The sequence below is a fragment of the Corythoichthys intestinalis genome, chromosome 21, assembly GCF_030265065.1.
Source record: "Corythoichthys intestinalis isolate RoL2023-P3 chromosome 21, ASM3026506v1, whole genome shotgun sequence".
Taxonomy (NCBI): Eukaryota; Metazoa; Chordata; class Actinopteri; order Syngnathiformes; family Syngnathidae; genus Corythoichthys; species Corythoichthys intestinalis.
The window spans coordinates 38,918,642-39,039,323 of record NC_080415.1 but is presented as its reverse complement, the minus strand read 5'-3'; the positions used below and the strand labels follow the sequence as shown (position 1 = coordinate 39,039,323).

The window sequence follows — 120,682 nt, the reverse complement described above, 5'->3', positions numbered from 1 at the left end:
CCCACACACGCACGACAATGGACTGTTCCACAACGACAGACTGAGTATCAGTCGCGTAGCTTCATTTAGCGCCGTTTAGCTTTGCTTAGCTCTGTTTAGCATCGCTTAGCTCCGCTTAACTGTTCGATAGCTTCACTTAGCTCTCCCACAATTTTCACACTACTAAGCTCGCTATTTTTACAGCTCACTTGCTACTTTGCACGTTTGCGATCGTTTATTTTGAACACGAGCGAACGTGCTCTCCATGAGAGCCAAAGTGTAGTGAGGGAGAAGTTGAGAACAGGCCGCTAATGCCTCTTTAGACTTTCTTCTTCTTCTTCTCACCGAACATAAAGACGACAGCACACCCTGTGGCGAAACAATGCAGTACAGTTCCAATCAGTCGTACAATAACACTCAACAGCTGGTTAACAGCATTTGCTAACAACAACAAAAAATCTATTAGTGACACCACAAATATTATATATTATCATAATATGTTGAGTAAATACTACAGAATACAGATTCTACACTAAGAATAGCTTTCAAATGACACTCTTTATCACAAATATGATTGGCAATGAATAGGTATTATAATTATTATACCACTATTATATATAGTAATATACTATAATGATAATGCTCAAATTTTTTTTGAAGAATTGTTTTGAATAATGTTGGAAAGGCAAAGTCAGTGTTCTGAATCTTATTACTTTCCATTTTTTTGCACTAGTAAATGCTATCAGCATTTAACCTCATTGTTTATTTGTGATTAATTATTGTTATTTACATGATTATTTGTACTTTAATAAAGAATTTAAGCGTTCCAAAATGGTTTTGTGAATTAATAAGCGACAACAAAAATTTCATTGCTAAATCAGTAAAAAAAAAAAAGAAAATTATTAGATTAGTCGACTAATCGTAAAACTAGTCGGCTGACTAATCAGGAGAAAATCTGTCGTTTAGGACAGCCCTAGTGTACCGGAACATATTTCCTCCACACCCTTCTCACCTTTTTAACCCCTGACCCATGAAGAGGGCCCCTGGATATGTTCGCCTTAGGCCCCAAGTGCGCCACTGACTGTATGTCTCGCAGATTTCCAAACATTCATCGACGCTCTTATCACTACAAAATTGTTGCACCAGTAATTAGATTTAAGGCAGTAAAATCCTTGCGCGGAACATAAACTGTCTAAATCTCCAAGTAATAAGCAACAGTCAATTGACTTGAACACAGGAGACCGATGAAACCCCTCACATCTTATCAGCATCGCTGCTTGATCCTGCCAATTTTCTCGCACTTGCTATTGATCACCTGATGTTGACGGGATCGGTGTGAAGAACAAGCTGAAAAGAACAACAGATTAAGGACTTAGTGGCTGGTAAATTGTATCTATCCAGTTAGCAAGACATAAAGGTAAATGACTCCACAGCCAACTCGCATGTGTCTGACTTGCACCATTAATCTGTTATACAGAGCAGCTTAGAGAGCGCAGTGTCAAAAGTGCACCGATACCATTTTTGGACTCCCGATTCCGATATCAGCCGATAGGTTTTTGGAAAAAAATAATATGGTTTATTCTCTTTCTCTTTGGTGGCCTCAGCATCGCATCTCTGTTTTTTGCAGTGAAGGAATCTGAGCATTTAGCCAGACTGCCAGAATCACGCCAGCCAAACCGTCGGACCCGCGCTGGCGCAGCTCCAACAACCCGGGCTGGCAAGAAACCGAAAACCCGGCCAAAAGGCCAAACATCTCGCATTCACCTTAGTCTTAAAACTTTGTACTGACTATTTTGAAAGCTGGAAAAAGGCTTCGAAGCACAAGTTGTCAATTTATTTAGGTCGACAGCGATCAAACGGCGAGGCGAAACAGAAACAGACCCAGGCGAGAAGGCAGACTTGTCCCGAGGTCACCATTAGAGGTGTGCGAAATTTCCGATTCTTAGATTATTTGCGATTCAGCTGTAGAAGATTTGAGAACGATTCACAAACATGCAAATTCCGATTATTGAAATATGTCAAGTAAAGCAGAAGTAAAACACACTCAGCGCGTCGCGCAGTCTTCGGGACGCAATGAGGAGCGGAGCGAGAGTAGCTAAACATCATGCTTGTCATTACCCGGCCCCTCGGGTAATGCCAATGCTCAACTCACGGCTCTAGCTCATCTCATACCGTGAGATAAAAAACAACAACATACCTGACTGCTGCTGACAGCTGCTACAAAGAACGTCCACAAAATGGTACGGTAGATATATTTTTATAGGAATAGATGCCAAATAGACTCGGTGGTAGATGCGGACGTTAGTAAACAGCCGCCATCTTAAAGCAGTAGACTTCCCTGCAAGGCTGTTGTAGCGAACCTTCCAAGCGAACCTAATTAACGTTTGATCTAAAATACTCCTAAATCGGTAAAATATTCCTTGAATCTTTCTTTAAAATAGTTTTAAAACTTTCACATGTCGAAAGTAGACAAAAGGGAAATTATGGAATAACAGGAGCAATTTTAACAACTTTAACGGTTGATTCACAACATTAAATTAATTGAATATAGTTTATAGCTGCTGATACAGAATGGGGATTTTAGTATATTATTTATTGTTTTTAACTGTTAACTTGATACTGAAATAGTCATTTATTTAAGCCTGCAAGGCTTTTTTTTTTTTTTTTACAGTTTTTGTGACGAATGTACAAAACATTAAAAGCAGCTAATAGCAGGGGGGTGGGGGGGTCATCAATAATCGTTTTATAATCGAATCGTAGCCTCTGAATCGTAATCGTAATCGAATCATTAGGTGCCCAAAGATTCACACCGCTAGTCACCATAACACAAGTCAACCAAAGGTTCCAGAGGAAAATGACAACAATTAGTCAAACATTCAGTCTTTTTGAAGGCTCTCGCGGGGCGGGCTGTGGGCAGAAGAAGGGTGTGCTTGAGCGCTGTTTAGGATTATTGTCCGTTTGTGAATTGGACAGGAGGATTCATGAGTTACTATTGTAGATTTTGCCACCTCAGCATCAAAGGGGCTCTTGGAGTCTTATCAACCGTGTTATCAGTTGGATATCGGGCGTTCTCCGGTGTTCCTTGTGTTGTGACAGGACGTCCTGCCATTTGTTCTGGACTGTCCAAGAGAACTGATTGCGAGAGTTGTTGGTGCAGACGTGGGGGGTGGTGCGTCCCCTCTTCCCATCCCTGAGGGCCGGTTGATTGGAGCGCGGGTGGACCAGGGGACCGCCCTGGATCACAGGGGGGGGGGGGGGGGGGGGGGTGACAATGGCTCCTTTGCTGAGCTGCGGGAGGAGGGATGGGCTGTGCTGCGCCAACTCTCCACGGGCTGGCTGGGTGGGGGCCATGGCCCTGGGTTGACGCCTGCGCGGTGTCTCCGCTCATTTGCGTGGCTGCCGCGTGTTTGGCAGGGCTCGCGTGCGGCTGGATGCGATTGGGCGTGCTTGGGCGGGGGGTCCCGGTGCCGGGACTGGCGGTGGGGCGGCGTAGGGTCGATTGCCAACAGGCTTACACTCACAAGGGACTCACACGATTACTGGGTTCTAGATCACAGAGCTGATTTGTGTACACTCTACCTCTTCCAATCACTTATCTTCTAGACAACCAGGGAAAGAGATGGGGCCCCCCACATGTAGATGATGGACGGACGGACGGACGAATTAAACTGACCGGTGCAAACGGCATATCCATCAAACATCATTTGCTAATAATTGTTGCACTTGCTTGCATTGTTCACTTTCTAAAAAGAACATGATTGATGTAACAGTTTCAAATTCCACTCCTATAAATTATTCAATCAATATTTTATACTGCGTGTTCACTATACACCTACAGTATACTGCTAATATCTGGCTATATTGGGTGAGGCTGAGTTGGTTTGACGCAATCCATCTTAATGAAAATGTGCAACGGTTCACTTTTTGGGTGCACACTAATCATAGCAAGTACATTGAGCCTCTTTGGTCACGGGCCTTGTGATCCGCGACCGTGGCTGTCATAAGGAAAATGTACATCACTGCTGGGATCCTATTTGAGAAATGCGCTAAACCACGTTTGAACTCAGCAATTCCCATTCCATGATCAAAAGCGGCGACCGTGCCCTCACCGTTTACTTTTAATGAGTTTGGCAGTTACATTGGCATCAATATCACCGGTCTGTTTCATAAACAGCATGTCGTTTATTGTAATATATACTTCAAAGGACTGACTCACGGAGAAAATTACAGGCCTTTTATATGAAAGAGGCCAATTAGGTCCACCTGTTCTTTATTTGTGGGCGTCTTCTTGAGGACAAAATAAAAGAAAAATACACGCATAAACAAGCCCAATATTTCCCGGAACAACAATATAAACGCCTGATGTGAAATTCAATCCGGGAGGATCTCATCCACCCACAGGGCCCTGCCACCGAGGAGCTTCGGTCAATTTAAATTTCACTGAAATAAAGTGTTGCTATGATTAATCGATAAACTCGAGTAATTCGATTAGAAAAAAGCTTGGAATCAAATTTTGCTGCTTCGAGGATTCAATCAGGGTAACGTAATGGATTGTTTTGAAAATTATTCTATTTAGAGTGGAGTTGTAACTGTTCGTTTTGAAAGTGTTTGCATTTAGTTTTATTGATTTGGGTGGATATACTGCCCTCTAGTGGCAACAGTGATGCACTTACATAATACATTTAACATGGCTGAATCCAGATGCTCCATGTTAAGACCAACGTAAGGTAAGTTTTTGCTTGAGCTAACATATTTGTTTATTCGTTTGTTTTTTTAGTTTAGAAGTGTATTTGGAAGTTTTTTTGTGGAAAAATGTTTGAATTAGCTTTCTCACACTGGGCCCTACATTATGCTGCTTAAGACTTCATAATGCCATGCGCACGGTCAAGCCGTCCAGACGCAACAAAGCAACCCCAAAACATCAGGGAACCTCCACCATGTTTGACTGTGGGGACCGTGTTCTTTTCTTTGAAGGCTTCGTTTTTTTCCCTGTTAACTCTATGTTGATGCCTTTTCCCAAAAAGCTCTAATTTTGTCTCATCTGACCAAAGAACATTCTTCCAAAACGTTTTTGGCTTTCTCAGGTAAGTTTTGGCAAACTCCAACCTGGCTTTTTTTTTTTTTTTAGTCTTTCGGTCAGAAGTGAAGTCTTCCTGGGTATCCTACCATAGAGTCCCTTTTTATTCAGATGGCGACGGATAGTACGGTTGACACTGTTGTACCCAGGACAGCTTGAATAGGTTTGGATGTTAGTCGAGGTTCTTTATCCACCATCCGCACAATCTTTCTTTTCCATCCACAGTGCCATGGGCTTTACACTTATTGATGACACTGTGCACGGTAGACATAGGAACATTCAGGTCTTTGGAGATGGAGATTGCCCATGCTTCCTCACAATTTTACTTCTCAAATTCTCAGACAGTTCTTTGGTCTTTTTTCTTTTCTCCATGCTCAATGTGGTACACACAAGGACAGAGGTTGAGTCAACTTTAATCCATTTTAACTGGCTGCAAGTGTGATTTAGTTATTGCCACCACCTGTTATGTGCTACAGGTAAGTAACAGGTGCTGTTCATTACACAAATTAGAGAATCATCACATGATTTTTCAAAGGGTGCCAATACCTTTCTCCGACCCATTTTTGGAGTTTTGTGTAAAATGATAATGATTTAATTTTTTTGACCATTTTCTTTTGTGTTTTCATTGCAAGCAACATAAATAAAAATATTACTACAAAAGCATTCATTTTCTGGGAGAAATTGACAGAATTGCAGGGTTGCCAATACTTTGAGCCAGCAGTGTAGATCCTCATTTATACATTTTTTGATATCATTTGAGGCTAAGCTCATGTATTTTAATTTATTTTTGAATACAAATAATGCTCCTGGGAAATGAAAGTGCAAATCTGCATAGTTTAAAGAAACACAACAATTTAATATCCTGCACTGTAAAGGGAGATGCTCCACAATTTCATTGTCCAACTGTATAATGACAATAAAGAGCTATCCTATTCTTATGCTCTTTTAAAGGGTAATTTTGGCAAGCCCAAATAATATTATAGCAAGCATAAACATTTATTTACATTCCCTAAAATTTATTCTGCAACACTTTAAATGTTTGTAGTCCGATTACTCGGACTAATTGATAGATGAATCATTTACCTAAATAATCGATAGTTGCAGTCCTAGAAATTAAATGATAAAATCCTATTTTTGGATGCAGTATTTTAAAAATAAGTAATAATGGTGTCAGGGAAGCTCAAGTTTGAACTCCAAGACAAGTGTTACCTCGATAGCTAGATTAGAGAAATAAATACGACCACAACCATGGATTTAGTAGGTTTTAGTACAAGAGCTCTTGGGTACAGACGCGGAGTAACACACAAAGCGCCTCTCCGCATGTGGACAAAAGAGAGATACAGGGCATCCCTCTATTTATGGGTTGACACCATAGAAACGAAATTGAAACTTAGTAAAAACATCTCAAGTTACTGAAACACATCTCTCACAGGGGAAAACCACCTTAAGCTGTAACCTTGAATCACCAGCTGTGGCCAGGAAGAAGTTTGATAAGTTGCTATATTGTATTCATTCAGGGCATGTTGGAAAACAACAGGAACATAACAGTCCATATTTGGGCATATTGACCCCGTCTACAATCATCAAGGCTATGAGATGGCCCACTCAAAAAGATTATAACAGATTATTTTAATAATGATACTCTATGCTATAATGTTCTCATGCAAGCATAACAAAAACCTTCAACTTATAATGGTTGTGTTTTAAGCATGAATAAATTCTCTCACAAATGGTTTTTGAACCGACAGTTGCAGATCACCAGCCGTTCACTATTCATAGGCTAAGCTGCACTATGCTGCCCAGAAAATGCAATTTCATGTGCTTTTTCTCACGTGTCAATGGAAAAAAAATGGAATCTTTGACCAGACAAGTTTATTTGGGGATGTCATCTATCCTATTAAATTTTACTACTGTACATGTGATGAGGCGGTACCCCAGAGCTAATGCATGATCGCCCATTCCAACAAATTTGAATGGAAATAATTACCTTTACATTAAAAAAAGAAACAACTCACATATACACCAGAATCCTGTGAAAAATCCATTTGAGTTATCTGCTTCTACCATATATAGTATTTCACACCAATTTAAACTGTGTTTTGTAGCAACATGTCTTTTTTCGTTGTGGTTGTTCAATTCCACATGACCAGGCCATCTGATAAAAACAGTTCCTCATTCCCCATCTTGGAAATTGTGGCTTTTGGGAATGTATTCTGCATTATACAGTATGGTTCAAATGGAGCTCAATATTTCATTGGCAGAAACGGGTAACTTTATATTTGACAAAGTAATTTGCCTCGAGACAAAAGATGGACCTCACACATTAATTGTCCTTATGGGCTCCTTCCAGCCATTGATCGCATAATGACGTTTACTCAGACTGACTGAATCTATCACATAGTAATGAATATACAGACTTCACATACATAGGCAAGAAAGGCGAAGAACGGGAATGACATTCTGCATTACTATAGAAAACTAGAAAACTCAATTCCAGGAGAAATTGTGTGGGGATGCCTGTCTCTCTATCTCCTATACAGTGCTGGCCAAAAGTATTGGCACCCCAGCAATTCTGTCAAATAATGCTCAATTTCTCCCAGAAAATGATTAGCAATTACAAATGCTTTGGTAGTAGTATCTTCATGTATTTTGCTTGCAATGAAAAAAACACAAAAGACAATGGGAAACAAAAACAACTAAATCATCATCATTTTACACAAAACTCCGAAAAAAAGGACAGGACAAAAGTATTGGCACCCTTCAATTAATCATGTGATGCTTCTGTAATTTGTGTAATTAACAGTACCTATAACTTACCAGTGGCGCATAACAGGTGGTGGCAATAACCAAATCACACGTTCAACCTGTTAAAATGGATTAAAGTTGACTCAACCTCTGTCCTGTATCCTTGTGCGTAGAGCTGTCCCAAACGACTAATTTTCTCCCGATTAGTCAGCCGACTATTTTTACGATTAGCCGACTAATCTAATAATTCACACAAAAAAAAAAAAAGAAAAAAAAATCGATAACTGACACAACATGCAATGACAGAAAGTATGGTTGTTCCGATCATGTTTTTTTGCTCCCGATCCGATCCCGATCGTTTTAGTTTGAGTATCTGCCGATCCCGATAGTTCCCGATCCGATTGCTTTTTTTTGCTCCCGATTCAATTCCAATCATTCCCGATCATTTTTCCTGATCATATACATTTTGGTAATGCATTAAGAAAAAAATGAATAAACCTCGGGACGAATATATACATTCAACATGCAGTACATAAGTACTGTATTTGTTTATTATGACAATAAATCCTCAAGATGGCATTTACATTATTAACATTCTTTCTGTGAGAGGGATCCACAGATAGAAAGACTTGTATTTCTTAAAGGACAAATGGGACTTTGTATATTGTGACTAAATATTGCCATCTAGTGGATTTTTATGAGCTTTCAGTAAATGATAATTCAGCCATTTAACTTCTGCCCAAATGCATGATGGGAAGTGCAACCATGACTAATGCGAAATGGTACCAATTGATATATCTTCTCAGCGTTGGGAAATAAAATAGGGTGTTAAGGAAAAGATCAACTATACTTTTCTTCCCCACATTGCTTCCCACAATATTTCTGATCGTTGAGAGAGGGATTGTAAGGCTTTAGCCAATTAAAAAAAGGCTTCAAAGGCTGCCAAAATTCTCTCTACTCATTTTACATTGCCTTTTAGTTCTATGTATACGTAACACAGTGCCGTTATAGATTGCACGCGACAATGCGTGAGTGGATAGTGCAGCGCATGCGTTAATTGCGTTAAATATTTTAATATTACTGCCGTTGACGCAATAAATTTGACAGCCCCACTTTAAGCCAAAACTAAAGACTCTGGATGAGTGTAAGACATTTTGTCTGTAACGTTAAATAAAATTAGGAAACGATTTCATTAAAAAAAATATATATATATATATTTATATATATATATATATTAAAAAGGGCATGTCCGATATTTTTTTGCCGATTCCGATACTTTGAAAATGACGTAATCGGACCCGATCGATCGGGACATCTCTAGTTCATGTGTCTACCGTGCGCAGTGTCATCAATAAGTGTAAAGCATACGGCACTGTGGCTAACCTCCCTACATGTGGACGAAAAAGAAAAATTGACGAGAGATTTCAACGAAAGATTGTGCAGATGGTGGATAAAGAACCTCGACTAACATCCAAACATGTTCAAGCTTTTGCCGAACGGCATGGATGCAGACCTTCAAGCCCATGGAAGTCATAAAAAATATTAAATTTGGATCTCACAGCACCACTACTTAATTCACTTATGTTATGAAACATTTTTGTTTTGGAAGTATTTTTTGTTCAATTTTTACACTACTTTCTGTAGGCGACAAAACTTTTGTCCTGCCAAAATTTGACCTTTATGTCGTCATCAAATCATAAATCTTTTTTCAGTGAAACAAATATATTTTTGTACATTCAACATAATTTGGGAGTGTCTTAGCTTTCATATGAGCCATTTCTGAAACCAATTGAATCATTAAAAGTCAGGTTATTAGCAATTGGTTCTACAAAATGGATAAGCGACAAGACTTTTGTCAGGGACTGTATATTAGATTAGTCGACTAATCGTTAAAATATTCGATTATGTTTAATCGGGGAAAAAAATGAGTCGTTTGGGACAGCCCTACTACTAGCGTTAGCATAGCATTCATGTTTAGGTTAGCATTAGGTCAATGCTAATGGCAGAGTCCTCTTAAACACCCGGACTTCTTTTTACATACAGTTTGTGGCGTCCAAGTGGGTATAATTAAATAAAAATAATGTACTGTTTTCCTGCCGGGTGTGTATAATCATCAAGTTGGTGTTGTCCTTGTCGACATTACAATATGTGCTCGTCTGTCAATGTTCGTTTGAAATAGTTGAAATTTTAAATTTTAAAAAAAATGTATTTATGGAGGTTTTTTTTTAAATTTTATTTTACCGATGAAAATATTTTTAGTAAACGTCGACTAAACTAGACGAAATTGGTCTTGTGTTTTCGTCAAAACAAAAAAAAAACTAGATGAAGACAAACACATTTTGAGATGACTAAAATATGACTAAGACTAATAAGTTTTATCATCCAAAAAAGACAAAAATTTAAAGGGCTGCCAAAAACGATACTGCTGCTAAAACAGGTCTTTAATTTTTTTACTCGTGTTAATTTCATATATGTTTAGATTCTTCAAATCTGAAAGGTTCATTTCCTAGAGAAATAAAAGCCCTGCTACCCTGCACCAATGCCTCCCCAACGACTACAGCTTAATTGCCCTTATTGGCTCGATCAAGCTAACGGTATTGGCTCAGTGATTAGTTGAAGGGCGATTCGTGCAACACAGAACAAATGTTGTCATCTTGTTTGGCAGAGACTAATCTGCAATCAAGGAGGATAACAGTTAGAGTAAACCTAGTCAGGTCAATACAATGAGATGCTGTTCAATGTTCAACAATCATGGGCAAATGATAAGTCAAGAGAATTAATGTCCCTAAATTCATCATGTGCAGTAGAGCATTTTTCAAGTGTTTTATTTTGAGCATCGGAAATCACACCAAAGGACAAGTTCATATTTTTAATTTAATTGATTAGTTATGGCCACATGCTGATCACGTGATCAGAAATCATGTCATTTTCAGAGGATCGGGATAAGGTGTTTGGGTTTTAAAATGCTTTTTTTTTTCACTTTCATGTATTAGCTTATTGTCTGCCACTGACGGCCATCGACGTCCAATCCATTTTGACTGGGAGGGCAGTCAGCGACCATTCGTTTGCAGGGCCGGCCCAGCCTATACGCAGACTATGCAGCTGTTTAGGGCCCCTGACCACTAGGGGGCCCCCAATTTGGCAATTGTTTAATTTATATTCTATTTTGTTTATTCCAGTTTGCTTTCTTTGATTTTTGTGAGTTTTGATACTTAATTAAGCTTGAAAAAATAAGTTATTCCTTAACTTCTTTGAAGTTCTTCTTTGAAGTTTGAAATATGCAGCGCAACAAAATCTAATTTACAAAATATGGACGTATGGGTTGGATTGCATGTATGGGTTTCACAGTACATTGTGAAGAAATAGTGGGCTAAAAATATGGGCACCTTTGCATTATTTTGCTTAGGGCCCCCAAATGGCCTTGCCGGCCCTGTTCGTTTGCAGTGAAACATGATCACTCAATGCCAGCCTTCACAGTTGAAATGGATTTGATGTCTTTAAGGCCTTGGTTAGACTGATTTTTAGCTCAAACCGATTGAAAGTGGATTAGCGCTGCAGTTATCAATAATTTAAAGTAATCGATTAATCTATCAATTAGTTCGAATAATCGAGTCATCTAATTAGCAATATTTAATGCTCGCAGAAAAAATTTTAGGCCATGTGAAACAAAGGCTTGCTAATAATTTACTTTTAAAGGAGCATTAAATGCGAATAGAAAATAAAATTCCTCCATTTTTTTTTAAACTATGCAGATTAGCACATTTATTTCACCAGAGCAATAAATGCATTTCAAAATAAAATACCTGAGCTTATCCTCAGTCTTGAAAAACATAATAATGAAAGAGGATCGAAGTACAACTTACAGTGGTATGAAAAAGTATCTGAACATTTTGGAATTTCTCACATTTCTGCATAGAATCATCATCAAACGTGATCAGATCTTTGTCAAAATTACACAGAGGAAACGAACAGTGTCTGCTTTAACTAAAACCACTAAAACATAAATAGGTTTTCATCGTTGCAGTAGATATGGACAAGATGCTTCTTAGTCGGAACAGCTCAGATGGGTTTTTGACTGTCCATGACGTCTATGCTGGATGACATCTTTGTTGCCACAGCAACTGGACAAGTGTATCAATAATGTGGCCCAGTCTGAACAGGCCCAGTTGTGATTTGGACACTTGCTAAAAAAAAATAATAATAATAAGCAGGCATCAGCCCTAAAAATCAGATTTGAGGAGCCATCCGATTAGGATCAGGCTGCGTTCAGACTGCAGGCTAACTAACTGTCAATGGTAGTGAATGAGTTACTACTGGAAGTACCGGGGTTTTTTGGGCTATAAAGAAAGACCAGAAGGGCGTCAGATGACCCCGATACCAAACTGACTACTTGGCTTTGTCAAACAATAGCAGCAGGGCCGAGAACCAAAAGTGGTATTTGCCATATGGCAAAATGGATTTTGCCCTGTGGCATTTTTTGCCATGTGGCAATTTTATGCCATATAGCAAAATGGCGTTTTCCATGTGCCATTTTTTTGCCATGTGGCGAAATATATTTTGACATGTGCCATTTTTTTGCCATGTGGCAAAATGGATTTTGCCATGTGGCAAAATATATTTTGACATGTGGCATTTTTTGCCATGTGGCAAAATGGATAGCCAAAAGTCTATGGCATAGCCTGACTTGGGTGCCAGTTGAATGTCAATATGCCCTAATGTAAAGTGTATTGTCAAAAATCACAGCCAAACATGTTTTTCTGCCATTTAAAATTAATGCAAAATTTTTACGTGCATAGCCGTCAATGGCATAGCCTTACTTGGCTGCCAGTTGAATTTCAATGAGCTCTAATGTAAAGTGTATGGTCAAAAATCACACTCAAATGTTTTTCTGCCATTTAAAATAAATAAAAAAATTTGGACAGTGCCTTAGATGTGCATGGCCTGCAAAACTACCAAATACCCCCCAAAAAAAGCCATGTACCCCCCTACCCCCCCCCAAAAAATGCCACAAACCACAATGCGTTTTGCCACATATGCAAAAAAAAAAAAAAAAAAAAAAAAAGCTTCATGTCAAAATCAATTTTGCCACATGGGAAAAAAAATGCCACATGGCAAAACCCATTTTGCCACATGGCAAAATTCATTTTGCCGAATGGCAAAAATATGCCACATGGCAAAAAAAATGCCACATGCCAAAATTCATTTTGCCAAATGGCAAAAAAAAAAAAAGCCACATAGCAAAACCTATTTTGCCACATGGCAAATACCACTTTTGGTACTCGCTGTCTCTCAACAATAGACCACTCAAACAAGCAATCAAGCAGACCACCCCACTACACACTCCTGTGGAGTCACTGCCTATGTGTGAAGGGGGGGTTTCACTCTGGATAGCTGCAATTAACATCTTGAATATATGCAAATCCAGGGCTCCCTTGGCTTTCTCAAACCCAGAGGAACACGGAGATGGCCAGTCGCCGTGTTCTACAATATGATTGACATGGCTGCACTGAATGCATATGTGTCGTATCAGGCATGCGCCTGAAGGGAAGAGAGACGGGTGGACTTCTTCGTGGGTCTTGCAAAGGAATTGGCTCACTCTCGTGTGGGCGCAGAAGAAAAAATTGCTTCAGCAACAACCTCCAACACCTAGCCCCGGGAAAAGGGCGAAGTGTCATACTCTATGTCACCAAATAACAATGTTTTTTTTTTTTTCCCATTTATTTTTTTATTAACCCACCCCTTGTATATAGTTTCTTTTATTGTCTTTTTTCACGTACGTTTCTTTATTGAATAAAAAAAATGACTTGTTTTATGCATCATCAGCCATCCATCATCAGCAACATGACAATTATAGCTCCATACATACAAGAAACTGCAACTAAATATTCAGAGAGATTGAGACAGCTGTTCTCTCCATGCTGTAATGTCAGCCAGTCCTTTGCAACAAATTCCCAGCAAAAAAAGTGCTCCGATATCTTCCCAATTTTGTCAAATCGTGCACAGTTTGATCACATTTGCCACGTTTGTGTGCCTTCTCAGTTATTTTTCTTTCATTCCAGCACATGAATCAACTAGATGGGCGGGGCTGCACAACACACCTGCGACGCATCAGGAGCACTTATTATTTAAGGAGTCCTGTCACCATACACAAGTGTCGGACTATTGCATATGTTTGTTACCTGCCTTGCTTACCGCTGTGTGCTCATCGTCATCCTCGGTGCTTCCCGACATTCTTCGGTCGTGTTCTGGTTTGATCTTATTTACTTTTGTGCTCTTTTGGATTTTGTAGTTAGAATTTTGTACTCGGTTATATTCACGCCATCTTGGGTGCTCTCTTAGTTATACTCTGTTATACTCGTGTTTTCTAGCGTGCTCTCTAAACTGTACTTTGTTATACTCGCGTTTCCTAGCGTGCTCCCTTTGTTGTACTCATTAAATACAAACATTCGCTCTATTGATCTCCTGGTCTGTGTTTTGGATCCACATTAACGGCTTGCCGTCATAACAACATTAGACAACCATACTGCGAAGTTACCAAACACTAAAACATACAGTAAAAAGGTTGTCCGCCAGATTGCCTGCCTGAGCGGTCCACTGTCCGACAAAGCCAAGGCTGCTCTGCAAACACTCAAGATGCTAACTGGAGCAATCCAACCCTATGGTTTTGTGAGTGTGAATGAGAATGACTAATGAGGACCTCAATGCTCACAAAAGATATGCTGATTAGAGTCAGATGACCCTTCTCTAGGTATAAAAGTGATTTGTATCAACTGATCCACCCTTGGTAGTTCTAGGACTAAAAACAACAGAATAATCCAGATTTAGAAGGATATTGCACACAAATAAAACACAACAAAATCTAAAAATGGTTATCACTGCAAGACTTTCAGAACCACAAATCTCTAATCTGTTGGAGCCCTCAGTCACTGTGCTGTCCACACGTAATTCATTTGGGACAGACAATTCTTTTTTTTATCATCTGCCGTTAGTAAATGTAGCAATACCGGCAGGTGCGCCGAGGCCGTCTCACAAAAGAAAAAAATACATCAAGCAATTTCAATTCACTTGACTCGGCAATTATTGTCACTCTAAATGTTAATGAGTGAGACCGACTTGAATTTTCAAACCAGTACTTTGTGTAGTGACTTTAATCAGTCAAAAAGCTGACAAAAGGGGCGTTTAACAAGTTCAGAAAGAATTGCTCAATGGACTGCAAATAGTTATGTCTACTGGTATATGCTCTCAAAATATTTCAAAAAACATTTGTCTGAATAAGGACTATCAAGGTTTAAAGTTTGCATCTTTCCTTCCTTTTGAGCCTGAACCTTTGACAGGTAAAAGCCCGAGGCTCTGTCAAGTACAGAACGACCTTCACCGATTGCAGGATCATTAAAAAGCTATGACCGCAGTGGCGGAATCATTATTCCACGACCATAAAAATGAGACTGGTCTGCATATGTGCGTCAGTCGGTCTTTTTTTACGTCAACTTCATCAAATATAAATTCTAACTGGTCAGTAGCATACATTTTATCTTTGTACTGTATACATAAATATTAGGGCTGTCAAATTTATCTCGTTAACAGGCGGTAATGAATTTTTTATAATTAATCAGGTTAAAATATTTAATGCATTTAATGCATGCACGGAACGACCTACTCACGCATTGCTGCAAACAGACTACAATGGCGCCGTTTTACGTATATTGAGAGCTAAGAGGCAAAGACAACCGAGTGGAGTGGACACAGGCTTCATTGGGGCTGTGCTATTTATTGGCAAAAGCTTTGGCATCGGTTCCACAACAATTATAACTATTGTGGCGAGCGAAGTGGGGAATAATGACAAGAGCTGATCTTTTTCTTAACACCCTGTATTGAACACAACGCAAAGAAGACATTTGCAGCCACCACTGACAGTCATGGTTGCTCAACTTCCCATCATGCATTTGGGCGGAAGAGTTAAGTCGCTACAGTATTTACTTAAAGCAAAACAAAAATAATCTTATCTCTCCAAAAAAATAATGTTCATAAAAAGAAAAGCGCTCAATGCAAAGAGAATTGGCATTCCCAATCAAAATAGCTATGCAAAATAATACTCAGACTTTGGTCACACTCATTATTCAAACATTTCGTTTAGCTCAACAAATACACTAGATGGCAATATTTTGTCACAATATACAAACTCAACACTTATCTTTTAAGAATTACAAGTCTTTCTATCCGTGGATCCCTTTCACAGAAAGAATGTTAAAAATGTTAATGCCATCTTGTGGATTTATTGTTATAATAAACAAATACAGTACTTATGTACAGTATGTTGAATGTGTATATCCGTCTTGTCTTTCCATTCCAACAATAATTTACAGAAAAATATGGCATATTTTAGAGATGGTTTGAATTGCGATTCATTACAATTCATTCATTTTTAAGCTGTGATTAACCCGATTAAAAATTTTAATCGTTTGACAGCCCTAATATATATACAATACATACAGTATATTAGGGCTGTCAAATTTATCTCGTAAACAGGCGGTAATTATTTTTTTTAAATTAATCACGTTAAAATATTTAACGCATGCACGGAACGACCCACTCACGCATTGCCGCACACAGACTACAATGGCGCCATTTTACGTATATTGAGAGCTAAGAGGCAGAGACAAGCGAGTGGAGTGAACACAGGCATTGATTGAGGCTGTGCTTTTTATTGGCAAAAGCTTTGGCATCTGTTCCACAACAATTATAACTATTGTGGCGAGCAACGTGGAGAAAAATGACAGATGATCTTTTTCTTAACCCTTAGATGCATAAGTGGGTCAAAAATGACCCGGTGAGCTTGTTTTCTTGAAATATCCTCAGATTGAAAATTTGTTATCAATTCATATTCCATGTAGTCCTCAAAAAACATGTTTTTGATATAATGCCATTCAAATTTTTGATGAACTTTTTGAACATTTGAAGAAATTGTTTTTTATGTATTACTACCCAAAGCTTCAACAATTGGGTCAAAAATGACCCACATGCATTTACTATGGAATCCAATGGGAATCTTTCATTCTTATTAACTTTGGCTGTCGGGAATAAATTTACCGTGGCCCACACAGACAAGGTATGTAAAAAGTAACATCCCTTAAGAAGATTATTTTACACAGCAAGAGCTAGTATTTTGTCTATGTGTCTTTCAGGACTCTTTTTATTATTATTTATCAACAAATTAACCTACTTCATAACTAGCTAGCTAACTAAGGCTAGGTTCATAACACAGGTCCGAATGCACAATTCCGATTTTTTGTCATATCTGTTTTTTTGGCGTGCCCATTCAGACTGCCTTTGTCCATTGAGCCTGTTCAAGTATATTTAGCCATTTTTTGTGGGAATATTTGTTTAAATGATTTGTTAACTTTGTAAAAAAAAAAATTTAAAAATCGCATTTTATAGCATTTAAGCTAGTTAACTTTTGCTATGCGTGTTTGCCAATTGTTCTTAGATCCTCATTTATTTTTACATACCTTTTGAGGCTCAGGAAACGCACAGGAATTTTATGTTTGCATTTAATGTTCTTGTGAATGTGCAATTTAAGCAAGCTAAAATAAATGTTATTGCAGGCATAAACACTTAGTTTGAATAATTGATGGATTAACCCATTACCTACATTCATCCCAGCGCTATATGCGTTTTGATGAAGTACTACAGACTTTTTTGTCAATATTTTACGATTATTATTTAAACAATTTTTGGGATACAAAGTATCACAATATATGTACTTATCGTCACACACCTCGTAATTCATGCTTTAGCCAACTTGTGTTTGATCGATCGTTGTGAGTGTTATGGTGATGACGTCACGGGTAACACTGCAGTGTGCAGGCTGGAGACGCGCAGCCTGGTGAGAACGGGAGCATCTTTTCAAAAACTTCTTGCAGGGATGGGAGCGAGCGGCAGGTGAATTATTCAAAAGGAACAACTAGAACATGGAGAGGACGACTAATAACTCGTTTTCAAATCCAGCGGACGAGGAACTCGTCATCGCCTCTACTTTCGGGACCCTGCTGTCCATCGTGTACGTGATCGGGGTGTCCGGGAACGTGTACACGCTGGCGGTGATGTGTCACTCCATCCGTTTCGCCACATCCATGTACATTTCTATCATCAACCTGGCTCTGGCGGACCTGCTCTACCTGTCCACCATTCCGTTCGTGGTGTCCACCTACTTCCTGAAGGACTGGTACTTCGGCGACGTGGGCTGTCGCGTCTTGCTGAGCCTCGACCTCCTCACCATGCACGCCAGCATCTTCACGCTCACGGTCATGTGCTCCGAGCGCTACGTGGCCGTCACCAAGCCGCTGGACGCGGTGCGGCGCTCCAAGAGTTACCGCAAGGCTCTGGCGTGGGGCGTTTGGCTCCTCTCCTCGCTCCTCGCCGTGCCCATGATGGTGATGGTGGCGCAGACGAGCGCCCGAATGCCAGACGGGGGCGTGAAGAGGATGTGCGCGCCCACGTGGGCGCCCGTCGCTTACAAAGTCTACGTGACGGCGCTGTTCGGCACCAGCATCATGGCGCCGGGGCTGATTATCGGATACCTGTACGTCAGGCTGGCGCGCGCCTACTTGGAGTCCCAACGCAACTCGGTCATACGCAAAGGCGGGAAGCGCTCGCCCAAACAAAAAGTTCTCCTCATGATCTTCACCATCGTCTTGGTGTTCTGGGCCTGCTTCTTGCCCTTTTGGATCTGGCAGCTGCTGCCGCTCTACCGCGGCGAGCCGCTCAGCCTGGCTTCCAGGACGCACACCTGTATCAACTACCTGGTGGCCAGCCTCACCTACAGCAACAGTTGCATTAACCCTTTCCTCTACACGCTCCTCACCAAGAACTACAGAGAGTATCTGAAGAACAGACACAGGTGTGTAAACTGCATTTATAGCATTTAGGCACATTTACTTTAAAGCAGTGGTCTCAAACCGGTCCTCAAAGGGCCGCAGGGGGTACTGGATTTCATTCCAACCAAACGAGACAAATACCTTTTCACCAATCTGGTTTCTTACAAGTGTAATCAGTTGATTGCAATCAGGTGCTGCTTAAGTTAGTAGAAACCTCATTGGTTGAACTGTTTGTGCTGGATCTGTTGGAACAAAAACCAGGACCCACTGCGGCCCTTTGCGGAGTCGGTTTGAGACCGCTGCTTTAAAGGGACTTGTAGGCTCTAATAAGCCACAATTGTTCTCAGGGCTGCGGCTATATATTTTAGTAGTCAATTAATCAATGACCTAGTTAGTTCGAATAATCGAATAATAGGATTAGGAACATAAACATTTTAAATACCTGAGCTGAGTTTTTCAGAACAATTGGCTAACTTACACAGCAAAAATCCACTAGCTTAAATGCTATAAAATGCTTAAATTTTTTTTTTTTTTTTTTTAAACAATATTCTTAATGGTTCAAACACATACTGTATTTCCACAAAAAAACGACTACATATATCCATAAACTAAATTACGAATGCATTAAAAAAAACAAAACATTAGCTTTAATAAAAACTTAGCTTATGTTGGTCTTAACAGGGAGCAGCTGGATTCAGCCATGTGAAATAAGTTATGTCATATTCACCGTTGCTACTAGAGGGCCGTGTATCCTCCCAAATCAATAGAACTAAATGCACACACTTTCAAAACAAACCTTTACAACGCCACTTTATTTCAAAGAGTACTCGAAGCAGCAAAATTTAATTGGAATCTTTCTAATCGAAACTAAAATCTGTTATTAGAAACAAATTTATTATTGCCGTGGATTTAAAAATCTATACATTTAGTACATTTTTTTTGTCCTATGGAGGGTGCCATAATTTACGTGCGCAATGCACGCTGGGTCGGATGACGCAGTTGGCCTGGACTGGGATAATAGCTGTGCAGCTAGCAAGCGAAGCTAGTATGACGACTGGCATGATTTTGTCACATTCTGCTGCTGGTCAGATTGTTTTGTTAAAGAGATGTGGGATGACTTCCCGACGTCGAACCTGCATCCAATTCCAGCTCATTAGCAGTGTCTTTAAACCAATCCTAGGCGGCTTGCCGAGATATTAATTTGCTGCCTTTTGACAGTTTGTGTATCCCTTTTTTCATTTGTCTGCCTGTCACTGCGGTTTTCCCTATTTTTTTTTTTATCATTGATCCCGACCTACTGTCGCAGACCCTTTTTGTGTCTCCCTTTACGGGATACAGGAAGCGTTTCCAACATAAACATGTTGGTTCTGCCCTTCCAATTTGAACCCGAGCAGAAAAGTGATAAGCTGGCCAGCACTGTTGATATTTCACAAAACAAGCAGCAAAAGCAATTAAATCAAAGTCAGCAGGATTCAAACCCTCGTTTCCCATGTGAAAGACGAGCGTGTAGACCACAGGACTATACTTCCGCATGACGTTGGAGTCGTGATTTTCCTTCTAAAGCAATCGAAACCCACATGTACTGTCTCTTTCTTTGTGGTTTTAATGCAACTGAAAATAAAGTGCGACTGGCTTGACCACGGAATTAGAAAACGTGGCTCACTTCGGACAGCAAACAGACAACTATAACATAGGGATGGCGTAAAAGGCCTCATTGAACACACACAAAAAAAACACACGATCGCGAAGAGGGAGACACAAAAAGGGTCAGTGACAGACAGCATGTCCGGATTTAAACAAAAAAAAAAAAAAAAACATTAAAAAAAACCCGAAGGACAACCGTGGTGAGAGGCAGACAAACGGAAAAAAAACAAGGCAATGACGTAACTAGCAACAAAGGGATATACAAACTATCAAATAGCAGCAAGTCAATATCTCGGCAAGCCGCCTAGGGTGGGTTTAAAGACACTGCTGATGAGCTGGAATTGAATGCAGGTACGATGTCGGGAACTTATCCCACAGCTCTGTAACAAAACAATCTGACCAGCAGCAGAATGTGAAAATCATGCCAGTCGTCATACTAGCTTCGCTTGCTAGCTAGCACAGCTATTCTACCAGTACAGCCCAACGTGTCATCACCCCAGCTTGCTTGGCGCGCATAAAACATGGCGCCCTCCGTAGGTCAAAACATGCAATAAATATTATAGATTTTTAAATCTATGGTAATAATTTATGTTTCTAATAACAATATTTTAGTAAAAAAAAGAACATTTGTGGCTTATTAGAGCCTACAAGTTTTTAAGTCCGAGGTTCCCTTTAAAAAACTACTTTCCGAACCAATAAATTTCGTAAGTAGAGGTAACACTGTACAGCTTTTGTGCGCCTTAATTTCCTTAATTTTTCGACATGTAAATTAAGTGAAGCTGATTTTTTTTTAAAAATGTTAACCGCCCCTAGCGTACAGTTGAACTGATTTTAGATACGAGTAAATGCTCTAACATTTTTCTCTATGCAGGAGCTTCTACAGGTACACGTCATCGTTTAAGCAGCGGCCACCCAGCTTGTATTCTTGGGGTGTGTCCCCATCTAACAGCAACCAGTTCGAGTGCAACTCAGAAACGCTCGTCATGGCGACGTTCAAGTGATGTGTGAGCCATTTTCCAAAACGGCTTTTTGGAGGAGCAACGGGGAGGTGAGTTACCAACAAACCCACGATGTGAATTTCAATAACTTTTATCTTTAGTAGACATCCAATCCATTTGAAGTCTGAACGAATGTTTATTCGCTGTCAACTAGTGTGGTTTTTGGAAGCCCTTTTAATTTTTGTCTTCGTCCTATTTTAGTCATTTTAAAATGTGTTTATCTAGTTCTTGTTGACGAAAACTCAGACTAACGTGGCCTAGCTTTAGTCAAGATTTACTCAAAATATTTTCGTTCGTAAAATTTGTTTAGTGCAAAAATAAATTAATAAAAGTTTCAAACAATTTCGAATGAACATTGACAGACGAGCACATAATGTAGCATCTACAAGGACGACACCAACTTGCACTCAGCCAGTAAACAGCACATTACTTTTAATGCCTGCCTGGCCAACACGAACTGTATGTAAAAAAAACAAAAAAAAAAGTTACCCGAGAGTTTAAGAGGATGCTCGCCGTTCACATTAGCCTAATGCTAAGGCGAACGTGAATGCTATGCTAACGAAACGCGTTACATTTAGTGTGTGATGATCACTCAGCCATAGACTTTATAATGTATTGACGGGACACGGGTCCGATTCATAGGGGGCCTATCTCAGTCAAAGCTGGCAGAGTGGAAACACAAAGAGCTTTTTCCGTTAAAAATTCTTATGAATAAATGCATAAATCCCTAAATTCTTAATAGATATGGATGTAAAAGTCAATTCTTGGTCAAAAGCCAAAAAAAAAAAAAAAAAAAAAAAACATGCACTTAGCATTTATTTTACGTAAATAATGCGAACTATGATGCTAGTCAGTAAGCAAATTAGAGGCCACCATATGAAAACAAACAAAGAGCTTTTTCTGTTGAAAATTCTTGTGAATAAATGCTTAAATCCCTGAATTGTTTATAGATATGGACGTAAAACAGTCTCGATTCTTGGTTAAAAGCCAAAAAAAACGTGCAGTTCGCATTTATTTTACGGAAATATGTCGAAGTACGATGCTAGTCTGTTAGTCAATGTGGCGGCCGCCATATGTAAACAAACAGCTTTTTCCCATTGAAAAATCTTGTGAATAAATGCTTAAATTCCTGAATTCTTTATAGATATGGACGTAAAACAGTCTTGATTCTTTGTTAAAAGCAACAACAACAAAAACTTGGCAGCAGTTATTTTACGTAAAAATTGCAAAGTATACTGCCAATGCTTTAGCGGCTAATTTCTCCCATTGATTTTTTTCACAACGTTTCAAAATGCATCCATGTTACGAAAAATATAATAATTACATTAAATCCTCGAACAAATCACTCATGAGACAATCCTTCCTGTTTGTATGCGGTACAGCTTTCGTACTTTTTCAACCTATATCCGGCGTTAGATCGCTACACGTGACCGACTGCTAATAAATGAAGCGGAGTGTGGGACGGCCCCCTTGTGAATGGGTGTGTTTCAAAACAAGCCTGGAGAGACACTGGTAGGTTTTGGGGCGCAGCACGTCACATGAGTGTCACAACCAGTCTCTGCTACGATGCAGGCTAACTACACATAAAAATGTTGCACATTGTGAACATGTGACTGAAACTACGGCGCACTTTCGTCTCATCAGAGGAAAACTGGCATTCATCTCGTTACGTCGTTAGCTCGTTTTGTCTCGTCATCGTCATGAAAAAAACTGTTCGTTGAGAAAATAGTTTCGTTTTCGTCATCGGTGACAAAACAACACTGCTGTCAACCCTTCTACTTCAAATGGATTGGGCATCTAGTGTCATCAATGGCAAACAATGAGTAATGAAATTCATATATCTTCTGTATGTAAGTAAATAATATACAATATGTTCTCCTTCACATCCTTTGCCGATGTTTTAGTCATACTTGTTTTTTTCGGACAAACTTTGTTAAAAAATAATCTTCAATTTCCTTTCAGCGCTATTTTTGGAGTTCAACTGATGTAACTTAAAAAGATTGTGGCAGTGAACACATCCTTCAGTAGCAAGATGTTCTTTTTGATAGAATTTATGCTGAAACGCGTCTCATGTTTTATGGAGAACTCATCGTTTTAATGAAAGACGCTCGTTCACTTTAATCTGCCTTATTAGTGGCACAAAGAGCCATCTGTTCTCGTTAGCATCAAAATTTTAAAATAACAGACAGTTTGTGTTCAGGGAGTTCTAGTTTTGCATAGTTCATATAAGTTCGCACCGGTATCGGTACCGATAAGGAACTAAATGGCGGAAGAGTTCTAAGAAATAAAGGGCTGATGCTGCATGATATGGAGCATTTTGGCTAGGGCAACTGGCTGATGGATAATAAAGCTGGAAGAGTAAATATTGTGCAGTGTCAAGACATTATTTCTTAGGACGTCATTTTAGTGCCGCATCGGTATCGGTGCAACACTATTAATAGTAAAGCTGATGAGTATTCACAGAGAGGTGAAACTTTTATTTAAAAGTATACTCCCCCCCAAAATAAAGTGGGGCAAATAAGTATTTAGTCAACCACTAATTGTGCAAGTTCTCCCACTTAAAAATATTAGAGAGGCCTGTAATAGTTCAACATGGGTAAACCTCAACCATGAGAGACAATGTGGAAAAAAAACCCCAGAAATTTACATTGTTTGATTTTTAAAGAATTTATTTGCAAATCATGGTGGAAAATAAGTATTTGGTCAATACCCAAAATTCATCTCAATACTTTGTTATGTACCCTTTGTTGGCAATAACGGAGGCCAAACGTTTTCTGTAACTCTTCACAAGCTTTTCACACACTGTTGCTGGTATTTTGGCCCATTCCTCCATGCAGAGCTCCTCTAGAGCATTGATGTTTTTGTTGATGTGATTGACTTTCAACTCCCTCCACAGATTTTCTATGAGGTTGGGATCTGGAGACTGGCTAGGCCACTCCAGGATCTTGAAATGCTTCTAACGAAGCCACTTCTTTGTTGCCCTGGCTGTGTGTTTGGGATCATTGTCATGTTGAAAGACCCAGCCAAGTCTCATCTTCAATGCCCTTGCTGATGGAAGTAGATTTTCACTCAAAATCTCTCGATACATGGCCCCATTCATTCTTTCCTTTGCACAGATCGGTCATCCTGGTCCCTTTGCAGAAAAACAGCCTCAAAGCATGATGTTTCCACCCTTATGCTTCACAGTGGGTATGGTGTTCATTGGATGCAAGTCAGTATTGTTTCTCCTCCAAACACGAGAAAGTGTGTTTCTACCAAAAAGTTCTATTTTGGTTTCATCTGACCATAACCCATTCTCCCAGTCCTCTTCTGGATCACCCAATTGCTCTCTAGCGAACCGCAGACGGGCCTGGACGTGTACTTTCTTATCAGGGGGACACGTCTGGCAGTGCAGGATTTGAGTCCCTGGCGGTGCATTGTGTTAGTGATAGTAGCCTTTGTTACTGTGGTCCCAGCTCTCTGTAGATCATTCACTAGGTGCCCCCGTGTGGTTCTGGGATTTTTGCTCACCGTTCTTGTTATCATTTTGACGCCACGGGGTGAGATCTATCATGGACCCCCAGATTGAGGGAGATTATCAGTGGTCTTGTATGTCTTCCATTTGGTAATAATTACTCCCACAGTTGATTTCCTTACACCAAGCGTTTTACCTATTGCAGATTCAGTCTTCCCAGCCTGGTGCAGGTTTACAATTTTGTGTCTGGTGTCCTTCGACAGCTCTTTGGTCTTGGCCATTGTGGAGTTTGGAGTGTGACTGACTGAGGTTGTGGACAGGTGTCTTTTATACCGATAATGAGTTAAAACAGGTGCCAATAATACAGGTAACGAGCCTCGTTAGAAGTTAGACCTCTTTGACAGCCAGAAATCTTGCTTGTTTGTAGGTGACCAAATACTTATTTTCCAATCTAATTTGGAAATAAATTCTTTAAAAATCAAACAATGGGATTTTGTTTTTTTTCCACATTCTGTCTCTCATGGTTGAGGTTTACCCATGTTGACAATTACAGACCTCTCTAATCTTTTCAAGTAGGAGAAATTGCACAATTGGTGGTTGACTAAAGACTTATTTGCCCCACTGTATGTACAAAAATGGAAAGTGCCAACCGTTTCGCTTGATCGTCGATAAATACTCTCGTTCCAAATGTAATTGAAAAGGGGCAAACATCCCACACAGGAAAAGCATATTTATTAATAAGGAATTATCATTAAATATCTTGTTTTCATGCTTTTCCCCCAAAAGACCACAGGTTAAAAAATAGTTTGCAGTGCATACATGACCACAACTTGATTCATAGGAAATTTGGCATTTGGGAAGAAAAAGAACCATTTTAAAGATGTCATTAACAGTCCCCGAAACAACAACCCCAAACATTTCTTGCTATAGACGCAAAACTTGACAATTAGCACAAACACACATGGTTAAAAAAACAAAAAAACAAAACAACAATCATTGCAGAAAAACAAATCAGATTAACTTATAATAATAAGAAACGTATTGAAAATCAACTACCATAATTTTCGGACTATCAGGCGCACCCGACTAAGCCGCCACCCACCAAATTTGACACGGAAACGGCATTTGTTCATAAATAAGCCGCAGCTGTCCTTACTGTATTATGGGATACGTACATCAAAAGATATTAACCAGTAACACTTTATTTGACAGCGGCATCATACGACTGTCATAAGACCAAATGAACCACCATGAAGCTTTGAACCAACTGGCTGCAAGTCTTCATTGCTTCAAAAAGCTTCATTTGGCCACCACTGCTCCCTTGGGGGAGACAGTCAACCTCTGCTGACACCTGCTGTCAACACTGTTATCGTCCGACATGCCTCCAAGCATGCATTTCAGCACTACAGATGTAAATAACGATCAAAATTCATGGTCTGTGCTAATTATTTCTTCAGTAACTCTTCCAGTTATTTCATTAACTGCTAGCTCTGGTATTTGGTAACACTTTATTTGACAGTGGCGCCATAAATCTGTCATGAAACCATCATAATTATGTCATGACACTAGGGGTGTGCCATCTTAGGCACCCCACGATTCTATTATGATTCATGATGCTACGATTCGATTATTAACCAAAGATCTTTTTTTTTTCCGAACAAGAAAGTGCAAAAACAACCATTTTAAAGGCAGTACTTATTTCTCAACATCCCTATACAACAGACAGCTGACCTTGGGATGCTTTTACACAAGAAGGTGCAAAAACATTAGCTGTCTCAAAGGCAGTACCTATATCTCTCAACAATACAATCAAATTTACACTGGTGGAAAGAAGTCCACATTTTCTGGAAACAAACAAAGTGTCTTTCAAAAAAATAAGACTTCTTTTAACCAATATACTTTGTTTTCACAGATTTCTGTACTATTTTGCATGTTTGTCGTGTCATCGCTGTACTTCATCCTGGTTTTAAACATCCTGCATCTGGAATACGTTTTGTACACCACCAAACAACGCACAACTTGACATGGAAATACATGTTAGCGAAGTCGCTAATTAGCATAGCACCCAGCGCTAACTAGTAACATCTTAAGAACAACAACAATAAAGGCTAAACATTACAAGAGGGTTCGTGCACTCACCTCTTATAGACGCACAGGACTTAACAACACACTAGGGACGTTTTCCAATTAACATGACTTAGACCTACTGCTGGACAACTGAAAGGCAACACACAATAAACTCTCTCTCTTCCCCTCTCACGCAAAAAAATAACTTGCGCACAGCAGCGCGACCGCCGGGTCTCTGCCTGTCTCATACACACATTTGAAAAAGGAGTAAATCTCTCGTTCAGTAACCAGCTGCATCTATCTAACGTTGTGCGTGCGTGCGTCTGTTAAAGGTGTCCGGGCGGCAGACGTGTCTTGAATTTCGTTACGCTACTAGCGGCTGTCAAAGATATTAGGGAAAATCATCGTTTTTGAACATTTATGAATCGTAATCGAATTGTCACCTTTCTAATGGCGATGCATCTAATAATCAATTTTTTGGCACACCCTTACATGACACTGCCATGAGCATTATTGAATGATTATGACAGATGTCGTTTTATGTCATTTGGCAAATTATCTCAGTTTTGAATAGATTTACCGTATTGGCCCGAATATAAGACGGTGTTTTTTTGCATTGAAATAAGACGGAAAAAGTAGGGGTTGTCATATATTCGCGGTCTACACATTACACCCATTCACGACGCTAGATGGCGCCAGATATCATTGAAGCGATGTTCTGTCATTACAGATCTCAGCTACTCTCAAGTTTAACCAGTTTGCATTGTATTATTGCAATGTTTTTCCTTATTCAGATTTGTTTCAAGACTAGTTAGTCTACTTCACTTTGATGGTAATGCAGTTAGTGCAATTTTGTTTTTTTATCACAATAGATTGGTTTACTTACATTTCAAAAACCAGAAGCCATTCATTTACGAATGTGATTGCACTTTAGTTGACATATTTAAATGTTCAGATATTAAGATTTGAATGAGACAAAATAACGTGTGTTTTCCCTCAAATATATTGTTATAATCATTTGTTTCGGGTATACTAATTATTTTCTGTATAAAAATTAATTTAGTGTTCAAAACGTCTTTTTTCAAACTTGATTCTTGAAAAAGAGGGGGTCGTCTTATAATCAGGGTAGTCTTATATTCCGGCCAATACGGCAAATTATCCAACCTGGACATAAATGGAGTGTTGGTGACATAATTTGCTGAACAATACTTAATGACATCTGTCATAAGCATTCATCAAAGCTCATGGCAGTGTCATGTCAGAATTATGATTGTCTTATGACAGTCTTATGACACCGTTGTCACATAAAGTGTTACCTATTAGCCCAAATAAATCAACAAATAAGCGGCAGAATTCAAAATGAGGATAAATAGTCTGAAAATTACGGTAGTTTTGATAATTGAATCCATAAAGCCACCATGAGTGGCCATTTATGTCTTGCATATGTACTGTCAATGCTAAAGGTCGATACAGATTTAAAAAATAAAAATAAAAAAAAAAAGTCCCACTGCCGATGTCAAAGCTGATTTTTTTTCAAATGATATTTGAGACTGGAATCATTTTTAGAAAACAGATTGATTATTAAAGACAATTGAAGCACATTATATTATATGTATAATACTAGTAAAAAAAAAAAAAAAAATCTGCTTCTGTCTTTTGTAACACTGGCCACTAGGTGTTGCAAAATCATAATTAACTCATTTGCTCCCAAAAACGTATAAATACGTTCTATTTTTAATCGTTTCAGTGTCCCAAAGACGTATCTATACGTCTTTTACGTTTTGTTTTCAAAAGAGACATATCTGGGTTCTGATTCAATTTAGCTCCAAAGCACAAAGCTGAAAATCCATTTTAAAGCAATAAAACTGGCCACTGGAGGGCAGTAGCGCACTTGGTAAGACCCGCAACCCTATTTAATGGCAACGAACGGCCAAGCCGCAAAGCCAGGGCGCCGGCGGAAGACGACCGAATGGATGCGGACGACCGAGCAGAACAACCGGTAGGACGCCCGGGATGCGAGGCGCTGGACGATCGAGCAGAACGACCGGGACCACTAGATGCCGTTGAGTCAGTGCTGCACGCGAGCAGAGCCCGCATAGACTAAAAAAATTAATCTTTTTGAGAAAGACAGCAATGAGGGAAAAGTTTAACTGGCTGTCACGGCCACAATAGCGTCATCTTTCAGTTAGTTATGTGTAAATACATCGTTTGCTAGCAAAAGCTCTATTTGTCTCGTTGTTTCTGTTATTTTGTAAAGGGAAAACATTATTCAGATGTTTGGGATGTGACTAAAGCAAAAAATAGCTCTGTTAAAGTCAAAGCTATGTTTGAAACGTATGCTTTCACAAAAAGCTCAATTTCTCCGTTTTTTCATAAGAAATTGGAAAATTGCTCTAACTAAGCTATTTTCTAATGCTGATTTCTAAAGAATGGAGAAAGATATGAACTTACTTTTTTTCTGCTGAAAGAAGAGAGTCTAGTATTTCTTTTGGTGGGTTCCATGTTTATATAGCAATAGAACTGAATTTTCTGTGGGCCTTGCAAAATCAGTCAAAATCCAGTAAAACGGCCGGGAGCGAAGGGCCTTGCTCCGGAGAAAATGGCTGGGAGTGAATGAGTTAACAAAGATCACCCAAGCAGTGGACATACAGTGGGGCAAATAAGTATTTCGTCAACCACTAACTGTGCAAGTTCTCCCACTTGAAAATATTAGAGAGGCCTGTAATTGTCAACATGGGTAAACCTCAACCACGAGAGACGGAATGTGGAAAAAACCCAGAAAATCACATTGTTTTTTAAAGAATAAGTAGAAAATAAGTAGTTGGTTAAGGCAAGGCAAGGCAAGGCAAATTTATTTATATAGTACAATTCAACACAAGGCAATTCAAAGTGCTTTACATCACATGAAGATCATAAAAATCACATTAAAATCAATAGAACATACAAAAAAAAACAGACAATTGAAAATTAATACCAAAAGTTCATCTCAATACTTTTTTATGTACCCTTTGTTGGCGGAGGTCAAACGTTTTCTGTATCTCTTCACAAGCTTTTCACACACTGTTGCTGGTATTTTGGCCCATTCCTCCAGGCAGATCTCCTCTAGAGCAGTGATGTTTTGGTGCTGTTGTTGGGCAACACGGACTTTCAACTCCGTCCACAGATTTTCTATGAGGTTGAGATCTGGAGACTGGCTAGGCCACTCCAGGACATTGAAATGCTTCTTACGAAGCCACTTCTTTGTTGCCCTGGCTGTGTGTTTGGGATCATTGTCATGCCGAAAGACCCAGCCACGTCTCATCTTCAATGCCCTTGCTGATGGAAGGAGATTTTCACTCAAAATCTCTCGATACATGGCCCCATTCATTCTTTCCTTTACACAGAACAGAACAGTGGTCCCTTTGCAGAAAAACAGCCCCAAAGTATGATGTTTCCACCCCCATGCCTCACAGTGGGTATGGTGTTCTTCGGATACAATTCAGTATTCTTTCTCCTCCAAACACGAGAACCTGTGTTTCTACCAAAAAGTTCTACATTGGTTTCATCTGACCATAACACCTTCTCCCAGTCCTCTTCTGGATCATCCAAATGCTCTCTAGCGAACCGCAGACGGGCCTGGACGTGTACTGGCTTCAGCAGGGGGACACGTCTGGCCGTGCAGGATTTGAGTCCCTTGCGGCGCATTGTGTTACTGATGGTAGCCTTTGTTACTGTGGTCCCAGCTCTCTGTAGGTCATTCACTAGGTGCCCCCATGTGGTTCCGGGATTTTTGCTCACCGTTCTTGTTATCATTTTGACGCCACGGGGTGAGATCTTGCATGGAGCCCCAGATTGAGGGAGATTATCAGTGGTCTTGTATGTCTTCCATTTTCTAATAATTGCTCCCACGGTTGATTTCTTTACACCAAGCGTTTTACCTATTGCAGATTCAGTCTTCCCAGCCTGGTGCAGGTCTACAATTTTGTCTCTGGTGTCCTTCGACAGCTCTTTGGTCTTGGCCATTGTGGAGTTTGGAGTGTGACTGACTGAGATTGTGGACAGGTGTCTTTTATACCGTTAATGAGTTAAAACAGGTGCCATCAATACAGGTAACGAGTGGAGCCTTGTTAGAAGAAGTTAGACCTCTTTGACAGCCAGAAATCTTGCTTGTTTGTAGGTGACCAAATACTTATTTTCCACTCTAATTTGGAAATAAAATCTTTAAAAATCAAACAATGTGATTTTCTGTTTTTTTTTTCCCCCACATTGTCTTTCATGGTTGAGGTTTACCCATGTTGACGATTACAGGCCTCTCTAATCTTTTCAAGTAGGAGAACTTGCACAATTGGTGCTTGACTAAATACTTATTTGCCCCACTGTAACACTTTATCAGATTAAACCAGCTATAAATTGTCTGATGTCAGCTCTTCTATTTTTGGACTTTTTTAATGATTATACTCGATTAATCTAAGATAGTAAGATTAGTAAGACTGGGCAAAGACATTCTTCTCTTGAGTTATGTATTCTCACGTGCTTTGTCGTAGCTCATCATTAAATATTAAAATTGCACACATTCACACACGCTCGCATTCCCACCGTGGGGAGCTGATTGGCTGCCCGATGAAATCCACAATGAGTAATCAAAGACTGATGTGGAACAGTGTGCACATGAAAAAAATTGGATTTGATTTTTTTAAAAAACAAAATGCTGTACAGTATGAAAAAAAATCAGTGAAGACAGAAATATGTCTTTTTTTCCGCCTTGGCACAGTCAAAAATAAGACTGTTAGGGGTCGTCTGTGCATTTGGAACAAAACTTACAAATTGGTAATCGTGTTTCCCTTTTCTCCACTACCACTTGAGTTCCGCAGGCGCCGACTGAGCCGGCGGACCTTGACGTCCGCTCCGTCTCCGGTGGCCGCCTCAAGGCAGAGCGGGGTCTGCGATGGCTTGCGTGGGGTCACACGTGAAGGACACCGTGATGGCGTATCGGGTCCCCCAAGTCACCTTCTCCACACGGTGGAGGTTCTCGGAGCCGGAGGAAAAAAAAGACACTCTTCCTGAACGTGGGAATTCAAATAAATGATTATCGTAAATAAAGACATACAAGATGAAATTTGTGACATTTCTATCTATTCAAATCCATCTATTCAAAAGTTACCTAATGTTGTGGTAGTTTGTAAAAGAAGGGGGCAAAAAACCTTTTGAAAAACACCTTTTTGACAGATATAGTCATCCAGTCCATATCAACTGGGAACAATCGCTTCCAGCTCTTCCAGTTCAAATGAATTGGACGTCTATTGCCGTCAATGGCAGCCAAAGAGTTAATATATGTGAGGTCAGATGAGATTTATAAAATATATACAGTGCTGGCCAAAAGCATTGGCATCCCTGCAATTCTGTCCGATAATGCTCAATTTTTCCCACAAAATGATTGCAATTACAAATATGTTGGTAGTAATATCTTAATTCATTTTGCTTGCAATGAAAAAACACAAATGAGAGTGGGAAAAAAATGAAATTATTAAATCATTTTACACAAAACTGCAAAAATGGGCTGGACAAAAGTATTGGCTCCTTTGAAAAATCATGTGATGTGTCTCTAATTTGTGTAATTCACAGCACCTGTTACTTAACTGTGGCACATAACAGGCGGTGGCAATAACACACACTTGCAGCCAGTTCAAATGGATTAAAATTGACTCAACCTCTGTCCTTGTGTGTACCACATTGAGCATGGAGAAAAGAGAAGACCCAAGAACTGTCTGAGGACTTGAGAGGCAAAATTGTGAGGACGCATGGGCAATCTCAAGGCTACAAGTCCATCTCAAAAGACCTGAATGTTCCTGTGTCTACCGTACGCAGTGTCATCAATAAGTGTAAAGCCCACGGCACTGTGGCTAACCTCCCTACATGTGGACGGGGGGAAAAAATGACGAGAGATTTCAACGAAAGATTGTGCGGATGGTGGATAAAGAACCTCGACTAACATCCACACAAGTTCAAGCTGTCCCGCAGTCTGAGGGTACAACAGTGTCAACCCGTACAATCAATCGGTGTCGGAATGAAAAGGGACTCTATGGTAGGATACCCAGGAAGACCCAATTCTGACCCAGAGACATAAAAAAAGCCAGGCTGGAGTTTGCCAAAACCTACCTGAGAAAGCCAAAAATGTTTTGGTAGAATGTTCTCTGGTCAGATGAGACAAAAGTTGAGATTTTGGGGAGAAGGCATAAACATAGAGTTTAAAGGGGGGAAAAAAACGAGGCCTTCAATGAAAAGAACACGGTCCCCACAGTCAAACATCGCGTAGGTTCCCTGATGTTTTGGGGTTGCTTTGCTGCCTCTGGCACTGGACTGCTTGACCGTGTGCATTGCATTAAGAAGTCTGAAGACTCCTAACAAATTTTGCAGCATAATGTAGGGCCCAGTGTGAGAAAGCTGGGTTTCCCTCAGAGGTCTTCCAGCAGGACAATGACCCAAAACACACTTCAAAAAGCACTAGAAAATGGTTTGAGGGAAAGAACTGGAGACTTCTAAAGTGGTCAGCAATGAGTCCAGGCCTGAATCCCATAGAACACCTGTGAAGAGATCTGAAAATGGCACCCTTCAAATCTCAGAGACCTGGAGCAGTTGGCCAAAGAAGAATGGTGTAAAATTCCAGCAGCGCATTGTAAGAAACTCATTGATGGATACCGGAAGCGGTCGTTCGCAGATATTTTGTCTAAAGGTTGTGCTACCAAGTATTAGGCTGAGGATGCCAATACTTTTGTCTGGCCCATTTTTGATGTTTTATGTAAAATGATAATGATTTTTTTTTAAATCATTCTCTTTAGTGTTTTTTCATTGCAAGCAAAATAAATGAAGATACTACTACCAAAGCATTTGTAATTGCAATTCTGGAAGAAATTGAGCATTATCAGAGGGAATTGCAGTGGTGCCAATACTTATGGCCAGCAGTGTATATATATATTTTTGTATAAATCTCATGTGACCTCACATATCTTACTGTATGTATATATATTTATTAAACATGTCCCGGTCGATTGGGATGCCGATCGATCGGGTCCGATCACGTCATTTTCAAAGTATCGTAATCGGCAAAAAAATATCGGACATGCCTTTTTTTAATATATATATATTTTTTATTTTAATCGTTTTCTAATTGTATTTAACGTTACAGACAAAATGTCTTACACTATCCAGAGTAGTTTTGGCTTAAAGTAGGGCTATCAAATTTATTGCGTTAACGGCGGTAATTTTTTTTTTTTTTAATTAATCACGTTAAATAATTAACACTTACGTTGCACGACCCACTCACGCATTGTTGCGTTCAATCTATACAAACGCCGTTTTACCTATAGATAGCGCTAAAAGGCAGCGTATAATGAGTAAAGAGAATTTTGACAGCCTTTGGAGCCATTTTTTATGTGGCTAAAGCCTTACAATACTTCTCTTATGAATTAAAAATATTGTGGGAGGCAATGTGGGGAAGAAAGGTAGTAGTTGATCATTTTCTTAACACCCTATGTTCTTTCCCAACGCAGAGAAGATATATCAATTGGTGCCCCTACGCACAGTCATGGTTGCACTTCCCATCATGCATTTGGGCAGAAGTTAAATGGCTGCAGTATCATTTACTGAAAGCTCAACAAATACACTAGATGGCAATATTTAGTCACAATATACAAAGTCACATTTATCCTTTAAGAATTACAAGTCTTTCTATCCGTGGATCCCTCTCACAGAATGTTAATAATGTAAATGCCATCTTGAGGATTTATTGTCATAATAAACAAATACAGTACTTATGTACTGTATGTTGAATGTATATATTCGTCCGAGTTTTTATTCATTTTTTTCTTAATGCATTGCCAAAATGTATATGATCGGGAAAAATGATCGGGAATGATTGGAATTGAATCGGGAGCAAAAAAAAGCAATCGGACCGGGAAATATCGGGATCGGGAGATACTCAAACTAAAACGATCGGGATCGGATCGGGTGCAAAAAAACATGATCGGAACAACCCTAATATTTATATATAACATTCCCAAATTGCTGAATGTAGTAATAAAGTATATATTTTTGCTATTGCTATTTGCATAGATTGACCTGTTTATAAAGCCGCTATGTGATGAATTCCTCTTCTTAATATACAAATTAAATTATTTCATTCTTTTTGCAGTAGTATATTAAGTCTCTCAGAAGTGAAGTATAATGTAGTATTTATATTAAGATCCAATTAGAAAGTCAATGAATGAGTGTTTGCTTGTTTTACGTGGTTGAACAGGAATATTTTCAAGAGCTCAATTAGCGCCAAAGCTTTAGATAACACAGTCGAGTAATCGTTTTGAACAATGCGCTATATTCACAGTAGTACCGCTCGCTCTGAAAAAAACGAGCAGATACAGCACATTCAGCGGCGCAGATTAGCCATGACAATGGCTGGCAATAACAGCATGCGAGAGCGTGTGGGAAAATCCTTTTAACAAATGACTATAGATAACACGCTTCATACTACTTCAGAAAGTTCTGTATATTGGAAACTCAAGTCTCAAAAGTTCCTAAATCTAGATCAGGGGTCTCAAAATCATGTTGTTTTGCGGGCCATATCCACAGCTGATGCAGTGGTTATGAAAAAGTATCTGAACCTTTCGGAAATTCTCAAATTTCTGCGTAAAATCACCATCAAATGTGATCTGATCTTTGTCAAAATCACACAGATAAAAAAACAATGTCTGTATTGACTAAAACCACCCAAACATTTATAGGTTTTCATATTTTAATGAGGATAGAATGCAAACAATGACAGTTGGAGGGGGAAATAAGTCAGTGAACCCTCTGCCTAAGGAGACTTAAAGAGCAACTGAAACCAATTTTTCCCAAACATTTTAAGTCGGGTGTGTGCCCAATCACTGATGAGTGGTTTAAAGCTGCCCTGCCCACTATAAAACACACACCTGGTAAAAATTGTCTTGATGAGAAGCATTGTCTGATGTGCATCATGGCTCAGTTAAAAGAGCTGTCTGAAGACCTGCGACCAAGGACTGTTGAAGCTGGGAAAGGATTCAAAAACCACCTCTAAAAGTCTGGGTGTTCATCAATCGACAGTTAGAGAAGTTGTCTACAAATGGAGAGAGTTTGGCACTGTTGCTTCTGTCCCAAGGAGTGACCGTCCACCAAAGATGACGCCAACATTTCAGTGCAGAATACTCAGACAGGTTAAAAAGAACCCTAGAGTGTCTGCTAAAGACTTACAGAAATCACTGGCACGGTCCAATATCTCTGCGCACACATAAACTATATGTAAAACTATGGCCAAGAATGGTGTTCATGGAAGGACTCCACGGAGGAAGCCACTGATGTCTAAAAAAAAACATTGCTGCTCGTTTAATTTTCGCAAAAAGGCACTTGGAAACTCCACAGACGTTTTGGCAAAATATTTTGTGGACTGATGAAACCAAAGTCGAATTGTTTGGGAGTAACACGTAACGTCATGTGTGGAGGAAAAATGGAACAGCTCACCAACATCAACACCTCATGCCCACCGTGAAGCATAGTGGAGGGAGCATCATGATTTGGGGCTGTTTTTCTACCTCAGGGCCTGGACAACTTGCAATCATTAATGGAAGAACGAATCTGAAAGTTTTGCAGGAAAACCTGAGGCCGTCGGTCAGACAGGTAAAGCTATAAAGAGGATGGATGCTGCAACAAGACATTGATCCAAAACACAGAAGTAAATCAACTTCAGAAGAACAAAATACACCTTCTGGAGTGGCCAAGTCAAAGTCCAGACTTGAACCCCATTGAGATGCCGAGGCATGACCTACAGACAGAGATTCATGCTAGACATCCCAGGAATCTGACTGAACTACAGCAGTTTTGTCAATAAGAATGGGCCAAAATTAGTCCTGATCAATGTGCCAGACTGATCTGCAGCTACAGGAAGCGTCTGGTTGAAGTTATTGCTTCCAAAGGCGGGGGGGGTACATCCTATTGTTTGCATCCTATCCTCAATCAAATATGAAAACCTATCAATGTATGGGTCCTTTTAGTTAAAGCAGACTGTTTTCTCATCTGTGTGATTTTGACAAACATCAGATCAAATTTGATGGTAATTTTATGCAGAAAGGTGAGAAATTCCAAAAGGCTCAGATACTTTTTCACACCACTGTAGATCTCAAATGGGATGACATAATTTTTTTTGCTGTATCGGTACCAATACAAGTAAAATGGAACCTACCAGAACACTCCTTTCCATTCTAAAAGCTAGGTGTTCTTGCAATTTGGCATATAGCAGACTCAGCAAGAAGACATGGATGCCCAAAGAGTTTTAATAGCTGAACTTGGCATTAATGACTTTGCTTCTTCAGTGTCCCACGCCACAATATTTTTGTAAGGAGATTAGTTCAGGGCCATAAGAAGTGTAATGGTTCACAAAGATGACTTTCAATCAGACGACGTGGGATCAATTGTGACTCAATGTCCCATTCACAATTATCCCGGTGTAGACTAGCATTCCGTTTACTGCCCCAATCCTTACAGCACATGGAGGAAAGAAAATATATGGATGGCCAGAGAGATTCGGGCAGGCGTATAAGACTTTATGATGCGAGAACATTTTTAAACTTTTAATCTGGAACATATATCGCAAAACTAACAGAGTAAGACAAGTACTATATACTTCAAACTATTTCAACTTAACTTTGTGTTTGGCCTTGAATAAGTCCTATTGACAAGATATAACCAATCAAGCGTGTGATTTGTGCCTCTTTTACAATCTACTCCATCCACGCAATCGCTTCTCGGTCCAATTGCACAAGATACCGTTTTTTGGCTCGCGATTCTGATACTCAGCTGTGTGGTATCGGCTGATAACACACAAATCTTTTAACCATAAATTTCTGCCTACTCACTTGAATCCAAAGTAATTCAAATCACGACACTGCCATTGGCTGCCATTGATGGTGCAAGAGGAGTATTAAAGAACTAAAGTGCTGATGCAATATGTACTCTTTAAGATCTAATTTCCAGCCGCCAGTCACCCCACTCAAAATGGCCGCCGACTACAAAGGCCACTTTAAAAAAATTTTTTTTTAAATGTTGCCCTTCGTTTGGCATCCAATCATCCTTAGGTTGAGAATTTAAATGACTTTATCGCTCGTAAACATCCAGTCCATTTGAAGTAGGAAGGTTGGTGGCGAATTAATGTACAGTGACGAAAATAAGTATTTGAACACCCTGCTATTTTGCAAGCTCTCCCACTTTGAAATCATGGAGGAGTGAAATTTTCATCGTAGGTCCATGTCAACTGTGAGAGAGATAATCTAAAGAAAAATCCAGAAACCTTGTCAAGAGTCAAGAATCTGCATTGGACAAGATGATGATGCTGGAACTTCTGTTTGGTGGCGTTCCAGTGAGATTTACAAAGATGACTGCCTGAATAAAACATTAAAATTCCCTCAGTCCTTGATAATATAGGGCTGCGTGTCAGTCAAAGGCACTGGGGAGATGGCTGTGGTAAAATTTAAATAAATGCACAAGTTTACATTGAAATTTTATCTTTCTTATCCCTTCAATTGAAAACATTTTTGTCATTTTCCAATATGACAATGCATCATGCCACAGAGTTAAAACTGTTAAAGCATTCCTTGGAGAAAGACTCACCCAGTCAAGGTCATGGCCTGCAAATAGCCCAGATCTCAACCCTATTGAAAACCTGTAGTGGAAATTGAAAAAAAAAAATGGTCCACAGCCTGCAAGGATGATTTGGCATCTGCAATCAAAGAGAGTTGGCACTAAATTGATGAAGAATACTCATCGAGTCCATGCCTCAGAGACTGCAAGCTGTCATAAAAGTCAGTGCTGGTGCTACTAAATACTAGAGATGTCTTTTGTTATTTCTTTGTTTGTTTCTCATGATTCCATATATTTTTCCTCAGAATGGAGTGATTCTATATTTATTTCCCTGCACTTGCTCTATAAAAGTAACATTTACTGACCACCACAACATTTTTTATTCATTTCTTTTAATGTTTCTGAATGCTAAAGAGTTGCACTTTTGAACTAATTCATTATTTTTTTCAAGCTTTTATCCGAGTTTGCTCTACATGATAAAATGTCTGAGTGAGTGCTTGTCCGAGACTGGTGATTCCATACTTTTTGCAAGGGGTTGTAGGCGTCATGGTTTGAAATCATGCATGGCACAGAAGGTTCCCCTGCTTAAACCAGCACATGTCTTAAGTTTGCCTATGACCATTTGGATGATGCAGAAGAGTCACGGGAGCACGTTTTTTTGGTCAGATGAGAGCAAAATAGAACTTTTTGGTCATAATTCCACTAACCGCATTTGAAGGAATAAGAATGATAGGTACTATCTCAAGAACACCATCCCTACTGTGAAGCATGGGGGTGTTAGCATCATGCTTTGGGGCAGAGGTCCCCAAACTACGGCCCGCGGCCCAGATATGGCACGCCTCCACATTTGGTCCGGCCCCCTGAACAATACCAGAGAGCATTTTGATCCCCCCCCCAATAGTGTTATTTATTTCCTGGCTTTTTTTCTGTGAATAACCCAGAGAGGGTTATTTGGTTATTATCTATTTAATTATTAGTGTTATTGTAGGAAAGCCCCATTGCTTATTATCTATTTAATTAATAGTGTTATTGTAGGAAAGCCCCATTGCATGTTTGTGCTTTCGTTTAATTGTTACTACGCTGGCCCTTTAAGAAAAGCGACGCGCACACGAGTCACTTTCTCTCCTACCTTCATTGGCGCAGCATGAGTTACTGTCTCTCCTCCCTTCACTGCGGTGTACTCGAGTCACTTTTTCCTCCTTTTACTGCCTGCCGTTCGTTCCTCAAGCTGCCGTCCTGTTTCGTGGCAATCCAAGTGTTGTGTGTGAATGAGAGAGGTGGGTATATTGCAGAAGTGTGCCTTGGCAGTGCATAAACATGTTTGGCAGGTGAGTTACCTGCTTAGGGTCCCTTGTATTCGTTAGCTGCTGTGTGCTAACCGTTAGCCGCTAGCGCTAATCGCTAATGCTAATTGTTGGCCCCTTTGGCTACATGGTGGAGGCTGAATTTTGTTTGTTGCCAATTCACTTATCTAAATTGTTGTTTTCCTGCTTAATGTGTATGCTCATTATTGTGAACTATTAGCACTGTATGCATTATGTAAGCAGTGTATTTCATTTGTATTATAGGTAATGTTGTTCCTGTTTATTTAGATATGTTTATAATACAGTATATGTTTATAGGTTATATATATATATATATATATATATATATATTACTGACATGTTATATGTTATCTTGTATTCACAGAAACCACAATACAACAAAATAAATCTCATATTCCTTTCATCATCATTAAAGGAAACAAATAAATCCTGAACGTCCCCTGTTGATTCTCTGATCGGACTCACAATTCCATAGCGTCGCCGGCTTTATACCACACACCCACAGAGGGATCCCCAGTCAAATTAACCCTCTTTTTCAGTTATTATTATTATTATCACATAATATATTGTTATTTTATTTACTTTTGTTACGTGAAGAATCCAAAAAGGGTTCTTTGATTGTGGCTTTCTGAAAAACAATACATTTTTACATTTAGGCACTCCTGCAATCGTCACACTTTTTCTTTTACAAATTATCCCCGGCCCCTCATCAGAGAAGGGAAAAGTTACGTGGCCCCCACAGGAAAAAGTTTGGAGACCCCTGCTTTGGGGTGTTTTTCTGCACATGGGACAGTACAAGTGCACTGTATTAAAGAGGATGACTGGGGCCCTGTATTGTGAGATTTTGGGGAACAACATCCTTCCTTCAGTCAGAGCATTGAAGATAGGTCATGCCTGGGTCTTCCAACATGAAAATGCCCCGAAGCACACAGCCAGGAAAACCAAAAAGTGGCTCCATAAGAAGCATAACAAGGTTCTAGCATGGCCTAGCCAGTCTCTAGACCTAAACCCAAATGAAAACCTTTGGAGGGAGCTTAAACTGTTTCTTAGTGGCAGCCCAGAAACCCGACTGATGGGTGGGCCAAGATCCCTGCTGCAATGAGTGCAAACCTCGTGGAAAAACTACAGGAAACGTTTGACCTTTGTAATGGCAAACAAAGGCTACTGTACCAAATATTAACATTCGTTTTCTCAGGTGTTCAAATACTTATATGCAGCTGTATCACACAAATAAATCGTTTAAAAAAAAAATTTTTAAAAAATCACACATTGTGATTTCTGGATTTTTCTTTTTAGATTATCTCTCTCACAGTGGACATGCACCTACGATGAAAATTTCAGACCCCTCCGTGATTTCTAAGTGGGAGGATTTTGCAAAATAGCAGGATGTTCAAATACTTATTTTCTTCACTGTATGTCCAACTTTATGAGATTACACTCTCGTTGCATCTCTATTAGAGGTCGGCCGATATTTTCAAATTTAATTCAGTCGAGAGCTACCAAACCAACTAATGCAGCACTTCTTTTCATGATTACATACACTCAGCAAGAGCAGTACATTATTTTTCATATAATTAAACCCACCAGGACGTTACGACGAGAAGTAAACAAGTGAGAGTTTAAGAGGATGCTCGCCGCGCTAAAGCGAATGCTACGCTACGACTTACGTGAGTGAAAGGATCACTCAGTAAACACATTAAAAGGGTCAAGCAACATTGCACATTCTCTCAAGCAAGATAAAAAAAAAAATCTTACAATATTTAAAAAATAGGCAAGCCTGAAGCTTCCTGTTCCAGCTTGCCTTCAAGCTGCTGCGGGGTCCTTCCGGGGTGCTACTTTCAGTCAGCGGAGGCCACAGTTGCCCACACAGATGCCTGATCAAAACCCTTAATCTGTTAATCTGTCGATTTTTTTTTTTGTTAATTGGCCAATTTTGGAAAAAAGTCCGTATATCGGTGGACTTCTAATCTTTATTGTAGTTGATAATACAACCCAAGATGCATACATTACTAATTGCTATAAGTAGACAAAGTGAATGGTTACAAGTGTGTATTGATGTGTACATTTATAAGAGCAGGAATTAGAGTACTGACTGACTCTTTACTTTGTTTTGAGAGTGTTTTACGACAAACTGATATTTACCTGCCTTTGGTTCTACTGTTTTATTGCCATCTTGGTCCATAAAGATAAATCGTCCACCAGTAAAGTCAGTGTCATAGTCAGAAAGATACAGAAGAGATGTATAGTCAAATGAGCCATAGGTGACCTGAAAGACAATAGCATAACTCTGTCAAAATCACTAGAAATGATAGACAGAACGATGGAAACAAGGAAACAAGCCATCGGAAGGATCGCTCAGGATGACCGATGTTCACACGTAGGGCTGCAGCTATCGTTTATTTAAGTAATCGATTCATCTCAATTAGTTATTCGAATTGTCAAGTAATCAGATGAGGAACATTTAATGCCTTGCGGAAAACATTTTGTAAAAGATGTAAAACAAACTTGCTAAGATTGCACTTTCAAAAGAGCATTAAATGCGAATACATAATAAAATACCCGAGTGTTTTTTCAAACTATGCAGATGAGCATTTTCATTTTACCAGAGCAATAAATGTATTTCAAAATAAAATCCCTGAGCTTAGCCACAAACGGTATAATGAAAAAATAATAATCAATGAGGATCCAAGTACAATATAAGAACAATTGGCTAACTGGCATAGCATAAGTCCACTAACTCAACTCATTCACTCCCAGCCATTTTCACCGGAGCAAGGCCCTTCGCTCCCGACCGTTTTACTGGATTTTGACTGATTTTGCAAGGCCCACAGAAAATCAGCATGGCTGAAAACCAAAAGTGGTTTTTGCCATGTGGCAAACATTTTTTGCCACGTGGCATTTTTTTTTGCCATGTGGCAAACATGTTTTGCCATGTGGCATTTTTTTTTTTGCCATGCAGCAAAAGTTTTTTGCCATGTGGCATTTTTTTGGCATGTGGCAAACAGTTTTTGCCATGTGGCATTTTTTTGCCATGTGGCAAACATGTTTTGCAATGTGGCAAACATTTTTTGCCATGTGGCAACAATTTTTTGCCACGTGGCATTTTTCTGCCATGTGGCAAAAATTTATTGCCATGTGGCAAACATTTTTTTCCATGTGGAGAAAAATTTATGTCATTTGGCAATTTTTTTTCTTGCCATGTGACAAAAATATTTTGGCATGTGGCATTTTTTGGGGGGTATGTGGCAAAACGCATTTTGATTTGTGGGGGGGTATATGGCATTGTTGGGGGTATATCGGGGTTTGGCAGGCCATACAAGTCAATGCCATTGACGGTTCTGCACGTCCAAATTTTACTTTCATTTTAAATGGCAGAAAAACGTGCAGCTGTGATTTTCTGTTCTATTGCTATATAAACATGAAACCCACCAAGATTAGACTCTCTTCTTTCAGCAGGAAAAAAAAGTAAGTTCATTATCTTTTTCAATTCTTTAGAAATCAGCATTAGAAAATAGCTTAGTTTGAGCAATTTTCCAATTTCTGATGAAAAAAACAGATAAATTGAAATGTATGCTTTCACAAAAAGCTCAAACATAACTTTGACTTTAACACAGCTATTTTTTGCATCCCAAACATCTGAATAATGTTTTCCTTTTACAAAATAACATAAACAACAAGACAAATAAAGCTTTTGATAGCAAAGTAACAATTTATTTACACATAACTAACTGAGAGATGACGCTGTTGTGGCCGCGACACGATAATTTTGACAGCCCTAATTTATTTTTGAGATAGTTATGTTTTTTCATTTTACAGACATCTTTACATTTTCAGTAAAAGTTGACTAAAACTAGACAAAATTAACAAACATATTTTGACTAAAATATAACTAAGACTAAAAATATGACTAAGACTAATAAGTATTATCGTCCAAAAGACTAAGACAAAAATTAAAAGGGTTGCCAAAAACAACACTGGTATACAGATAGTGAGGCAACAGAGAAAACAAAATGTCTGACTATAGCATATTACGTTACGTATAAGCTACGGTCATGACTAGAAGTAATGCCGGTGTATATTAGTGCATCTACTTTTCATTACGTTTCAGGTTACTGAATGTCCATCTCATCTACTGTATGTAAAAAAAATACATTCTGAATGATGTCAAACTGCAATTTGTGCCAAGACACTAATTGTCGTATGAGCGATGGGAAGTTAAATTGCTATTAAAAATGTCCAAGTCCATTTACATTTTAATGAAAGTGTGTTTAGTCAATTAAATTACCCACCAAATGTCTGCAGCAACACAGAGCATGGAGGCATATCTTACACTGCTCAATTCTTTCAGATGCCAGATCCAGGAAGCGTCAATGAGATGAAAACAATGTTAACACAGACACTATTCTAGTGGAAAACTTTGGGTCTCGTGGGAAATTTTGTTGGTTTTTTTATAAAACGCTGACATCCTTCTCGAAAGATATATTGATTCATGGTCCGAGCATATAAAATAAGCCACTGGGATACAATGTATGACCATACAGTAAATTGTCACACCCCAAGTAAATACCTTATCAATGTGCGGGTGCCAGTACTCGTCATGTTGTGTCTTGGCTAGTGTCGAGTTGATCCTGGAGAAGAAGGTGGGCTTGGTGAGGTACATCATCGTTTGGTCTAAGCCAAACGTCTCTGCAATAACTGTCTGGATCCGCTTGCGTACATCTCTGAAGGTGAAAATAATGTTACACTGGTTAATACAGCAATTTCGAGGAAGGTCCAATAAACAACTCCATGAATTTGGCCCCCCCATCAGACACAAATCTATATAAAAATGGCGTCAATCATTTGTGCCTCATTGTGCTGTAAAGTTTCGTTTGTGCTGTTATCGTTTTTAAGATATATACAATACTTTTATAGGTCAGTCTGAAGTCAACTACCCCCCCACCACCACCACCACAATTCTTTTATAGGTCAGTCTGAGGTCAACTACCCCCCCCCCATTTTGATTAAATACAGTGGGGCAAATAAGTATTTAGTCAACCACCAATTGTGCAAGTTCTCCTACTTAAAAAGATTAGAGGCCTGTACTTGTCAACATGGGTAAACCTCAACCGTGAGAGACAGAATGTGGAAAAAAAAACAGAAAATCAAATTGATTTTTAAAGAATTTACTTCCAAATTAGAGTGGAAAATAAGTATTTGGTAACCTACAAACAAGCAAGATTTCTGGCTGTCAAAGACGTCTAACTTCTTCTAACAAGGCCTAGCCAGTCTCCAGATCTCAACCCCATAGAAAATCTGTGGAGGTGTGGAGTTGAAAGTCCGTGTTGCCCAACGACAGCCCTAAAACATCACTGCTCTAGCGGAGATCTGCATGGAGGAATGGGCCAAAATACCAGCAACAGTGTGTGAAAAGCTTGTGAAGAGTTACAGAAAATGTTGGACCTCCGTTATTGCCAGGAAAAGGTACATAACAAAGTACTGAGATGAACTTTTGGTATTGACCAAATACTTATTTTCCACCATAATTTGCAATTCTTTAAAAAAAATCAAACAATGTGATTTTCTGTTTTTTTTTCCACATTTTGTCTCTCATGGTTGAGGTTTACCCATGTTGACAATTACAGCCCTCTCTAATATTTTCAAGTGGGAGAACTTGCACAATCAGTGGTTGACTAAATACTTATTTGCCCCACTGTATGGCTAAAAATTGTGTCAATCGTCTATGCTTCGTTTGTGCTACAATCTTTTTGAGATATTAAATTCAAGTGATGATGTCAATTGCAGCCCCTCTGTCGCTCTCAATAACAGAGGGGGATCCCAACAACTCGCGCAAACGTAGCACAAACGAATGGCACCCCTTCGATGTGAGGCTGCAAGTCATGTCATCAAGCGTTTTTTTTTGTTTGTTTTTTACAGCATAAACGAAGCATAAACAAATGGCCCCATTTCGGGTCCATTTTGCAATAGGTCGGGGGGCTGCGTGATGTCATCACTCTCAAATTGATCAAGTAATATCTCAAAAACGATAGCAGCACAAACAAAACTTTTTACAGCAAAAACAAAGCATAAACAGTTGACACCATTTTTAGCCATTTTTAATCAAAATGGGGGGCTGACTGACCTATAAAGGATATCTTAAAAACAATAGCAGCACAAATGAAACTTTGCACAGCATTTGGCATTTGAAATTCTTCAACTTTAGCTGGTTATGAGTTATGACCAAGGGCGTAGGTTTGCATAGGGACGGTAGGGACAAAACACTAGCAACTTTTCAGGAGGTTCAAATTGTCCCCACCAACTTTTAAGCAACCTTATTTGCATTAGATAATGTGTTCAGTTATATAGGTCATTTAGATTGTCTTCCCATTTGTTGTAATAATAGAATTGACCGTACAATTATGAAGTGAATTATTTTTATTATTTTCAGACTTGCATTTAGCCCATTTTCACTTGCTCAATGTGCCATTCCATGTTTTTTTTTTCCCCTCCAACTGATGACTTCACCCCCCCCCCCCCCCCCCCACACACACACACACACACACACACGCAACTCCCACAGTACAGAATTATGTTACATGGGAGGGATATTAGAAGTTTTTTTCCAGCCAGCAGCCCGCTGTGAGTATCGGTAATGTAAAACGTAATTGTTGTGAAACGCACCATTAATTTTGCTACTAAGGAGAAGTGTCCTTCTGTATGCGTTTTCTACTATGTTAACAATTAAACTGTGAGAAATATAGTAAACTCTGCTCAGCTGTAAGAAATTTAGTGTACCAAGGTTTACGCCCTTCTCCCCAGTTTTCATTTTTATTTTGCTTATGTGGTCTTAAAGCAGCCCAAAGGAGCTTTATTTTTTTATGTTGAGTTCGGCTGTGCTTGTGGACAAAAGCAACAGTGTTTTTCCTGAAAGAAGGCTCCATTTTTATTAATTTTTGTTATTCCCCTGACAAATAAGTTTCTTGTATTTATTCTGGAAGTTTAATGTTTCTTTAGTAGTTTTAAATCAAATGGTGTAACACCTGAATCAATACATATGCACTGCAAAAATCCACCTCCTTAAAATTGAAAAAAACATTAAATTCCCTTGTTTTCAGTGTAAATCTACTAGAAATAAGTGAAATTATGTGCTAGTGCCCCAACTAAATTTTATTCAGATTTCTTGAAATATTACAAAATAACTAGCTGAAAATAAGCTTAACAGACTTATTCAATAATACAACTAGCTAATGATAGCACCAACATATCCATAGTTGTTGTTGTTGTTTGTGCTGCTTCTGTCTCTCTCTCTCCTTCTTCCGTTCCCCTCCTGTTTGCTGCTTTCTCCTAATAAACGAGGTACGTTAAATGATCACAATGGGACCATGTCATACTTCCATGTGATATATTAAAACTGTTTAGATCAATCGGACACTCAGATCTCCATTCTTTGTGACAAGCAGCTGAACAGGACAGGTTAAAGGAAAAAAAAAGAAAAAGAATTGTTCTTAATTCAAGAATAGATATTGTTCAAAACATTATTTAAAAACATTTTTTTCTTGACTTAGGTGAAAAATGACCGACTTTTAGATGTATAGGCTTAATAAGACCAAATGGTAATATTTACTAAAAGTAAGTGGAAGAATCTGACGCATTAATCCGTGAACACCCTTAAAAACTCAAAACAAGATGAACATTATTCGACCAGATTCATGAAGAATGAACAGAATTAAGATATTATACTGTAAATTGGCAGTGTGAAAGTATAGGTCAATACAGATTTATTTTGCATCAATCATCAAGCCTATCAATTAATTAGGTTCTTATTGGAGGGAACTGTAGCCCTAACTGCCGTTCACCCAATCTGTTTAGTTTTATTAATGTCCTGTCCCCTGCAAAATGTGTACATGCAGGTTATGATTAAGGTTATATTGTCCCAATCAACATTGAGACCAAACCTACACCCTTGGTTATGACACCTTCAAAAATGTAAACATTTTGGAAAAAAAGTTCATGACATAATCCTTTGATGATTTAGGAATAAAAGATGTGCAACAATGCATGTTTGAACCGTTTTTTCTTTTCGAAATACTCATACAAAAATCAATTCCTAATCCCACAAAAAATGCTCAGAATGTATAGGCTTAATGTATGTCGTTTGCCTTTGTCTAAGAAATGATTCACAAATGAATTATTTCAACTGTAAAAATCAAATCCCATTTGCTTTCAAATACGGCGGTTTGTCACGTATTCACCTGTAAAGCTGGAAATCCTCTTCTGTGAACACATCCTGGATCTGTTCGCCAAAATATCTGCAAACCGTTATCATGTGCGTGTCAAAAACGACTAACATTTAGCAAGAAATTTCCGCAGTCAATTCTAGAAAAACATCACACTGGGAACAATATCTTAAGATGGCAACATTGTCCCACCTGTAAATGTTGACAAATTGAGGCCCCATTGACAAAGCTCCTGAGTGCAGGTCCAAGATGGAGGCCTTTCAAGACAAAAACAACAATTACAATGAAAAAATTGCATCCTCCACATGTCAACTGCACTAAAACACAAAACATTTTTCCCTCAAGGTTCAATTGGAACTGTGAGAAGAGACGACTCGTTTCCGAGCAGGTATTTGCAATATTTTGCAGATGAGAGAAACATAAAATTAGAGAGGAATGCTGACTGCGTTCCTCTAGTTTTATTTGGCAATATACTCACTCCTCCCTCCGATCCGGCCAGCTGAAGTCCCCTCTCAGCCAGCCTGTTTCAAAAACAGTATTAAAATGATTTAGTTGTCCCATCGACACAGTGACCGTAAACGGCAAAAATAAAGGGGGGACAGATGAAAATAAATTTGACAGACTGTTAGAGTAATCACCTTCTGAGAAACTGAGCTTCTTCCCTCGTCACCACACCGTCTGTGATGGCACGACCGCACTTCTGAGGGGTGCATCCTGATAAGGAAAACAGTGAGGACTGAAATACGTGTACATAGACTTCACCATAGGTTGACGGGACACGAGGACAATCCGTCGGGGGCCTATTATTAAAAACTTGAAATTCAAATATTTTCAAAACCAAAGCAGCAAGCAACCTAAAACCAAAACATGCACCTCCTTTAGGCATATATGAGTCTCCATGGTCAGTGACATAAAAAAATTTAGTCATTCCCAAATTAAAATCCCGATTAATTATTTTCTTATACAAGTTTAACAAAACTTAAAATGGATATAAAATACTCTATTGTTCTTCTATTTCTATTCTATATGCACAAAAACCACCAAATGCAGAGATAATCGCCTACAGCCCCGAATAAAAGTATTGGCACCCTTTGAAAAATCAAGTGGTGTTTCTCTAATTTCTGTAATTAACAACAGCTGTTACTTACCTGTAGCTCATAAAAGGTGGTGGCAATAACTAAATCAAACTTGCAGCCAGTTAAAAAGGATTCAAGTTGACTCAACCTCTGTCTAGTGTGTACCACATTGAGCATGGAGAAAAGAAAGAAGACCAAGTCTGAGGACTTGAGAAGCAAAATTTAGAGGAAGCATGGGCAATTTCAAGGCTACAAGTCCATCTCCAAAGACCTGAATGTTCTGTGTCTACCGTGCGCCAGGGGCGGACTGCTAATCTGTAGCTTCTGGAGGATCAGAGAACGGCCGCCGGCCGTCCAGAGGCGGCCGCCATACATACATCACTGTTTTTGTCCCCCCTGTCCTCTATGATTATCTACAGTTCGCATCCAATCCGACAATCCAATCCGCATCCTAAACGCCAATCTGATAGGAGAAGAACGAAGAAAGCACAGAGTAGCCTACTTTGGTAAAGCCTTACTCCATGTGGAAGCAAAATAGCGACGAGCTTGGATAAACAATATGGATGGTGGTAGCAAAAAAAAGAAAAGAGAAGGGTGGCGCAGAGTTGCCTGGCTCTGCCAGACTTTTCTCCCTGTATTTTTCAAACACTGAGAGAAATAGTCTGGGAACCATCCCATTAACAGCCTTTTCGAGCAGGTACAAAATCAATCGACAAATCAGATTCGTTTATTTGCGTGACGTGCTCTTAACGAGCAACGTCACTCTTGCGCGTCGGAAGTCGTCTCCACAACAAAGCTGAACAGGAGAGCCGAGAATATGTTCCAATCCACGGTAAAATCATTTTTAAATTACCATAAACACATCGACACGAGTCATTGACAACAGTCTGTCCCGCGCTAGCCATGTTGAATAAACTCCGCTCTCCTTGTACGTTTACTTCCGCGCGCAAGTCCCTCGTCGCTTTAATAACGTGACGTCTGCCCTGCCCGTCGCCGATTGGTCCACTCCGCTGTCTGTTTGCTGTGGCTTGCTCCGCCCTGGAAATTGTATCCGCTTGAATGGTGGCCAGACTCAATAGCTGGAACAGCGTTGAGTCTGGTGTACCAGGCTAGCCGCGGAGAAGGTTAGAGAGAAAAAAACTGAAAAAACTCGAGAACGTAGCATCGAAATGTCACAAGTTGACACACATGTTCGCAAGCAGCAGTCTGGCCACGCCGGCTAGCAATAGCCCAGCCCCCGGCGACGGTGAGAGTGGGAGCGGCAGCCGCTCTCACGTGCAGCCGGTGCATGGAGAGACAACAGACGAGGGAGAGGGTAATGATGAGCTGGTAGAAGTTCCCCAGATAAGCACAGGGCAAGTAAGTAGGGATGAAAAGGGTTACTTGCTAGGTATATTGGCAATTGTTATCCACCCGGTAGCTACATTTTAAATGAAATAAATGGCAATTAAAGGGTTAGTGCCTGCTAGTCCATGTCCTCGTTTGCAATCGTGTCAAGTTACAGTATGCTAGTCCTACTATCCCTCTCCTAAGAAAAAATATTTTAGCTGTAAAACAATGTATGCACACGCAGCAGCCATATTAATTCAGAAGAAATATAACAAAATATTAGGAAAATGAATGGTTTTACTTTAAAGTTTAGGTAGTTAAATTGATATATGGTTTAATCATTTATATATCATTTTGTTTTCTGGTTAATACTTTCCAATGAAGGTTATGTATACAGGATTTTTCTTGAAATGTTTATTGTATTTTCATTGAAATTGTTAATTTCTCAGTGAGTATTCAAGTTAAAATGATAATAATGCAATGTGTAGTTCTTCAGTGCACGAAATTGATACATTTTACAATAAAATGCAAAAAAAAAATAATAATAATAATATTCTCCTGGGGGAGCATGCGATTCTTGTGGGCTGGGCTGAGTCAAAGTCCAGGGCTGCTTTTTAGTCCCAGTCCACCCCTGCCGTGCGCAGTGTCATCAATAAGTGTAAAGCCCACGGCACTGTGTCTAACCTCCCTAGATGTGGACGGGAAAAAAAATTGACGAGAGATTTCAATGAAAGATTGTTCGGATGGTGGATAAAGAACCTCGACTAACATCCAAACAAGTTCAAGCTGTCCCGCAGTCTGAGGGAACAACAGTGTCAACCCGTACTATCCGTCGGCGTCTGAATGAAAAGGGGACTCTATGGTAGGATAAACAGGAAGACCCCATTTCTGACCCAGAGACAAAAAAAGCCAGGCTGGAATTTGGCAAAACTAAGCTGAGAAAGCCAAAAACGTTTTGGAAGAATGTTCGCTGGTCAGATAAGACAAAAGCAGAGCTTTTTGGGAAAAGGCATCAACAATAGTTTACAAGTGGGAAAAAAAACGACGCCTTCAAAGAAAAGAACACGCTCCCCACAGTCAATCATGGCGAAGGTTCCCTGATGTTTTGGGGTTGCTCTGCTACCTCTGGCACTGGACTACTTGACTGTGTGCATGGCATTATGAGGTCTGATTATGAAGTCAAATTTTGCAGCATTATGTAGGGCCCAGTGTGAGAAAGCTGGGTCTCCCTCAGAGGTCATGGGTCTGGCAGCAGGACAATGAGCCAAAACACACTTCAAAAAGCACTAGAAAACGGTTTGAGAGAAAGCACTGGAGACTTCTAAAGTGGCCAGACCTGAATCCCATAAAATGTCAGTGGTGAGATCTGAAAATGGCACCCTTCAAATCTCAGAGACCTAGAGCAGAATTGTCTAAAATTCCAGCAGACTATTGTCAGAAATTCACTGATGGATACCAGAAGTGTTTGTTCGCAGTTATTTTGTGCTACCAAGTATGAGGCTGAGGGTGCCAATACTTTTGTCCAGCCCATTTTTGGAGTTTTGTGTAAAATGATCATGATTTTTTTCCCCATTCTCTTTTGTGTTTCTTCATTGCAAGCAAAATAAATGAGGACATTACTACCAAAGCATTTGTAATTGCAATCATTTTCTGGGAGAAATTGAGCATTATCTGACAGAATTGCAGGGGTGCCAATACTTTTGGCCAGCACTGTAAATGGAACTTTGTCTGGCAGCGTATGTTCGTTTCATATGGACTCCAAACGGCCAGGGGGATTTTGACAAAATTTCACACAGTTGTAATTAGGCCTGCATAATATATTGTTTGAAAATCGCCATTGCAATGCGTGCATGCGCAATAGTCCCACTGCAAGACATGAAACTGTATTATTATTAGGGCTGTCAAACGATTAAATTTTTAATCGAGTTAGTCACAGCTTATAAATTAATTACCCTAATTTTCGGACTATAAACCGCTACTTTTTTCCCTCATTTTGAATCCGGCAGCTTATAGTCCAGTGCGGCTTATTTGTTGATTTATTTGGGTTAATAGGTAACACTTTATTTAACAGAGCCATCTTAAGACTGTCATAAGAACATCATAATTATGACATGACACTATCATGGGCATTACTGAATGCTTATAACAGATGTCAATATGTGCCATGTGACATATTATGTCACTAAATCCATTTATGTCCAGCTCAGATCTTTTACATCCATTCAAAAGTGAGATAATTTGCTGGATGACACTAACCGACATCTATTATAAGCATTCATTAATGCTTATGACAGTGTACTGTAATAATTATAACTGTCTTATGACAGTATTATGGCACCACTATCCAAGAAAATGTTACCAAATAGAATAACTAGCAATTAATGAAACAACTGGAACAGTAACTGAAGAAATTATTAGCACAGAACATGACTGTTATTTACATCTGTAGCGCCACCATGCATGCTAGGAGGAATGTTGGATGACAACAGTGTTGAGAGCAGGTGGCAGCAGAGGTTGACTGTCTATCCCAAGGAAGCAGTGATAGCCAATGGCGCTTTTAGTGAAAATAAGGCTTTGCAGCCAATTGGTTCAAAGCTTAATGGTGGTTCATTTGGTCTCATGACAGTCTTATGGTGCCATTGTCAAATGAAGGATTACCAGTTGACATATTTTGGTGTAAATATCCCATAATACAATAAGGACAACTGGGGCTTATAGTCCAGTGTGGCTTATCTATGAACAAATGCCGTTTTCATGTCAAATTTGGTGGCTGGCGGCTTATAGTCAGGTGTGCCTTATAGTCCAGAAATTACGGTAATCGTAATTATTCGAAATTCAAACATCTATAAAATATGCCATATTTTCTTGTAAATTATTGTTGGAATGGAAAGATAAGACGGATACATACATTCAACTAGGGCTGCAGCTATCGAATATTTTAGTAATCGAGTAATCGACTGAAAATTCTATCGATTAATCGAGTAATCGGATAAAACAAATATATTTTTAGGTGAAGAGCAATTATAAATATACATGAGAAAACAAGACATTTCATCTAATCTTGAACCATTATCAGTCAATCAATGTCTTTATTTTCGATGTATATTGTAGCTAGAATTTAAAAAAAAAAAAAAAAAAAACTAATTCACTGCTTTCACTCAAAAAACTTTTAGATCTTATTTAAAATATATATATATATATATATATATATATATATCACCTAAAAATGCCGTTACGCTTGATAACACACATCACTTAAAAGTTAGGATTTTTTCCCATGTGTTTCAATTGAATTTCTCTTTGTGTCAAGCCATTTTTAAGTTCAAGTTAAGTTTTAAGTTAGTCTAAACTGTAAGTCCTGATAGGATTTTGAGTTTTGGCAGTGTTCAAAATAAATGTATGATACAGGCTGTACTGGAGCAAATTAGGGACCAGTGCTACTTGGTGTTTTATCCAGCAATGACTACTGAGCTAAAATTGATAGTTAGCATGATTAAGTTTTTTTTTACACCCTCATCACCCCACAATGCTATGTTATGTTAAAGCCTGTATGTAAGACACGTTAGCCACGCAACGACAGTGGTCATAATTAATTGAAACCTAGTCCTCCGCAGGGCTAACTTTACGTGAGCTAGTAGCGACAGTAACGTTAATCTTATTTATTAGCGCTTAGCGCTCATTATTAGCGCTTAGCGCTGTACTGCTTTAAGATGGCGGCTGTTTAATAACGCTGCCCAGGAGCGGCCGAGTCTGTCATTGCGCATCTAGTTCAACATACATGATCTTTATGAGACGCATCAGACGCTAGCTGTTACCAACGTAGCATCGTGCGGGCTGGTATTTGGCAACGTCGGCGTCGTTTGTGGCGGCTGTCAGCTGCAGTAAGTTTTTTTTTTCCCTTCTTCCTCTCTGCACGTGACAGCGCGTTGTCCCGCATTAAAAGTAGTCCGAGCAAAACGTGATGCTTAGAGCTGTCAAAATAAACGATTACTCGAGGTGAATAAAATTACTCGGATCAGTTTTTAAACTCGAGTTACTCGAGTTGCTCGAGTACTCGTTTCAGCTCTACATTCAACATACTGTACATAAGTACTGTATTTCTTTATTATAACAATAAATCAACAAGATGGCATTAACATTAACATTCTGTTAAAGCGATCCATGGATAGAAAGATTTGTAGTTCTTAAAAGATAAATGTTAGTACAAGTTACAGAAATTTTATATGAAAACCCCTCTTAATGTTTTCGTTTTAATAAAGTCTGTAAATTTTTTAATCAAAAAATAAACTAGTAGCTCGCCATTGTTGATGTCAATAATAATTATGGTGCTGAAACCCATAAAATCAGTCGCAACCAAGCGCCAGCAGAGGGCGGCAAAACATCAAAAAACACAAGTAACAAGTGGAAATGACACTTTGCTGTCATTTTAATCTGTTTGAGCGGGGCATGTGCGTTAAATGCGTCAAATATGTTAACGTGATTAATTAGAAAAATTAATTACCGCCCGTTGACGCGATAATTTTGACAGCCCTAATTATTATCATTATTTTATTTTTTAAAACACAAACTTTTGTTTTGCTTCATAAAAGCAGCAATCTTTTACACAGGAGAAATCCCGTTGCGCCGAGTTGGTGTATTTATTTTCCGCATAGTCGAGGCCTTTTTCCACCCGCCCTTCAAAGGCACTGACGTTTTTTCAAACTGGAGTACCGGTGTTCTGCCAAAATCTGCTACATCGGCGAAACGTCCTACATTAGTCGAATTTGACACCCAAAGTACTACCGTGCACTCTAAACTTGTTTTGTTTAGCTGCATACAGGAATACCGTACTAAAAAAAATGCCTGCAGAAAATACTTAAAAGTAGTTATATCAAATAAGGACGGTTTAAATACGCTACGTGACCAATGTGGTCAACTGCTTCAAAGCTAACACAAAAAAACACAATGGTTAAAAGTATGAGAGGGTAAAACATGCAAAAAGTATCTTTGAGGCAGTGAAAAGGTTCTAAATAACTAAATAAAAATAAAAATAGTGACTTTTCGCTGCTTCTAACCGATGTGCGCATGCGTGTGGATGCATGCGCAAGCGTGCTGAGCATTGTGCAGGACATTTCGTCGCGTAGTAAGGAATGGCCGAACACCGGTACTCACTTTTGTTGCCAGGGGTTTAGATATTAATGGCTATATTTTGAGTTATTTTGAGGGGAAAATAAATTAACTCGATTATACTGTATAAGCTGCACACAGGCTACTTTTCATTTTGTCAGTGTTGTCCCATGAAAAGATATACTTAAATATCTGCAGAAATGCGAGGGGTGTACTCACTTTTGTGATACACTGTATGCCTAAGGTAGGTGCCTGTTTTGGTTTTAGTTCGTAGCAGCTTTGGATCTGAAAATATTTGAAGTTTTTGAACCTAGGCCCCCTATGGATCGGCCCTCCGCCCCGTGTCATGTCGATATATTATGAAATCTATGTTCCAGGCTTGCGTTTCTTGCCGCTGCTGTGTTCCCGTCCCGATATCACACCGCTTATAGACATCTCTCGGCCATCTGCTACACACCGGCACACCGACGTCAAGTCGTTAAATCTGGATATCAACCGTACCACTTGCCGCTAATTTGATAATAACAACTGAGTTCCTTATGAAACTGTCTCAAGGGTTTCCTTCTACATTACACAGTTGAAGATTCACACATTATTTGACTGCTTCAGCAGGTAATACGACTGTATGGTAGATCATAATTAACATTACCTATTCCTGTGGGGAGAAAAATAGTATCTATTTTGAGAAAGTCTTTTTTTTTTTTATGATCTTGAACCTGTGCCTGGAGTCAAAATCCGCGCGTGGAGTCTATTAGAATAGAGGTGTCAAGAGTCCATTTGTGTTTTGACGTCCCGTCGGCACGTTGTACCCAAGAGTCTTGTTCATTTTATAGATGACACACTACTCGAGTTTGACTCATCTTAATAGAATTTGGATAAGAAAAGTTGTGATCCATAAAATGATTATGCCAGCGCTGAACGTGACGGAAGAAGACGAGGCAAGCGTTGACCTGAGAGTAGGTGGGAGATTTTATACAAGGTGTATTTGCGTTGGGGAGGTGTCAAGATGACAGAACATCTCCTGGCGAGTCAATGACAACACCGTAGTGGGTGGCAAGGTGGAACAGCTGCAATACCAGACAGTGAAGGACATTCAGTGGCTTTTTTTAGTCACTTCTCCATCACACCAAGAGCCGTGCTGTGGGGAAAGTCAATGGTTTTCAACTCAACAAATCTGCTGCCCTCTAGTGTACACTGAGGGAAACTTCAAAAGCACTGCCCACTAAATACTCAAATCAAAACAAATGTATTTATTTAGCCCTTTAGAAAAATGCGAAAGGTCCTCAATGTGCTTTACAACAATGAAAAATACACACTGCTGGCCAAAAGTGTTGATACCCCTGCAATTCTGTCAGATAATGCTCAATTTATCCCAGAAAATGATTGCATTTGCAAATGGTTTGGGACCAACTTCTTCATTTATTCATGCAATGAAAAAATGGCAAAAAAAAAAATATATATTTTTTTTCATTTTACACAAAAGTCCAAAAATGGGTCGGACAAAATTGGCACCCTTTGAAAAATCATGTGATGCTTCACTAATTTGTATCATTAACAGCACCTGGTACTTACCTGTGGCACATAACAGGTGGTGGCAATAACTAAATCACAGCCAGTTAAAATGGATTAAAGTTGACTCAACCTCTGTCCTTGCGTGTACCACATTGAGCATGGAGAAAAGAAAGAAGACCAAAGAACTGTCTGAGGACTTGAGAAGCAAAATTGCGAGGAAGCATGGGCAAACTCAAGGCTACAAGTCCATCTCCAAAGACCTGAATGTTCCTGTGTCTACCGTGCGCAGTGTCATCAATAAGTGTAAAGCCAACGGCACTGTGGCTAACCTCCCTAGATTTGGACGGAAAAGAAAAATCGACAAGAGATTTCAACGAAAGATTGTGCGGATGGTGGACAAAGAACCTCAACTAATATCCAAACAAGTTTAAGCTGCCCTACAGTCCGAGGGTATAACAGTGTCAACCCATACCATCCGTCGGCGTCTGAATGAAAAGGAACTCTATGGTAGGATACCCAGCAAGACTTCACTTCTGACCCAGAGACATAAAAAAAAAGCCAGGCTGGAGTTTTCCAAAACTTACCTGAGAAAGCCAAAAACGTTTTGGAAGAATGTTCTCTGGTCAAATGAGAGAAAAGTAGAGCTTTTTGGGAAAAGGCATCAACATAAGAGTTTACAGGAAAAAAAACGAGGCCTTCAAAGAAAAGAACAGGGTCCCCACAGTCAAACATGGCGCAGGTTCCCTGATGTTTTGGGGTTGCTTTGCTGCCCTGGCACTGGACTGCTTGACTGATTGCATGGCATTATGAAGTCTGAAGACTACCAACAAATTTTGCAGCATAATGTAGGGCCCAGTGTGAGGAAGCTGGGTCTCCCTCAGAGGTCATGGGTCTTCTAGCTGGACAATGACCTAAAACACACTTCAAAAAGCACTAGAAAACGGTTTGAGAGAAAGCACTGGAGACTTCTAAATTGGCCAGCAATGAGTCCAGACCTAAAAATGGCAGTTTGGAGAAGGTACCCTTCAAATCTTAGAGACCTGGAGCAGTTGACCAAAGAAGAATGGTCTAAAATTCCACTGGATACCGGAAGCAGTTGTTCGCAGTTATTTCGTCTAAAGGTTGTGCTACCAAGTATTAAGCTGAGGGTGCCAATACCTTTGTCCGGCCCATTTTTTGCAGTTTTGTGTAAAATGATAATGTTTTTTTTTTTTCATTCTCTTTTGTGTTTTTTCATTGTGAGCAAAACAAATGAAGATATTACGACCGAAGCATTTGTAATTCCAATCCTGGGAGAAATTGCGCATTATCTGACAGAATTGCAGGGGTCAATACTTTTGGCCAGCACTGTAGTTCATGAGAAATAAAAGGCAGGAAGGTATTCTACAATAAAAAAAACTGAGAAAATCCAAAAACATTACGCTCTCCTACACTCTTCTACGTCAAATGGACTGGACGTCTACTGGTGATAAACTAATGAAAAACTCAATTCAACTAACAGCAAAAGGATGAAAATTAGGGCTGTCAAAATTATCGCGTTAACGGGCGTTAATTTTTTTCATTAATCACGTTAAAATATTTGACGCAATTAACGCAGATGTACCGCTCAGACAGATTTAAATGACGGTACAGTGAAACGCTCACTCGTTAATTGTGTTTTATTGAGTTTTGCCGCCCTCTGCTGGCGCTTGGGTGCGACTGATTTTATAGGCTTCAGCACCCATGAGCATTGTGCAAGTAATTATTGACATCAACAATGGCGGGCTACTAGTTTATTTTTTGACTGAAAATTTTACAAATTTTATTAAAACAAAAACATTAAGACGGGTTTTAATATGAAATTTCTATAACTTGTACTAACATTTTTCTTTTAAGAACTACAAGTCTTTCTATCCATGGATCGCTTTAACAGAATGTTCATAATGTTAATGCCATCTTGTTGATTTATTGTTATAATAAACAAATACAGTCCTTATGTACCGTATGTTGAATGTATATATCCGTCTTGTGTCTTATCTTTCCATTCCAACAATGATTTACAGAAAAATATGGCATATTTTATAGATGGTTTGAATTGCGATTAATTGCGATTAATTACGATGAATTAATTTTTAAGCTGTAATTAACTCGATTAAAAATTTTAATCGTTTGACAGCCCTAATAAAAATTGATTGTTTTTTATTGTTTTGGAGAATATCCTCAGAGAATTTCCTGACCCGTGTACGGATGATTTTTGTATTGTCATACTGGGCAATAATCATAATCGCAAAACCGTATCAGAGACTCATAACCCTTGTAATTACGCTCAATATTGATTAGCTTGTGTTCTCGAGCCAGCTCGGAGGTCGCTACAGGAATCAAATTTTAGGTTCCGCACATTTATTTATTAAAAAACAAAATCAATTCCAGTCAAAGAATTGCAGTTCTGATCAATCAAAACTCTCACCTGGGTAGCGTTTGTAGTTTTCATAGTCTTCTGAGCACTGGATGATGTAGACTCTGGGTTTGGGAGACAAATGCTCACGCTGGCTGACCAATGTTTCTGTTATGTCACTATCCAAAGTGACATACAGCCAAGTAGCTGCCCCGCACAAACAAAGGGTAACCAGCAACAACGTGGTTAACCCTCTCGTACTCCACCAAGTTGTGCCTTGACGCAGTGCATTACCTCTGAGAGGGAGAGACATCAGATTACAAAGCATTTTGAGTGAGTGTAATGGGAGAAAGTTACTCACATTTGCAAGTAGCCCTGCAACGATTAATCGATAAACTCAAGTAATTCGACTAAACAAAAAGCTTCAAATCAAATTTTGCTGCTTGGAGGATTTGTTTAATTCGAGTGGGGCTGTAACGGTTTGTTTTGAAAGTGTTTGCATTTAGTTTTATTGATTATTTGATATGCCCTGTAGTGGCAACAGTGAATATGCCATAATTCATCTGATAAGACCAACATAAGGTTGTAAGTTTTTGTTTGATCCTGAATTTGTAATTTATTTTAGAGATATATTTAGCAGTTTTAGGTGGGAGTGTGTGTTTGAACGATTTGTTAAGAGCATTGTAAAAAAAAATATAGTGACATTTTATTAGTGCAGCAACGATTAATCGATTAACTCGAGTTATTTGAAAGTTGTCTTGAAAGTGCATGCATTTAGTTGTATTGATTTGGGTGGATACACTGCTCTCTAGTGGCAAGAGTCAATATGACAAAACTTAACTAACATGGCTGGATCCAAACGCTCCAGAGTTAACTAATATGATTGTTTATGCATTTATAATTTAGTTTAGAGGTATATCAAGCAATTTTTCGTGGGAAATGTGTTTGAACAATATGTTAAGAGCATTGTATTGTATAGAATTTAAGACAGCCGACTTTTAGCTCCGTTTCCGCCAGGCGGCCGCGAGCCTCATTCGCTAACAGTATATAGTGCATAATGACAATAAAGGGCTATTCTATTCTATAATAAGTTGTGATTGTATATAGAATTTATTAGTAATATATTTATATATTATCTATAATTGATTCTGCATGTTTTCCTCAAGTATTAAGTTTCTGATGTGAAAATTGAGTGATTTATTAGCTGTTGAAAACTTGCAGTAAATTAAAAAAAAAAAAGTTGCTATTTGGTCAAAAACTGATATGGTAAATATTAAAGATGTCCCGATCGATCTGGATCACGTCATTTTCAAAGTATCGGAATCTGCAAAAAAATATCGGAGATGCCTTTTTTTAAATATATTTTTTAATTAAATCGTTTTCTAATTGTATTTAACGTTACAGACAAAATGTCTAACACTCATCCAGAGTCTTTAGTTTTGGCTTAAAGTAGGGCTATCAAATTTATCGCGTTAACGGCTATAATTTTTTTTTTTTTAATTTGTCACGTTAAATTATTTAACGCAATTGACGCATGCGCTGCACGACCCACTCACGCATTGTCGCGTTCAATCTATAATGGCGCCGTTTTACCTATATATAGAGCTAAAAGGCAGCGTAAAATGAGTAGAGTGAATTTTGGCAGTCTTTGGAGCCTTGTTTTAATTGTCTAAAGCCTTACAAACCCTCCCTCAACAAATAGAATTATCGTGGGAAGCAATGTGGGGAAGAAAGGTAGTTGTAGATCTTTTTCTTAACACCCTGTGTTATTTCCCAACGCAGAGAAGATATATCAATTGGTGCCACTACACACAGTCATGGTTGCACTTCCCATCATGCAATTGGGCAGAATAGTTAAATGGCTACAGTATCATTTACTGAAAGCTCAACAAATACACTAGATGGCAATATTTAGTCACAATTTCCAAAGTCACATTTATCCTTTAAGAATTACAAGTCTTTATCCGTGGATCCCTCTCACAGAAAGAATGTTAATAATGTAAATGCCATCTTGAGGATTTATTGTCATAATAAACAAATACAGTACCTGTGTACTGTATGTGGAATGTATATATTCGTCTGTGTTTTATTCATTTTTTTCTTAATGCATTGCCAAGATGTACAGTGGGGAGAACAAGTATTTGATACACTACCAATGGGTTTTCCCATTGACTGTGTATCAAATACTTGGTCTCCCCACTGTATATGATCGGGGGAAATTATCAGGAATGATTGGAATTGAATTGGGAGCACAAAAAAAAAGCAATCGGATCGGGAAATATCGGGATCGGCAGATACTCAAATTAAAACGATTGGGATCGGATCGGGAGCAAAAAAACATGATCGGAACAACCATAGTAAATATTACTATTGATCCTTAAAATATAGGTGATTATCTCTGCATTTGGTGATTTTTGTGCATCTAGTGGTAAATCTGAGCTTTTTATAGCCATTTTAAATTGTGTTATACTTATATAGAAAATATTTAATCGGGAACGACTTTTGAATTTTTGGATGCCGCTGCTCATGGAGACTCATATGTGGCTAAGGTAGGTGCCTGTTTTGGTTTTAGGTCGGTAGCTGCTTACGATTTGAAAATATTTTGAATTTGAGGTTCTTGAAAATAGGCCCCCTACGAATCGGCGCCGCTTCCCGTGTCATGTCAATGGGTTATGAAGTCTATGGTGTAAATTTGAAACATTCATTTTCTGAGTCGGAACATTTCGTAACAATTTCCTATTGAAAAAAGTAACATTTTTAGGTTGTGGTGTGAGACGCAACACGAGAAAAGTATTTTACATTTTAATGTCCTCCTCCTTTGTTCCCTTAAAAGGAATAAGTGAAAAGGCACTGGAATGTTTAGGTTAATTTCTGTATGTCGCTTATGCCGTTTTCAGCATTATAAAGTCTTCGAGTCTAATTTGTTGTGTAAATCAAGTGGACTAACTTTTATAAGCGGAGGAAAGTTACAGCGGGTAACAACACGTCATTCAATCAGTTTTCACTCTGTCACGCTGACTGCACTTCTGCAGAGAAGTCCAATTAATTATACAAGGCAAAACTGGTTTGATTTGCTCACCTTTTGATTTTCTTCCCTATCTCAGTAGAATTCAAGCCTTTCGCATTTCTTTGTCGTACTGGCGCCATTAAAATTCCAACCTGCCGCGTAGCTTTCTAAATTGCAGTCATGCACAGATTTTAACTTTGCCTTCTCTGCTAATCACCATTAGTACACGCGCCACTTGCACCCAAATTTTGTTTCATTTCCGGGTTAGCACGCGTTGGACGCTATGATTGGCCGGGACGAAGAGAAAGCGACTGTTTCATTGGACGATTTGTGCGCCAATGAAAATGAACGTCATTGAGTTCATGCGGAAATGCTATCGGCAGCACGGTGTCGCTTTAATAGTTTTCATTTTAGCTTTAATAGTTCAAATATATCAACTACAACTCAACGCGTAGCCTTGACATGCTTTATTTGTACTCGCCTTGGTTAATTAAACTTGATATTTAATTTATTTTATCGACGCCAACACTGTCAGCATGGATATTAATCCACCCTGGCCAAAAGGAAAGAAAGTTGTCCACCTGGATCTTAAAGGAGCCCCTCCCAAATTGGATTACCTTTGTCAGGTATCTTCTCTCATATCAATAAATTTAAAAAACACACTTCTAACGTTACCTTATATGTGTTTTCTTGTCATCCAGCTGATCGAATGCTTCTCTCGGATGGGTGTTGATGGTTTGCTCGTGGAATATGAGGACATGTTTCCTTATGAGGGAGAGCTGAAGCTCCTGCAGGCCACAGCACAACGTCCATATAGGTTCATGTTTCATGATAATTTATTGACTTGCTGTGTTTGCGTTCATTCTAATTAGTGTTGCACTGATCTGTACCGATGCTGCATTAAAATGACGTCATTGATATCGATTTTCTGCAATATGTACTCTTGGAGATCAAGTTTAGAACTAGTTTGCCCTACCCAAGATGGCCGCCAACTACACACGACCCTCTCAACAAATACTTGTTGCCCTTCTCAAGATGATTATATACTTTTAATCGTGATTTGAAATGAGTTTATCGCTAGTAGACGTGCAATACTTTTGAACTGGGAGGGTGGCAGCGAATGAACGAACGTTCATTCGCTGCCAACCCTCCCACTGCAAATGGATTAGACGTCTAGCACCATCAGAGGAAGCCAATGAGTTAAGCAGTGTCTGACCAAACTTGATAGGAGTATTTACATTCAAGTGAGTATGCAAAAATGTTGTAATTAAAGAAAAATCTATATGGCGGAAAACACGGACAAGGCTGAAAGAGCAGTTTCTGCTCTTGCACCCGTCTTTAAAATAAACTGCTGTATTTTAAGCCAAAATAACTGTTGTGTTTGAGAGAACAATATGTCTATATGCTACCATAGCAGATTCATGGTGCATTAAGCCCCCAAACAATTTCTAATTTCTCCGTTTTACCCTGGAAACGTTTACAAACGTTGCGCAACCGCTTTTGTTTCAACCCAGCCATAAAACAGAGGTCATCAATTATAAATATTATTCAAAATATCATTTTTAGCTTAGAATCATTAGTTGATGCCTAATTTTTCGTTAAAAAAAAAAAAAAAATTTAAAAATTACTCACATATTTCAAACTTTTAAACAAATTACGTCACAATGAAAAAAATGGTGTACGAAAAAAACTCACAGATATCTACCTCATAACTATCGCTTAACTGTATTTTTTTTTTTTTTTTTGTTACTGTTATTTTTGTTACTGTTGCATTTTCCCCAATATTTTAGATGATGAATAATCGATCCAAACAAAGAAAAACTGAAAAAAAAAATGTTTAAAAGGGTATATACATGAAAATGAAAATCTTGACCACTCCTCGATGTCTGCGATTTCTGCATCGCGACCCTTGTTATATGACCATGTTTCACCCATAAAATCCCCCAAACATCCAGCTGTGGCCATTCACAGCTGTGTCTTGACGCTCGGTGATACACACTATATGGAGTTTTTGGATCGAAAAGAGGTAAGTACGTGATAATATCTTGTTAAAATCATGGCGTCTTTAATTATGCTCTCGCGTGCTCTAACCTCCAGTTAGTGTTTTGCAGTTTAAAAAAACTCTTTTATTTATTTATTTATTTGTAAATGCCCTGCTGTTGAAAAATTTTCCTTCCCCAGAAATTTGAGATTTTAAGTTTTCCAATGATGTATCACACATGCACATCGGACAATTTGAAATTTGACCAAATTGGGGATCTCGGAGCAGAACTTCAAGTCACCTGAGTGTTTTCCACCATATATATATATATATATATATATATATATATATATATTGTATATAGGGCTGTAGCTATCAATTATTTAGGTAATCAATCAACTAGTGTTTTCGAATAATCGGATTAGACATATTTAATGCATTGCAGAATACATTTTAGAGTGCTTGAGTGCCTATTCAAACTGCAGAATTGCACTTTCATTTCACAAGAGCAATAAATGCATTTAAAAATGAAATAAAATATCTGAGCTCAGCCTCAAAAGATACAAAAAAATAAATAATTGAGGATCTCAGGACAACAAAAAAACAATTGGTTAATTTGCATAGCAAAAGTAGCGTAAATGCTATAGAACAGGGATCCCCAAACTACGGCCCACGGGCCAGATACGGCCCACCTCCACATCTGGTCCGGCCCGCTGAACAACTTTTTTTTTTTTTTTTTTAACTTGTGTTATTTATTTTCTGGCTTTTTCTGTGAAGAACCCAGAAGGAGTTATCTGGTTATTAATTATTTGATTAATAGTGTTATAATATATTATAATATAATATAATATTATATTAGATTATATTTAGGGCTGTCAAATGATTACAATTTTTAATCGAGTTGATCACACCTTAAAAATTAATTAATCATAATTAATCGCAACTCAACCCATCTATAAAATATGCCATATTTTTCTGTAAATTATTGTTAGAATGGAAAGATAAAACACAAGACGGAAAGATACATTCAACATACTGTACATAAGTACTGTATTTGTTTATTATAACACTAAATCAACAAGATGGCATTAACATTATTAACATTCTGTTAAAGCGATCCATGGATAGAAAGACTGGTAGTTCTTAAAACATAAATGTTAGTACAAGTTATAGAAATTTTATATTAAAACCCCTCTTAATGTTTTCGTTTTAATAAAATTTGTACAATTTTCAAACAAAAAAAATAAACTAGTAGCTCGCCATTGTTGATGTCAATAATTACACAATGCTCATGGTGCTGAAACCCATAAAATCAGTCGCACCCAAGCACCAGCAGAGGGCGAAAAAACACCAAAAAACACAAGTAACAAATGGACATGACACTGTGCTGTCATTTTAATCTGTTTGAGCGGGGCATGTGCGTTAAATGCGTCAAATATTTTAACCTGATTAATTGAAAAAAAAAAAAAAAAATTGTCATCCGCTAACGCAATAATTTTGACAGCCCTAGTTATATTATAATATATTATGTTGTATTATATATTTTTTTATTATTATTTTTATTTTATTTACTTTTGTTCCGTGAAGAATCCAGCAAGGGTTATTTGATTGTGGCTTTCTGAAAAACAGTAAAATTTTACATTTAGGCACTCCTGCAATCGTTACACTTTTTTTGTTAAAAACTGACCCTGGCCCGTCATCAGAGAAGGGAAAAGTAATGTGGCCCTCACAGGAAAAAGTTTGGGGACCCTGCTATAGAATGTTAACTTTTTTTTGTTTGTTTGTTTTTTACAATGCTCTTAACAATTTGTTCCAACACACATTCCCACCAAAAACTGCTAAACATATTAGCTCTAACAAAAACTTACTTTATGTTGGTCTTAACAGGGAGCAGCTGGATTCAGCCATGTTAGACGAGTTATGGCATATTCAATGTTACCACTAGAGGGAAAATCAAATAATAAATAAAACGAAATGCAAACACTTTCAAAACAAACCATTACAAAGGAATCCTCAAAGCAGCTAAATTTGATTCAAAGCTTTTTTTGTAATTGAATTACTCGAATTAATAGTTGGAGCACTAATTATTAATATACGTGTATAGATTTCTTTTAAAACGTATCGGTACGGAATCGGCTGATACCACACGGGTAGCTGGAGCCACAAAATGGTATCGGTGCAACACTAAATCAAATCAGATTACTGTTTGTCTAATTCTGCGTCATCAGCCGAGATGAGATTATATTCATGCAAAAAGTCGCAAAATCTAAAGGAATGGAGGTGATTCCACTTGTGCAGACCTTCGGCCATATGGAGGTATGACAGACATCCTATTGTTGTTATACAAATAATTTGCTCTTCAAGTCTGTTGCTCTTGTAGTTTGTGCTGAAACATCCATCCATGTGGAGTCTTAGAGAAGTGTCCAACTGCGTAGGCACCCTCAATCCCTGCAAGGAAGAAGGACTCAAGCTTGTGATGGAGATGCTGAGGCAGGTGGTGGCGCTGCATCCTGATTTAAAAACACTGCATATCGGTGCAGATGAGGTAATGTGCATGATCCTTTTCAAATATTGGCAATTCTCTCATGTCTATACATTTGCTTTAAGGTGTACATGTTGGGTGAGGGTGAACTGTCAAAACAGTGGTTGGCGTCACCCGGACGCTCTGTGGAACAACTTTTCTTGAGTCATGTTGCATCTGTGGTCAATTATATCAAGGAGGCGTGGCCTCATATGACTATCATCGTGTGGGATGATATGATGAGAGGGATGAGTCAGGACACACTAAAAGGTGAGCAGGAATTTGCGTTTTAACAAGGAATGCAATGTGAAAAGTACTTTTTTTTTCACTTGTTTTCATCAATAATCACAATAATATGCTGTAAATGTAAATTTACCCGTTATATATTAAAGATTAACATACATATAGTGGTATGAAAAAGTATCTGAACCTTTTGGAATTTCTCATATTTCTGCATAAAATCACCATCAAATGTGATCTGATCATTGTCAAAATCACACAGATGAAAAAACAGTGTCTACCTAAAACCACCTAAACATTTATAGTTTTTCATATTTTAATGAGGATAACATGCAAACATTGACAGACGGGGGGAAAATAAGTAAGTGAACCCTATGCCTAAGGAGACTTAAAGAGCAATTGAAACCAATTTTTACTAAACTATTTCAGTCAGGTGTGTGCCCAATCACTGACGAGTGGTTTAAAGCTACCCTGACCACTATAAAACACACACCTGCTAAGCATTGTCTGTTGTGCATCATGGCTCAGTCAAAAGAGCTGTCTGAAAATCTACGATCAAGGATTGTTGATTTGTATTAATCTGGGAAAGGATCCAAAACCAACTCTGAAAGTCTGGATGTTCATCAATCGACAGTCAGAGAAGTTGTCTCCAAATGGAGAGAGTTTGGCACTGTTGCTTCTCTCCCAAAGAGTGGCCGTCCACCAAAGATTACGCCAAGAGTTCAGCACAGAATACTCAGAGAGGTAAAAAAGAACCCAAGAGTGTCTGCTCAAGACTTACAGAAATCACTGGCACAGTCCAATATCTTTGTGCACACATCAACTATATCCAGAAGAATGGCCAAGAATGGTGTTCATGGGAGGACTCCACGGAGGCAGCCACTGCTGTCTGAAAAAAACATTCTTGCTTGTTTAATGTTCGCAAAAAGGCACTTGGACACTCCAAAGAAGTTTTGGAAAAATATTTTGTGGACTGACGAAACCAAAGTTGAATTGTTTGGGAGTAACACACAACGTCATGTGTGGAGGAAAACTGGAACAGCTCACCGACATCAACACCACGTCCCCACCATGAAGCATGATGGAGGGAACATCATGATTTGGGGCTGTTTTGCTATCTCAGGGCCTGGACAACTTGCAATCATTAATGGAAGAATGAATTCAAAAGTTTTTCAGGAAAACCTGAGACTGTCAGACAGTTGAAGGTAAAAAGAGGATGGATGCTACAACAACAAGACAATGATCCAAAACACAGAAGTAAATTAACTTCAGAATGGTTTCAGAGGAACAAAATACACGTTCTGGAATGGCCAAGTCAAAGTCCAGACTTGAACCCCATTGAGATGCTGTGGCATGACCTAAAGACAGCGATTCATGCCAGACATCCCAGGAATCTGACTGAACTACAGCAGTTTTGTAGAGAAGAATTGGCCAAGATTAGTCCTGATCGATGTGCCAGACTGATCTGCAGCCACAGGTAGCGTCTGCTTGAAGTTATTGCTGCCGGGGAGGGAGCACAAAATATTAAATGTGATGGTTGACTTACCAGTACTTATTTTCCCCCTTTTGACATTGTTTGCATGCTATCCTCATTAAAATATAAAAACCTATAAATGTTTAGGTGGTTTTAGTTAGAGCACTGTTTTTTTTCATCTGTGTGATTTTGACAAAGATCACATTTGATGGTGATTTTATGCAGAAATGTGAGAAATTCCTAAAGGTTCAGATACTTTTTCATAAATCCATGACCATATATATCGGTATCGGATTTTCGGAGTTGGACAATATCGCGATATCGGTTAAAAAGTCATTATTGGATAACTCTAATACTGTGAATGTACAAATGTACCTGTTATATCGAAGACTAATTTACATATGTGTATGTTGTTCTATTAATATCACAGCGAGTGGTATTCTAGGACGAGTCCAACCGATGCTGTGGGATTACACCCCTAATCTGGATGTGGAGAAAACCGGTGTGAATCTGAAATTTTGTAACTCAAAAATACTGTTTTATTTGGTTTGCATTATGATCATTTTAATGATGGCTATACTATACAACTTTCTTGTCAATTGTAGTGTCATTGCTGGAGAAGTACTACAGTGCTGGTATGCAACATATATGGGCGGCCAGCTCCTTTAAAGGCTCTACCAGGGTTTACACTAATGTACCCAGTACACAGAGGCATGTAGATAACCATTTGCAATGGTTAAAAGTAGCCCAATCCGTGCCTTCTGGTTTAAACATTATGGGTATTGCTCTTACAGGCTGGCAAAGGTAAAACTGTTTTTTCCACCAAACATGACTTAAAAACAATATTGCCTGATTTACTCATGTGTTAATCCTCATTAGGTCGATAAAAATGCAATTTGTTTGCCCCATGTTCAGGTATGACCACCTCTCGGTGCTATGTGAGCTGATGCCTTTGGCTCTTCCGTCACTAGCAGCCTGTCTCCAAACACTCATCCATGGCCAGTTTAGTCCTGAGGCTCAAAAGATAGTCACCGAACTTTTAGATATCTCCTCTGTGGAGGCAGGGTCCATGGGAAGGTGCGGGCCTCAAACAAGACACTTTGTAGTAGTTAACATAGACACTGTTTTAGTGGAAAGACACACAAACATTTTAAAACGATATACAGTGGGACCTCGACATACAATCGCTTCGACACACCATCTTTTGGACACCTGACGTAAAATTTGACTCGCCATGTTTCTACAGACAACGTCGCAATTTCATTTTTTTCCCGCAAGACGCACACACGGCGGATTTTATTCTGAGAGAAATCAACATGGGTTCCATGAATGTTAAAGCAAGTGGTGAAAAAAAAGAAAAAAAGGTGAGGCTTACCAATGGGAAAATATTAGCGTGGGGTGCACGTCCGTGAACTGCATGACAACACCCCTCCGAACTCCGTTTGCCAGTCTTTATAAGTTAAGGTGGCTACCATCGCCAAAAAGATAGCCAGTTTCATCAGGTTTTTAATCATTTATTTCAGAACTTGTGCAACACAACACGCCAACTCCCAGCAAAAACAGGACATTAAAAGTGAAAGTTTTATCTCAACTGCACTCTCTCACTCTGCCGTCAGCCCCGCAGTGCGTTCAGGTACACCACACAAAATACAAGTGGCACATTAGAACCCGATTTGTTACATTATTACAGGTATTATTATTATTATTATTATTACTATTATTATATTATAATTCCATTCCGTTATTTGTTTTGCTCTTTGTAATTGCTATTTGCAATAGTAACAGCAGTATTTATTTAGGATTTAGTGTAGGTTTTCGGGCTTTGGAATGAACTAATAGAATTATTCTCAGGCTTTGGTGACGAGACAGACTCAGATGCGGAGTAAAGCCAATAAAGTTTATTAATGAAAACTAAGGTTTTTCCGTTGGCATGTGGGGATGAGAAAAAGTACAAACAAAAAGCGCTCCATTTGAGGAATGAGTCAGGATGACAATGATCAAAAACTTCAAACACAAAGCACTCCAAAAGGGAGGAAAGGAAAAAATGTAAAACACTCCAAATGGAGGATAATATACAGGATAACTATGAAAGCTATGACGAGAGGCTGACGCGACTAACCTGAGTAGTAAGACATTTCTGTACAAAACAAGGGAAACTAGGGCAATATTTACACACACAAGGTAATGGGGAACAGGTGGAAACAGTAGGTGATTAGGTGACAAGAGGAAGGGCAAGTACGCAGACACGAGGAGGGTGAAGCCTTCAAAATAAAACAGAAAATGACATGACAATTATAATGTTTTCCTATGGGGAAATCCTGCTCAACATACAACCATTTCGACTTACAAACAAGGTCCTGCATCAAATTAACTTCATATGTAGAGGTTCCACTGTATACCAACTTTAGGGGCGAGATAACCGATAACCTAAGCATATATTGTATTTAGTAGGGCCTAAATCTTGTTTACCTTTTCGCATATTGTCTCACATTTTGTTCAGTGCAACTGGAGATGTCCGCCTGTTCCCTGGAAGGAGACTGGCGGAGTCGATTGTGGACCTGGACTCACTTCTTTGTCTTGAAGACATCAAGTCTTTTGAGAAAAATATGTGAGTCGGTTACAGTCAGTTACAGTAGCGATGCAAGTTTAAATGTCATCTCCAAACAAAACACCCGTCGCTTCAAAACAAGTCGATGGACTATTTTGTTCGCCTTCATGAAAACAGAGAAACGGGCAAGAAAATCTGCAATGGTAAATGAGAAAGCCCTGAAAGCCAGTTACCTTGTTGCTGAACTTGTTGCTGAATCCAAAAAGTCCCACACTGCGGCAGACATTAAGACACTACCTGCCTTCAAAGCCATTGTCAGCGAGATGCTCGACCCTGATGCGTTTAGACATTGCTAAAGTCCCCGTCTGATAATTGTGAGCTTTTCAAGCCCAATTGCTATAAATATATATATATGTGTGTGTGTGTGTGTGTGTGTGTGTGTATATGTATATGTATATATATATATATATAATATATATATACATATTTAAAAAATAAATAAATACATAGAGAGGCTGAGAGCTGTTGAATAAGATTCCTACCAGGATATCGGCTTTGAGTTCATCTAAACAGGCTCAAATTTCAAACTGAATAGGTGTAAATATTGATAAATTATTTTATAATTATATGGGGCTTTGTGAGGCTAAAGTCTGTCGCTATCCGGCCCAAAAAGTGAGCTGGGTAGATTATTCCAGTGAATTAAGTCGTCACATATCTTTAAGATTTAATTAATTCTTTAATTCTTCTTTAATTAATTAATTAATTAATTTTGGTAAAAATGTTGATTCCAAGATACTTTATGTTCCGTATTGGAATATTGTAATTTAGATTTTGATCTGTAGGATTCCATGAGTTTGTCGTTAACGGCGTTATAGTTGACCAATTAATAGCATAAATTGATATTTTTGAATTTTTTTTTTAATATGTTCAAAAAACTCTTGGAGAAGATTGTCTTTCTACATATATTGTCTGCGTATAAATTAATTTTATGTTCTCCTATTTGCGAGCAGATACCTTTAATCTTTGCATTTTGTCTTATTGCAATTGCCAACGGTTCAATAAATAGAGCGAATAGTAAGGGTGAGAGTGGGCAGCCTTGTCGAGTTACCCTTTGAAGACAAAAACTTTGTGAAATAACACCATTTGTATGGTGACTGTGGCATTGGGGGCATTGTAAAACGTTGTTATCCAGCGGATAAATGGTTCTCCGAAGCCAAATTTTCCTCAGTTTTTTGAAAACATTAGTTGCTCTTGGCCATGTGCTGCGTACGGAACACCTCAGCAATGGCGGACGGGGTACTTCCAGACTAGCTGTGAATGCTCATCTTCCAGTACTACTGACGGCTCTTGACGTCCAATCCATTTTGATTAACAGTGGGGGAATGAACATTCGTTCACCCCTCACAATCAAAATGGCACCCAGCAAATTATTCGGCCAAAAATAAACTAGTTCGGCCAACTTGAGATCTAATAAATGTGGCCTGCAAACCAAAATGAGTTTGACACCCTTAAGTTAGACAGCCTGGCATTCCTAGCATACATTGCATAAAATTGAAAACTTTTATTTGTAATCTTAGGTATGTTCGAGGATGGTTCAGTCCCTACCAAAAATCACGAAGAATGGTAAACCCTCTCATCAGCGTACAGATTCAGAGTCAAGCATCAATGTGAGCAAACCATTCTCATGATACACTCTGGCAACCATATTATGTAGCTTGTGTTGACTATTGCTGTATGACTCTTGACTCCGCAGGTATTTGGATCTATTGCAAGAGAAGGTTAATGTTGTAAGAGAGGGGATGAGGCATATTTATCCAGATTCAACAGCTCAAGAATGGATGGAGGAACACGTTAGCCCAGTAATGGGCCCCCTTAAGAGGATTCTAGATGAAATCACAGAGTGCTCCATGGAGATAGTTCCAGCTCAGCGCTAAGTTGCTTTGGTGTATAACGCCAGTTGTATTTGAATAAAAAACAGATACAATCCAAGCACACTTGGAATTTTTAAATCGTTTTATTCCAGAAAATGTAAAAGCATATCAGTAACTTCAATTCAACAGTAGAAAAAAATAACATTTCAAGTGGTTTTAAACAGTGTTGCACCGATACTGCACTAAAATTATCATCAGGGAGTACTAAGAAATAACTACAATATTTTAGGTTTAGTTTCCAACTGCTGGTCGCTCTAACCAAGATGGTCGCTAGCTACATGTGGGGTCCAGTCATTCCTCTACAGAGAATTTAAATGAGTGTATCAATAGTTTATCACTATTATATACATCTTCGAGTATCAGAATCGGTATTGGGAGCCCAAAAAAAAGGTATCAGTGCAACACTAGTTTTAAGTAACTAGTTTTCTCCTTTGGACTTGAGCACAGCCTGATTACGAATACACAGGGGAAAAAAATACATCTTTGACCAGCAACAGTCAGGCTTAATTGTAAAAAAAAATCACATTTGGTTGATCTTCAAGGTTACTGGCAGTAAAAGAATTTATCCCATTGCCAGTTGTGTGCATATAAGCAAAATATGGGTGGTGTAGAAAATAGTACCAGCAGCCCTTTGGTTGACTAATAGAAAGACCATACAGTAGGAAGGCACAGTAAATATGTAATTGTTTTCTCATAGTAATTAGAGCCAGAATGTTTCCCTTTCAAAAACATGCACTGTAATATTTGTAAGTGAGCGCACCATGCAATGAGAGCAGCGGAGTAATCACAGCCAATGTTATTGTTTAGCAGTGGACTCATTATCCCAAAGTAGGTTATTCTTTTTTGTCCGCCGACTCGCTGCTGTTTTCCGAAAAATCAGCTTCCTCCTCTGTGAACTCTTCCTGTTGCTTTTGCCGCCGCTCCTCCATCCCCAAAAAGCGCTTGAGCAATTCTGCGATTGCCTCCACATCACTGAATGGGGGAGGAAAAAAAGTGTTTTCATACTTTGAATTATTCTTGCGTTATATTTATCCTGATCACTTAAACTTGATTTTAAAAGGTTAATGAGTGTATGGGGACAATTTCCTAAACCCTCAGTGCCCGAATTTACATTTATTAAATATACATAAACGACTGTTCAGTGCCCCTAAAGTGACATTGACAAAGATAAAATAAATTTAAGCAATCTGGTGCGCACCACAAACTATGGTAAACATTTGCGTTATTAGCATTTAAGCTAGGGGACTTTTGCTATTCAATTTGGCCAATTGTTGTAAACATTAGCATTATATAGCATTTAAGATGGCGGACTTTTGCTAATCAAGTTAGTCAATTGTTGAAAAAAATAGCATTATATAGCATTTAAGCTACCGGACTTTTGCTATGCAAGTTAGCCAATTGCAACAATACAACAATTGGCTAACTTGACTAGCAAATGTCCACTAGCTTAAATGCTAATGTTTACAAAAATTAGCTAACTTTATTATGCTAATGTTTACAACAATTGACTAACATGCATAGCAGAAGTCCGCTAACTTAAATGCTATATAATGCTAATGATTACAACTATTGGCTAACTTGATTAGCAAACGTCTGCTAGCTTAAATGCTATGTAATGCTAATGTGTACAACAACTGGCTAACTTGAGTAGCAAAAGTCCGCTAGCTTAAATGCTATAATGCATATGGAACAGGGGTTTGCAACCTGTGGCTCTTTTATTCTTTTACTGTGGCTCTTCGTGGCTATGGCAGTGAACTTTTCAGTGCCATTGACAATGTTAGACGCCCAATCATCCTTGTGCTGTGAATTTCAATGAGTTCATCACTAGTAAACGTCCAGTCTATTTTAAGTGTGAATGGCTTATGAGCTGTGGCATTCCCCAGGGGTCAATCTCGGCACCCCTACTGTTCATTCTAAATCAAAAACATTGCAAAAATCAAAGAAAATCAAATGGATTGGACGTCTAACATTATCAATAACTAGCACTGAGTAAATCACGGGTGCTTTGACATTGATAAAATAGTCGTTTGAGAAATAAGCTAGTTATAACTTTATTTTAACATCAATGCACTTTGATTGGAATGTTGCCCCTGCCAACTTGGCCACCCTGAGGCCATGTTAGTAGGGGTAGTGAAAGGTCTTTTCATGCATCTGCCATGAATTGAGATGAGTTTATCACTAGTTGACGTCCAATCCATTTCAAGTCCGTTGGACATCTATCACCATCATTTGCAACCAATGAGTTAACAAGTATTTGATTGGAATTTGCTAGTATATTGGATTGTACAGTTTCAAACATTATTCTAAATTTGAATATGTTGGTGCAGATCATAAGCAAACTATAGATAAACTAAAAAAATGTTTTTTGTTGCAGTTCATTAAAATGTTAGATGTCAAAAGGCTTTTGTGGCTCCTTTTTTTTTTTTTTTTTTCCCCGGGACGGTAAAAACGGCTCTTTGACTATCTAGGTTGCTGACCCCTGGTATAGAACATTGGAAAATACAGCTACAAATGAGTAAATCCTTTTTAAAAAAAAAAAAAAAAAAAAAGATGATATGATATCAGGAAAAAAGATCAGGAAATAAAATATTGGAAAACAATTAAAAAAAATATATAAATAAAATACTTTTTTTTAATGTTTATTAATTTATTCATTATATCATTTATAATTTATTTATCATTAATTAAAAAAATATTAAACTAAAAAAAGGAATTTATCATACCTTCTTTGAATTTTTTTTTCTTTTTATGTGTTTTTTTTTTTTTAGCTCAACTTTAGAGTTATATTGAATGAAAGTGTTCATTAGTACCTTCGCCCCCCGATTGTAGCACTCTGAGTCAGAGGGTAGGAGAAACCTGTAGCCAGACGCAACATCAGGAGGTAGCCTTTCCCCAAATATCTGACTTTTTCTTCCTGGACGCAGACATCATGCAGGTGCCTCAAGTCCAACACAACTTAAGATGGGCAAGAAAGACGAGACATTAAAGGTGGATTTGCCAGCATGGCCATGCAACAATGTATCGATATGGTGTATTGTATTGGCAAATTGTTAGATATTTGTTCTCTGAGGGTTTCCGGCCCTTGTACTTACCATTCTCTTGGCCCTTTTTCCATAAGGTTAGAACTAGCGTGTACAAACTAATATTCTTGAGTTGAATGATATTTTTGGTTTTATCAAACACTGCCTCTTCCCATTCTTCCATGTTCTGAATGGCCACAAATAGACAGCCAGTCACATAGAAGAGCTTCCACAAGATGCTATCTGTTTTAAAAAAATGTTAAATTAAAATAGAGCATACAATTTAAAATACAAATAAATACTGAGACAATGATGATTTTGTACCGGAGCTGTAGTAGGCAGCCGCCAAGCCAATCGATACCATACCTGATGAAAAGGGAGATAAAAAGAGACACTTTGAGTTACATTTGCCCGGGATACAATTCTTGCATTTAACTATACAAATATTTACCAATACAAAGAGACCAGGAACGTATGCCAGGGTTTCTCTTCAGGTGCAGCATTGTAGAGTTGTGTTCCTCTACTGACATGTATCCCATCTAACCCGAGGAAAAAAACATTTGCTGTTCAAACTAAGGGTGACAATATCCATATAGTGATTTATTGGCCAATACTGGCCAGCAGTGTATTACTTTACACAGTAGGGCTGTAGCTATCGATTATTTTAAAAGTCGATTAATCTATCAACTAGTTAGTTTGAATAATCGAGGATTCGGATTAGGAACATTGAATGTGTTGAAGAATACTTTTTCGGAAATGTAAAGATTGCAATTGCAAAACAGCATTAAATGCGAATACAAAATAAAACTCCAGCGTGTTTCTTCAAACTATGCAGGATTGCATTTTCATATAAAAATGAATTGAAATATCTTAGCCTAGCCTCAAATGATATTTAAAAAATCATAAATAAGGATCTAAGTACAACAAAAGAACAATTGGCTAACTTGCATAGCAATAGTCCACTATCTTAAATGCTATAAAATGGTAAAAAAAAAAAAATCTCTTTACATTGCTCTAGACAAATCGTTCAAACACATATTCACACAAAAAAAAAAGAACGGTTAAATATACCTATAAACTAAACTTACGAATGCATCAAAAAATATATTAGGTTATTAATTATTATCCAGGATTTTATTTTGGGGACATTTCACATAATTTGCTGTTCATTTTCTGTCACTTCCTGTTGATTTTGGGTTACTGAACAGGAAGTAATCCAAGAACGAATGGGCAGTGACTCAATTTCAATAGGAAGTGACCTGTAGATGCTCCAAAATCAACACAAAGTTCATTTTAGTGCATTTACAGGTCTCTTCCGGGTGATTTTTGTGCATTTATGGGTCACTTACGGTTGATTTTGGATTACTGAACAGGAAGTGAACCGAGAAGAAATAGGCAGTGACTCAAATTCAACAGGAAGTGACCTGTAAATGTACTAAAATGAACAGAAAGTGATCAGTAAATGCCCTAAAAATTGGAAAGACTGGCTGCGATTGGTCATTCGGCTTTCCCAGTGTAAATGAAAACGATATATCGATACTTGGCAGGATTATATGGATAACCTTTTGGGATACAAAGTATCACGATATATCATCATTTCGATATTTTGTCACACCCCTAATCCGTATCGGGCGCCAAAAAAATGGAATCGGTGCAACAATTAAAAATCGAAAAACTATATCTACCAGGAAGCATCACTAAGTAAACACGATTATGTTTCTAGAAGTTGCCTCAAATAATAACCGATACCTTACCTTGAATGAATCGAAATTTTGGGCTTTTTAGAAAGATTTTCTCAAATCAAAATATGCAGGAAATAACAATTGAATATAAAAAGGAAGTTCTACCAGTGCTTAGCATATGTGCTGCACTGTCCTGAGCGGGCTACGCTTCCCGAATGAGCAACGACTTCCGCTAGATTTCAAAATAAAAACAAAACAGGAACAAGTGACTTCTGTTGTTGACTTTCTGTTATATTGTTAAGATAAAAATATTTTAAGTATCATTTGATTTATAATTTTGAAACTCTGTACGATTCTTCGTAGGTATGTGTGTTCTAAACAAAACGAATAATACATCAACTATGATATATTTCGTGTCGTCATTTCCGGTTCGCGCGCTGAATGCTGTGCATATTGCGCACTAATGCGCAGCCGCAGTTTGTGGTTGCGTTGACCGGGTACAATGCAGCCGCTTGTACCATGAAAAATACCGATTATTTTTTAGAGTCACCGTTTGTTTTGATATGAAATAACAGCAGATTATCACGGGAGTACCGCTTCCGACTGCGTATACGCTGATTATTTTACGTCACATTTTAAGAATGCTTCTGTGTTCTTACTGCAGTGGTGCTATGCCTCGCTGTCTCTTTTTTTCGTGCTTTTAACTGTCTGGATAATTCGTGTTCTCATCGATATCCCCAGGTAAGTTTCCTAAATGTCACTGTGTGCTTTCTCTGATTTTTGTTTTCCCTTAAATACCCAGAAAACGTGTAAGCATTTCAATGTAAATAGTATGTACAATTACATTATATTTGTTCGATGCTTACTTTGTATGTTTGATATAATATTTAAACATAGGTCGTTTAACAATTTCATTTAGTACTGCAATGATTAATCGATTAACTCGAGTATTCGATAAGAAAAAAATATTCGAATTAAATTTTGTTGCTTCGAGTATTCGTTTAATTAAAGTGAGATTGTAATGGTTTATTTTGAAAGTGTTTACATTTAGTTTTATTGATTAGGGTGGATACACTGTCCTCTGGTCTGCTTCATTTCACATGGCTGAATCCAACTGCTCCCTGTAAAGAACAACATGAGCAAAGTTTTTGTTTGGGATGTTTTTTTAATGCATTCGGGATTTAGTTTTTAGGTATATTTAGTCGTTTTTAGTGGGAATATGAGTCTAAACCATTTGTTAAGAGCACTGTAAAAAAAAAAAATGTTAGCATTTTATAGCATTTAAGCTAGTGGACTTTTGCTATGTAAGTTAGCCAATTATTCTTTTGTTGTACTTAAATCCTCATTTATTTGTTTTTGTTTTTTTTTTTTATACCGTTTGAGGCTCACCCCAGGAATTTAAATTCTTCATGTTCTTTATCCGATTACTCGATTATTTGAATTAACTAGCTCATCGATTAATCGACTACTAAAATAATCGATAGCTGCAGCCCTAATTTCATTTTTAAGGTACGTTGTGTGGTCTCAGGAGTGTGGAGTAACAAAAAAAAAAAAAAAAACTACATGGTGGGATTTCTCCATATAATATACAAGGAAGGCAGTGGTGGATAAAGTACTCACTTTTTTCATACTTAAGTAAAAGTACATAACCAGGTAAAAAATACTCAAGTACAAGTCTACAAGGAAAAAATATACTCATCAAGTAAAGGTACAAAAGTACTTGCTTTAAAATTTACTTTACAAGTAAAAAGTAGGGGTGTCAGACGATTATATTTTTTAATCGAGTTAATTACAGCTTAAAAATTAATTAATCACAATTAATTGCAATTCACACCATCTATAAAATATGCCATATTTTTCTGTAAATTATTGTTGGAATGGAAAGATGAAAAAGATTATCTGACATTATCTGACAGAATTGAAGGGGTGCCAATACTTTTGGCCAGCATTGTAAGTAGAGGTACCACTGCACTGAATTTACCGTCGTCTACTTACAGATGAATAAAATGTCTGAGGTCAACATTGGGAAGCGCCAGGAAAAGTGTGAGAACTGCACCAAGCAGGTGATTTATATTGAAAATTCTTTGTGTCAATGATCTGCTACCAAATCATTCTTAAATTTCAACCGCAGTGCAACAAGAAACAGAGCAACAACGATGGTGTCAGTTCAACACAAGATAGAGAGCAAGTCAACGGAAGGGTAAAATCTTACTTTGCTAAATGAAAAACACAGTGGGTTGTTAGCACATTAAAAGGCTTTGTTCCATCAGGAGAAGGAGTTGTTGCTGAGCGCCTGCCTATCCTGCGACGGCTGTATTTCCGAGGGAGAGAGCCTGAAGATCTCGCAGCAGAACTTGGAGGAGATGGAGCGGGTGTTGGCCCTAAACAAAGTACAAAACTACTCAGGCCTGTGACAGTCGGGGCATTGTTTCAGTTGAGGAATCTCTCTGTGCTCACCAGAAATGCGACGTGGCAAAGCACAAGGTGGTGGTGGCGTCGGTGTGTCCGCAATCGCTTCCGTTCTTTGCCGTCAAACTCGGCATGGACGTCGCGGAGGCCGCCGCTAAACTTTGCGCTTTTCTCAAGAGCTTGGGTGAGTTCATTGATACATAGGGCGGAAAACGCTCAGGTGACTTGAAGTTCCGCTCTGAGACCCCTGCTTTGGCCAAATTTCAAAATTGTCCGATATGCACATGTGATACATCATTGGAAAGCTTAAAATCTCAATTTTCTGGGGGAAGGAAAATTTTGAACAGGAGGGCATTTAAAAATTTTTTTAAAAATAAACAGCAAAACCCTAACTGGAGACGACAGCACGCAATAGCAGAATTAAAGACGCCGTGATTTTAATGAGATATTATCGCGTACATACCATGTTTCGATCCAAAAATTCCATGTAGCATGTATCACCGAGTGTCAAGACACAGCTGTGAATGGCCACACCCGGATTTTTGGGAAATTTTATGGGTGAAACATGGTGATTTAACAAGGGCCGCGATGCAGAAATCGCAGACAACAAGGAGTGGTTGAGATTTTCTTTTTCATATACAGTGGTACCTCTACATACGATCGCTTCGACGCACGAACTTTTCGACATCCGACGTAAAATTTGACTCGCCATTTGTTTCTACATCCGACGACATGCTCGAAATACGACGACAATGGCAGCACCGCAGACGAATGCACAGCGGATTTTCTTGTGTGACAAATCAACACAGGTTTCAGAAAAGGTTGGTACAGGTGGTGAAACAAGGAAAAAGTTGACGCTTACCTTCTAAATGAAGATGCAAATGACAGAAAAATATGAGCGTAGGGTGGGCATCCGTGAAATGGCTCAACAATACATCTCCACGGTCCTCCTCCGACCATCGTTCGCCAGTCTTTATAAGTTAAGCTGACAATTCTTATTGTGGTAACATCTCCAGAGAAATCGCCAGCTTCGCCACGTTTTCATCATTTCTTTCACAACTTATTCAACACAAAACGCCTGCTGTCTGCCGCAATTGACGATGTTCTCAAGAAAGCATTGAAAGCGAAAATAAACTTTCACCCGCTCCCCTCCCTCTTAGTCACGTCAACGCCGCGGTGCCTTCAGGTACAGAAAAAAACGTCCGCCTTATTAGAACCAGTTTCGTTACACTATTACAGGAATTATTATTATTATTATATTATTAATCCGATTTTTATTTATTATTTATTTGTTTTGCTATATGTAATTGCCATTTGTAATAGTACCAGCAGTATTTTTTTAAGGATTTAGTGCAGGTTTTTGGGCTGTGGAACGAATTAATGGAATTATAATGTATTCCTATGGGAAAATCCTGCTCGACATACGACCATTTCGACTTACAAACAAGCTCCTGGAACGGATTAACTTCATATGTAGAGGTACCACTGTAGTTACCCTTGTAAATGGTTGTTTTTTTTTTTTTTTTAATGTTTGATTGATTATTTATCATCTAACAAATTGGGGAAAATGCGACAGTAACAAAAATACATTTAAGCGATAGTTATGAGGTAGATATCCCTGACTTTTTTACAGACGCCAAATTTTTCATTGTGACATAATTTGTTTAAAAGTTTGAAATAGGCTAGTGAATAATTTTTTAAAGTCGTTTTCTTTTTCTTAAAACTAAATATTAGACATCATTTAATGATTCTAAGCTAAAAATGACAGCCATTTTGAATAACAAATATAACTACTTCCCTTCTTTTTATGGCTAGGTTGAAACAAAAGCAGTTGCGCGACGTCTGTAAACGGGGGTCTTCAGGGTAAAACGGACAAATTAAAAATATTTCGGAGGCTTAGTGCACCATGAACCTGCTATGGCAGCATGTAGACATTTTGTTCTATCAAACACAACAGTTGTTTTGGCTTAAAATACAGCTGTTTCTTTTAAAGAGGAGTGCAAGAGCAGAAACTGCTTTTTCAGTCTTGTCTGTGTTTTCCGCCATAATAGGCATTTGCTGTAGGTGAATGATGAATATAATCAAATGTTATTTACCTTCTTTTTACCTTCATTTGTTCAAATCTACTTGCACTGATGAAAAAATACTGAAATATTAGAAATTATGATTAAACAGTATATCTTTTTAAATTATCATTTTTTTCCATAACTTATTGTTAGATATGATAAATCAAGTTATACAGTGGTATGAAAGTGTATCTGAACCTTTTGGAGTTTCTAACAATCCCGCATAAAATCTCCATCAAATGTGATCTGATCTTTGTCAAAATCACACAGATGAAAAATCAGTGTCTTCGTTCACTAAAACCACGCAAACATTATAACTTTTCACATTTTAGTGAAAAATAAGTAATTGAACCTTCTGCCTCAGAAGACAAAAAAAGCATTTGAAACCAATTTTTACCCAACAATTTAAGTCAGGTGTGTGCCCAATCACTGATGAGTGGTTTAAAGCTGCCCTGCCCACTATAAAACACACACCTGGTAAGAATTGATCTTGATGAGAAGCATTATCTGATGTACATCATGGCTCCGTCAAAAGAGCTGTCTGAAGACCTGCGATCAAGGATTTTTGATTTGTATAAAGCTGGGAAAGGATACAAAACCATCTCTAAAAGTCTCGATGTCCATCAATGGACAGTTAGAGAAGTTGTCTACAAATGGAGAGAGTTTGGCACTGGCGCTTCTCTCTCAAAGAGTGGCTGTCCACCAAAGATGAAGCCAAGAGTTAAGCGCAGAATATTCAGAGGTAAAAAAAAAAAAAGAACCCTAGAATGTCTGCTAAAGACTTACAGAAATCACTGGCACGGTCCAATATCTATGTGAACACATCAACTGTATTTAAATCTATGGTCAAGAATGGTGTTCATGGGAGGACTCCACGGAGGAAGCCACAGCTGTCTTTAAAAAAAAAAAACATTGTTGCTCGTTTAATGTTCGCAAAAAGGCACTTGGACACTCCTGAAGAAGTTTTGGCAAAATATTTTGTGGACTGATGAAACCAAAGTTGAATTGTTTGGGAGTAACACACAACGTCATGCGTGGTGGAAAAATGGAACAGCTCACCAACATCAACACCTCATCCCCACCGTGAAGCATGGTGGAGGGAGCAACATGATTCGGGGCTGTTTTGCTGCCTCAGGGCCTGGACAATTTGTAATCATTAATGGAAGAATTTATTCAAAGGTTTTGCAGGATGATTTCCAGGAAAACTTGAGGCCATCTGTCAGACAGTTGAAGCTAAAAAGAGAATGGATGCTGCAACAAGACAATGATCCAAAACACAGAAGTAAATCAACTTCAGAATGGTTTCAGAAGTCAAAGTTCAGACTTGAACCCCATTGAGATGCTGTGGCATGACCTAAGGACAGCAATTCATGCCAGACATCCCAGGAATCTGACTGAACTACAGCAGGTTTTGTAGAGAAGAATGAGCCAAGATTAGTCCTTATCGATGTGCCAGACTGATCTGCAGCTACTGGAAGCGTCTGGTTGAAGTTATTGCTGCCAAAGGGGGGGCACAAAATGTTAAATGTGATGGTTCACTTACTTATTTTTCCCACTTCTGTCATTGTTTGCATCCGGTCCTCATTAAAGTATGAAAACCTATAAATGTTTGGGTGTTTTTAGATAAAGCAGTTTTTTCATCTGTGAGATTTTGACAAAGATCAGCTCACATTTGATGGTGATTTTATGCAGAAACTTGAGAAATTCCAAAAGGTTCAGATACTTTTTCATACCACTGTAAATTAATACAATGTTAATAAGAGCTAAAATAATTAAATTAAAATGAATTTTAAAAATATATATACTCGGGTCACGGCTCTCGAAAGTAGTTTCTTCCCCCCATAGCATTTAATGTATTGCATGCCACTGACGGTGATAGACGTCCAATTATTTAAACTGGGAGTGGTGGCCATGTATCTTTCTTCTTTTGTCAATCATCTTTCAGTGCTATTGACAGCGCTAGATGTTCAATCCATGCGCCCGCTAAATTTAACTTGAACAATTCCCTAATTTTAGTCTAAAGGTATTTGATTCCCTATTTAAAGCAGCACTTGGGAACTTTTCAGTTTTGGTTGATTTTAGCGACGCCGGTGGACAAAAGCGGTAGTGTTTCGCCTTAACCCTTTCAGACTCTCATTTTTTCAGAATGGGGGGGGGGGAATCTGCAAAAAGTGCAATTTTTTAGGTCGGAGATATTTCACACTTTTATTCGTTATTTTTCATGTGAATGTGTTGTAATGAGAAATGAGCACTTTATGTTATCCTTTTTTAAGTTTCATTTGGTCAGCCATTTTCAAAGAGCCAGAAATAGCAAAGAGGGCATGTCAAGCCTCGTGATTTGATTTCGATGGGTAAAGTTTCATCCAATCATCTCCCAGAAGTGGCAATAGCAACTAAATGTATCCAAATTTAACAAGCTAGTTGCGTGCAGACCGTTTGAATGATGTCACTCAAAAATCCACTGATCTGCATTTCTATTTAAGGCATTTACAGTTGATTGTTTTGGCAACTGTGTTTTTGTTTCTGAATGATCTTCATTTCCATATAGGGGTGCAGTTTGTGTTTGATACCACTCTAGCAGCAGGATTTAGCATCATAGAGAGCCAAAAGGAATTTATTCAGAGGTATCGCAGGAGGCACCATGACTCCAATGCCTTGCCTATGTTCACCTCCTCCTGCCCAGGTAAATTCATCCACCTCACAATGCATTTTATTGTGCTTTGCTTTTCTCTCCTGTACCTGTTTGTCTACTGTATACCGGCACATTGGACACATAAGAATATCCTGAGAAATATTGACTAATTACTGTAATTTTCACACTATAAGGCGCACCTGACTATAAGCCGTCACCCACCAAATTTGACATGAAAACAGGATTTGTTCATAGATAAGCCGCACTGGAATATACGCTGCAGCTGTCCTCACTGTATTATAAGACCAAATGAACCACCATGAAGCTTTGAACCAATTGGCTGCAAAGGTTCAAGAAGCTTCATTTGGCCATAACTGCTCTCTTGGGGGAGACAGTCAACCTCTGCTGCCACCTGCTGTCAATACTGTTGTTGTCCAACATGCCTCCTAGCATGCTTTGCAGCGTTACAGATGTAAATAACAATCAAAGTTTATGTTCTGTGCTAATTATTTCTTCAGTTATTGTTCCAGTTGTTTCATTAAGTGCTAGTTACGGTATTTGGTAACACTTTATTTGACAGTGGCGCCAAAAGACTGTCATAAGGCAATCATAATTATGACATGACACTGTCATGAGCATTATTGAATGCTTATAACTAAAGATACACGATAATATCAGTTACAGATAATTATCGGCCGATAATGGCAATTATGACGTCACACAGATAATCCAGATATTAAAAAATTCAACCGATAATGCAATCCGATAATTATATACTTGATTTAGCCTCCAAATGTGCAAAACATTAAGAGGGGTTTTAATTAGGGCTGTCTAACGATTAAAATTTTTAATCGAGTTAATTACAGCTTAAAAATTAATTAATCGTAATTAATCGCAATTCAGACCATCTATAAAATATGCCATATTTTTCTGTAAATTATTGTTGGAATGGAAAGATAAGACACAAGATGGATATATACATTCAACATATGGTACATAAGTACTGTATTCGTTTATTAGAACAATAAATCAACAAGATGGCATTAACATTATTAACATTCTGTTAAAGCGATCCATGGATCGAAAGACTTGTAGTTCTTAAAAGATAAATGTTAGTACAAGTTATAGAAATTTTATATTAAAACCCCTCTTAATGTTTTCGTTTTAATAAAATTTGTAAAATTTTCAATCAAAAAATAAACTAGTAACCCGCCATTGTTGATGTCAATAATTACACAATGCTCATGGGTACTTAAGCCCATAAAATCAGTCGCACCCAAGCGCCAGCAGAGGGCGACAAAACTCCAAAAAACACAAGTAACAAGTGGAGATTGCACTGTGCTGTCATTTTAATCTGTTTGAGCCCGTTACCGCCCGTTAACGCGATAATTTTGACAGCCCTAGTTTTAATATAAAATTTCTATAACTTGTACTAACATTTATCTTTTAAGAACTACAAGTCTTTCTATCCATGGATCACTTTAAGAGAATGTTTATAATGTTAATGCCATCATGCTGATTTATTGTTATAATAAACAAATTCAGTACTTACGTACCGTATGTTGAATGTATATATCCGTCTTGTGTCTTATCTTTCCATTCCAACAATAATTTACAAAAAAATATGGCATATTTTATAGATGGTTTGAAATGCGATTATTTACGATGAATTAATTTTTAAGCTGTAATTAACTCGATTAAATATATTAAATTAACTCGATTAAATATAAATTATGTTTGACAGCCCTAGGTTTTTTAAAGTACTAGATTACTGCATACCACCATGAATGTAAAGTAATTGCTAACATGGCTCAATCAGACAATACTTAACTCATTGTCTGCTATTAGAACCTTAAAATGGATTGGACGTCTATAGGGCTGCAGCTATCGATTATTTTAGTAGTCGTTTAATCGATGAACTCGTTAGTTCGAATAATCGAGTAATCGGAAAAGGAACATGAAAAATTAAAATACCTGAGCTGAGCCTCAAACGGTATTAAAAAAATAAACAAGGATCTAAGTACAACAAAAAAACAATTGGCTAACTTACAGAGCAAAAGTCCGCTATCTTAAATGCTAGAAAACGCTAATGTTTTATTATTATTTTTTTACAATGCTCTTAACAAATGGTTCAGACACATATTCTTACAAAACACGGCTAAAAATACCTATAAACTAACTAACAAATTCATTAAAAAAAGCATTAGCTCAAACAAAAACTTGGCTTATGTTGGTCTTAACATGGAGCAGCTGGTTTCAGCCATGTTAAATGAGGCAGACTGGAGGACTTTCAAAATTACCATTACAACGCCACTTTAATTAAACGAATACTCGAAGCGGCAAAATTTAATTCGAATCTTTTTTTTCGAATCGAATACTCGAGTTAATCGATTAATCGTTGCAGCACTAGACGTCTACTAGTAAACCAATTTCAGTTGATGGCAGAAGCGTGAAAAGAAATTTCTTAGGACTCCTTGGTACCAATGACATTCAGTGCCGATACTAGTATGGGTGCAACACTACTTTTTACTTACCATATACAGATAAGAATGCAGTGCTGGTGGTGATAGATAGAAAAAGTGCTTTTCTTCCACCACTCCCTTCTATGGAACATTCTGTCAGCTGTCGATCATTCTCTAGTACAGTGATGAACCTGTACTGAAATCTGCATAGAACAAATCTTTTTTTTTTTTTTTTTTTTTTTTTTAAATTAAGGAAAAAAAAAAGTGTTCAAATAAATTGTACTCATCTACAGGTTGGATTCGCTATTCGGAGCGCGTCCTCGGGAGTTTGGTCACGCCTCACATCTGCACAGCAAGGTCTCCGCAGCAAATTATGGGATGTCTTGTCAAAGACTACTTTTCTAAACAGCAGGTGAGGGAGTGAAGTGGAAGGATGTTGTGATAATCCATGGGGGTGTGACAATATATCAAAATGATGATGTATCGCGACACTTTGTGTATCGTGAGGTACAAAGAGGTTGCCACCCCTAGTTTCTATCGGTTGCTATAATACAGACATGTCCAAAGTCCGGCCCGGGGGCCAAATGCAGCCCGTGGTCAAATTTCATCCGGCCCCCAGCCTCTGTCATAAAATCAATAACATCTGGCCCGCACACAGACTTAATAAATTGGTCAGCAGTACTGCAACCAGTATATAAAGTAGCTTACACACGAAATGCTGCTCCTCATTTACCTACTAAAAAGCAGCAGCATTTTAACCCTTCACTGCCAAATGTATCACATTTGATACACCTAAAATTTCATGATTTTCAGACTAATTTAGAATTTTGACATTTCTTTTTGGAAAAAAAGGATGGATGCAAGTCAACATCTGCAGGTTCCATGAGAAAAAAACATGATTAAGCATGGGTTATAGATATTAGAGCGCGTATTATCGTATTTTTCGGACTATAAGTCGCAGTTTTTTTTTCATAGTTTGGCTGGGGGTGCGACTTATACTCAGGAACGACTTATGTGTGAACTTATTAACACATTATTATATCATTTTACATGTTATTTTGGTGTTTTGGAGTGACACTGATAGTTTGGTAAACTTGTTAGCATGTTTTTTATGCTATAGTCATCTGAATAACTCTTAATAGCTATGTTACGTTAACTCACCGGCCACGTTCGCATTTTGTTGTTCATGCATTGTGTAACATTATCATACTGTACACTTATACAGCACGTTGTTTTCTATTGTATTTTTATCATAAAGTGCCTTTCAAGATGGCATATCTGTTCTATGTGTTGGATTTTATTGAGTAAATTTCCCCCCAAAATGCGACTTATACTCCAGTGCGACTTATATATGTTTTTTTCCTCTTCGTTGGGCATTTTATGGCTGGTGCGACTTATACTCAGGTGCGACTTATAGTCCGAAAAATACGGTACATATATTCATTTGGACTTTTCTTTTCAAAAATTTGAAAAAAAGGTTTCATTAGGAACTTATTTTTCAAATTTTGGGATTCTCTGATAATTGCTTCATGTTGCAGGTATTTAAGGGCTAAGCAACATTACTCCTTGTGACCCTCTACTTCCAATTTTCTAAAATGGCGACAATCAACAAAAAAAAGTTGACTGTGACTGCCGACGCTTCAAGGATAGATGAAAATTGGACTATTTCTTCACTAACTGTGTCTTGCCTCATTTGCAAAGAGACAGTCGCTGTTTTTAAAGATTTCAACCTGAGGCGATATTACCAAACAAGACACGCTGACATGTACTACAAGATTACAGGGAAGATACGCAGCGAGAAATTGAAGCAACTTGAAGCTAGTTTAATTTCACAGCAGTAGTATTTCGCAAGAGCCCAAGAGTCGAAAGAGAACGCTGCAAAGGCTAGTTGCGAGATTGTTGAAATTATTCATTAAAAAAATAATAAAGCAAATGTGACACACTGAATGGCTTGCTAAATTTTGCTTAAATATATTGTTCTACATAAAGGACGTCAGCCAAGGTCGGCCCCCCACATTTATACCACCCCAAATCTGGCCCCCTTTGCAAAACGTTTGGACACCCCTGTTATAATATGATGAAAATTGTTGTACATACAATATATCTGTGATATGAAAAAGTATTTGAACCTTTTGGAATTCCTCACATTTCTGCGTAAACTCATGTGATCTGATCTTTGTCAAAATCACACAGACGAAAAAAAACAGTGTCTGCTTTAACTAAAACCAACTAACATTTATACGTTTTTATATTTTAATGAGGATAGTATGCAAACAATGACAGACGGGGGGCGGAATAAGTAAGTGAACCATCACATTTAATATTATGTGCTCCCCCCTGGCAGCAATAACTTCAACCAGACGCTTCCTGTAGCTCCAAATCAGTCCGGCACATCAATCAGGACTAATCTTGGCCGATACTTCTCGACAAAACTTCTGAAGATCAGTTAGATTCCTGGAATGTCTGGCATGAACCGCTGTCTTTAGGTCATGCCACAGCTTCCCAATGGGGTTCAAGACTGGACTTTGACTTGGCCACTCCAGAATGTGTATTTTGTTCTTCTGAAACCATTCTGAAGTTGATTTACTTCTGTGTTATGGATCATTGTGTTGTCTGACAGACGGTCTCAGGTTTTCCTGCAAAACAACATGATTTCTTTTGAATCATTTTTCCATTAATGATTACAAGTTATCCAGGCCCTGAGGCAGCAAAACAGCCCCAAATCATGATGCTCCCTCCACCATGCTTCACGGTGGAGATGAGGTGTTGATGTTGGTGAGCTGTTCTATTTTTCCTCCACACATGATGTTGTGTGTTACTCCCAACCAATTCGACTTCTGTGGAGTGTCCAAGTGCCTTTTTGTAAACATTAAACGAGCAACAATGGGGTTTTTTTAGACAGCAGTGGTTTACTCTGTGGAGACCTCCCATGAACACCATTCTTGGCTATAGTTTTCCATATAGTTGATGTGTGCACAGAGATGTTGGACCGTGCCAGTGATTTCTGTAAGTCTTTAACAGACACTCTAGGGTTCTTTTTTACCTTTCTGAGTAGTCTGCGCTGAACTCTTGGCGTCATCTTTGGTGGTCGGCCACTCCTTGGGAGAGAAGCAACAGTGCCAAACTCTCTCCATTTGTAGACAACTTCTCTGACTGTCCATTGATGAACATCCAGACTTTTAGAGGTGTTTTTTCATCCTTACACAAATCAACAATCCTTGATCGCAGGTCTTCAGACAGCTTTTTTGTCCAAGCCATGAGGCACATCAGACAATGCTTCTCATCAAGACAATTCTTACCAGGTGTGTTTTTTATAGTGGACAAGGCAACTTTTAACTACTCATCAGTGATTGAGCACACACCTGACTTAAATTGTTTGGTAAAAATTGGTTTCAATTGCTCTTTAAGTCTCCTTAGGCAGAGGGTTCACTTATTTTTCCCCCTTCTGTCATTTTTTTTTTAAAATGCTATCCTCATTAAAATATGAAAATCTATAAATGTTTGGGTGGTTTTAGTTAATGAAGACTAGGGCTGTCCCAAACGACTAATTTTCTCCCGATTAGTCAGCCGACTATTTTTACGATTAGTCGACTAATCTAATAATTAATAATTTTTTTTTTTTTTTTTTTTGGGTTGACGCTTATCAATTCACAAAAAACATATTGGAACACTTAAATTAATTATCAAAGTACGAATAAACACGTAAATAACAATAATAAATCACAAACTAAACAATGAGTTCAAATGCTGATAGAATTAACTAGTGTAGCATCCTGATTGAAAAGATGGTCTCTTAAACTGATGGTTTACAACTTTTATTCCATCCTTGATGTAATCACACTGTAAGAGCTACGGTGCACACAAATAAAACAGCACAATTAGAAATTAACAAAAAACTTTTCATCTTTTCCCTTTTAAACCTTATTTATATATCAATGAATTGCCTATATGCAGCCTTTACCTTAATTTATTACCTTATCATTGACAGTCTCTCCCTTGAGTGCAATCACTGAATATACTGTATATATTTGTGACCTTTTAACCTTATATAATTTTCTATACCATAAAATAAACCATAACATGAAATAAACCTTTCAATTAGCATTAAGAACAATACTAATAGCACTTATAGGCCCATTGTCAATGAAACATTATTATTTAGTAGGGCGACAGCACCCTCTGGTGTACAAGAAATGAAAAAACAAAAAAAATTTACAAACTGGGCGACGGCGCTTGAGGTGTTTATTCACGGCTGACGTGCAGCCCAGCTTGGCATTGAAGAGACAGGACAGAAGAGTGTACCCTCCTTTGTTTCTTTGAAATAAGTCAATGTTTTGGACACTCTGGTGCGCTTTTTTTGGCTTTGTGCCACTTTCCCCGCTTGCATACAGAGCATCCGACATTCTGAACTTTCCACGCATATGTTTTTTTAACCCTTTAACCGTCGACGGGATGTTGTGCTCGTCGACGGATTTACGTCATCGATGACGTCGACTGTCGACTAATCGGGACAGCTCTAATGCAGACACTGTTTTTTCATCTGAGTGATTTTGACAAAGATCGTTTGATAGTGATTTTGTGCAGAAATGTGAGAAATTCCAAAAGGTTCAGATACTTTTTCATACCACTGTATCTGTGGAGTGGAAGGTGTCAGCACTTTTAGACCAACAAATTATAGCCAACCTTATTTCATCATGAGTAACTGCTCAATAAAACAACATTCGCAATAAATGATTTTGTCTTTTCCGTCTACAGAAGCTCAACGCTGACAAGGTTTACCATATCGTGGTGGCTCCCTGCTTCGACAAAAAACTGGAGGCTGTCCGAGAAGAGTTTTACAACAGTCTGCTGGAGAGCAGAGATGTGGACTGTGTCCTCACCTCAGGTTCGATACTCCTTATCTTTTACACGGCCAGCGTAGACCAAATAAAATAGCAGTTGCTATTACGGAATTGTTTTTGTTCCAGAGGTTATGTTGACCATTGCTTTCGGGTTGTCACAAAACAAGTAAGCCACGTGCTGTTTGTTTATGGTCTCAAAGGACAACAAATACACACTCCCCTCTGGATATAATAATTGTATTTTCATAAAAGTTGATAAACTCATTTAGAAAAAGAAAAAGTTGTAAATGTTATTATTCACGCAATAAAGCAATAAGTTTCAGTGCATTCAGGGAACAGTCATAAGATTAAAGCAGACAAGAAAAATTAGTCACTACTTGTATTAGTAAGACATAATTGTGTAATATGTCATTTTCCAGGGGAAATTTACTACCTCATGCAGCAGAAGAAGGTCTCTATTGAGGAGCTAGACTCTCTTCCGTTGGACCATGTGTAAGTAGTTGACCTCAGTTTTTATCTTATGTACCATAATTTTTGGACTGAAAGCCGTCCTTCATTTTGAATCCCATTTTATTATTTATTTGGGTTATTAGGTAACACTTTATTTGACAGTGGTGTTATAAGACTGTCATAAGACCGTCATAATTATGACATGACACTATCATGGCCATTACAGATGTTATTTAGTGTCATCCGGAAAATTATGTCACTAACATCATTTAAGTCCAGCTTGGATCTCTACATCCATTCAAAAGTGAGATGATTTGCCAGATAACACTAAATGACATCAGTTATAAGCATTCATCAATGCTCAAGACAGTGTCATATCATAATTATTATTGTCTAATGTAGGGCTGAAGCTATCGATTATTTTATTTAAAATACCTGAGCTTAGCCTCAAACGGTATTAAAAAAAAAAAAAAAAAAATCTCTGTACAACAAAAGAACAGTTTACTAATTTAGTACAAGTCCGCTAGATTAAATGCTATAAAATGCTTTTTATTTATTTTATTTTTTTACAATGCTCTTAACAGATGGTTCGGACAAATATTCCCACAAAAAATCGCTAAATATACCTATGAACTAAATTACGAATGCATTAAAAAAAAAAATTGCTCAAACAAAAACTTAGCTTATGTTGGTCTTAACAGTGAGCAGATGGCTTAAGCCATGTGAAATGAGGTAGACTACAGGGCCGTGTATCCACCCAAATCAATAAAACTAAATGCAAACACTTTCAAAACAAACCATCACAACACCACTTTAAACGAATGCTCGAAGCAGCAAAATTTAATTCGAATCTTTTTTTCTAATTGAATACTCGAGTTAATCGATTAATCGTTGCAGCACTAGTCTAATGACAGTCCTATAGCGCTGCTGTCAAATAAAATGTTACCAAATGCTATTTCTAGGAATTAATGAAAAAAATACAACAGTAACTGAAGAAAGAATTGGCACAGAACAAGGATTTTGATTGTTATTTACATCTGTAGCTCTGCAATGCATGCTAGGAAGCATGTTAGACGACAACAGTGTTGACAGCAGGTGGCAGCAGAGGTTGACCGTCTCCCCCAAGGGAGCAGTGATGGCCAAATGAAGCTTCTTGAAGCAGCCAATTGGTTCAAAAGTTCATGGTGGTTCATTTGGTGTTATGACAGTCATATGATGCCGCTGTCAAATTAAGTGTTACCGGTTAATATCTTTTGGTGTAAATATTCAATAATACAGTGAGGACAGCTACGTCTTATAGTCCAATGCGGCTTATCTAAAAACCAATGCCATCTGGGGCATTTGCAGAATTTAGTCTCCCCCCCTTACACTCACCAGTGCAGTGTCTCCTCTAGTGTCAAGGCTTGCACACACGGTAAGATTTGTTTTCTTATCTTCGGTAGGGAGCTTTAGCCTTTAAAGGTCTGTGCTGCGTGATCATCACGCACTAAATGTAACCGGTAGCGTTCACATTAGCATTAGGCTAAGGCTAATGGCGAGCGTCGGTTTGAACTCTTGGACAACTTTGGCTCTTTGGCTGCCATTGACTGTACTAGACGTCCAATCTATTTTGACCTGTAGAGGCCAATGAATGAAGGTTACTGAATACACACAATCTCTGGTTTTATTGGCCCCAATGTCAAAATAAAAGCATGTGATTATGTACGTGCAGAACAAATAAGCTGCAATGTGCCTGTCAGGCAGAAGAACCCTGCACTTTGAATTAGTGTCCTCACCTTCCACCGCAATGATGACACACTTTAAAAGGAATAACTGATAAATGAACTCATTTTCTATCGCAGGCTCGGAGAAGGTGGGGACTTGACGCTGGTTCGCCATGAAGGTCGCGGTTCTGAGGGTTTTCTGGAACACGTGTTTAAACACGCCGCCAAGGAACTATTTGGTCTGGACGTTCACGAGATCACATACCAGACGCTTAGGTGAGTTGAGACGACACAAGTGGAGGTCAGCTGTGAAAACACGCACGTCAACGTTTGTCCTGCAGGAACCGTGATTTTCAAGAGGTGACGCTCGAGAGAGATGGCGAAACGCTGCTTCAGTTCGCGGCCGTTTACGGTTTTAGGAACATCCAGACTCTGGTGCATCGCATGAGGAAGGGACGAGTGCCTTACCAGCTGGTGGAAGTGCTGTCATGTCCAGGAGGTAAAACTGTGATAGAATGCCAGTGTTGATTCCGTGAAAGATGACGAAAATGAAAAATATTTCAACAATGAACACTTTTTTTCATGACGATGATGGGACGATGACGAGCTAAAAATGTGTTTTGGTAGACTAAAATATAGCGAGCCCAATGTCAGTTTTTATTTTTGACAACAACAAAAAAACCTAAAAAAAAAAAAACCAAATCAGCCCACTTCCTGATCATTTTGGGGAAAATTCAGAATTTGCAAAATACGCATGGCCTGACCAAAATGACTTATTAGAGCCGGGCAGTATACTGAAAATTTACCGTTACCGAAATTCTTCACGATGACTGACATAATTTTGACCGTGTCGGTAAATTCGCTAATTTAATGAAACAAGAAAATATAGTCTTTTCATCCCGCTTTGACTCTCTTTGTTGTGCGGCCATGTTCATTCCCCTTCAAGAAAGCAGTCAGTGTGCTTACGTATGAAGTCACGTGGTTATCAGGAACTCAAACAGAAGCCCAGTTGGCTAACGCTAGCGGCTATCGCTACAAGCAAACGTGTTGGAGTCGGGCTTAAGGGAGCTTCGCCAAACTTTCACCGGACATGAAGTAGACCCTTGGCGGCCTCCAAACGGGCTTTCACCCGCTTTCCTCCCTGGTTCTCACGATTTCAGGAGAGGGTGCTCTCTACTGGTAGCCATGCCACAGGCTAATGCTAGCGGCTAACGCTATGAAATGAACGTGATGGAGTCGGATAGTGGCTCTAACCTTGTCAAAACGGCTTAACTTAATGAGTAGATTGGGCATGGACTGCATCTCGCAATTACTATGTCGCGTTATTTTGTATCTGTGTGTGTATGTGTGTGATTTCTTTGAAATCTTTTATGTGGGTAAAGCATTCAGCATAAATTATAATGTAACAGTGAAGCCTATAATATGACCGTTTAATAGCCACAGCTATTTTTCTGCATGTGCTTGCTTTATTTTGTGTCATTACTGCCATGTTAAACTTAAATGTTTCATTGGCAAAAGAGAAATATAGCTTTAATGTGTGTGTCTGTGTGGGGGATGCATGTGTGCCTGCATGTATTAAAAAATGCTGACGAAAACTGAAACCATGAAGTAAACACTTGTGTTGAGTAATTATGTCACAGCAGCCATTAACAATAAGTTGTCTGTTTGAAGTGTTTTGTTCAAACCGTAAGTCATTTGTGTTACAATGACATGTTTCACAGTCGTCGTATTGATTTTTATAATGTTGTAGATTGTTCAAGTCATACAAGCTGTTATAAATGTTCATACTTCAATTCTTATGATTTACAAGAAATTGTTATACAATTAATGTTTGGACTCCATGTACAATTGTTTAAATATGTTCAATTGAAATCTGGTAAGTAAATCACCGAGAAACTGTTAATTTGTATTTCACGCATTGATTCAGATTTTCACATTATATAACAGTCCGCTTGGGCGAATTTATCCTCATTTATCATTATCGAGGTAAATCTGCTCAATTTACCGTGATAGGTACTTTAGGCCATATCGCCCAGCCCTAATTAATATACAGTTTCTGTTTTTTTTATCAATGGAAAATGAAAGAAACAATGTGCAACATTACTCATTCATTTTGTGGGTTTCATTACGCCTTTACCAGGGTGCTTAAGTGGCCGCGGTCAAGCCGAGAACAAGACGGCAGGTCGCGTGGATAAAATCCTGGTCCAGCAGATGGAAGAAGTCTACAACAGCTTGCCCGTCAGCCTCCCGGAGCTCAACCCAACTTTGCAGACGCTCTATCAAGACTGGCTCGAGGGCCAAGATTCTCCGCAGACCTGCAAGCGACTACATACCCAGTACCGGAGTCAAAATCAGAGCCCTTTACAGCCACCACACATGCAGTGGTGAGAATGATTGAACATAGAGTGCCATGTTGGGTTTATTGGGGATTTTGCTTGGGTTAGCTCACCCGAATTTTTGGGATACATTGAGGACCATCTAATGCCTTTTAATCAAGTCAAGAGCTGGACTCAGTAGACAGAGTTCTCCCAATTGTCCATTGAAGGGAGATACTGTGTGTTTTTTGGAAACAAACTAAAAACAAAAAATGCTTTAGCAGTGTCTGGAAGTATTAAAATGTAATATGTTAGTAGTCACGTGGATAGCGAACACTTATTGAAGACTCATTCTTTCCAAACCAAAATTGCTTTGTTTTTGTCTTCTTTGCTCAAAAGGTTCAGCAGCAGTGTTACAACAACTATGCAAGTGTCTGATCAACCTATTCCGTCAGTACCGTGACAAGTATTTGCTTTTCATATGTACGCTATGTTCATGTGTGTGTGTAACTTGATCAAAATGTGTTTATCACTAAAGAACAATAGAAGTCTGAAGTGAGACTTTCGTCCTTTTGAGACTTTTGTTTTATTCTATCAAAGCAGTACTTATAAAGTTCAAATTATTTATACCTCGCCAAATTTTTTGTTTGTTTTTTGTAACATGCTCCACAACGATGTCTAAACAGACATTGTCAAGGGCGAAGAAATTTTCCCTGATCCTGTCCTTGGGATGAGGTCGGCCAACCAAGGACACACCAGCTGCGGAATTCGAGGGACGAATAACTCCGTTCCGCATTGCAAAAAAAAAAGGCCATCGCTTCTCTCTGAAGGGTTCCTCATTGCTGTTGAAAGACATGGCTTGTCTTCATATCACTATAAATTCCAATTATTCAATTACAATGTTGATCAATTATATTTTCAACATGATTTGCATCATTTTCAAGGCATAGCCTACTTGATTTTTAGACCGTTTTTTTGGTTTGTTTGTTTTTTTTCACTTTGCGAAAGGTGAATTCAGTAGATTAAGAAAAATAAAAAAGTGAATTGCCCTATGTACCCAGTCTTTGTGTATGATGGACCAGGAGTGCAAAAATTAAATAGATACACAAATAAATAATTAAAAGTCATTAAAATGCTTCTTTTTCAGTATTTTTTAAAAATGGAAAATCTTACAAATTAAATATTTAAAAATGGAAATAATGAATAAGTGAAAACAAAATTAAATGTTAATTGAAATAAATATTGAAATAGAAGCATTTTAACAACACTTTTAATTTGTGTATTAATTTTTGCACTCCTGGTCCTCCATACACACGGGGAACAAGAGTGCAAGAATGAAATACATTTTTTTAAAAATGAAATAAATGATGAAATAAAAATTGGAATAAATAAATAAAAATAGGTCTAAATAAATAAATGTTCAAATAAATAAAAATTGAAATAAATATTGAAGTAGAATAAATGTTGAAATAAATACATATAAACTGAAATGCATGAATAAAAATTGTATATGTTGGAATAGATAAATGTTGAAATAACATTGAAATTTGTAAATAGATATTGAAAAATAGATGTTGGGAGTAAATAAATGTTAAAATAAATAGAAATTTGAATTAAAAATATTGAAATTAATATATTGGAAAAATATAGAAATGTTGAAATAAAAATTGAAATGCATAAATATTGAAATTAATAAATAATTAAATATTGAAATAGAGGCATTTTAATGAAACTTTGAAATATTTATTTCATGTATATTTATTTGCTTTTTGCACTCCGACTGGTCCTCCATACTGTACAAACTCAGCGTAGCTATTTTTGTTTTTTCTTTTTTAATTAAAATTTTAACCCCCATAGAGTTTATGAGGATACGTAGCTAAAATTAGCCAGCTAGCTAGCTAAAATTTGCCTGGTCTTTATGATAAATACCTGGCGATTTTTAGCCGATGGCATGCACGTTTTGCGTCATATCTACCACAATATTAACAAGTGTGGCATACGTGACCCAAAATGTATGTGCAGTGACCTAAAATTCGCCAGCTCTTTACGAGCAATAATTTTAGCTAGCTAGCTCATTTTTATGGAATCCTATGAGGTGGGAACCATTGTCGCTGATATTTGTTTATGGGTCATATTTTGGTGGTACACAAAGAGATAAGTTGATGTGGTTTTCATAACCTGACTTAAGTTAATGAGTGTTCCGAAACGTCGTGTTGCTATGTCATTTCGGCATCGGTTACCAAGTGTGGCGGCGGAAACTGGCCAAGAGAACATTTTGTTTTTCTACCTTGGCTTTTGCTCCCATCGTCCGTCAAGCAGAGCCTGAGGCGGGCAGCCGCTGTCAGGAACTGCCGACCAAACAAACACAACTTTCATTCAAGCAAATCGTTTATCGTGAGGCAGGAATTACAAAATGCGAGGCTTTAAAAGACTGTTTACCGGTGGCACTTTGTGGACTTGGAGGAGTAAACGGACAAGTCAACCAGGTTAGTCACTTTTATCCTAACACTTATTAGCTTTATGATTAGCAGGAGCCAACTTGATTCATCTGTCAAAAGCATTTATTTCTATTTCATGTAGGAGGGACATCATTTTCATCATGCAGTACAAAAGTGTGTGTTGTTGGTAGTGGGCCAGCAGGCTTCTACACAGCACAGCACTTGATCAAGGTAAATAAACAAAAATACACCACGTATACTTATAGGGATGTGATACGATACGATACGATATCGTGAGATAATCGTTATTGTGGGCCTTGTATCGTAAATTGTATGGTATCGCGAGATTCCCGCCGATAATTCACATATAAAAGGAGAAATTGGTCAGCGTAAACACATTTTGAATTACACTGCATAACACAGAGGTTTATCAATATGGGATTTTCCAATCACGATGCAACTACCGATATCTAAAAAAAAAAAAAAAGTTCATCCGATTGCTGATATCCAAAGCCGATGTTTGAGGCTGATATACATTTTTTTAAGCACAGAGGTTATAAAGGCAATAGTTGCCCACACAGATGCCAGATCAAAATATTTTTTATCGACTCATTTTCTTTTTTAATCAACACGCGTTGGGGAAAAAAGTCCATATATTGGCTTGATATGTCAGCCGGCCGATATATCGGTCGACCTCTACTATATAATGGTCTTTCATTACTCTCTCAGGCACGTCAAGATGTTGAGGTGGACATTTACGAGCGACTGCCTGTCCCTTTTGGCCTTGTTAGGTTTGGGGTTGCTCCTGATCATCCTGAAGTGAAGGTGAACCTTTATTGACCCAAGAGACTTTGACATGATTTCCAACCAAAGTGCTCCATCATCATCAAGATTTTTAATTAATAATAAAGCTTTTTAATCCAGATTTATGTCACAAAAATTTTAAGACTATCTCTCCACCACGGCCGAAAACGAAAAGTGGTATTTGCCACATGGCTTTTTTTTTTTTTTTTTTTTTTGCCATGTGGCATCTTTTTTGCCATTTGGCAAAATTGATTTTAGCATGTGGCATTTTTTTTTTTGCTATGTGATGTGGCTTTTTTTTTTTTTTTTGCTATGTGGTAAATTGGATTTTGTCATGTGGAATTTTTTTGCCACGTGGCATTTTTTTGTTTCCCATGTGGCAAAATAGATTTTTGAATGGCGCATTTTTTTCTGGTATGTGGTAAATTTGATTTTGCCATGTGGCATTTTTTTGCCACGTGGCAAAATGGATTTTGCCGTGTGGCATTTTTTTTGCCATGTGGCATTTTCATTCCCAGGTAGCAAAATTGATTTTGCCAAGTGGCAAAATTAATTTTGACACGTGTATTTTTTTTTTTTTTTTTTTTGGTATGTGGTATTTTTGGGGGGGTATATGGCATTTTTGCAGGCCATGCACGTCCTTTCCATTGACGGCCATGGACGTCCAAATTTTCCAGTCATATTAAATGGCAGAACAACATGTGTGGCTGTGATTGAAATGAATGGAAAATTTGGACGTGCATAGCCGTCAATGGCATGGACGTGCATGGCCTGAAAAATGCCTTACACCCCCCCAAAAATGGCACATACTAAAAAAAATGCCACATGGTAAAATCAATTTTGCCACATGGCGAAAAAAAAATGCCACATGGAAAAATCAATTTTGCCACATGGCGAATAAAAATGCCACATGGCAAAATCAATTTTGCCACATGTAAAAAAAAAAATGCCACATGGCAAAAAATGCCACATGGCAAAAAAAATGCAACATTGCAAAAAAAAATGCCACATGGCAAATCCATTTTGCCACATAGCAAATACCACTGTTGTTTCTTGTGGTCTCTCACTTTTCCACCCTCCCTCGTCCTTCCTCAGAATGTCATCAACTCGTTTACGCAGACAGCTAAACATGCACGCTGTCGTTTTTACGGAAACGTAAACGTCGGGAAAGACGTGAGCGTTCAAGAGCTGCGGCAAGCGTACCATGCAGTAATACTGGTAAAAAGCTTATGTTCAAACCTATCTTTGCAAATAGATTTGTTTTTCCTTAAAAATGATGTTGTTCTTTGTCATAGAGTTATGGGGCGGAGGGAAACCGGAGGATGGGGATCCCTGGAGAAGACCTAACAGGGGTGTATTCTGCCAAAGACTTTGTGGGCTGGTACAATGGATTGCCAAGCTGTCGGGAGGTACGTGACTTTATGAAGCGTATGTTTTCTCCTTTTTCCTGTTCATCCCAAAATCTAGTGGGTAAACTATTTTTTTCTCTGATTCAGCTGAGCCCCGACCTGAGTTGTGAAACTGCAGTCATTCTGGGACAAGGCAATGTGGCTTTGGACGTCGCCAGAATATTACTGTCCCCGATTGACATTTTAAAGGTATCACCGTAGCGGAGTTGATGATATGTGTAGATATGAATGCACACATTCGGTCTCATAAAGAGACTCGATTGCCCTGTGATGAGCACCCGATCAGTACGCTAAAGATTTCGCCACCTTTTTCAGATAAAGGGATTGTTTTAGTGTTGCACCGATACTATTTTTTGGCTCCTAGTACTGATTAGTCATTGAATATAATGGCATTTAACACAACGTACCTTACAGTATATATATATAACTTTCTTATTTATATGATGTATAATACATGTTTTTGGACAGTTATTTTGAGGTTTCAAGGGTACTTAAAGGGTTAGTTCCGACTTACGCAGAAATTCGGGTTACATTGCAAGCCTAGGAATGGAACTCTTTCGTAGCCCAGGGACTACCTGTAATCTATATACATTATATACAGTGGTATGAAAAAGTATCTGAACCTTTTGGAATTCCTCACATTTATGCATAAAATCACCATCAAATGTGATATGATCTTTGTAAAAATCACACAGATGAAAAAACAGTGTCTGCTTGAACTAAAACCACCCAAACATTTATAGGTTATATTTTAATGAGGCTCATATGCAAACAATGACAGAAGGGGGAAAAATAAGTAAGTGAACCATCTCAGTAAACATTTTAATGAGACATCTGTGTGATTTTGACCCAACCCAGGTTAGACCCATTTGATGGTGATTTTATGCAGAAATGTGAGAAATTCCAAAAGGTTCAGATACTTTCTCATACTACAGTAAATGTGTTCTCAGGCTCACGCTTTCTTGACGCGTATTAATCACAAAGCAAGCATGCCCTCTAGTGGCTGGCTGTGGGTAATGTTAACTCCATGCTTGGCCAGTGTTAAATAACATTTTCAGACTAATCCCTAAATGGATATTTTGACCCTATGAAAGTATTTGAAATTGATAAACAAAAAAGCACGACTCATGGTCCAGAAAATACAGTACTATAATTAGAGTTCTAATCGCTGCCTTAAAAAAACAGTTTTGGAAAATTGATTGTGGTTCTCTGCAGAAAACCGACATCACTCAGTCAGCCCTGGAAGCGTTAATGGAGAGCAAGGTCTGCAGGGTGCTTATTGTCGGCAGGAGAGGACCCATGCAGGTTGCGTGCACAATTAAGGTGTGTGAGTTAACAAATGATAAATCATAACAATATTATGATTTTGCTTCAAAATGAACAAACAACTGGTATGCATAAAAATTCTGACATCATGCAAGGTGTCAACGAAACTCACAAACTTCAAAGATCAATTATACCTAGCCCTGCAAGCAGGACTGAATGGGCCCTCGCCCAACGTATCGACTCCCCAAATTTCAGCGCTGTCCGTATGTATGTGCAAAATTTGGTGAGTTTTCGAGCATATTCAGGCCTTCAAATTGGCTATATTCATTTGCCATTTAGAAGCTCTAACCCTAAACCCCAAAGAACGCCCGACTTTGGTACCCCGCCCAGGACAGGCCCGTGAATGAAAACTCACCATTTTGATAACTTAACATGTCATACATCTCATGAACAGTCTTACCAATTTTGAGGAGGATCCAACTAACTGCCTAGGAACAATGGTCTCAAAAGTGCACCTGTTTTTCGACTAAAATTGCATGTTTTTTAACGATAAATCCAAAATACCCAATTTCCTGTTGGGTTTGAAATATCGGTGCAAGAGACTTTTTGGAGCAATTTTGCACAACGTATGGACTCCGCAAATTTCATCACTCTATGTTGAAAAAACCTAAATGGAGAGTCCTATTTTAAAAATTCTGGCTTTCAAATTGGCCATATTCATTTGCCATGAAGAAGCCCTAACCCCAAACCCTAATCCAAAAAATTGCCCAACTTTGGTACCTCGCCCAGGTCGGGCCCGTGAATGAAATCTTACCATTTTGATAACTTAACATCTCATGTCTCATGAACAGTCTCACCAATTTTGAGGAGGATCCGACTAACTGCCTAAGCACAATGATCTCAAACGTGCACGCTGTTTTTCGACTAAAATTGCGTGTTTTTAAACATACAATCCAAAATTTCCCGTTGGGTTTGGAATATGGGGCAAGAGACTTTTTGGAGCAATTTTGCACAAGGTATCGACTCCCCAAATTTCATCGCTCTACGTTGAAAAAACTTAAATGGAGAGGCCTATATTAAAAATTCAAGGGGTTTTTCCAGCATGTTCAGGCCTTCAAATTGGCCATTTTCATTTGCAATGAAGAAATAATAATAAACATTTGCATTCCAATAGGGCCTCGCGCCTGGTGGTGCTCGGGCTCTAATAATACTGTATTGTTATGAAATGTAGGAGCTTCGAGAAATGGTGAAGCTACCAGGCACCAGACCGGAGATGCTGCAAAAAGATTTTGTGGGTGTCTCGGAGGCCCTATCAGGTCAGGAAATCATGGAAATATTTGTAACCTGCTACATTTTGATGAACGCTCGTTGGCTTCATTCATTAAGTTGAAAATGCAATTTTTTGCCAGAGTTTTTGTAGATTTTCGGTCACTTCGTATTCGTTTTCAGGTCACTTCTTTAACTCGTCGGTGGCCATTGACAGTGCCAGATGTCCAATTCACTGAGAAGGGAGCGAATGAACAAATGTCCCGGTGAAAACGAATTGGACGTCTAGCGCCGTCAGTGGCACTGAAAGATGATTTGGATAGATATCCTTGTCAATAGCATGTATTTTTCATTATTATTTTCAGGTTTTGAAAGTGTGTTGCTGTTTCAGATTTGCCAAGACCGAGAAAACGTCTCACAGAGCTAATGCTAAAAACCGCCGTCGAGCTTCCGACGGAGGAGGAAGGAGAACGAAGAGCCAAATGCTCGCGCAGTTGGGGACTTCGATTCTTCCGAAGTCCCGTCCGGGTCCTGCCCAATTCTGACGGAACGGGGATAGAAGCCATCCGACTGGCAGTCAACAAACTGGAGGTGAATTTTACCACCTCGATCGCGAAATGAACATGTCACGTTTTAATTTTTTGTCCGAACGAAACCAGGGTTCAGGTGAGGCTGCTCGTGCGGTGCTCACTGACGAGTTAGAGGATGTGACCTGTGGCCTTGTCATTAGCAGTATCGGCTACAAGAGCCTCCACATTGACCCAGCGGTGCCATTTGACCCCGACAAAGCCATAGTTCCCAACCAAATGGGACGGGTTCAACAAGCTCCAGGTACAAGTTTAAAAAAAAAAAAAAAAAACACTAACAATCAGGCAATAAATAATACGGATCTCCCCAAGCCAATCACTTGTTGACTGAGTTAAGCATTATTTCTATTCTATTATTATTTCTAAAAACACTTTGTTTGTTTCCATAAAATGTGGAATTCACTCCACCAGTGTAAATTTTATTGTATTGCTGAGAGACGTCCCTAATAGTAAATACTCAACAACATTGTTCCTTTTCAGGTTTGTACTGTAGCGGCTGGCTCAAGACGGGCCCAACTGGTGTGATCGCCACCACTATGAATAATAGTTTTGACACTGCAAAATCCTTGATGGAAGACTTGGATTCAGGAATTTTGGACACATCGGCCGCTAAATCTGGGGCACAAAATATCACAACTCTACTTGAGAAGAGAGGTACATTTCTGCTGGACTGATGTTAAACTTAGAATGCATTCATTAAATACTGGCGCACTAGAAAATGCTATTTTGGTCGAAATTTGCTCCGCCACGTGTCACTTAGAGGTTAGATTTTGTGCTCGAACCCGAACCCGATGTCGGGTCGGGCCCACAATTTAAGCATTCACGTTCGGGTCAGGTCGGGTCGGGCCGCCATGCCGGACTAATAAATTATTTAAAAAAAAAAAAAAAAATGGAGAGCAAGCACTCTGTATTGCGCTTTTGCTTGTGCGTGTGCACGAACGCCGTGGCGCCGGCCGCTTATCCTTCTTGTCCTCCCTCTCTACCGTTTGCGCACGGCCGAGGCGCCCCCCTCTCCTGTTCCCTCTCCTTGTCAGAGAAGCGCGTCCATGTGAGAACAATATCCCACACACTCAGAAATATGTTTAACAAACTTTCCCAGCGTTATTTCGTTGTGTGAATGCTTTGATAATTCTCAAAAAAATATGTAGATTATTTAAACATTAAGAAAACTTGCGTTTTTTTCTGCCAACTCGAAGAAATGAAAATAAATTGCTGCTGCTGCGTTTTTTCCGCGTCACTCAAAAAAAAAAAAAAAAAAAATGGAGAGCAGTCTCTCTGTATTGCGCTTTTGCTTGTGCGTGTGCACGAATGCCGTGGCGCCGGCCGCTTTTCCTTCTTGTCCTCCCCCTCTACCGTTCGCGCACGGCCGAGGCGCCCCCCTCTCCTGTTCCCTCTCCTTGTCAGAGAGGCGCGTCCATGTGAGAACAATATCCCACACACTCAGAAATATGTTTAACCAACTTTCCCAGCGTTATTTCGTTGTGTGAATGCTTTGATAATTCTCAAAAAAATATGTAGATTATTTAAACATTAAGAAAATTTGCGTTTTTTTTCTGCCAACTCGAAGAAATGAAAATAAATTGCTGCTGCTGCGTTTTTTCCGCGTCACTCAAAAAAAAAAAAAAAAAAAAAAAAAATCGGGTTTTTCGGGCTCGGGCCTGCAAATCTAGTTAAGTGATCGAGCTCGGGCCGGGTCGGGCCTCAATACCAGCGGGCCGTGTCGGGTCGGGCTGGATTTTTTAGGCCCGAACTAGGCTCTAGTGTCACTAACTATTAATTTTGGGGCATTTATGGATCACTTGCTAGACGTCCGATCCATTTTGACGGGCAGGGCGAATGAAGGCCCCTCCCAGTTACTGTCATTTTCAGACTATAGACCCTACTCACCAACGTCACAGAATGACGTGTCGCTGTATCCTGCCGCCATATTGTCCGTCTCTGTTTAGCCCTATTCTCAATGGTTTCAATTAGTCGTTCAGTTTATAGAGCAATTCATGGAAGCCCCGGTGCTTTCAGATGCTGTAAACTCATTGGATGCGTTGCATAAAAGGCGTTATGTGGAAAAGCTTCAGTCTATCCATTCGCCAGATCCATATTTGATGCCTAAATCGATATTTTTCGACCCGCTGTCTTCGCTCTCTCTGCCTGACATCTGCTACCCTGATATCTACAACCAGCTTGTCCACACAAAATCAGCCTATTCTCACGAAAGTTTGAAAAACTTTAAGAGCAGCACTCTAAGCAACATTACCCTGTGTGATTTCTAAAATGGCGACAATCAAAAAAAAAAAAAAAAAAAAAGTTGACTGCGATGGCCGACACTTCAAGGATAGGTGGATATTGGACTATTTCTTCTATAAAACACGCAACAACTGTGTCTGCCTCATTTGCAAAGAGACAGTCGCTGTTTTCAAAGAGTTCGATGTGACGCAATATTACTAAACAAGACACGCTGACATGTACGACAACATTACAGGGAAGATACGCAGCGAGAAATTATAGCAACTTGAAGCTAGTTTATTTTTTCACAGCAGCAGTATTTCGCAAGAGTCCGAGTGTCGAAAGAGAAAGCCACAAAGACGAGACTGTTGAAATTATGAATTTAAAAAAATAATAAAGCAAATGTGACACACAGAAGGGCTTGCTAAAATTTGTTTAAATATATTGTTCTATGTAAATGAGCCAAGGTAGCCCCCTGCATTTTTACCACACCAAAGCTGGCCTCCCTTTGCAAAAGGTTTGGACACACCTGTTTAACTGATGATCCGTAGACGAGGCCAGCTTCTTTCACTTGGTACCAGCTAAATATTATTTAAAATGTAATGATGGTGGAAGAAATAAGCATCTTGAATTTGAAAGTGTATGTTGTCGGCGATTAGTCTCGCAATGATCTTAATTGTGGTTGTCAGCCCAAAACCCTCTAAATATATATTAAATGCATCTTACCAGATATAAAATGACTACTACATAATCCGTGGTAATCGTTTGGAGCCCAGTTTTCTCGTCGAATTGCAGCAGTCCATCTCGCTCTCCTCTCCGGGTCTCTCGGAATACGGTAGAACTTCAAGTCTCTCCGTCTATCTTCTGTTATTGCAACCAACCGCCACACACGCCTTCACCATTATGATTATTAATGTTAACGAGCAGAAAAACACGCCATAATAGGAGGAATTTACGTAGTGGTGATGCATCAACACGACGATTAGACGGACAATATGGCGCGGAGGCGTGGTCATGTGAGTAGGGTCTATAAGCCGCTCTTTTTTCCCTTTATTTTTAATCATGGTCCAGTACGGCTTATTTGTTGATTTATTTGGGTTGATAGGTAACACATGCCTCCTAGCATGCATTGCAGTGCTACATGTGTAAATAACTATCAAAATTCATATTTTATGTTAATTATTTCTTCAGTAACTGTTCCAGTGGTTTCATTAATTGCTAGTTATGGTATTCGGTAACACTTTATTTGACAGTGGCGTCATAAGACGGTCATAATTATGACATCACACTATCATGGGCCATAAACTTCATAACCTATTGACATGACACGGGAAATGGGGCCGATCCGCTGGGAGCCTATTTTCCAAAACTTTAAATATTGCCTAATGTAAACTGAGGTTTTCCGGTGAAAATTCCTGTGAATAAATGCTCAAATCCCCGAATTCTTTAAAGATATCGACGTAAAACACTCATGATTCTTTGTTAAAAGCAACAAACAAAAAAAAAGTGCAGTTAGCATTTATTTTACTTAAATATTGCAAACAATGAAGCCAATGCAGTAGCGGCTAATTTCTCCCAGTATTTTTTTTCACAATGTTTTAAAATGCATGCATGGTCTGAAAAATATAATTACCTTGAATCCTCGAACAAATCACTCCTGAGACAAACCTTCCTGTTTGTATGCGGTACAGCTTTAGTACTTTTTCAACAGAAATCCGGCGTTAGATCGTGCGTGCGTGTGTGTGTTTGTGAATAGCTCCTCTTGATGTGGGCGGCCCCCTACTTGAATGCGAGGCAGAGTGCACAACCGATCTGACCCGTCAATACATTATGAAGTCTATGCCCTTACAAGTAGAAAGGTGAATTTTTCTGCCAGATTAGAGTGTCAATGTGAAAATGACACCTTGTAAAAGCTCTATGTATTCATTGTGTGAAGCATTCATCAATTTATCTAAAGGGCATTGTTCTGTTGGTCAACAGGAGTAATCCCGGTGACCTTCTCGGATTGGGAAAAGATTGACCATTTGGAAACAAGGAGGGGCGAGTCCATAGGAAAACCAAGAGAAAAACTGCTGACTGTAGAAGCAATGCTCCAAGTGGCATGGGCCTGATCACCATAAACAGTTTAGAGATGAAAAACCAAGAGAAAGACTGCTAACAGTAGGTCACTGCTCCATGTGGCATGGGCACGATCATCATGAACAATTTCAGTCAAAAGACCCTTCACCTTTCAGTCGGATGAGAACGTGTCTCAACACATTTGACCATGGGTGTACTGTATGACTATTGTCACATCAGACAGAAAACAGGATGACCATCATGCATTAAATTTTTTTTAACCATTATTTTTTTGTAATCAATTTTAATCTATATAAAAGGTCTGTAAACAAACATGAAATAATAAGTTTAATTCACTGCAATACAATAAAGTATGTTCAATGCACAAGTCATCAGTTTTTGTATGTTTTGTATAGCAATCAAAGAATCATTTCCTGCCCCTCCCAGTTAGAATGGATTGAACATCTACTGTTGTTGTTTTCAACATCAATTTCCTTTTACCAACTCGCACAACACACAAATCTGACCGCATTTATTAATGTATTTTGATGTTATTGAGTTCTAACATCTTGACCATTTCCCTTTATCAGTCTGGCATTCATTGCGTTGGATGAGAGCTCCCTTTATTGCAGTGCTTCTCAGTTTTTTGTTAGCCCCCCCGGAAGATGTAAACGTTTCACCCACCCAACTCTCTGCCGCCACTGTAAATAGTATCATTTGTCTTTAAAATAGGGCTGTCAAACGATTAAAATTTTTAATAGAGTTCATTACAGCTTAAAAATTAATTAATCGCAATTAATCGCAATTCAAACCATCTATAAAATATGCCATATTTTTCTGTGAATTATATATATATTCTGTAAAATAAATTGTTGGAATGGAAAGATAAGACACAAGATGGATATATACATTCAACATATGGTACATAAGGACTGTAGTGGGCATTTCACTCTACTGTCATTTAAATCTGTCTATGCTGTCCTCACTCCGAAGCGTCTACTTTTTCCAAAGCTAGACAGCTAGTGAACGACGCCTTAATAATCAGACTTCTGATTTATTAATAAAATGGCCTCAAACCACTGTCCTTTTTAGACCGTAGTGAAACTACAAAAAAAAGTACACAAGCATTGCATTAGCAAAAACGTTAGCTTAGCACGCTATACAGGTTAACTAAACATAAACAAAAAGCGTCTCATACAAAAAATATAACATTTCGCTTATTAACATAATATGTACATTCTTTACAACAACCATACTTACGGACAAATCTTGTCCAAGGATAATATAAGCACAACAGAGACGTCGTGCAGCCATATTGAACTGGTAAGAAAACAAACCATGTCGCAAAGCGACCACAAGAGTTCGCTGTTAGACAGCACAAAAACCCTTGCTGTAAAACTTACCTAAAGGCAGAATGCTGTCTGAGCGGGACATGTGCGTTAATTGCGTCAAATATTTTAGCGTGATTAATTTTAAAAATTAATTACCGCGCGTTAACGCGTTAATTTTGGCAGCCCTACTTTAAAACTTTTATTATTCTAAGAACACCTCTGCATAACATGTCCCATTTTTTATATTGAAAAAAAATAGATTAACTTACAATATAACTCACTGGTCACTTTATTAGGTACACCTGTCCAACTGCTCGTGAACACTTAATTTCTAATCAGCCAATCACATGGCGGCAACTCAGTGCATTTATGCATGTAGACATGGTTTAAGACAATCTCCTAAAGTTCAAACAGAGCATCAGTATGGGGAAGAAAGGTGATTTGAGTGACTTTAAACGTGGCATGGTTGTTGGTGCCAGAAGGGCTGGTCTGAGTGTTTCAGAAACTGCTGATCTACTGGGATTTTCACGCACAACCATCTCTAGGGTTTACAGAGAATGGTTGTAACTAAATATTGCCATCTAGTGTATTTGTTGAGCTTTCAATAAATGATACTGTAGCGACTTAACTGTTCTGCCCAAATGCATGATGGGAAGTGGTGCAACCATGACTGTGTGTGGTGGCTGCAAATGCTATATCTTCTCTGCGTTGGGTACACTACAGGTTGTTGAGAAAAAGATCAACTCCTGTCATTCTTCCCCACGTCGCTTTCCACAATATTTATAGTAGCTGTGGGAGAGATGATAAAGCTTTTGCCAATTAAAAGCATGAATGCTTGTATCTACTCCACTCACTTGACACTGCCTCTCATCTCAGTATATACAGTTATGGTCAAAAGTTTACATACACATGTGAAGAACATAATGTCTTGAGTTTCCAGTTATTTCTACAACTCAGATTTTTCTCTGATAGAATGATTGGAACAGATACTTCTTTGTCACAAAAAACATTCATGAAGTTTGCTTCTTTTATGACTTTATTATGGGTGAACAGAAAAAAGTGATCAAATCTGCCTGGTCAAAAATATACATACAGCTGCGCTAATATTTGGTAACTTGTCCCTTGGCCATTTTCACTTCAATTAGGCGCTTTTGGTAGCCATCCACAAGCTTCTGGCAAGCTTCTGGTTGAATCTTTGACCACTCCTCTTGACAGAATTGGTGCAGTTCAGTTAAATTTGATGGCTTTCTGACATGGACTTGTTTCTTCAGCATTGTCCACAAGTTCTCAATGGGACTTTGGGAAGGCCATTCGAAAACCTTCATTCTAGCCTGATTTAGCCATTCCATTACCACTTTTGATGTGTGTTTGGGGTCATTGTCCTGTTGGAACACCCAACTGCGCCCAAGACCCAATCTTTGGGCTGATGACGTTAGGTTATCTTGAAGAATTTGAAGGTAATCCTCCTTCTTCATGATCCCATTTACTCTCTGTAAAGCACCAGTTCCATTGGCAGCAAAACAGCCCCACAGCATAATACTACCACCACCGTGCTTGACGGTAGGCATGGTGTACTTGGGGTTAAAGGCCTCACCTTTTCTCCTCCAAACATATTGCTGGGCATTGTGGCCAAACAGCTCGATTTTTGTTTCGTCTGACCACAGAACTTTCCTCCAGAAGGTCTTATCTTTGTCCATGTGATCAGCAGCAAACTTCAGTCGAGCCTTAAGGTGCCGCTTTTGGAGCAAGGGCTTCCTTCTTGCACGGCAGCCTCTCAGTCCATGGAGATGCAAAACACGCTTGACTGTGGACACTGACACCTGTGTTCCAGCAGCTTCTAATTCTTGGCAGGTCTGCTTTTTGGTGATTCTCGGTTGAATCTTCACCCTCCTGACCAATTTTCTCTCAGCAGCAGGTGATAGCTTTCGTCTTCTTCCTGATCGTGGCAGTGACAAAACAGTGCCATGCACTTTATACTTACAATTGTTTGCACTGTTGCTCTTGGGACCTGCAGCTGCTTTGAAATGGCTCCAAGTGACTTTCCTGACTTGTTCAAGTCAATGATTCGCTTTTTCAGATCCATGTATGTATATTTTTGACCCAGCAGATTTGATCACTTTTTCTGTTAACCCATAATAAAGTCATAAAAGAACCAAACTTCATGAATGTTTTTTGTGACAAAGAAGTATCTGTTCCAATCACTCTATCGGAGAAAAATCAGAGTTGTAGAAATAACTGGAAACTCAAGAGAGCCATGACATTATGTTCTTCACAAGTGTATGTATGTAAATTTTTGAGCACGACAGTAAGTAAAACGGCGCCGTTGTAGGCTGTTTGCGGCAATGCGTGAATGAGTTGTACCGCGAATGCGTTAATTGCAATAAATATTTTTTGACGTGATTAATCCAAAAAAATTACCGCCAGTTAACGCGATAAAATTGACAGCCCTACATTTAACAAAACAAAATGCATTCATTTGGGATGAAATGCATAACTGATCCTACAACAATCTAACTGTGTACTGGCAAGCAGGGTGGCCAACCAATTTATAGGGGTGGCCGTGGCCGCCCCTGGCCACCCCCTGGTGGCGCCACTGCCTTTTTGAGGAGGGCCCCTGGATATGTTCGCCTTAGGCCCCAAAATTGCCAAGTCCGCCACTGTTTAGAACACAGCCATTGTGATAATTGCACATTTTTCAAACATTTATTGTCATCGCACCCTCGGTCAAGTCCCAGCTGTTGCCGTCCTGCTGGCCCTTGCTGCTCACGTTGTAGCTCTGCTGGTGGTCGTCATATTATTGGAGCTCTGCTGATGGTCGTCGTCTCATCATCGTCATCGCGGCCCTTGCTGATGGAGCTTTGCTGCCGCTCGTCGTCATCATCGTCATCGCGAACCTTGCTGAAGAAGCCTTGCCGATCGGTCGTTGTCACCGCCCTCGCTCATGTGATCGTCGTGGCGCCGCTGGCCCTCGGCGCTCGCGTTGCGGCTCTGATGGTTGTGGAGGCGCTGCTGGACCTCGGCGCTTACGTTGCGGCTCTGCTGGTGGGCGTCGTGCTGCTGCTGTTGGCCCTTTCCGCTCAAGCCGCGTCCCTGCTGGTGGTCTTCGTCGTAGCGCTGCTGGCCCTCGGCGCTCACATTGCGGCTCTGCTGTGGGTGGTCGTCGTGCTGACCCTCGGCGCTTACGCTGCGACTTTGCTGGTGATCGTCGTCGTGGTGGTGCTGGTGGTGGTCGTCGCCGTGCTGGTCCTCGCCCTTGTTGAAGCCCTTTTGGAGTACACCATCGACTAAGGCTGTAGTCGTCGACTTCTTCGGTTGCATGTTGGCTTTATAGAGACATTTCCATTTGGTTTGCTCTCAAAAATCAGAGGGGACTAAAGTTAGGATTTCCATCCAAATTTAAATCTATGCCTGCAACGCTCAAAGTGTCATGCAAAATATGTACATAAACTCATTTTTTTAAAAAAAAATATCCTCGCCGTCTTTAGCCTGTTGCTTCAACACAAAATCCAAAGACTGGAGAATTTGAAAAGCCTTCTTGACGGAATCACCAACAGGGGACACATCTGAAACAAACAAAACAAATCTTAACATCCAAAACAGAAATTTAATTCCCTAATAACTAGGGCTGTCAAACGATTAATTTTTTCAATTGAGTTAATTACAGCTTAAAAAGTAATTACCCTAATTTTCGGACTATAAACCGCTACTTGTTACCCTCATTTTGAATCCTGCGGCTAGTAGTCCAGTGTGGCTTATTTGTTGATTTATTTGGGTGAATAGGTAACATTTTATTTGACAGCAGCACCATAAGACTGTCATAAGAACATCATAATTATGACATGTCACTATCATGGGCATTACTGAATGCTTATGACAGATGTCAATATGTCTCATGTGGCATATTATGTCACTAAATCCATTTATGTCCAGCTCAGATCTTTTACATCCATTCAAAAGTGAGATAATTTGCTGGATGACACTAACTGACATCTATTATAAGCATTCATTAATGCTTATGACTGTGTCATGTAATAAATATGACTGTCTTATGACAGTATTATGGCACCACTATCCAAGAAAATGTTACCAAGTACCATAACTAGCAATTAATGAAACAACTGGAACAGTAACTGAAGAAATAATTAGCACAGAACATGACTGTTATTTACATCTGTAGCGCCGCCATGCATGCTAGGAGGAATGTTGGATGACAACAGTGTTGAGAGCAGGTGGCAGCAGAGGTTGACTGTCTACCCCAAGGAAGCAGTGATGGCCAAATGAAGCTTTTAGTGACAATAAGGCTTTGCAGCCAATTGGTTCAAAGCTTAATGATGGGTTATTTGGTCTCATGACAGTTTTACGGTGCCATTGTCAAATGAAGTGTTAGCAGTTAATATCTTTTGGTGTAAATATCCCATACTACAATGAGGACAACTGCGGCTTATAGTCCAGTGCGGCTTATCTATGAACAAATGCCGTTTTCATGTCAAATTTGGTGGCTGGTGGCTTATAGTCAGGTGCGCCTTATAGTCCAGAAATTACGGTGATCGCAATTCAAACCATCTCTAAAATATGCCATATTTCCATATTTTTCTGTAAATTATTGTTGGAATGAAAAGATAGATAGGACGGATATATACATTCAACATACAGTAAACGGTGTTATACTTATATAGCGCTTTTCCACCTTTCAAGGCGCTCAAAGCGCTTTACACTATCTCACTATTCACCTACTGGTGACGCAGCACCAGGAGCAACATGGGGTTCAGTATCTTGCTCAAGGATACTTAGGCGAGTTCATCAGGGCGAAGAATCGAACCCACAACCTCTGGGTTGGGGGACAACTACTCTACCACTGAGCCACACCACCCCATATAATACATAAGTACTGTATTTGTTTATTAGAACAATAAATCAACAAGATGGCATTAACATTATTATTAACATTCTCTTAAAGCGATCCATGGATAGAAAAACTTGTAGTTCTTAAAAGATAAATGTTAGTACAAGTTATAGAAATTTTATATTAAAACCCCTCTTAATCTTTCAGTTTTATTAAAATTTGTAACATTTTCAATCAAAAAATAAACCAGCTCGCCCGCCATTGTTGATGTCAATAATTACACCATGCTCACTCCCCAAACCCATAAAATCATTTGGACCCAAGCGCCAGCAGAGGGGGGCCAAACAACAAAAAACAAGTAACAAGCGGACATTACACTGCTGTCATTTTCATTAAGCTGATTTTGCGTATTAATTCGTTTATTTTTCGCATCACGCCAGCCAAATGTGCTGCAGGTTTCTGTTGCTGCACCAGGAAGAGGCATGTGAGCCTTTTTGGGTTTCTAAAAGTTCACGGCGGAGATAGGTCAAAACAAGTCCGACAACTGTGGGACCATTGGACTTATGAAGGAGTAACTACGTGTTTTGTATTTTGTCTAGGGCTGTCAAATGATTAAAAATTTTAATCGAGTTAATTACAGCTTAAAAATGAATTAATCACAATTCAAACCATCTATAAAATATGCCATATTTTTCTGTAAATTATTGTTGGAATGGAAAGATGAGACAAGATGGATATACCGTATACATTCAACATACGGTACATAACTATTGTATTTGTTTATTATAACAATAAATCAACAAGATGGCATTACCATTATTAATTCTGTTAAAGCGATCCATGGATAGAAAGACTTGTACTTCTTAAAAGATAAATGTTAGTACAAGTTATAGAAATTTTATACCTCTTAATGTTTTTGTTTTATCAAAATTTGTTAACCTTTTTAATCAAAAAATAAACTAGCTCACCCGCCATTGTTCTCACTCCCCAAACCCATAAAATCATTTGGACCCAAGTGCCAGCAGAGGGCGCCAAACAACAAAAAACAAATAACAAGCGGACATTACACTGCTGTCATTTTAATCTGTTTGAGCGGGGCATGTGCGTTAATTGCGTCAAATATTTCAACATAATTTTAAAAATTACCGCCCGTTAACGCGATAATTTTGACAGCCCTACTAATAACATTTTTACCTTTTTTAAAACCAGCATTGGAGTCATCTAGTGTAGTAGCACCAGCTGGAAAACAAAGCACCACATACAAACAATGAGTGAGGTTTGAAGAAAAATGTGCTCAGGTATAGTCAAGGGCGTAGGTTTGATCGCAACATTGGTAGGGACCATATAACAGCATAACCTGCATTCACACTTTTTGCTGGGGACGGGACATTAATAAGTCACAATAGCTAACGTCATGAAAATTGAGGAAAACGAGTGACGTGTTGCGGTACGCCATTGAAATGAGTTCGGTCTAGATTTGTCATGCTCGTGCTTTTCCTCCATACAAGGCATTCACAATGGCAGTACACACACATGCGTTCTGGATAGTTTACGACTTCTTGGCTACTACAAAGTTCTATTTCACTTACAGTGTGTGTTGGAGTTTTTGTATTGGAAATAAAAGCGGGCCTGCGAGTCAAGTCATCACTCGAAAAGTCGAAATGAATGCCTCAATCCCCCATTTACTGCAAAATGGAGCCGAAGGGGTGCCATTTGTTTGTACTAAATTTGCGCTAGTTGTTGGGACGCCCCTATGTTATTGAATTGGTACGTTCCGTCAGCCGCGGGAGTTGGATTTCTAAAATTTGCGAAGGACACTTGGAATCTCAAAACCGATATTGACCAATTTTGCTCCTAAGGTATTTTCAGAAAACAATTTTTGTCAAGATACAACTCGTTTTACATGTGAAGTCAGTATACATCTTGCCTAATGCAATCTGATATGCTTGCAAACATGACCAGTTTTTCACTGAAACTGCTGATAGTTTTGCCTCATAATCATGGACTTTTAACTGCCAACCAGTAAGGCTCATGACCTATTTTGCATGATCAATTAAACAGACACACCTCCTTTTAAATACAGCATATAAGCAACTCCAAGCTCTGTTCGGTGTGCATTTCTCTACACAGCTTTGTTCTGTCATTGAATGCACCCAAAAATTTCTGAAATTAAAACTGCGCAGTAATGATCTCTTGCCTCCACTCTAGCCGTCTCACCTGAATTGAAAGCGAACACGCAGGACCTGAAAGTGCTTACAACACATTGTAAGAGGTCTTGAGTTTCATCAGCCAATCCTTTACGACACACCACTCCTAAAGTGACTCAATATAGTCTATCTAAATCTAGCTTCTACTTTAAACAGACGTTTTGTTTTACACATGCACCCATTTCATTTGAACCCAAGGATTAAATTAAAATGTCAAACAAAAGGGCTGTACATGAAATAGTTTAATGCTTTGCCATGCTACCATCAAGACTTCAAATAATTACAGTCAAAGGAACGTCGTCAGAGTCCCAATCCTCCATTCTGTCATCCTGGTAGCTTTTGCTCATGTCTCCACTCAGGCGAATCTTGATAGTGTTCTGAGGGCTCTGGTTGACATTCTCAGCACTCTGGAGAACCTGTTTCACAGTATTCTGATTGCTCTGGTTCACAGTGTTCTGATGGATTGGGTTAACCATCTCTACACGCTGTTGGCTTTGGCTCACAATGTTCCGATTGCTTGGGTTAACATTCTGGTTCACAGCTTCCTGATGGTTCAGGGTAACGTCGTTTGCACTCTGAGGGCTTTGGCTCACAGCGTTCTGATTGCTCACATTGACAAGTTTGCTCGGGTTAACAGTCTTGGCACCCTCTTGGCTCTGGCTCACAGTGTTCTGATGGCTTTGGTTAACATTCTGGGGAACCTGGTTCACAGCATCCTGATGGTTCGGGTTAAAGCCTTCAGCACTCTGAGGAACCTGGCTCACAGTCTTCTGATGGCTCACGTTGACATGTTGGCTCGGGTTAATATTCTGGGTACTCTGTTGGCTTTGGTTTACATTCTGGGGAAACCTGGTTCACAGCGTCCTGAGGGTTCGGGTTAACATTCTGGGCACTCTGGCTCTGGTTAACGCTCTCAGCACTCTGAGGAACCTGGCTCACGTTGACATGTCGACTCGAGTTAACAATCTGGGTACTCTGTTGGCTCTGGCTCAGGTTAACATTCTGGGAACGCTGGGGTACCTGGCTCACAGAGTCCTGATGATTCAGGTCAATGTCTGCACTCTGTTGGGTTTGACTAACACTGTTCTGATGGCTCGTGTTAACATGTTGGCTTACGGCATTTTGATGGCTCGGATTAACGGTCTTGTCATGCTGTTGGCTCTGGCTCACATTCTCAGTACTCTGGAAAACCTGGTTCACATTCTGGGCACTTTGTTGGCTTACTGGGTTCTGATGTCTCAGGTTAAGATTCTCTGCAGTCCGTTGGCTCTGGCTCACGGTGTTCCGATGGCTCGGGTTAGCGCTCTCAGCACTCTGAGGAACCTGGCTCATACTCATGTTGTAGGTCTGCTCTCCCTGGTGACTGGTGCCTGCATTTGTTGCCAGTTGACCTTAGGAAAAAAAAAAAAAAAAAAAAAAAAAAAAAAAATCCACATTAGGTCCAACTTTGATCCCAACAAGGATATCCAGAGTAGTTCTTTCCAACCACTGTGCCATGTTTTGTTAAAAAGTGTTTTACCACCAACAAATGATGTTAAGCGTTCTCACCTGGTACACTGCCGTTATTAGGCCAAACTCTATATTCATCTTGTGTAGCACCAGCTGGGAAACAAAGGCCTACAGACAAAAAAAAAAACATTTAGGGAATGTAAAAATATACATAGAAATGACTTCGAAATTGCAAGTCCTCACCTCTTTTGATCAAGACTGCATGCACCAGAACAAGCAGAAGCCAAACAGCAGCCATGATTTCAGTGACCTTTGTGAAAAGAAGTGACCAGGTGAGCTTTTATATCAGGTGAGCTGGTGAGTGTCCACAGCTGGTGCTGATTGGATCTAATGAGCATCATGTAGCAAGACCACGTTCAGCCGTAAATTTAGGACAACAGGGGGCATTTAGCTGAACTGAAACAGTTCAAGGTCACAAAGCTAGCTATGTAATCTTTGATTGGGCAGGAATCTTATGATTAGGGGTGTCAAACGATTAAATTTTTTAATCGAGTTAATTACAGCTTAAAAATTAATTAATCGCAATTCAAACCAGCTATAAAATATGCCATATTTTTCTGTAAATTATTGTTGGAATGGAAAGATGAGACACAAGATGGATATATACATTCAACATACAGTACATAAGTACTGTATTTGTTTATTAAAACAATACATCAACAAGATGGCATTACCATTATTAACATTCTGTGAAAGCGATCCATGGATAGAAAGACTTGTAGTTCTTAAAAGATAAATGTTAGTACAAGTAATAGAAATTTTATATTAAAACCCCTCTTAATGTTTTCGTTTTAATTGTACAATTTTCAATCAAAAAATAAACTAGTAGCACGCCATTATTGATGCCAATAATTACTTACCCAATGCTCATGGGTGCTGAAGCCTATAAAATCGGTCGCACCCAAGCGCCAGCAGAGGGCGACAAAACTCTGAAAAACACAACAAGTACACATTTCACTGTGCTGTCCTTTTAATGTTTGAGCGGGGCATGTGTGTTAATTGCGTCAAATATTTCAACGTGATTAATTTTAAAAATTAATTACCGCCCGTTAACGCCATAATTTTGACAGCCCTACTTATGATATGAAGCGGCTTACTCTCCCTAGATTCAACAGCATAGAGGGGAAAGTTGTCAAACGTACAGCCCACAGGCTAGAAGTGGCCCGCAAGGGGGGCCAATCCGGCCTACTGCGTTCTGCCTGACCGGCACATTGCAGACTGCACAGACTCGCATGCTTTTATTTTGAAATTGGCATCGTAAAACCAGATATTTTGGATTTGTGTGATCAAGTGCATACTCCACTGAACTCATTTGCCTGCTCCCACTCAAAACTGGATTGGAAGTCTAGCGTCAATGGCAGCCAATGAGGTAACAAGTGACCCCAAAATTCCAAATGCCCTAAAATCGACAGAAACGGACACCAAATCAACAGAAGGTTCTCTGAAAATGCAGCAAAATCAACATGCAATGACTAGTAAACAGCATATGGCCCAGAAATGCCCTAAAATTCAAGGAAATTATCCACAAGTAACCTAAAATTACATAGAAGTGACTTAAAATGAACACTTTGGCTTCCATCAGCAACAATTGAAATCAAATTGACTTAAACTTGGAGAACTAGCTGTTGAATGATCATATTTCAGTGCCATTGACGGTGGTGGACGTCCAATCCATTTTGACTATTGCCATGAATGTAGCTCGCGAACCAAAAAGTGACATCCCTGGTATAATGTTATAGTAGTTGGGACTTCATGTCCCATGGAGCTTAATGCCCTATGTTACCCTACTGTAAATATATTTTAGTACACACCAATGCCAACATTTTGGTGATGTATCAGCACAACATCATTAGTACCGTATTTTTCGGAGTATAGGTCGTTTTTTTTTCATAGTTTGGCTGGGGGTGCGACATACTCTGGAGCGACTTATGTGTGAAATTTTTAACACATATTTCACATGTTAATGTTTTGGAGTGACACTGACGGTTTGGTAACCTTGTTAGCATGTTCTTTATGCTCTAGTTATCTGAATAGCTCGTAATAATGTGCCCTCCGTAATTATTGGCA

At 38.8% G+C, this 120,682-nt stretch overlaps 8 protein-coding genes across 11 annotated transcripts; 4 read left to right on the top strand and 4 right to left on the bottom strand.

The window, feature by feature from the left end:
- Positions 1-659: 659 nt before the first annotated feature.
- Positions 660-62,650, bottom strand: uts2r2 (urotensin-2 receptor 2). Of its 3 annotated transcripts, XR_009061753.1 has the most exons (10): positions 62,475-62,650; positions 59,468-59,691; positions 48,637-48,712; positions 48,477-48,519; positions 48,191-48,255; positions 48,014-48,070; positions 44,350-44,503; positions 41,925-42,048; positions 31,639-31,877; positions 660-1,326 (listed from the first exon to the last, which is right to left on the bottom strand). XR_009061753.1 is itself a non-coding variant. In XM_057825883.1 (9 exons), the coding sequence occupies exons 1-9, from the start codon at positions 62,540-62,542 to the stop codon at positions 31,741-31,743; spliced, it is 948 nt and encodes a 315-aa protein (XP_057681866.1). In that variant the 5' UTR covers positions 62,543-62,650; the 3' UTR covers positions 31,182-31,740. The 3 variants fall into 3 exon arrangements, 2 of the variants coding, with proteins under 2 accessions (XP_057681866.1, XP_057681867.1); XM_057825883.1 differs by lacking the exon at positions 660-1,326 and having other exon boundaries at positions 31,182-31,877; XM_057825884.1 differs by lacking the exon at positions 660-1,326 and having other exon boundaries at positions 31,182-31,873.
- Positions 17,672-31,944, top strand: LOC130909426 (urotensin-2 receptor). Of its 2 annotated transcripts, none has more exons than XM_057825881.1 (3): positions 17,672-18,698; positions 21,191-21,367; positions 31,689-31,944. In XM_057825881.1, the coding sequence occupies exons 1-2, from the start codon at positions 17,770-17,772 to the stop codon at positions 21,318-21,320; spliced, it is 1,059 nt and encodes a 352-aa protein (XP_057681864.1). In that variant the 5' UTR covers positions 17,672-17,769; the 3' UTR covers positions 21,321-21,367; positions 31,689-31,944. The 2 variants fall into 2 exon arrangements, with proteins under 2 accessions (XP_057681864.1, XP_057681865.1); XM_057825882.1 differs by having other exon boundaries at positions 31,681-31,944.
- A 110-nt stretch (positions 62,651-62,760) lies between the features above and the next one.
- Positions 62,761-74,351, top strand: hexd (hexosaminidase d). Its single transcript, XM_057826962.1, has 11 exons — positions 62,761-63,028; positions 63,104-63,219; positions 66,612-66,699; positions 66,764-66,928; positions 66,991-67,174; positions 69,049-69,120; positions 69,224-69,422; positions 69,534-69,695; positions 71,119-71,226; positions 72,744-72,833; positions 72,920-74,351. Exons 1-11 carry the CDS (start codon positions 62,939-62,941, stop codon positions 73,098-73,100), a joined length of 1,455 nt encoding a protein of 484 aa, XP_057682945.1. The 5' UTR covers positions 62,761-62,938; the 3' UTR covers positions 73,101-74,351.
- On the bottom strand, positions 73,171-78,011 carry LOC130909981 (cytochrome b-245 chaperone 1 homolog). The gene is made up of 6 exons (XM_057826963.1): positions 77,872-78,011; positions 76,569-76,656; positions 76,442-76,483; positions 76,190-76,360; positions 75,908-76,052; positions 73,171-74,069 (listed from the first exon to the last, which is right to left on the bottom strand). Exons 2-6 carry the CDS (start codon positions 76,654-76,656, stop codon positions 73,931-73,933), a joined length of 585 nt encoding a protein of 194 aa, XP_057682946.1. The 5' UTR covers positions 77,872-78,011; the 3' UTR covers positions 73,171-73,930.
- Positions 78,012-78,275: 264 nt separating this feature from the next.
- On the top strand, positions 78,276-97,669 carry narf (nuclear prelamin A recognition factor). Its single transcript, XM_057827082.1, has 12 exons — positions 78,276-78,540; positions 79,797-79,862; positions 79,931-79,999; positions 80,070-80,189; positions 80,260-80,392; positions 84,823-84,957; positions 87,662-87,780; positions 92,124-92,253; positions 92,629-92,701; positions 94,501-94,638; positions 94,704-94,861; positions 96,503-97,669. The coding sequence occupies exons 2-12, from the start codon at positions 79,797-79,799 to the stop codon at positions 96,748-96,750; spliced, it is 1,389 nt and encodes a 462-aa protein (XP_057683065.1). The 5' UTR covers positions 78,276-78,540; the 3' UTR covers positions 96,751-97,669.
- Positions 97,670-98,801: 1,132 nt separating this feature from the next.
- Positions 98,802-109,113, top strand: fdxr (ferredoxin reductase). Its single transcript, XM_057825210.1, has 12 exons — positions 98,802-99,163; positions 99,258-99,346; positions 99,845-99,940; positions 101,015-101,137; positions 101,215-101,328; positions 101,416-101,517; positions 102,544-102,651; positions 103,826-103,910; positions 104,252-104,451; positions 104,520-104,691; positions 104,928-105,101; positions 108,648-109,113. The coding sequence occupies exons 1-12, from the start codon at positions 99,091-99,093 to the stop codon at positions 108,776-108,778; spliced, it is 1,467 nt and encodes a 488-aa protein (XP_057681193.1). The 5' UTR covers positions 98,802-99,090; the 3' UTR covers positions 108,779-109,113.
- A 3,654-nt stretch (positions 109,114-112,767) lies between these two features.
- LOC130909645 (sex-determining region Y protein-like) lies at positions 112,768-117,635 on the bottom strand. The gene is made up of 3 exons (XM_057826372.1): positions 117,391-117,635; positions 116,094-116,138; positions 112,768-113,619 (listed from the first exon to the last, which is right to left on the bottom strand). The coding sequence occupies exon 3, from the start codon at positions 113,372-113,374 to the stop codon at positions 112,940-112,942; it is 435 nt and encodes a 144-aa protein (XP_057682355.1). The 5' UTR covers positions 113,375-113,619; positions 116,094-116,138; positions 117,391-117,635; the 3' UTR covers positions 112,768-112,939.
- LOC130909644 (uncharacterized) lies at positions 117,628-118,892 on the bottom strand. Its single transcript, XM_057826371.1, has 3 exons — positions 118,799-118,892; positions 118,655-118,723; positions 117,628-118,497 (listed from the first exon to the last, which is right to left on the bottom strand). The coding sequence occupies exons 1-3, from the start codon at positions 118,851-118,853 to the stop codon at positions 117,908-117,910; spliced, it is 714 nt and encodes a 237-aa protein (XP_057682354.1). The 5' UTR covers positions 118,854-118,892; the 3' UTR covers positions 117,628-117,907.
- Positions 118,893-120,682: the final 1,790 nt, after the last annotated feature.

What these genes read in the sequence shown, in the direction of transcription:
- LOC130909426 (XM_057825881.1), top strand. Translation starts at nt 17,770, where the DNA reads ATGGAGAGGACGACTAATAACTCGTTTTCAAATCCAGCGGACGAGGAA. An exon ending in TATCTGAAGAACAGACACAG is followed by an intron (nt 18,699 to 21,190) that starts GTGTGTAAACTG and finishes TTCTCTATGCAG; the next exon opens with GAGCTTCTACAGGTACACGT.
- uts2r2 (XM_057825883.1), bottom strand. Translation starts at nt 62,542, where the DNA reads ATGGCGCCAGTACGACAAAGAAATGCGAAAGGCTTGAATTCTACTGAG. An exon ending in GAGGATTTCCAGCTTTACAG is followed by an intron (nt 44,504 to 48,013) that starts GTGAATACGTGA and finishes TTTCACCTTCAG; the next exon opens with AGATGTACGCAAGCGGATCC. An exon ending in GGCACCCGCACATTGATAAG is followed by an intron (nt 42,049 to 44,349) that starts GTATTTACTTGG and finishes ATTGTCTTTCAG; the next exon opens with GTCACCTATGGCTCATTTGA.
- hexd (XM_057826962.1), top strand. Translation starts at nt 62,939, where the DNA reads ATGGATATTAATCCACCCTGGCCAAAAGGAAAGAAAGTTGTCCACCTG. An exon ending in AATTGGATTACCTTTGTCAG is followed by an intron (nt 63,029 to 63,103) that starts GTATCTTCTCTC and finishes CTTGTCATCCAG; the next exon opens with CTGATCGAATGCTTCTCTCG. An exon ending in AGACCTTCGGCCATATGGAG is followed by an intron (nt 66,700 to 66,763) that starts GTATGACAGACA and finishes TTGCTCTTGTAG; the next exon opens with TTTGTGCTGAAACATCCATC.
- LOC130909981 (XM_057826963.1), bottom strand. Translation starts at nt 76,656, where the DNA reads ATGGGATACATGTCAGTAGAGGAACACAACTCTACAATGCTGCACCTG. An exon ending in TTCCTGGTCTCTTTGTATTG is followed by an intron (nt 76,484 to 76,568) that starts GTAAATATTTGT and finishes CCTTTTCATCAG; the next exon opens with GTATGGTATCGATTGGCTTG. An exon ending in GAAAAAGGGCCAAGAGAATG is followed by an intron (nt 76,053 to 76,189) that starts GTAAGTACAAGG and finishes GCCCATCTTAAG; the next exon opens with TTGTGTTGGACTTGAGGCAC.
- narf (XM_057827082.1), top strand. Translation starts at nt 79,797, where the DNA reads ATGAATAAAATGTCTGAGGTCAACATTGGGAAGCGCCAGGAAAAGTGT. An exon ending in CGCTTTTCTCAAGAGCTTGG is followed by an intron (nt 80,393 to 84,822) that starts GTGAGTTCATTG and finishes ATTTCCATATAG; the next exon opens with GGGTGCAGTTTGTGTTTGAT. An exon ending in GTTCACCTCCTCCTGCCCAG is followed by an intron (nt 84,958 to 87,661) that starts GTAAATTCATCC and finishes ACTCATCTACAG; the next exon opens with GTTGGATTCGCTATTCGGAG.
- fdxr (XM_057825210.1), top strand. Translation starts at nt 99,091, where the DNA reads ATGCGAGGCTTTAAAAGACTGTTTACCGGTGGCACTTTGTGGACTTGG. An exon ending in CAGCACAGCACTTGATCAAG is followed by an intron (nt 99,347 to 99,844) that starts GTAAATAAACAA and finishes TTACTCTCTCAG; the next exon opens with GCACGTCAAGATGTTGAGGT. An exon ending in CCCCGATTGACATTTTAAAG is followed by an intron (nt 101,518 to 102,543) that starts GTATCACCGTAG and finishes GGTTCTCTGCAG; the next exon opens with AAAACCGACATCACTCAGTC.
- LOC130909645 (XM_057826372.1), bottom strand. Translation starts at nt 113,374, where the DNA reads ATGCAACCGAAGAAGTCGACGACTACAGCCTTAGTCGATGGTGTACTC.
- LOC130909644 (XM_057826371.1), bottom strand. Translation starts at nt 118,853, where the DNA reads ATGGCTGCTGTTTGGCTTCTGCTTGTTCTGGTGCATGCAGTCTTGATC. An exon ending in TGCAGTCTTGATCAAAAGAG is followed by an intron (nt 118,724 to 118,798) that starts GTGAGGACTTGC and finishes TTTTGTCTGTAG; the next exon opens with GCCTTTGTTTCCCAGCTGGT. An exon ending in TAATAACGGCAGTGTACCAG is followed by an intron (nt 118,498 to 118,654) that starts GTGAGAACGCTT and finishes TTTTTTCCTAAG; the next exon opens with GTCAACTGGCAACAAATGCA.